Below are 144179 nucleotides of genomic sequence, written 5' to 3' on the forward strand. Positions count from 1 at the left end.
ATTATCACATGTGGTCGGTAATACAGTTTCTATAGTATTTCACAACACTATTGAGATTAAATATAATTTTTATTATCATTAATTAATTAACCTCAAAAATACATCAATTTGATGAATTTAACCATTTTTTAAAATTATGTGTAAAGTTCTACGTCATTTTACATTAATTTATTGGAAATAATAAAAAAAACCAATAGAATGTAAACATGCGACAAGTTACTTTGCACAAATTATATTAATTTTTTAATATTTAATGCTTTATTTAACGCAATTATTACTAGAATTGAGTCTCTGGATATTTATTTACCTTTTGCAACTCAAATTTTTTCATATTTTGTCATTTTAACATTTATTTTTGCGAATTACCAAGTTTCTACCCAATGTCTACTTTACAAAGTGGACGTTTAGTGATTTTATTCCGCCAGGGATTTTAAATTCGGTAAATATTTTTTTTCAATCTTTATAGAAAAAAAAGGTTTACGTATTTTTTTATTTTTTTATAAGTGCTCAAATTTTCGAGTTTTGAATTTTTAAAAATCTGATTTTTTTTAAAAATTCACTTAATTTCAATGACATCTAACTCTGAAAGCATTGAATTTACGAATTATGACCAAGATACAAAAAAGTTTCAGTTTTTCATCGACTTTCAAAATATGTTAACGAAAAAATATAACGAATATTTTCATGTTTGAAACTAGTTTTAGTAGTTAGAAACTACTAATTCAATTTTTGACCTTTGTTATTTTTAACTAATCAGTCTTTATGTTTGAAAAATAAATAATATTTACTTGGACGATAATTTTCAGAAGATTTTTCTATTGATCTGTACTTTACAAAAATCAAAGTACTTAATAGAAAAATAAATTATTGATTCACTAGTCAAACATTTTACCTGAAATTTTTAATTGTAACCTTTAAATATACATGTTAATTTATTTTTAACACAAATTAGACGATAAATAAATAATTTATTTTTAGGATAAAAAAATTTCTCATATTCTTCTTCTATCGGAAAGTATTTGACTTAAATCAGTATTAAATGTAAACAAGGAGGGGGTCCTTTATGTTTATTTCATAAACATTATGCTTCCTCATTGTGTGAAGCAAAAAATTCGCTTCCTCGTGAAGGAAGCAATGAATTTGTCCAATTCAATTGATTGATTTAAAAAATTTCGAGTTAAAAATGTTTTAAATTAATTAAATTTTTTGAAAAATAAAGAAAATTTTAATTAATTTTGAGTGTAACATAAACTTTATATATACGAATCGATTCGTTTTAATGCAAGGAATACAATTATTTTATTCATCAACTTGTATTTAAAAAAAACACAAAATTTTTTAGCTAAAATATGAATTTTCGATTTTTCAATTTTTATTAATTCTCAAATTTTAAATCAACTCTATACTTTATATATACCAACCAATTCGTTTCAATGCAGGGAATAAAATTATTTCATATATAAACATGAATTTAAATAAACACATCATTTTTTAGCTAAAATGAGAATTTTTGATTTTTTAACTTTCTTTAATTCTTTAAATTTCAATCAAATCTATACTTTATATATATCAATCGATTCATCTTGACATAAAGAAGACGATTATATTATATATTACCTTAAATTTTTCGATTTAAAAATTTTTTCAATTAAAAAAAAATTTTTGGAAAAAAGACGATAAAATTTTTTTTTTGGGGTATTTTTAAAAATCCTCTCGTCATTTTTGAGAGATTAATGTATTAAATAAGCCTACCAAATTTTATCCAAATCCATTAAAACCTGTTAAAGATATCGTGTTCACAAAAACGATCCACACACACATACACACACACACACACAAACATACATCCGGACAATTGATCAGGATCTCATATAACATGTTTCTATATAGAGGAAAATTTGTTTTCACCATTTTTAAAAAGTTTATAAACGAAAGGACTACATAGCTTCCTCCACGAGGAAGCAAAAACATTTTTAGATCATCAAAAATAATTAAATTTTTCAATTATACTTTTTATAATAAATTAAATAACCCTTTACCTTCTGCCTTACCTCTTCTTAAGTCAAATTACATTATCGACACCCAGGTTTTAGTGTTAATCGTGTGTGTACATATGTGTTTAGTGTATTATGGGAATATGTACCATTGTTTGGTTATATGCATTAATGTAGGTAATTATGTCTAAATAATTATGTTCCAATATTGAACTGTGTACAATGTAATAAAATTGTGGAAGTGTTAAATAATACAAAAAATGGCTAGTAATTGTAAACAAAATAAGAAAAAATTTTTTGTTACATTAAAATGTACAAATTTTTGAATAGTTATCGGAAATTTGATGAACAGTTTTCTAAATTTTAGTAAATGTATTTTATATTTTGCTTCACCAGTTAACGAAAATTCTAATAATTGCTTCCAAACTCTAAATCCATCGTTTTATTTTGTATCTAAAAATAAATTTCTAGTTCATGAAAGTTTTAACAACTAATTTTCTTGGTGTATTTAACAGAATAATTTGTTTAAAATATCAAAACTTGTTGTTGGTTAAAACAAATTTTTTGTTAATTCAACCAAATTATGATAGTTTTGTTAAACTAACTATAAAAAAATATGGTAAATTTAGTCGGGACAAAACAATTTACATACAATAATAGAAATTATTTCGTGAGTGATGAAATATAGACATTAGACTTTGAATATGGAGTGTCTTGAGAGAAACATAAAATTTTGAAAACGAGTAACGGCACCTGGTTAAGGATTTTAGAGAATGGCTGTTGCTACACTAAGAGTGGAGAACTTTATGAACGAGAAAATATGCACAAAAGTAAGAGATTCTTTTAAAAAGTAGGTCGGTGTCTGACTTCTTCTGATTGTGTTTAACTCGACCGCCTTTTTTCATGTAGATATAACAGTTATTAAAGTGGGTCTTCTTTCCAATGACCATCCAATATTGAGTATTTAGATATATCCTGTTACAAAATTTATTTTCGAGTTTTGGTCACGGTTATTGAATTCAAGCGTAAACGATGATCATGGGTCACATGTTCCTTATTTACATAATTATAATATGATAGAAATTCATTAGAAGATTCGCATACGAAGTTCTTACAACTTGATATTAGGAATTCAGGATCTTATCTTTTTCAAAATAAACAAGTCCAAATAAAAAGAAAAACCTTTTCCCGATATAACCACCTCTATATTTCTATATAATCTATGTTTTATTATTACGTTATAATTATACTTCCCGTGTAGAAATCACCAACGTATGCCTAAAATGATTGTTGGCCCAACATTAGTCCTACCTTGGCAGCCCCTGTTTATATATTCTAGACTGGTCCTAACTTGGACTTAGCTAGAACATCTAGTTAAGTGTTAGAAAATTTTTTATGAAAAAAAGTGATTGAATTTAGGATGTGTAAAATATTCTCAGATAATACTTATTTAATTAATTAATAATTATTTATATGGTTCTAATTATTTATTAATTTGTAATAAATATTTAAAGACATTTTTCCATAGTTATATTTATTAATTTATTTAATTGTTATAAATATTGCTAAATAATATATTTCAAAAATACTTTGTTAAATTTTTAATTGTTTAAACAATTTATTGTTCATAATTTACAACTTTTTGAAATACACATAGACAGTAGCACAATTTTATTAATTTGTTACCTTCTCTTAGTAGTTATTAATTTAAAGCTTATAAATAAAATAAAATATAGAATTAAATTTGCAACAACTATTATGTTAAATTGTTTAAACAAATAATTGTTTCTATTTATTAACATTTTTCATAATGTTTCTAGAAAAATGAAGTATTTTTCCTATTTTTGCAATTTATCAAACAAAATATAAAGTTATAATTGTTATTAATTAACTTTTTTTGTAGTACAACTAGAAAGATGCAGTTTTTTCTTAATTTTATAATTATCAAATATATCAAATATCAATATAAACTAGATAAATTGTAAAATTAGGAAAAAACTGCATCTTTCTAGGTGCACTACAAAAAAAGTTAATATAAATAACAATAAATTGTTTAAACAACTAAACAAAGCAATATAATGTTTTAAATCCATTATTTGACAACATAAAAACACTTACAGTGAAAGTTCTGGATGATTTTAAGTATTTTTGTAAAATAGAATTAAAAAAATATAGTGAAAATTTATATAGACAAGTCAAATAAAAATGTCTAATTAGGTTCGGTAGCCGCGATCGTTAAAGCGTTCGTTATAGGTATCTTAGGTCATGCGTCTGGGGTTCGATTCCCGTAGGGTTCAAATTTTAATTCAACTCTCAGAGTTTAATTTAAAACTTACAGGATATGCCTTCTAGAAAGTTAGTATTAATTGTGGTTAAAATTAATTTGTTTAATTATTTATTATTAAAATTGGTCTTAACTAGGCACCCAAGTTAGGACTAGGCTAAAATCGCATCACAAACCATTGTAAAACCAAGCTAGAATGCCAAACTTGGACCTAGTTAATAATAGGGCAAAATAGATAGGACCAAGCTAGGACCAGTCTTGATTTTCTACACGGGTTTGAAATTTTATTTTAATATTTAATGAAAATAAGTGAATTTTAATTTTACATATTAACCTTCCCATCTCTATAAATCTGAATATGTGAAATTTCACTTATTTAAAGTGAATATTCACACAAAAAATAAGTGAATAAACTTCACTTATTTCTAAGTTCATATACACTTATAAATAAGTAAATATTCCCGTGCAAAAAAATTTAAAACAGATAATAATTATTGTATAATAAATACGAAACCTTTATATTTTGTTCTAATATAACGTAAATAATAATGAGGAGTAAATAAAAAAAAGTATTTTCCACATATTTTCGGAATTATCTTGCCATGCAGACTAGGAAGACCCCTGAGATTAGAACCCTATTGAGCCTTCTACCGTTTGGGAGCTGCACCTAGACGCGCTCGACCAATAGAGGCTATGAAAATCTGTTACAAAGTGTCAGTTATAAGGAACATCGAATAAATATTTTTTGAACCAAATAGTTTTTATTTGAATCAATAATTTTGGAATTTAAACAAAGATCATTTAATTGACTAAAGTAATATTTATTAATGAAATAAATATATATTTATTTTATTATTGTCAATTAACCTATTATTTGAATTTAAAAAAATTTTCAAGTTAAGTTTCTGAAACTATAAGTACAAAAAAAATTTTTTATTAAGGTTAATTAAGGGGGGCGCCTACTTTATCGGGTCAAAAAAATCGATTTTTTAAAAGTTGTCTTAACTGAAAGTACAACTATCAGAGAATATGCTCTTAAAATATTATGTCAAAATACAAAATATTTTTCGAGTTACAGCTTGTAGAACGCAATAAAGCGCGTGGCCTGGCGCGCGAATCCACTCGCGGTCTCTAATACTTTTCATAATTTGTTGCGCTTATCTACTATTACATCTACCATTAAAATTACCATTTATCAGTAAAATGTCGTCTTATCTAAGAGCTACCCATAAAAAAAATAGTCGTTCATCGAGGCCTGTGACTGCCGTAAGTTTTTAAAAAACAGCACTTATATGTTTTTCAATCTTTAAACTCGTTTTTTTCAAAACACTGTTTTTGTAGTTTGCGTACACGATAGACAAAAATCTATTCAACCGATTAAGGTCTACCTGGGCTTGTTTTGAAGATAAAAAGTGTCTCTTCTGTATGAATTAAATTTGTTTTTGATAGAGTTAAATTTAGTGCTTTTTTTTAAAGAAAAAATGAGATTTTTTTTGGCGAAAATTAAATTTTTTTTAAAAAAGTCATGTAAAAATGTCAGTTTTTACTTTCTATTGAAATCTTTTAATTCATACAGAAGGCAATAATGTATATTTAAAGAAAAAATTTTGTTTTTTTGTTTTGGATAAGAATTGTGGACCCTAGGTTGTACGCAATGGGAAAATTTCAGCAGCGAGACGTTATATATATGGCGTTTATTTTATTATTAAATTCTATTTTCATTTAATCAAAAAATTATATTTCAAAGATTTAAATATATAAGAAAACATACACTAAATCTCGCATCAATTTATTTAAATGTGTTTGAGAAAAAAATTCCTGAAATGTACGCAGTTTTTTACATTCTAAAGTAGGCGCCCCCCTTAAAGTTTTTAACAGACTAAAATAAAACATTTTTTTAATTAATTATTTTACTTAGGCATAAGTGGATTTCACTTATTGATAAGTGAAAACAAGTTCACACATGAAAATGTGAATATTTCATTTATATATAAGTTGATTACACTTTTTAATAAGTTAAAAAAAATATACACTTGAAAAAAGTGCAAATTTCACATATTCAGATTTAGAGAGCATGTTCATATTCTACAGTAACATTACAACATTGTAATATTAAAATTAATTTAATAATAATACAATTAATTAAATGGTAATATTACATTTTAATATTATCTCAAGATTGCAGTGAAATATTCCTTTAATATCACAATGGGACAGACGTTTTAATTTTACTGAAAAGTCACTAATATTCAAATGGAATATTAATACGAATAGAAAATTTATATTTATTCTATAATATACTTTACTTTGAGGAATAGTAATTCCCACCATTACATCTACGAATCTCTCAACGAAACGAAAAAAATAAACGACGTGCATGAGTCTGCATTTCTGTGTATATAATTTATAAATAGCAAACTTTTTTCTTGTTTAATTCATGTAATGAAAAGTTTCTATTAAAAACTTATTTTCTACATTATTAATAATTCGTATAGTTAAATTTAATACAGTCAAACTCCTCTAACGCGGAAAGCAATTAGCACATTCCGCCTTAGAGAGACCCATTAAAAAGCTACACAGAAAAAAAATCATTTTGATGTGCAACAAAAATGAACCAGATTGGTGGCGCCACTGTCTATGTCATTTAACATTGGCTCATTTTGATTTGCAACAAAAATGAGACTAGGTTTTTTCTGTGTATTAGTGAGCGAATATTCAGGGATGTGTCAAGAATCTATAAACAGTGGTTTCTATTTGTATGGAATAAAAATTGTAATAAGGAGCACTCAAAGATTTCAGCACTGAGTTTTACATCACTCAGGCATTCACAACTCTCACCGATACAGTACCGCCCGCTGTGATTCCGCCTTAGAGGAGTTTTACTGTAATTCACAGGTTTTATTCTTCTCATACATATACACACTTATAATTTAGGGCCGCATTTACGGCTCCACAAACGACAAAATATAATGGCTGGCAACCATAATCCTATAAATTCGGACCCACTTATAATTAACAACGGAACAAATTGGAAAAACTTATAATTATACGGGATCAAATTACCTAAAATACACCTGATCGCAATCAATAATGGTAAAAATTTAATTAAATTATTAATTTTTTTCATTGAAATAAATCATATATCATATATATTTCACTAAATTATTCAATACAAGTATAAATATTATTATAAATATATATATATAATTAATAAATGACAAAATTATTTAATTTAAAGTCAAATAATTAAACATTTAATTGTAATAATTTTTTTTCTAATAATTTAATTAATTATTATAATAAAATTTTTTTGCAATGAAATATGTAAAAATAAAATTCAAGTAGCACTTGATTGACAAGACAGTTTAAAAAATACTGAAAAATTACCTACAGTACTTTTAAGGAATACTTACAGTGTTGGTGAAATATTTTAAATGATTAAGTTATATATCTTAGGTAAAAGATCTGTTAATAAGTCAGATGGTGGTTAAAATTAAAGGATTTACTAATTTTCTATATATTTCTGTACATAGTTGATGTAAGTAAACTTTAGTTCTCTTTGAAATTAATTATTTAATTCATAATTGATATAAAATGTAATGAAAATATTCAAGCAAAATATGATATTAATATGAAAACTTTTTTTTAAATAAATTTTACGGAAATTTCTATTGTAGACGTAGTAATGCTAGAAAATTTAAATATATGGGACAAATTGTAAACTAGAATGAAAAATATATGTGCATTGTGACGAAGATTGCAATTACTGTTAATGTCATTATTATATATGTATGTTACAAGTGTGAGAAATGACAAGTAATTTTAAATATATGATGACTTGAAGATAAAGCGAAATGGTATTTCGATGTTGATTACATTTTAATAGTTGTAGAAGATCAGGTTTACTAAAAAGATGAAGGAAATAAATGAGCCATTTTTATGAAATTGCGTGTCTGACGTAATTCAAAAAAAAAACGAAAAAAAAATATTATTAACAAATTTTCCAATTTAAAAATAATTCAAACTTGTCTTTGCATTAGACATTTCGTTTTCTTGAATAAAATTTGACAAAATTTGACTCAGCCAAGCTCAAAAATTTGAATAATACAAGGATTGCATTTTTGTGAATAAACATTTTTCAATTTTATTTTGAAACTTTCCTGAATATTTCTTGAATATAGTTAGTAGAATTTTTTATAAAAAGTATTAAGTTTACTTTTTATACCAGTGGGCATTCTTAAACTTACAATTTGACAAATCTTATTTCTGACACCTGGATGTATGCAACCTTCAAACTTGGCTGCACCAACTTCTATCCAAATTTACTCAACAGACGAGCTTTGTACAGGGATACAAATTTAACGAATTGTTCATTGTTTAAATTTAATAATACAGTGAACTGTTTTATATTTATAATATATAGACAACAATTGACTAATTATTTCTATTTGCTTAATTATTTATGAATTATAGTTAACTTTTATTTTCATTTGAAAAATTGAAAAAATTATTTCTTCCCTAGCGGATTGTATGATGCAAATGCTCCACGAAATTGGAGGAGCATTCGTGGAGCACGAGATCGAAATTTTATCTAAAATGTATAAAAATGATGAAATTGATAATATAATTATTAAAATCAAAAAGTTTTATGCATTTTAAGATGAGTAATGTTGAATAATTAAAAATTTTTGTATGTTTTTATTAATTTCAATATATTGCAGTTGATTGTCAACATAAAGCCGATAGAGTCAACATAGAGTCAATCAATAGAGCCGTGCTTTTTAGCAGGAAGGTGGCAGCACTCTTATTTTCTTTTCTTTACATTTTTTCCATATTTTTTTTATCAAAAGCAAAATTATTTGTTTAACGGAAATATTAGTAAACAAGGAGGGGGTCCTTTATGTTTATTTCATAAACATTATGCTTCCTCATTGTGTGAAGCAAAAAATTCGCTTCCTCGTGAAGGAAGCAATGAATTTGTCCAATTCAATTGATTGATTTAAAAAATTTCGAGTTAAAAATGTTTTAAATTAATTAAATTTTTTGAAAAATAAAGAAAGTTTTAATTAATTTTAAGTGTAACATAAACTTTATATATACGAATCGATTCGTTTTAATGCAAGGAATACAATTATTGAAAAATCGAAAATTCATATTTTAGCTAAAAAATTTTGTGTTTTTTTTTAAATACAAGTTGATGAATAAAATAATTGTATTCCTTGCATTAAAACGAATCGATTCGTATATATAAAGTTTATGTTACACTCAAAATTAATTAAAATTTTCTTTATTTTTCAAAAAATTTAATTAATTTAAAACATTTTTAACTCGAAATTTTTTAAATCAATCAATTGAATTGGACAAATTCATTGCTTCCTTCACGAGGAAGCGAATTTTTTGCTTCACACAATGAGGAAGCATAATGTTTATGAAATAAACATAAAGAACCCCCTCCTTGTTATTACTAATAAATCAATTTTTTTGATGAAATACCTAATACATTTTTTTCACCATTATTTACGTTTAAAATTAATTTTATCTAAAACGTATAAAAATGATGAAATTGATAATATAATTATTAAAATCAATAAGTTTTATACATTTTAAGATGAGTATTGTTGAATAATTATAAAATTTGTTATGTTTTTATTAATTTCAATTTATTGCAGGTCATTGTCAACATTTGTCGCTAAAATCAATAGAGCCGCGTTTTTTAGCAGGTAGGTGGCAGCACTCTTATTTTTTTCTCAAAACTTTCTTAGAAACTATGCTGTCCCCATTTACTCCAAATTTTATGAAATTTTCTAAATTTTTGGGTAAATGGGGACAGTCAGTTTCATGCGTTTGAAGCTTATCTAAACATTTTTCTGGAGCATAAAATTAATCCTGGGAATGTAAATAACAACTTAAAAAAATATAAACCCGCAATTATTACCTTTTAATGAAAGAAACTTATGTAATTTGTAAAAAATAACGATTTTGTCCCCATTTACCCAAACTGACCCTAATACAGTTTTTTTCACTATTATTTAGGGCGTTATCCGCAGTGGCGAGACAGCCTGTGTGGCGAGACATTAGGATATTTCAGACAGCTGAACTGACTGTGCTGGCACTTCTGGCCTGAAAGACAAGTTTTATTGTGCTTTAACTTTTCAATATGATGCATACGTTTTTGATGTACGAAATATCGCTATACTGTTAATAACAGTTTCAAGATATTTTAAAAGTTTTATTTCCCATCGGTATAAGTGATAATATATAAAAATTTCCGGAATTTTCTGAAGGGTTAAATGTTTTGAGTCTTTAGTATTTAAGTTTCCTTCAAAATTTCCAGAGCACTATGAATTATTGTTCGATGCATAGGATTGTACATCGTCATTACCGAAAAATGCTGTTTCCGCATTGGCGAGACACTTGTTGTCGGCAGTGGCTTTTTATATCTAATAATATTGTACATGTCCTAATGAATTTGATATAATTTTTGTACGTTTTGTCGACAATATTTTTCATAACTATAGTTTAAATTGAAAAAGATGAACAGGAAGAAAAGCTTATTTGTTTTTAATAACTGTGACATGGATTAGCGGCTCACAATCAGAAAAATATTTGCCTGTATTTTTATGATTGAATGAAACAATATTATGATTTAAAGGCTTCAATTATTATACTCTTTCTCTTTGATTCCTTTGTTTTTTGTTACGTTTGAACGATGAAGACTCTGATTTTAAGATATAGTGTCTCGCCACTACGGACGATTTTTTATGTCGGTAGTCGCGAGACATTATCGTAAATCGGCAATAACTTTTTTTTCCAATATCTGTTCTGTAACTGTATAAGTTAAATTTGCAGTATAGAGTCACACCTGTCCATGGATATATATACAGACTTGATGTTCTTGAAAATGTGAGTGCTATAACAAAAAAACAAAACGTGTCTCGCCACTACCGACTCTCCCTTACGTTTAAAATGAATTTTTTTCAAATTTTTTTTTTGATAAATAAAATTTATTTTTTTATACCAATAATATTTTTTTGTTAAAATATTAATTTTTTAAAATGAAATATTAATTTTTTAAAATAAAATATTAATTTTTTAAAATAAAATATTAATTTTTTTAAATAAAATAATACATTTTTTTACTAATATTTCCGTTGAACAAATAATTTTGCTCTTGATAAAAAAAATATGGAAAAAATGTAAAGAAAAGAAAATAAGAGTGCTGCCACCTTCCTGCTAAAAAGCGCGGCTCTATTGATCTTATCGACAAATGTTGACAATCAACTGCAATATATTGAAATTAATAAAAACATAAAAATTTTATAATTATTCAACAATACTCATCTTAAAATGCATAAAACTTATTGATTTTAATAATTATATTATCAATTTCATCATTTTTATACATTTTAGATAAAATTTCTATCTCGTTCCTATCGGAAGGGTGCTACTGGATTGGTACTGGGAAATTGGAACTGAGATCTCAATACCAACTCAGTACTAATTTAGTTCATTTTGGTACTGAAATGGAACTGGGAAATTTACCTGCGAAAAGGGTCGAGTTACCGTTAATACCCTCATAAAAGTGAAAAGCGACTAGCTTTTTCAATATGTTTAAACTAATACTTTATATTTATTTCAATATTATATTTGTTTTTCATGGATTTATATTATTTTCATACATTATTATGCATATGATATTTCCTTTGGCAGCTAAATTCAAAAATGATGTCCCTTTTTTTAATCAAACTTAAGGTATACGTGATAAATTACAACTTTTTTAAATGTAATTATTTTATGATAAATTTTAGATATTCATAATCTGGAAATATTAACGAATCTCAATAAATATTTTTTTAAGTTGAGTTATTAAAATAACAAATTTTTTAAGCAATAAAACTCGGATTAAAATTATAATCCTTCAACAAAGGACCTAGGGTTCTATTGTTCAAGGAGGGATTGCAATATAATTTCCAAACTTAACTGAAATTTTCTACAAACTATTATGTTTTTTTTGCTGTTTTAAACGGATATCGTGAGAGATGTTTTGGTGTTCTAACATACCTTTAAAACTATTGTTAAAGTACTTTAAAAATGTCTTCTTATGGGTTATCAGGTAGTGGTACTGAAGTGGAACTCAAGCCAAGTCCAATTCAGTACCATTCCAGTACCACTCTTTCGGTAGGGGTGCTCCACGAATGCTCCTCCAATTTCGTGGAGCATTCGCATCATACAATCCGCCAGGGATTCATTAAACAAACAATTTACCGGATGATAAGGAGTCATTTGGAACATCATCCTTGAGGATGTTTTGTTCCTTTTGACAAACCAAATCATCTAGATGATATGAGGCATCATCCTTCTGACCAAGAGTCAATGGAATATCGTCCTCGAGGTGTTTTATTCCTTTTGACAATTTATCAGGATGATAAAAATAATCATCCTGCTGACCAGGAATCAGTGGAACAACTATCTGGAGGATTTTTTGTTCCTTTTGTCAAACAAAGTCATAGGGGTGATAAAACTTATTTCACAGAAAAAACCTGGTCTCAAAATGAGTCAGGAAGGTGGCGCCACTTTCTATGTCCTTTAGCATTGACTCATTTTGAACTGCAACAAAAATGAGACTAGGTTTTTTCTGTGTATCCGGATGACTTGGTTTGTCAAAAGGAATAAAAAAATCTTCGAGAATGATATTCTAAATGACTCCTGATTACGAGGAAAATTATTTGTTAAATGAAAAAATAATTATTTTAACTTTTAAAATAAAATAATTAAAATTTCCGATTGCAATTCCGTCGGATTTTCCTATTAGAATTTTTGATCGAAAATTCCCAAGAATTTTAACACGTGGGTGATTTAAAGTCTTAAGATGTAAGTGATATTTTTGGGAAATGACATATTAATATTGCAGCAATATTTACAAAATATAACGTGCTATCTAGTTAGAAATTCGGAATTTTAAGAATAATTAGGAAAAACATTAAAACTGTTTTTTCTGATCTAACTGAAAAGCAACATATTCTCTTCGTTAGTCTCTTTGCGACTGTTTCAACTTGACAGAAAAAAAAATTTTCGGTCTTCTATCTTTTCCGGTCTTAGGGTCCATACACAAATTACGTAAGGTTTTAAGGGGAGGGAGGATTTTCTAACGATCATTAAAAAATGGCGCTAATGTTTGCCTATTGTAATTGCTTATAATTATTTATAAATCCGAAAATAAAACTTATGTAATTTGTGAAATGCCCCTTATTCTATAATTAATTTTTCACGATCGATGAAAAATCTCGAACGTCAAAAATGGAAATGTCAAATTTCGATTGAGTGTTACTGATGTTTGGATTTTCCATTAGACAAGTGTTTGGAAAATCCATTTTGTCCAGCATTTTTAGCGATACGTTTCTTAATGTAAGTTTTATAATAAAAATCGCCAAAAAGGACAATCATGAAAAGATTTTGTGGAACCATAATAGCAGCTGGCCATCTTGGAAATGCACAATTTTTCACCCAAGCAAGTTGTGCGAAGTGGAACAGAATAAAGACGAATTGGACCAATTGGAGTTGAGTGATGTACTTCTTCCACCAGGGCTTACCAAGTTTTAAAGACGTTGCCAAATAATGACTATACATGACGATATGGACGAATGAATTAATTAGACCTGCAAAAAATTAAAATGATTCATTAATTTACTTTATTTAATTTCTTTACTTTTTAGTAAGTCAAACTTTTATTTCAATGAGAGTCGAACTGGTAATATGGCCTAAATAAAATTTTCCCTCATAGCACAATATATTGTTGTAAGTTTCCTTTAAGCCTAAACATCAATTTGGTAAACTTCAAGTGAGACTAAGATGAGTTGCAAATGTCTGCTCTACAACAAGATTACACTGTAAGCTATTGGTAATCATACACCGTAAACTTCTGGTTTAAATTGTTAATAGTTCTTCAATTAAGCTCACTGTAAACTTGCTGCTATCTTACTTCAAGCTTACATTATTTTTATTAACTATAATAATCTTGGTATTCATTCATTTACTCATTCCGTCCGGACCCTTGCTGGGTTTTCGGTGACAGAGAGAAGAACAAGTTATGGAGAGAGAAAAATATATCTTTATTTTGCAAATGAGGGTTCGCTTGACCTGCAATCTGTTAAAAAGGATTAATTAATTATTTCTTTCTCCCTTTATCACGTGAAAAAGCTATAAAGAAAGTGTAAAACTGAATAGCTAACGCATACCTTTCTTTCTTACACCAAGGAATATAACATAAGTACTTCTTTGTTTAACATTGCGTTTCTCTATCTAGACGATTGAAAATGGCATAAGAATATCATCGTCTAAAATCTTAAAGTTCTTCCTTTTTGTTTTAAAAATAAAAAAAAAATATTCATATATATGTATATATGTATGTAGGGGAGAGTGACAAACAGTGGGACACTTTTTTTCAAAGACATATTAATATGTCAATTTTATATATTTTTAGACACTTTTTGGTATTACCATAAAGTTTGAACTCTTTTCTACATAATGCATATATTCTATTTAAATTATATTGTGATGAAAAAGAAAAATTTTAAGTTTTTGGAACTTGATACATCTGTCTTGTTTTGAAGGTTTGTGTTAAACAGTGGGACACCTATTATTAAATAATGAATAATTGTTTCAATAATAATATTCTGCTCCATACTTTGTAAATATATATGTTTTGCATTAAATAACGTTAACAAATGTTGCAAAACACTCATAATTTAATAATATTTTACATTTTTATAATACGATGTCAAGTTTCATATGAAAAATTGCTATTATTTTTTTTACGTTTACAGTACTGCTGATCATACGTCATAATTTGGTCATAACCTAAAAACAATTTGGAGGAAAATTTGAATAGTCGTTCTCTTATCAAGTGTTATTTTTCAAATGTTGCCGAAAAATAATTGTAATAATTATAAATTTTGAATTTTTCAATGTTTTTTAGCATAAAAAAATCACATTTTTAGTCGCTGTGTAAGTATAAATGCGCATGCGTATAGCTGACACAACTTATAATTAGTGTTGCCAAAATCCACGTTTTATAAACTTAAATTTTTGCCTGCCCCAGTGTTTAATGTCCCACTGTTTAAATTGAGCAGTCGCAAGAAATTATTTAAATAAAAATTGTTTGTAAAATTTTAAAATATTTTAAATTATTGGATATTATACTTAAAAATATGAGTAAACGAAGTAACAATTACACTTTTTTTAAAAACTGTCCTATCTATATAAAAATCAGCATTGTATTTCAAGAAAAAATTTACTCCGTAACGTCAATAACAGTTTTTTTCAATTTTCTTAGTAAATAATCAATCAATGTGGCTAAAATTTTTGGAGATAGTGTGTTGTCATAAACATGGTTTACATTTAAATTTTGGTAGAGTTTCTTTAAGTAGTTTTTCAGAAAATTAAAGTGTCCTACTGTTTAAACTGTCCTACTGTTTATCACTCTCCCCTACCTGTATTTTGAATCCTCTAAATAGAGAAATGCAATATTAAATGAAAATGTTTATATGTTATATTCCTTGATGTGAGAAAGAAAGATATACATTACCTCTTCAGTTATGACTTTTATCTTTAAATTTCCATGTGATAATACACGGAAAAAATTTCGAGACGTCAGACGTGCCGATGTCAATGTAAACCTACAGTACATTTCATTATGTACTCAGAATTGTACCAAGGGTTGGTACATCTTTATTTTTCTATATAATAAATGTGAAAAAAGAAATTATTACCTGGGTCCTCAGAGTTAATCCTCATTAACAAAGGTTCTATTGTCCAATGGTTGTTTTTTTGTGGTATTTGTTCCGGGGTTTTAATGCAGGTATAAATACGTATATATGTTATTTAACTACTGATTACTCATATAAGAGTGTCCTTTTTGCACTTATTGGCTGATCAGTAGTTACTGATTCATAGTTACTCATAGTTCTCTCATTCTTTTGGATATTTGGTAGTTTTATTGGATAAAAGGCAAAATTGGTTATATTGGATTAAAGTAAAAATTGGTTATATTGAATTAATGGAAAAATTGGTTATATTAGAGAGAGTGAGCAAAAGGGTTTAAGATATTTAGATTTTCATGAATCAAAAATAAAATTAAACGAAGTACACTATAGCCAACATAAAAGAGTATGTTATTTTAAGTGATAAAAATTTAAAAATTATTGAAAATAGAAATAAATTGTTAAATTACATGCATATGTACAAATTTGAAGATTTATTAAAAAAAGATTACAATTCCTTTTTCAATATGCAAAGTGCTTTGTATGTACAAATGCTTGATTTTATTGTCCCAATTAAAGAAGGTGATAAACTCACCTCATATAAACATATTTGTGTCTATTACGATAGAGTAAGGCTTTATATTTTTGATAGCCTTAATGAGGGGTGTTTAAATGTGCATCAAATAAAATATTTAATTAGATTGTTCCCTTTTAAACCAACAGTAGTTTTTGAAGCTGTTGATCAACAACCTTTTGGTAGTGTCACATAGATACATCACCGAGGAATGTCCCCGTGAAGAGGACATTATGATATCGCCTGAATGTCACAAAAATATTCCCGGTTGATATCAGCTTGACATTCAAGCAATATTCCGTGCTACTTGGGTGGTAGATCCAATATAAAGAAATTTTTTTTACATTTCTAATATTAAATTTTTTTCAAAAAAAGATAAATCGAGCAATGAAAGAGAAGGGAAGAAAAAGGAAGGCAAGGCGCGAAGTTACATATGAGCCGAAAGTAATAAGACAGGAGAATGAGAGATTGAGAAAATGTAATCGTAATAAAACAGAAATAAAAAAGAAAGAGCGCAAAAAAAAGAAATTATCTTTAAAAACTGAAGATGGTAAGAAAATACGCAAGGATAAAAATTTTGCATGTAGGAAAAGAAAAATATCAATGGCAACTCAAGATGAAAAGAAAGTGCGTCAAGAAAATAATTTGTCATGTAAGAAAAAAAAATTTTCTACGGCAACGGAAGATGAAACGAATGTGTGAAGAAGAGAATTTGATATGTAAAAACGATAATCGGAATAAAAAAAAGTGTTGGAGTTGCAATAATGTCTTTTGAAGATTTCGATGAAAGTAAAGTTCCACAGAATTATTTAGGTTTAATAAATGTAGAATGTAAGTTTTGTAATGCGTTACATTTTTTGTGTGAGAGACCGTCACATAGATACATCACCGAGGATTGACCCCGTGAAGAGGACATTATGATATCGCCTGAATGTCACGAAAATATTCCCGGTTGATATCAGCTTGACATTCAAGCAATATTCCGTGCTACTTGGGTGGTAGATCCAATATAAAGAAATTTTTTTTACATTTCTAATATTAAATTTTTTTTGAAAAAAAATGAATAAAAAATATGGTTAATGTACACTAGCAACGTAGTCGGCCGCTTGCGGACGACAAAGCTGCTAGTTCAATTAATAAATTTGATTAGATGATGCAGAAAACTACTACGCATAAATAATTGTTAAAATTTTGTTTAACCCTTTGAAAATTTAAATCTGACCTGAAGTTTGCACCTTACAACAATATATTGTGCTATGAGAGTTTAATTTTTTTGATAGAATCCATTAATAGCAATTTTTTAAATGTTTTTTTTATCTTTATGTAAAACTCTATCCCGCGTAAAAATGGACCAAGGCTGGCAACACTATGGGGAAAGGTTTCAAAAAGCCTATGCCAACCTTGGCGCTACCCTTGCTAATGATCACTTCCCAGGGCATGGGAAATGCCTGGTTAAAAGCTGTCAAAAAAATTTCCAATTGCATTGCAGTGGAAGAGTGGATTAACCCTGGCATTTCTTTTCACGGTTTTTAGACCTCAAAAACCGTGGCATTCGAACTTTGAAATTTTTTAACTGAAAAATTGAGAGCGCACCAAAGCTGGGCAAAGCCTGGCATTTTTATTCACGGTCTTTAGACCTTTAAAACCATGGCTATCGACCTTTGTAATTTTTTATTCACAATTTTAGAGTGAATTAAGGCTGGGCAAAGCCTGGCATTTCTTTTCACGGTCTTTAGACCTCAAAAATATTATATATAATAAAAATAAATAATAATAAATAAATATATAATATATCATTTATATTATATTTTGTACAATTTTTTTCTAATTTTGAAACTCTTAACAACGCAATTATTGGCGATTCAAACAGCTACACTAGCGCCACAGTTGAACTAATTTAGGCGTGACTCGCTCTAAAGCAGTCTCTGTTTTGACAGTTTATTTCAAATTATTTAATTATTCTGATATTTTTATTGCGTTTGTAAAATTATTTTTAAGCGTTAAATAAAAAAAAATAATTTAAAACACATGGAGTGCTACAGAGCGAGTCACGCCTAAATTAGTTCAACTGTGGCGCTAGTGTAGCTGTTTGAATCGCCAATAAAAAATTTATTATTTTAGCATAAAAGAATCTGGTATTTTATTGGAAATGGTAGATTCACAAGAAATTTTATTAATACAAAAAATATAAAAAGATAATCAGAAAATAAAATATAATTATATAATATAATAATATACATGTATTGATTGTGTTTTTCATTTTGGATAACACCAAACTCTACGTGAAAATATTCCCGGGAAATAACGTTTGCATTAATTGTATGGTTAAACTTTAAATTTAATTTATTAAATTGTACACAATTAAAACTGTGTAAAATATATAAAAAAAGCTTATATTAAATTGAAATTTTTTATTTTTTTAGACATCACTTGAAAAAATAAACATATGTATGAATATATATATATATTTTAATAATTGAATATTTACATTAAATAGTAGAAAAATATATTTTGTAAAGTAATAAATTATCTTACTGAAGCAGATTATCCAAAGTTCTTACAAAAATTTTCTTTTTTGTCGATTTATAATAATTTTATTTTCAATTCCACTTTTGACAACATTTGACATTCTAATTCCATTTGTTCACGAAATTCAGTCATTCTTTACTTTTGCACCAAAAAACTAAACAAAAAATTTTTATCATTGACATTTTTTTCTGTAAGGAATGCACTTTTCACTAAATGGCATACATAAACTGAATTTGGTTGTTAAAAACAAATGCAATTAACATGTCAAATATTGTCAAAAGTGAAATAGAGAATAAAATGTCAAATTACTTTTTATTTATTTTAAATGAAAGTTTCATACTGATCTACAATTTGTAAAAAAAGTTATGAATACTTTAAAAGTGAAGTTAAAGTACGTTCGATGAATATAATTTAATTATAATTTCATTTAGCAATGAAAAAATTGTAAAATAAATCGATACAGAAATTTTGAAAATTATTATAAATCGACAAAAAGAAAATTCTTTAAGATCTTTGGATAATTTGATTCAGTAAGATAATTTATTATTTTATAATATATTGTTTACTATTTAATTTAAATATTCAATTATTAAAAAAAATATATATATATATATGTTTATTTTTTAAAATGATATCTGAAGAAATAACAAATTTTGAGTTTAATATAAGCTTTTTTTATATATTTTTCACAGTTTTAATTGAGTAAAAATTTAAAAAATTAAATTTAAAGTTTAACAATAGAGTTTGGTGTTAGCCAAAATGAAAAACATTTAATTAATCGATACATGAATATTATTATATTAATTTAATAATATTCATGTATCGATTAATTAAATGCTTTTCATTCACAAGAAATTTTATTAATGAAAAAAATATAAAAAGACAATGAGAAAATGAAATATAAAATTATATTTCATTTTCTCATTGTCTTTTTATATTTTTTTCATTAATAAAATTTCTTGTAAATCTAACATTTTCAATAAAATACCAGGTTCTTTTATGATAAAATAATAAATTTTTAGAATTTCGTTGTTAAGACTTTCAAAATTAGAAAAAAATTAAAAAATATAATATGAATAATATATTATATTTTTATTTATTTGATATATCATTATTTATTTTTATTATATATAATATTTTTGAGGTCTAAAGACCGTGAATAAAAATTCCAGGCTTTGCCCAGCTTTGGTGCGCTCTCAATTTTTCAGTTAAAAATGTTCAAAGTTCGAATGCCACGGTTTTTGAGGTCTAAAAACCGTGAAAAGAAATGCCAGGGTTAATCCACTCTTCCACTGCAATGCAATTGGAAATTTTTTATTTTTAAATTGAATAAATTTTTTTATATTTTTTTTACACACAATAAACCTAGTCTTATTTTTGTTTCAGTTCAAAGTGAGCCAATACTGAACGACATTGAACGTGGAGCCATCTACCTAAATCATTTTTGCTGCGTAAGAAAAGTAGAGTACGCTACTCATTTTGAAATACTGTTTTTCATTTTAAAAGAACCAATATAGTCACTGATTACGAATCTGGTATCAGATTGTGAAACTACAAAATGGCAGACTTTATAAAAATCTGATGTCATTTCCATATTTAGTGATCTTGAAAATCCCCGATTAACGAGTTTCAAGCCATAGTAGTAAATGTACTTCGTAGTGTAATTTCTATCTTACCTAAAAACGTAATATGGCCCCCGGGAAGATACTTAACTGCACCCCAGGCTCCAATTACCATTCCAGTATGATGATATACGTGAAGGAACGATATTTGATTGTACTTTTTTCGAAGTACGAAGAAGACAGTGTCGAAAAGATCGATTATTTTTACGATAAAATAAAGCCATACTGTTCCGGCTATCTGAAAATATTAAAGGAAATTAACGAATGAGTTTAATAGAAAAATTTGCAATAAAATGTAATAAATACCTCTAGAGCTTTAGGATCATTTGAAAAATCCACTGGCTCGCAAGCGAATTTGTAATCCCACAACCAAGCTAAGGCAAGCGCCTAAAAAACAATTATTAGAAATGATTATACTACCTAGATAGAATAACTTTCTTTACAAAATTGCATTATCACAGTATTGCATGTCAAGGACTAAACTAAACGTTGACCCGGTAAGAAGCAGTGGAGTAAAAGGCATTGAAAAAACTAAACAATCGCGTGCTTTTGAATCCCAGTAAATGCCACTTTATTCCTTAATACCATTTAATGCCCTCAGTATGTTTTGCTTCAATTTCTTTCAATTTTTTTTCAAATATTGCAGAAAATTTGAATGCCATTAATTGCCTTAGTAGACAAAATGTTTAATAAAGCTAATGCTCCTCAATAACAATAAGTATTGAGATATTTTGTGTAAAAAAATTTTAGTAAATCAAATATTATTGATTAAGAAATTTTTAACTTCACAATTGTGTACTACACTCAGGCCGTTAAAACCTGCTCTTTAAATCTGAATCAGTAAAAAAATAACTAATTTTTTCACCAACTTGAGTGTAAAGTAAACGACTACATTAAAATAAAATTGGGAAATGTTTAAAATAAATATTATAGAGAATTTCATTTGAAAAAGTCATCAATGTAAGGTTTAATTTCAGTCTCAAGTTTAGTCAAATAAATTAAAGAAAAATTAACAATACATAGTCGAAAATCAGAAATTTTCTTGGAACATTCATACGGTCTTCAGGCAATTGTTATAAAGGTGTCAAATGCTTCATGACAACTATTTGTACATTAGACCTAAGACACTTTGGTATTTGCTTGCTGACTTCTTCACAGGAAGCTTCTTTTTAACACTTGTTAAATATCTGTGGATAGCCCCAGCAAACACGTTCAATAAATGTACTATATTATGCGTGCGTCACAGTTCTGTAACATAACATAATAGTCACAAATGACCTGTAACTGACGTTCCAACGTAGTTCTAGAACTGTATCCGAAAAATTTTATATAACTGCTTTAAAATTCTGTTGAAGTTCAGTTTTGGAATATATTTGAAACTGAGATTAAAAATTTAATGTGTTTGCAGTTTCATTCGCTTTTCATAAGTTGTCTAAGAATATGTATTATAATTACCTTTCTTACACTTCCTGAGAACTAGATTATCTTTTTATATTATAAGTATATAAATTGAACTTTAAACTATACGATTATTTAAATTCCTTTAAGTAATCATAAAATTTTTATAAAAGTAATATTAATTGTGTAATTTTACTATTAAAGATTAATTCATAATTAATTTATAATTAAAAGAAGATAATATTTAATCTAAGAAAAAAGTATGTAATATCACCACAGGATAGATATTTTATAAAGCAATTGTACTCTTCTAAACAGACTATGAAAATATCGCGTCTAACGTAAATCATTTCTTATTCTAACCCACTATATTTAAATGTAATAATAATATAATAAATAAAATTTTTACAAGACAAATAAAGATGGAAAAGAAGGTTAGATTTAACTTGTGATATGTACATATGTCATTTTCTATTGCTTCCTGAAACATCTATGGCACTTCATTGAGTTTTCGACACCTGAACGTTTTTTCTTAATTTATATAAAATTCAGCTACTTAATGACAACACATGTGGAAAAGTTGCCAGGTTAGCCCAGTTTGTAAGTGGGTATCAGCTAGGCCCGACCTAGGATTCCCAGTTATTAAAAAATTTGAAAATAAACTATCACTGAAAAAAGAATATATAATGTGCTTTAGAATACAGCAATTTTTGTCGTATAACTAAAGTAAATGCATATATATGGCAATTATTTCTGTAGAAAAAGGCAATTTTTTCTTTGTTTACTATAAGCTTAGAAATGCATGTCATTAATCAAGCGAATATGACAGTTGTGTAAAACAAATTTTAGCTTAAATATTTTGGTAACATGTATAAATATAATTATCAATGAAATATTATTTTATTATGGGGAGATTACAGTGATTTTGAGGTTTTCTAAAAGTTTTTTTTTATATTAAAAAAAATATTTGTTACACGGAAAAAACAAACGAACTATTTTAGCACCAAACTGCTTTATCTTTTAATAGTATGTAACTTCGTTTACCTATTAAAGTATGAAATAATGCTTTTTTAGTTTAAAGTAAGTGCATACTAAATAAGTATAATAGTTATACTCATAGTAATAGTGACCGCGAAGTACGACATATATCCCTGCAGAAGTCGCTCAAATTTTAAAAGGTACATAAATTAAAATTTAAATGAAATTCAACTTAATTATTAATTTACCCTAATGGGTTGTCTAAGTAAGTATATTTTAATATGTTTTTTAAAGTTGTTGACACCTACACAAAAAGCAAAGATTTTTGATAATTTCAAAGTTTTGCGAATTTCGATCAAATTTAGGTAAAAAATACTTTTCATGTATAATTTTTTCATATTTCGTCCTCAGGTGTTTGTTAAGAAGAATTTTTTTCATTTATTGAAATTTTTATCATTTTTTAAAATGGAAAGATTAAACTGTTTTATGTGTCAAGAATTAATAAATAACGGGTTAAATGGGCTGTCCAATCATTTTATTACTGTTCACGGATTAACTATAAATAATAAATAATAATAATAAATAATAATACCACATAGTTTATGTTTAAATATAATGCACTTAAACGAGTGTTTTTTCTGTTTTTAAAATTTTTAAACTAAATAAATTCTTTCCTTTGGCAACTGTATAACTATAATGATTATAATAAACACTACTTCTTGGAGGTTAATTGCACAAATGTACACAGGTGGTTAGATCTTTTGACAGAAAGACTATATTTCTCACATTTGATTATTACTTTTTCTTTTTTTGCATATTTTTTATATTTTACAAATTTTTTCGGTGCCCGCCCCGACCAGCAAAGACCTCGGCTTCGCCTCGGTTTTGCAAAAGTCGGGCGGGCGAGCTGTCAGCTGATCGAGGCTAGGAGCAGATACCAAGTACATTTCACCATACGCTTCGAGAGGTGACCACGAGAGCGCGCTAACGCAGTCCGCTACATTAGACACAATATAGATATGCTATTAATGACATTTTATTAATTAATATTAATTATTGAGCGTACTTTCGGTTGGGGAAACAGAAAAATTGTATACGACACACGACCAGAAAGCTGGATGCCCTAGCAGGCGATATATTGGGCCTCGGCCCTATATATCTCGCCCGCCAGGAAATCCAACTTTCTGGACTAGTATCGTAATATACTATTAAAAATAGAAAAGAACTAGGCGCAATTGCGCCTACATCTAGGGTTTCGTGGCGCTTTAAATTTTAATTAAAAAAAAAATAAATCAAAAATAAATAATTTAAAAATAAATAATAAAATTTATTTTATAAATTTACCTGAAACATTAGGTAAAATGTCCATTCGATAATGTCCACTATTAAGACATGTCAACTCTTGGACATTTCAACTATATGGACATGTCAAATATTGGGACATGTCAATTACTGAGACAGGTCAACTACTGGGACATGTCAATTGTAGGGGCATGTTAACTAATGGGACATGTAATGTCCATTCATGTAATGTCCATTCATGTAATGTCCATTCATGTAATGTCCATTCGGGAAAATGTCCATTCAGTAAATGGAGATTTTAGATCTGTGGGGCCCCAAAATTTGAATTTGGGAGCTATGGTGCCCCAAAATTTGAATTTGGGATCTGTGGTGCCCCAAAATTCGAATTTGGAAGCTATGTATGCCCAAAATTCGAATTTGGGATCTGTGGTGCCCCAAAATTCGAATTTGGCAGCTATGTTTGACCAAAATTCGAATTTGGGATCTGTGGTGCCCCAAAAGTTTAATTTGGGATCTGTGGGGCCCCAAAATTTTAATTTGGGATCTGGGGTGCCCCAAAATTTTAATTTGGGATCTGTGCCCTAAAATTTGATTTTGGGAGCTGTGGTGCCCCAAAATATACTACGGACAGACGGACGCCAAAGTGAAACTATAAGGCTTTCGGCCATGGGCCACGAAACCCTAAAAACCCAATAGGAAAAATTAATAATTAAATTAAAATAAAAAAATGGTCATCAAAGTATTAGTGAAACCATTTTTTCCAAAAAAGAATTTGTCTCAAATCCAATAAATAGGAGAGACATCAGGCAGAAAAAAAATTTTCGATCACTACTTATATACCAATCTAATGGCACCTCAACTGCGAGAAACAGTTATGTTGTTCGCCCTCCCTGTGGCGTTGAGCGAACTAAAGTCGCTTTAAATTTTAATTAAAAAAAAAATAAATCAAAAATAAATAATTTAAAAATAAATAATAAAATTTATTTTATAAATTTACCTGAAACATTAGGTAAAATGTCCATTCGATAATGTCCACTATTAAGACATGTCAACTCTTGGACATTTCAACTATATGGACATGTCAAATATTGGGACATGTCAATTACTGAGACAGGTCAACTACTGGGACATGTCAATTGTAGGGGCATGTTAACTAATGGGACATGTAATGTCCATTCATGTAATGTCCATTCATGTAATGTCCATTCGGGAAAATGTCCATTCAGTAAATGGAGATTTTAGATCTGTGGTGCCCCAAAATTTGAATTTGGGATCTGTGGTGCCCCAAAATTCGAATTTGGAAGCTATGTATGCCCAAAATTCGAATTTGGCAGCTATGTTTGACCAAAATTCGAATTTGGGATCTGTGGTGCCTCAAAAGTTTAATTTGGGATCTGTGGGGCCCCAAAATTTTAATTTGGGATCTGGGGTGCCCCAAAATTTTAATTTGGGATCTGTGCCCTAAAATTTGATTTTGATAGCTGTGGTGCCCCAAAATATACTACGGACAGACGGACGCCAAAGTGAAACTATAAGGCTTTCGCCCATGGGCCACGAAACCCTAAAAACCCAATAGGAAAAATTAATAATTAAATTAAAATAAAAAAATGGTCATCAAAGTATTAGTGAAACCATTTTTTCCAAAAAAGAATTTGTCTCAAATCCAATAAATAGGAGAGACATCAGGCAGAAAAAAAATTTTCGATCACTACTTATATACCAATCTAATGGCACCTCAACTGCGAGAAACAGTTATGTTGTTCGCCCTCCCTGTGGCGTTGAGCGAACTAAAGTCCAGAGCTGAGCCATCAGTGCAGCGCGGGAACATTTGAAAAATTTGATTTTATTAGATATTTTATTTTATTTTAAATATGACAAATAATTAACTTAATAAATAATTAATGTCATAAATAATTATTAATAACATAATGTCATACTTAATAATTCGTTAATAATTTATTTTTAACGAAAATTTGACAAAAAAAAAATTTGTGGTCAAAAAAAATATTAGCATTAAAAAATAATTTTTTGTTAAATATTCGTAGTAAAAAAAATTAATTATCTAATTATTAAGCTAATTATTTAATTAATTTTTTTTACAGAGAAATTTTGAAAAAAAATTATTTTCTCATCGTGATATTTTTTTGGGCCACAAATAATTTTTTTACTGAGAAAATTTCTCATCGTAATATTTTTATGTGCTGCGAATAATTTTTTTTCAAACAAAATTTGAAAAAAACATTATTTTCTCATTGTGATATTGTTTTGTGTTACGAATAAATTTTTGGTAAATTTTCGTAGTAAAAAAAATCAATTAATTATTACGGTATTTAGTTAATTAATTTTTTTGGAGAGAAAATTTGACAAAATAGTTATTTTCTGATCGTGATAATTTTTTTAGGCCACAAAATATTTTTTTACAGAGAAAATTTAAAAATCGTCGATTGAGGGCAGAAACACGCCAATTCAGGCGAATGTTGAGAAACATGCCAATCTAAAAAATATTAGGGAAACCTGTCATTCCAGTGAAGATTTTAAAAACATGCTATCTCAGATGTCAAATTTTTGTTGATTGTTTTAGGTTGGTAACACTGTAAACGAAAAATTGTTGAGTCAAAATAATTAATATTTTGTTGATTATTGATGGCTAAGTCGGTAGAACCTTTAATAATTTTATTATTAATAATTATACTTTTCTTAATTTTTAATATTGATTTCAAGATTAAAATTTTGTTAACTATAATATAACATTCTCAAGACAGTGTTACCAACCTAAAACAATCAACAAAAATTTGACATCTGAGATGGCATGTTTTTGAAATCTTCACTGGAATGGCAGGTTTCCCTAATATTTTTTAGATTGTCATGTTTCTCAACATTCGCCTGAATTGGCGTGTTTCTGCCCTCAATCGACGAAATGATTAAATTTCTCATCTTGATATTATTTTTGTGCTACAAATATTTTTTTGTTATATTTTCGTAGTAAAAAAATGAAGTAACTAATAATTACGTTATTTAGTTAATGAATTTATTTACAGAGAAAATTTGACAAAAAATTATTTTCTCATCGTGATATTTTTTTGAGCTACCAATAATTTTTTTACAAAGAAAATTTTAAAAAATTATTTTCTCATGGTGAAATTTTTTTTGTGCTACGAGTAAGTTTTTTTGTTAATTATATTCTCATCGTGATATTTTTTTAGGCCACAAATAATTGTCTTGAAAAAATTTTTTTTACTACGAATATTTAACAAAAAAATTATTTTTTAATGGTAATATTTTTTTTGACCACAAATTTTTTTTTTGTCAAATTTTCGTTAAAAATAAATTATTAACGAATTATTAAGTATGACATTATGTTATTAATAATTATTTATGACATTAATTATTTATTAAGTTAATTATTTGTCATATTTAAAATAAAATAAAATATCTAATAAAATCAAATTTTTCAAATGTTCCCGCGCTGCGCTGATGGCTCAGCTCTGGACTTTAGTTCGCTCAACGCCACAGGGAGGGCGAACAACATAACTGTTTCTCGCAGTTGAGGTGCCATTAGATTGGTATATAAGTAGTGATCGAAAATTTTTTTCTTGTCGAAATTTTTTTTTCTGCCTGATGTCTCTCCTATTTATTGGATTTGAGACAAATTCTTTTTTGGAAAAAATGGTTTCACTAATACTTTGATGACCATTTTTTTATTTTAATTTAATTATTAATTTTTCCCATTGGGTTTTTAAATTCATTTGCTTTCTTTTTATTTTTCCGTATTTATGATCCTTCTAAATTTCCAGAATATTTAACGATTACATTTAACAAATCTTGAATTTTTAATTTCCTTAAATATCCCCTCACAATATGCCAAGAATCTTTAATTTTAATATTTAACAGAAATTCAAATCCAATATTCAGCCAACCTCTGTAACTGACCTTTATTATGCGCGGACATTTAAACATCAACTCAACCTCGTTTGGACCTCGCGACGCAAGTTCCCGAACCTCGTCAAGCGAGGTTCAGTCAAGGTTCAGGGAAGTTTCGGTGCTGTCCGGGTTCAATGTGGACAAGGTTGCCTTCGAAAATTTAAACACTTTTTTTCTCTAAGGAAACATATAAAGGACAGTTATTTTCAAACTCATAATAGACATGAAATTTTGGAACCAGAACAGCCTTTTAATAAAAAGAAAAGTAGCTTACCTTTTAAATGATTGGGAGTTAGCAAATGAAAACAGGTCAAAAGAATTATTAGAAATTTTTAATTTTAAAAATCCCTTCAAAGAACTTAGGACATTAGACCAGCAAATAGAAGTTCTTAAAGAAAAATCGGGATATATTTCTCCCATAGAAATTCCGCTTGGTTATCGTGTAGATACGGCTTTAGACAAAAATTCATGTTCTTATCTACCAAGAATGGCCATGGATACACTTTAGTATGTTCCTATTATCGAGGTACTAAAGATGGTTTTATCAAACGATAATGTAAGAACGGCTATTTTAAATGAGCAAAAATCACCGGATGGTATTTTATCATCATTCGTGGATGGTGATTATTACAAAGTTCATCCACTATTTTCTCGATTTCCCAACGCTTTAAGGATAAAACTCTATTATGATGAATTCGAAGTAGTGAATCCAATTGGCTCAAAAACGGGAGTTCACAAATTAGGAGCTTTTTACTATACGGTACAAAATCTACCATCACATATGAATTCTCAGTTAAGTGACATTCACGTTCTTCTTCTTTGTACCCACATTGACATTCAAAAATATGGTTTCGAAAAAATTCTTCAATCGTTTTTATACGATTTGTCAAAATTAGAAAGTGACGAAGGAGTTGAAATGCAGATTGGAGAAGAGACGTTTATTTTGAGAGCATCTATTGAGGCATTCACTGGAGACGCTCTTGCTGTATCAGAAGTTTTTAACCTTCTTGGTCCATCAGCAAATCTATTCTGCCGCATGTGCATCTACAATAGAGAAAATCTACATATTGGATCTACGACAAGGGCTGAAGAAAGAACAGAAAATCTCTATAATATCCATATTGCTCAATTAAAAGAAATAAACTTTTTAGCAGAAACAAAGACTGCAACTGGCGTCAAAGGTCTCTGTTGTTTAAACCAATCTCGCTTTTTTCATACATCTCGGAACAAAACCTCTGATCTTCTCCACGTATATTTGCTTGGTATTGGACAAATGTTCTTGAAGTTAACACTTCATGAATTTATTTTAGTTCAACGTAAATTAAGCACAGAATATTTTAATGGACGAATATCAGCATGTAATTACGGATATGTTGAAAATACCAACAAACCTTCAGCAAATTTTACGGATGCCATGCTTTGGAGTCCAGGCTATCATATAAACCAGAAGAAATGCAAGTGTGGTTATTGCTTCGTTCTTTTCCGTTTTTAATTTCAGCAAAAATTGATGCAGGAGATAAACACATGCAACTTATTGTAGAATTGCTTAAAATAATGGAAATAGTTTTTGCCCGCAAAATACTCAGAAGTTTGATCCCATATCTTCGAAATCTTATAAAGGAACTCATGTGGTCATTTAAATCATTATTTCCTAGTGTGAATCCTATAAATAAGTTACATGAAGCAGATCATCATGCAGATGCTATTTTGTGGATGGGACCAATGTGGAACTACTGCTGTCTTAGAGAAGAAGCCAAGCATAATGAGATGAAATTAAGAGCTAGAAATGTGTATAACTTTAAAAATTCTCCGAAGACACTTATTTGGATTTCTCAAAGCGTTCAAAGCAGCAAATCGGGTGCTGGCGATGTGAAATTGCTAAGAGTTCATGCTGTGAGTGGCAAAATAATTGAAGTCGGAAATAGTTGGAGTAAAAATGATTTGATCAATCTTGGATTTGTTGAAGATAATGAAATCTTTTGTTGCTCTTCAATTCGTGGGAATAGTACAGAGTATCGAGAAAGTTTATATGTTTGCCTAGAAGCGGCTCGTAATCGAGAAGACAACTTACCCTTATTTGTCAGAATATTAGAAATTGTTGTACTTCAAGAGACAAATATGTTCTTACAAGTTTCTGTTTGTACAACATCCTATTTCAATGTTTATGTCAATGCATATTGTGTGGAACCTGCTGATGAAGAAAATCCCCGCCGATTTGTTAACGTTTTCGATCTTATACATTTTAAACCTTGTTGCTGCTGGAAAAAAGCAGATTCCGATGACTTATTCATCAGTCTTCGCCATATTCTTATATAAATATTTAAAAAGATTACATCATTTTAATAAGTCATTTGAACTTTTAAACCCCAAAATTGTTATATACGCCTAAAAAATTTCTGTTTGTAGGTTTTTGACAATATTTGTGACTATTATAAATTAAGAATAATCGAATGCACCTAAAAAAATATAGTTTTATCTGAAATAAAAATTAAAGTAATTTGAAAATAAAGATATTGTTGCAAAGAAATTTTGGGGTTGGAAGTTGAATATGGTTCAATTATATTAATTCCATAGTTTCTTCTTTCTTATTTTCAAAAGATTTATTTTTAAAAAATATTAAATTACTTTAAAATTAATTTGAGAAATCCGTATAAATTTAGTTCATTCTTAAAATTTATAGTATAAATTATAATTTTCAGAAGAAGGTATTTGTGGTTCGTCGTTTCTGGAATTATCGAATGCAGACTTTCAAGAATTGAAAATCAAAATGGGACCGCGGAAAATTCTTGAAAAATTAATAAGGAGAGCAGGTACATTTAAAAACATCTAAAAACGAGTTTTTAATATTTGTTAAAAATTTGCTACTAATAAAATAGTTTTTATTACAGAATTTGCCAGTTGAATTTGTTGTTCAAAATGATGGTTCCTTAATAGTGGAAAAAAACAGTATTGAATTTAGCGTTGCAGAAGGAAGAATCCCATTGAATGTTAGCAATAGCAGTGGCATTGCGTCAACGAGTGGCACTAATTGCCTAAAACCTTCAATTCTAAAATTTTCAGTAATACTTAATTCTATTTATAAAGAAAGATACTTTAAAATAATTAAATACTAATTTTGTGATGTTTTTTACCATATAGAATTTTGAAACAGTTACGGCAACTTTACAAAATCATTGCAACGGACCAGACTTGATAACAGCAGCAAATAGTTCTTTTAATAAAATCATAGAAGGGCCTTAGTAAGAATTGTCCTCGCTGAACTCGTAAATGTTCATGGCCAGTAAGATCATTTTTTTACAACTGAGTAAAACTTTAAAATATCTAAGGTTTTAAATTTTTAAATATAGCGTTCTGGAAAATTGCAACTTAATTAAAATGAAAATTTTTAATGTAATTTGAAATTAATTTTTAAAAATATCTAAATTACAGTAAAAATTATTGTTTTATTCATTATTATCGTTATTGCTGTAAAAATTAAGTTTAAAATTCCAGTTTAAATTTTTGTCTTAATTCCGTTTGTTTAGTTGCAAAAGCAATAATCACAGAATTTCCGCTTTTGAGAGATATAAGCTCTAAGAACGGATATGTAAGTATATTGAAATCAGTACAAGCAAAAAAAATTATTTCCAATAAGTGAATATTTCTTTAAAAAAGCAAATGAAAGTTATAAAATGTTTCAACTGCTCTAGATAATTTTTTTATTTCTATAATATCAATTTCTATTTATAAAATTGTTTTAGATAAAGTTTATTGCATAATAATGTCGTATAATAATTTTGACAGGAACATTATCATGATGAAGGGAGTAAGCTTCGTCGACGATCCCAACCACGCTTTTATCTAAAGACGATCTTGAGTCGAAGGTGTGTAAAAAACATTATAACTCATTTTAAAATAAATAATTATAACAAATATGTGTTTTTAACCAGATCGCCTGGATGCAATTAAAAAACCCATTGGATAACAACAAACGTGAGATCACTCAAATCTTAATGGAAACTCTGCCAAACAGGAGAACCTGAATACTTAAAGAAAACCCTCCTATTTCTAAAATTTTTCTCACTTATCCGCGATTATTATATTACAAGGGAGAAATGGTAAAAAACAAATTATATAAAATAAAAAAAAGTATGTAGATAAAAAATGTATAATCTTAATATTATCTTTAGATTGAAAACGACTTCAAAATGCTTTTTGGGGGAGTAGAGGATAACTTTTTTTTGAAGTTCCCGTCTTACTACAGCCCGAGGATTTTCGCCTACGCAAAGTTAAATTCTTTACCTGCATATAATCGTTCAAAGAATATTTCTAAAGGTGAGTTATGAAATATTCAATAATGTAGTGTATCAAATTTAATTTTAACTAATTTATTTATTCTCTCTATTAACTAAACTACCAAAACAATAATTTTTTCACTTTATTGATTTAATTTCTTTTAGATCCTCTCCGATCTTTAATGATTCTTGCATCTTTACTTCCGGATACAAATGCAATGAAGAGACAAGTGAGATAATCCAAAACAGACGGAAAAGGGAAAACAAAGAAAAGGGTATTAACAGAAATAAACCCACTTTTTCTAAAGCGTAATATATTTAAATTTGAAACATTTTAGTGCAAGTTTCCCTCGAAAGTATAAATTTTGTTATTCAGTGCTACATTAACTCCTTAATCCAAGTTGTACCAGTAAGTAATAGTTTTTTAAATTAATTTAAAAATTTTCAATTAAAGCTATAGCATTTATCACATATTAGCCTAAAGTGAATGAAATTTAAATATTTATTTACTTATTTTATAGGAAGGTTCAAATTTGTCTAATTCTATTGAAGAATTCAGGAAGAAATGCAAAACCAATGTGCAGCCGTACATTATTTGCGTGAAAGGACAAGGCAATAATGAATCTTATTTCGTCCAAGGAGATGGGTGGATCATCAAAGCCTTTGTTGATGAAAGTGCAGTTTCAACGTTTGACTTACTTTTCAAATTATATTTTGTGTTACACGTTTGCTACCCTGCTGGGCTTCTTAATTTTTATAATTTTATTGAGCATTTCGTTTATAAAATGCCAAGAATCAAAACCACGAAACGTCGTAATATCATTGCACGTAAATTTGTGCACCGTAAATTTGACGGAACAAGAAGATGATCAACAAATAGAAAACGATAACGAAGACTAATTCGATTTTCAAAATTAAGTTTGTATAAACATACCGTAAAATGAGGTAAAGTCGGCATTTGCGGGTAAAGTCGGCCGGCGCTTTAAACACTTAAATTTTGTATTTCATTTATTAATTTACATTAATTCTACCTACATTTTTAATAAAACTCGGATTTCTTCTGGAAAAAAGTAATAGTTAAACTTTAAAATGATTTAAAGCGCCGGCCGACTTTACACTCAAACGCCGACTTTACCTTATTTTACAGTATTAAGTAAATACAGAAATAAAAAATAATTTTTTAAGAACCTAAATATTTAATTATTATTGGACGTATTTTTTATTCAAAACTTAAAGCTATTAATTATATCCAAGACAAATTCATCCATATATCTGGTTAAGTAAAAATTTATGTAAAACGTTTTACAGGTTTTCCACTTATACTCGAAACGTTAAAGTTTAACAGAAATTTTCACTTATTTATATTTTATAAGTAATAATTCTTTTTCACTAATTAAACAAGTGAATTAATTAAATTTTACTAATTGAATCAGTGACAGTTTTACTAAATAAATCAGTAAGTTCACTAATTCATTCAGTGGATTTCTGGATTCACTGATTTAAACAGTGACTGATCACTGATTCGCAGTGGTATACTTATAACTGTATCATTCAGTGACTATGCACTGCAAATCAGTGATATTTTACTGGTTCAGATTTAGAGAGTAGTCTACCTAAAATAGCAAGAGCTTCATCCTTTTTGGTGCATAAATTCTTGCAACCTGCGTTTTGGCCACGCCTACTTTCCCTGTCCAACCATCGCAGCTTGCAAGAATTTATGCACCAAAAAAGATGCTCTTGCTATTTTGGGTAGACTATATGTCATACTTCGCGGGCACCAATTTAATGCTTTTAAAGTACGTCACTATTACTATAAAAGTATAACTATTATACTTATTTAGTATGGACTTACTTTAAACTAAACAAGGCGAGGATCCTTTATGTTTATTTCATAAACATTTTGCTTCCTCATTGTGTGAAACAAAAAATTTGCTTCCTCGTGGAGGAAGCTATGAATTTCTCCAATTCAATTGATTGATTTAAAAAATTTCGAGTTGAAAGCTGTTTCAAATTAATTAAATTTTTTGAAAAATTAAGAAAATTTTAGTTAATTTTGGGTGTAACATATACTTTATATATACGAATCGATTCGTTTCAATGCAAGGAATACAATTATTTTATTCATTAACTTGAATTTTAAAGAAACACAACATTTTTTAGCTAAAATGTGAATTTTTGATTTTTCAACTTTCATTAATTCTTTTAATTTCAATCAAATCTATACTTTATATATATATATATATATATATATATATATATATATATATCAATCGATTCATCTTGACGTAAGGAAAACGATTATATTATATATTACCTTAAATTTTTCAATTTAAAAATTTTTTCAATTAAAAAAAAAATTTTGGAAAAAAGACGATAAAATTTTTTTAGGGGTATTTTAAAAAATCTTCTCGTCATTTTTGAGAGATTAATGTGTTAAAAAAGCCTACTAAATTTTATCCAAATCCATTAAAACCTCTTAAAGGTATCGTGTTCACAAAAACGATCCACACACACATACACACACATACGATTTTTAAAAATTTTATAAACGAAAGGACTACAAAGCTTCCTCCACGAGGAAGCAAAAAGCATTATTTCAAACTATTAGTATATTAATAATAGTATATTGCGAGCCAAGGGGGGAAACGCACTCTTTTCCGACGAGGGTGACGTTTGTCGCACGAACGAAGCGAGGGCGGCAAGTTACCCGAGGCGATAAAGATGCATCTTTCGGGGGCACGCACTATAGTTTTTACAACAACCCGATCAAAGACACACTTCTTGATAAAAATAATTTTATTTAATAATTGTGTATATATCTGTTATACAAGGTTATATACCAATAAGTTAGTTACTTAGAGTTGCCGCTTCAGATAATTCTGGCAGTGTACACTGCGACATTGAATTAAATAACTAACTAGATTATACTTCTTTTAAACACTTAAAATAAGCCACAAAATTACAAGTAAATATGTTCGTTATATATTAACACGTAAACATTAGAAACGCCGGCCGGTGAAAAATAGAGGTTAAGTTGATAGTTTCGTCTTCCCACTACGGAGAGCATGTAGGTGGCTATCTAACTATCCAATCAGAACGTCCAGATTTTCTTTCCTACCGATACGCCATCAACTTTCCTTCCCCTAGAGAAGAAAATTGATTATGTAGCGGGAAGAAAGTGGACAAGTGTGATCTCGTCTGCCATGGGCTATATTCGAAGCTCTACAGAGCTGTAAAAGTGCAGTTTTCGTTAGGGGAGTTGTGAAAACGAAGTTTACATACTATTAAAGGATAAAGCAGTTTGGTGCTAAAATAGTTCGTTTGTTTTTTCCGTGTAGTTACAATTTTTTTTAAATAACCTATTAAAAAATGGCTGCCAAAAGTGATACACTTTAAAAGTTTGTCATACTTTTTCTCTAGAACAGTTAATCTGAAATGAAAAAACCAAAATTTTTCTTAATCTGTACTATTTCGACTATCATGTAAAGTAGAATCAGAAATATTTATTGAAAAAAAACGATTAACAGACTTTTTTAATTTTTCGACAAGAATTTTGCAACCTAAATTGTTTATAAATTTTTAAAATATTAATGGATTTTAAAAATTCTAGTTTACACGAAAACTACACATGCAAGGAACATACTGTCCAAATTTGAAGTTAATTGGTTGAATAGTTTTAAAATAAAAGTGTAACAAAGTTAAATATATGCAGTTTCTAGAAAAACGCGTTTAAAGTTTTTTAAGTAGAAATTAAACAAAAAAGTAATTCTTACTCAATCGGCGATACCGGCTCCATACATAGTTCCTTTCTTTGACTTCTAAAAGATCATTTTCAAGTAATCTAATGCCAGTCAGTAGCAGTGAGTGCCACTGGGCCATTTACTGCTACCCGACCAATATAAACGCGCCCGGCAAGAAGGAGTGTATTAAAAAGTATTAATCAGCATTGAAAAAACAGACAATCGAATGCCTTTAAATGCTAATTAATTTCGTTTCTTACCGGAATCCCAGTTAATGCCTTCAGTAGGTAATAAATCTGTCTCGTTTCAATACTTTTGAATCCATAAAAATTTTATGTAGAATAATTTTAATGCCATTCAATGCCTAAATAAAAATTAGGAGTTAAGTGAAGTCAATGCCATCCAATGCTGTAAGTGTTTAATCCCTTTTAATACTTTTTCAAGGAGTGGGCGTCTAACAAGAGGAATTCTTTTTAATCCCTTTCATACATTTTTTTATTTTAATGCCTTCTACAGAAAGAAAATGCTATTCTAAAGTTGATTAGAAATTAATTAATTAAAATTAATTTGAATGGCCATATTTTTGGTAAAGTGGTTAAAAAAACGAATGCCAAATAATATTTTTTAATAAATTAAATAATTTAATTACATTGATTGGTTTCTATAATTTTATAAATTATCCAAAAATCAATATCTTTTATAATTATAAATGTCATTCAGCAAATATAATTATTATTTAATAATAATAAATTTTGTTTTTATGCCTTTTGATCCCTACTAATACTCTTGTAGGTATTCAAAAGTATTCGGAAGAAAACGAAATAAAAAGGCATTAAAAAGTTTCAATCCATTTTAATTCCTTCCTTCTTGTCAGGGGTGCGTTCGCGCGCTCGGTGAATTGTTTCATATTGCTACTCAATTGATATCAGTTTTAGACCTTGGAAATACTTTAGACTAATTTAACCATGTTACTAAATATTTATACTAACCAAAAATCAAAAAAATCACTGTAATCACCCCTCAACTTTTCTGACAACACTTTGATCCATTTTCATAATAAAAATATAGTTTTAATATTGTTGATATAACTGTCACATTTATTTTACAAATGTCATGTAGTTGCTACCTTAGTAACCAAGCAAGAAATGGCATATATGCATTTACTTTAGTTATACGACAAAAATTGCTCCATCATGTCTGGATTTTTGGTAAATGAAGCCTAAAGTGTCATAAATGGCTATTTTAGCCATTTTTGATAATTATTTTTGGACAAATAAATTTTACTTTTTAATTTTCGACAAAAGGATCGTATAGTGCTACTATTCAGCTTTAAACCACATTTAAAAAATTAAAAATTTTTAATCTTTAAGAATCACCTAGAACTAAGTTAGAAACTAAAAAAAGTAAAATTTCGCAGGCCAGTGTTCTTTAAGATTTTATTTTATATATTTTCCCTGTAGAGTTCAAATTGAGCTTAAATAAATTATTATCAAAATTCAAAACAACCACGATTGTCTTTCAGGATTGTATTCTAGGACAAAAAAGAAGATGTTTCGTGCAAAAATCAAAATCATTAATTTGCTCATTATGTGTAAGAGGAAAACTTCTAAAAGAGGTGCAGAATGATTGTTTTAAACGCCAAAAATTAGCAGCCAAGAAGATGATCACATTTTCTGAAGCTACATTTCCTTTAAACTTTAATAATATTGCTTCCTTTTGGAGGAAGCATTGTAATACCGAAATTTTTCGAACTTGATTTTTTTATGTATCTTTATGTTTTTTGACCTCAGGAATAGAAAAACCACATTTTTAAAATTGTCGTTCCATGTGTGTGTGTGGGCTATTCCACGTGAGATTTACATATGACCTTTTAAATTTGTCTAAATATATTTTTTCTTATTCTTTGTAGAAAAAAAGGTTTACGATTTTTTATAAACAAATTAAATTTTTTTGAATTTAGGCGCGATTTTTTTTTATTTTTACACATGAAAATAAGAAGAAAATTTTGTAATAAGTTTTGGAGTGGTCCTGATGATCCTTTTGTTTATATAATTTGTTTAAACAAAATTTTTTTACTTTTTTTCAGTTTTTTTTTTATTTTTCAAAATAAAATGAATTTTAATTTGCTTTTCTATGAGTTTACTAGTAGATCCTAGTGTCAAAAACACTATTTATTTTTAACGAAAATAGCAATAACAGGATTTTTCGGGTAGCTGATTACGAATATGATGTCAAATTGACAATTATTTGTCATTATTATTGTCATTTATATTTCATGTTCTAATGTTGGAATATTCTTGTAAGTTTGAAAAATATGATGTAATTTTTATTTTTTTCAATAATATTAATGCATTATTCATATTATAATATTTTATTTAAATATTCCCAAAATATTCCAAAGAAATATTCCTGAAGTAATCTCCGGTCCCCGAGACAATAAAGACAAAAACTAAAGAAGGTTTGAAAGATAGACTCTTTGGCTACATTTTACTCCCTTGACGCAAGTTCCGGTCTTTTCATTATTTCGAGCTACATCCATTCTACGCTACCTTTGCAAGTGGTGATCTCACCCCAATACTTGGGGCGAGATCACCACTTATCTTATTATTATTTTTTTATTTAGATTTTCTGCGTAAACCTTTTTAAGGTCTCTCTATCCCCCATCTTTAACCTCACTTCTGAAAACCCCAAATTGCGGTCCGTAGCCGACTTTTATTAGAAGTATTCGCATTTGCCTGACCCTTTCTTGATCAGAGTAGAAGGAAACTACGGAAAACCTCTACTGAATACAGCCGACTTATTGACTGTCGAGTTATGAATGTATATATGGGCAAATCCACAAAACTTTTAACTTTTGTGATTCTCGAATCGAACACTTAAAAATCTGAATTATTTTTAATTAAAACTTTGGGTATCATTTTTTTTGCTAAATTATATACAAAGGAACATTTATGTACAGTATTAGAACAAAATATTTTTTTGCCAATTAGTTTTATAAGATAAAAAGTGAAAAAATGCTTAAATTTCATTTGAATTTCTTGAAAAAGTTTATATTCTTAACGTTTATATTTATGCGGCGTGTAAAATATCACTTCAGCTACTATGGAAATATCTAACAGACATACTTTGTCAAAAAATTTTAACTATCCCATTAGTGTGCCACCACTAAAACTAAAAATACGAAGGTTTGATTGAGTGATAGCACTTTTTAAAAAAATTCAATTGAACGTCTTCTTATAAAAATATCTATTACGGCGTTGGATAAAAATAAAAGTTCAATGCATTTCTTAAAAGGTGATGAAAAAACAAAATTTTTAAGACTTTTTTCAATGATGTGCCTCTAATTGTATTCCTGTGGCAACAATTTAAAGATGATAATAAAAATCGTGATTTCATTTAAATTTACACATTTTTGAAAGGCACAACAGCATTTTTGCTTTAAACAGGTCAATCTATGGTGTGATCGAAACATTTTCATACATATATTTGAACACAAAAACGCCGCTGAAGGATTTTGAGTGAAATAAATTTTATTAAGTTAAGAATATGCTGAAAACACTTTTTTTGAGTTTTTACCCCCTCTTTTCTCATAATCCTGACGTGCTAAGCAAATTTGGATGCCAGAATCGTGTTCAGAGGACGAAAATACTTTGGAAACCACTCCGATATCAAAAATAAAAAAAGTTGAATTTTTCAATTTTATTTGTAATTTATTAACATTAAAGAGCTTAAAGAGTTAAACATTGACGGCGTGCGCTAAAAATGAATCACGCATATGAATTTGTAGTGCTAAAATGTACTTAAACGTGTATACAAAGTGACATCAATGTGCCTGAAAATTAAAAAAAAATTTTTTTTTTCTTCAAAGTTAAAAGTTTCAACAATATGGATTTCCACTTTTATTTCATAATTTTAAACAAAAAAATAAATAATTATATTAAAAATATATTATTCTCACAAAAAGAGACTGTTTCCGTGAAGTTTTTGTGAAATTAGTTAATTAGTTAATATCTCGAAAACAAAAAAAACGACATTTTAGTTTTTTTTGGTATTGAAAGTATATATCTTAATCTTCATTTTGAGGGTGAAAAAAGGTCCTTTATTAAAACAAATTCAAAAATATTTTTCATTTTAAAAAAGGGGTAAATTTTGAATTCTTTAAAAAAAATTTTGCACCATTCGAAAGGGCACGAAAAAACCTTTCGAAATCATGTAAGTCAAAATTTGTTTCATCCTTTTATACAATAGTTATGATTTTTCAAAAAATGCAATGCTCACATTTTGTCAATTGGATCACTTCAGGAATTTCGCCCCATATATATACCTCCGTTTACATATTTATAATATAATAATGTAGATGAAAATATTTTAAAGCGATAGATTTTGAGAATTTAAAAAAAATAAAATTTTTCAAAAAGGGCTCAATGGATGATTTTGATTTTTGCTCGGAATATTTTCTTTTTTGTCCTAGAATAAAATCCTGAAAAAAATCGTAGTTGTTTTAATTTTTGCTAATAATTAATTCAAGTTCACCGTGTTTAGTGATGCAAAAAAAAGTTAAATTAATGAGAAAAATAATCAAAAACTTATAACTGTAGATCTTTTGACAGTTTTAAATATAAAAAGTATAGTAATACAGTGAATTCCCAGGGCTTTGCCTGTCATTTTTCCTAGGTTGGCTGTGCCTTAGTTGACCGTTTCAAAACCCAAGAATATCCTACCTGGGCCAACCTTGCTAGGCCTCACCTAGAAGCTGGGAAGCCCACTTGGGTCCCATATCACTTTTTCACACGGGAACTCTCTCAAAGCCATCTCAATGTTTTGTTAAAAACGTTTAAAATATGCTATTTGCATGATTTTGTTTGTAGTGAAAAATGGTCCATAACAGGCTTCCCGTATGTTTTCTACACCTATAGTTAGTTCAATGCTATCTAACACTTCTCTAATGATTATCTCAATACTTTAAAACAACTTTTTCTGCAGCTTAAAAAAGCGCGGGATTTTCGACTGGGCATTTTAAAATATCAAGTATAAAATATTTTTAAATATTTTAATAAAGTAATAGTTATTTGTGTAACTGTTTTCCTCACCTTCAAAGTGAACTTTATTCGTGTATGGAATGCCGTTTAATGCCTTTCAATACCTACTAATTCTTTTGTAGGCATTCAAAAATATTTCAGAAGAAAACGGAATTAAAAAGCAATTAAACGTTTAATTTAATTCAATGCCATTCTTCTTACCGGGGTAGTTTAGCATATGGCTTTAAGCTGACTGACAAGTATGTTGAAAGGCAAAATAAATTTCGTGCACGAAGTTGTGCAATCTAAGTATACCTATTTCAAATTTTTATTTTAATTAATTATTATAATTAGGGTAAATTCGCAGAAATGTAAACTAGACATAATTGTAATCAGTAGATGTTTCATTCAATTTAGCATTTTATATAATATGTGCTAGAATTCTGTTACTAGAGTTTAATATAATTTTGTAAAAATCGAATTAATTGAGATAATTATCATAGAAATAGTAAAATTTACTTTTGAAGTAGAGAAAGTATTAATTAAAAATTTATTTTTTATAAAAATAACCTTATTTACTAGCAGAGTGCACCAATTACGGCGCATTCATAAAAAATAACTATTATTACTATTATATTTAATATAACTGTTGCCAAATGATTAAAAAAAATTATTTCAATCTTTTTTTGATACAAATACTTATAAAGATGCACATTTAAACAATTATTAATTTAATTATTTGAGATCAAATTTTTTTCCGTGCCGCATTTGAAACATTTTTAAGATTTCCATTGGCTTCAATTTCGGCGGGCAAAGTATCTTCAAAATACACGTAATTTTGGTCACCGAAATTGATACACCGAAACTGATACAAACTCGCCGCAATAGAAAATTACGGTATTAGTTTTAATTTCTCATATTTGTTTAAATAATCGATTTTTATAGAGTTAAAATTTTTTTTTAATATCTTAATAACATAAGCTTTAAGTTTAATAAGTCTTAAATTGAGTTTATACAATAGAAATGTCGAATTTTCTATTTCAAAGGTGTTTTGACTCGAATCTTGCCGCAATTAGTGCATTTACCCTATTTACTGCTGATTTTATTATATACTAAATTTTTAATATAAATAATTCATATAAATATGCACTTTTTGAAGTTTTCAGGGAAGGGTAAGAGTATGGAACCGTATTTTGTGTAAGACACTAATTGTTATAGTTGAATAATTATTTACATAATTTGGTAAACGTACTTTATAAAAGAGAAATGAACTAAGAGTAACTTGCACAACATTATATATTTGCATTATCCTGTCAAGTTGGTAAGGAGTTTTATTTGCCATGAATCTTGGTCCAACATTGAACACAAAGTGGAGATAAAATCCCAATAATGCCAGCCCTGGCCACGGTGTTCTCATAAGAAACCAGTCCTGTGTTCTCGGATCTAAAAAAATATTTTCATTTAACGAAAATTGAAAATTTTAGCGAAATCGAAAGTATCAGTCATGCATATGTAGGGAAAGGCATGGATCCCCTTCTCCAAAAAATACCCTGCTGGAAAAATACCATTTATACGGATAAAAATCTGATCCATGTGAATATTTTTTAATCCAAAAGATTGAAAATGATAGAACTTTTCGTATCAATGTCATTCATTTCTAATTCTTACTTTATCCATGTTTATATTCACATATATCCCTCTTTCTATCCACCGAAATTCCAATGTATTCAAATCCATAGAATTTTATCCAATCTTATCTTAATACTATCCATTTAACCCTTTCCAATACTGTTTTAATTCAGGAATTATCCAATCTATTTTTTATTAATTTTTCTATCCAAATCTATCTTAGTTTATTCCTACATTTCTGTTTTTTAGACCCATTTAAATATCTAAAATTGTATCCAAAACCTTTCCTTAATTTTTCCATTTCAAAATTATTTATATTACACACTGAGAAAAATGTTTAGTATCATCTACCAAAGTTTGGTTCTCTCTACCAAATTTTTTATTTAATAAGATGCGACTAGACCGTTTGGTTGGCAGAATTAAATTTTTTTGTTGAATCGTTTTGTTCGGTCTACCAAATTTTTTATTTCCCACAACTAAATTATTGTTTTTAAGCAATCAAAAAATTTTGTTAAATGAAAATTTTTTTTGTTTTCTGAACCAACTTATTTTTTGGTTCACCCTTTTCACCTTATATAATCTACCTATGCCTACTTAAATTAATTTCTATCGCGGAAAAAACCTAACACTTTGGGGCTCGACCCCTCAGACTACGCAACGCAAGTCAAGAACGCTGACCACTACTCTACGAATCCTACTAACAATTTGAGATTGAATCATTTTCACAATGTATAAAGGCTGGAAAAAAACTTTCGTTCTTTTAACAAGTTTTATTTATTTATTCTTACTACACAAACTAAAAATGCTTAACTAAATTATTTTCTTATTATTACGAAATTATTTTTCTCAGTGCAGGCTAGCATCAGTTCGGCATAATGAATGCGACTAGATGTTTCCGAAGGAAAATTTTTAAAAATCGTGGGGCAAAATCCTGACGTGATAAAAACTTCGCTATTATCAGAAATCAAAGCTTAATTATCGTGCCCTTTCAAATGCTACGGCTGCGCAATAAAATTTTTAACCTTTCAAGCAGGGTACCCCTTATGTTTATTTAGAAACAATTTGTTTCTAAAAATTTTTTTTTAAATATTATACAAGCTTGCAGCAAGCTTTTTGCAAGTTTGCACCAAGCTTGCTTAACTATCTTGCCATGAGAGGACATTTAATAGTTGCACCAATCTTGCTACCTATTTGCACTACAATCTTGTACAACTTTTACGGCAAGCTTCCTGCAAGTTTTCGTGCTGATTACGTTAGATTACACATTTTCGTACACTGACTAACCATAAAAACAATCTAAAACATCCCTCTGTTCGAAAACAACTTTTCATTTACATACCTCCAAAAACAACCCTTAAATTCAAAATTCTTCTATTAAATTTATTTTGTAAAGGAATTTTCAACTGGGTTGTCCTCTAAAAATACACCGTTCTCTTTTGTCTTAAAGTACTATAATGCTCTTTATTCCTACTTATAATTTTAGTCATTCTCAACTATCGTTTATATATGCTTTTATAGGATAATCTTTCTACAGTCATATGTTTTTAAAATTATCCCAGAAAGTCCTATCTGAACAGCACTGTATTAGTAAATAGTAAATGCAAATGCAGCTAATGTCAAGTTTCAGAAAATTCCCGGTGTTGTGCGGGGGAGTGACACCTTTGAGGTCACTTTTGAACCTGTTTTTCATGAATTTTTTTAAGACACAGAAATAAAGTAAACAAAATTTGGTTTCGGAACTTTATTTGTTAATTTTTTAAGTTTAAGAAAATATATTTATACTTTAAAAAAGTTTCAATTTGTTGCCTATAGAGGCCGCTAAATTCGGTCTCGTTTTTCTGCAGGGAAAATTGGTGGGCAAGATTCCGGTTAGACAGTTTAATCTAGAACAAAAATTCAAAGTTTTTCTGAATTTGTAATAGATTTCCCATCAGGAAAAAAATTTTAATTTGATCCAAGTTTGGGTCTAAAGTAAATTTTAATATGATTCATATTAAATATTAGTTAAATTTAATTTTAATCCCTTAATTAAATCCAAATTTACATTTAATTAAATTTACTTTTTTAATTAAATCCAGATTTATATTTAATTAAATTTATTTTCATTAAATAAATTCAATTTAATTTTTGGTGAAACTTATTAACGTTTAATTAAATTTAATATGAATTAATTAATGTTTAATTAGTTAATAAGTTTGGACTTAATTTGCTACATATAAAAACTTAATTAGAGTTAAATTAAGGGTTAATAAGTCTAGGCCTATTAATTTTTAATTTGAGTTTAATTAATACCTTATTTAATTCAAATTAACCTTAGTTTAATTCTGAATCTGAATCAGTATAACTTTACTATTATAGAGATAACCTAACAAAACTATTAGTTACATTCTCTCCATAAATTAGTATAGTTATACTGATTCAAATTTAGAAGCTGCACTTATTTTTGCGATTCTGCAGTTATTTGAACCCTTTTTTTCTTCTGCAATATTAATAATAGCATTAATGTTTTAAGTCACCAAAATTTTTTAATATATTTATTTTCTGAAAAAAGTTTGAAAATTTTACATTTTTATTTCGGTAAGAGTATGGAAAAATAGTAATTATAATAAAGTGTTAATTATAAAAATTTTACTATTATAATAATAAGAAAAATAAGTACTTTGCTAATGCATTTACAAGAAAAAAAAATAATTATACAATTCACTTCCAAACTGAAAATAATAAATTCGGTGAAATAAAGTTTTTTCTTTTAAATCGAGATGTTGGCGGTTTGAATGCAGTTTTTAAAAACTTTAAGATTGACCAGACAAACCTAATTTTTCATGATTCTAGTAGGTTAAAAGTTTCACATATAATACCTGTATTCGAAAATCAACATAATTCTAAAGTTGTCATTGTACCGATTAAAAATATTTATGAAAAAGGTTGTAAAAGTATTCAATTATGTCTTTCGACTGCCGAACACATATGAAGCAAAAAATCTGTAAAACTGTATTTTATAATTATCTGCCCAATTTATGCTAATTTATTTCTGTTAACAAATTATTACGAAATATACCACTTTTCTTAAGAAAAAAAAAGAATTTAGTGTTACTTTACAAACAGTTCCTAAATAACTGTAATATATTTTTTTGTGTAAGGAGGCATTGTATTTATGAAATTAATACAAAAGAAAAATATTTACACATTTAAATGAACGTTAAAGTACAACTTGGCAGCGGTTTTAAAACTTAATTTGATATTTGTCAATTAAGATTATAAGTATAATGAGGTGTTTTGAAATTTTTATATTAAGATCTAATATAAATTTAATTTGATCTTTTTTTTGGATCAAATTAAACGAAAATTCTTTAATATGTAGTTAATTAAATTTTAATTAATTTTAATACTTATTTTGACCTTAATAAGGATTATATTTTTAATTCGATTCTTTATAAACTCTATATTAAAATTTAATATAAACTTAATTTAGTCCCTTATTTGAGTCAAATTAAAACAAATTAAATTATGGGTCTTAATTTGGAACTAATTTGGATTAAATAAGGGTTTAATTTGTTACAAATAAAAAACAAATTAAATTGATTTTCCTGATTAGCTTTAGAATACATAAGGTATTTTAAAAATATTAAATTTTGTGGATTTGGCAGGTATTTGAAGGAAAATTCGATTTCTTAGGCGAAATTTTTTCAAAAAATCTATTGCCAAAAAAAACAAACCAAAAAAAATCTGCTACGTACTCTAAAGCATTAGTAAATGACGATCAAAAAAAACTTTGACCGAAGTCAATCCGATCAAAACTGTTCAAGCTAGACTGCCCAACGTTTTGAAAAATGTCATTTAGAGAAAAACGCGTTTAAAGTTTTGACAGATGAAACCTTATTAAAAAATGAACTCAACGTTAATCTACGATGCCTGCACCGTTTAATTGTCCTTCTACATTAATATTGGCTTCATCTTCAGTCTTCCTACCGGCTGTGAGCGTAAAAGAACGTAATTGTTACCACGGTAAAAGAGAAAATAGCCGATAGCGCTAACAAGCACTCTAAGCGCTCTTGAACAACTTCGGCAGATTTCGATTTTTTCACATAAAATAACGTATCGTTTAAACAAACAAAAAAAATCGATTTTTTTCGGGTTAAAGGTGTCACTCCCCCTTAAATTAAATTGCACATTAATTAGAAATCTCAACCAAAATTCAAATTACGATCCAGAATTAACCGATCTTAAGCAGTACATAATATTGCATTAATATAAAGGTAATATTACAGTAATCTTAAAATTGTCCACCTGAGAGTAATTTTACATAGTAATATTAAGATAATATTCAAGTAATATTACATGTTGCACTGAGAAACTTGTTATTTGATGAAAAAAAGTTAACGAGACGGGAATCGAACTCCGAACCTAACGCATATCAGTCGAGAGTCTTAACCAACAGACCAATTAGTACTTCAAGTATAGTTAGGTGTTTGACAAAATATGAATAACTCTAAGCAACATGAATATTTATATATTTTGTGAATAACTTAAACAAACATGCTACAAGTACAACTGGTCTGATACACTTTCGCCCTGATAGTAATGTCACATGTAAAGGTTATAATAAACTTATTTTGTTGTGATAAGTTTATATTGTAAGCTTACTGTAAGGTTACAAGGTTATAAGTTTAGGTTATAAGCAAAGTTCTATCAGTTACAATCTAGATTGTACGGAGTAACATGTTAATTGTAGTGGGTAACATAACCATATTTTTTCTAACACTTTTGATAGTACCGAGTAGCATAATGATGGTACCGGATACCATCTACTTTTAACCATCTTCAGATCATAAGATCTTACCATCTATTTCTCTCCGTGCACGGAAAAAAATTTGCTGTGTTATCAACAGCATCTCTGGGGCCATCTAAAAATTGCAGTTGTAGTATTCACAAAAAGCTGACATTTGGGAAACACACAAATCTCATTGAGTGTGTCACACGTACATTTTTTGCGCATGCGTTATACCTCTGTATTAACGCAAATGGAATTGTGCTATTTTCAATTTTTCTGTCGGAAACTCAATTTTTTTATAGTCAACATGGAAATTTATATATTTGTCTATTCTGAAATATGCAGTGTTTTCGCTACAAAAAAATTTTGTCCGTACCTCGTCCGTACCTTTACATGTCACCTTATTCAATTTTAGTTGTCGAGAAAATGTAAAGGCGCTTGTACACCTTGCAAATTTTGAATATACTAAAAAATTGTCCGAGATTTGACTAATTTTTATTGTCTTTGATGAAAGATTTGAAAATTTTCTATGTGCAAAGTCAATTAAAATTATTGAAATCTCTGACAAATTCCAATTATACTCAAAATTTGTAAGGTGTATAAGAGTCTTAAAAATCAAGGTTCAAATATAGTTTTTTTTACTTTTCTTCGCAAACTCATCGTTACCCCTTGTTCATCTTTTATTATTTTATAGAAAAAATTATCAGCTTTCGAATAAAAATAAATAAAATTTTCTTTTAAATACTCAAGTAAGTCAAAACTGAAAAATAAGGTTTAATATTTAAAAAAGAGGGTCAAAAATATTATTGTTAAAAATTTTTTTTGTATTAAAAAAAGTACATGAAAAATCCTTCAAATTTAAAATCGGTAGATTGTCGTGAAAGATATACGCATCTAAAAATAAGACTGCATTAGGGTAGTGACCTTTACAAATTCTTTCTTTCAATACAAAACAAAAAAAATTTTTAACCCTCTTTCTTTAAAAATTGAATATTTTAGGGATTTTGTATTTTCATAAAGGACAAACATTTATCAATGTATTAAGCCAATTCAAGAAATTTTACCTCATACACTGTTACTAATCAGACTACAACTTTACACCAAAAAAAATTAGATAGTTTCAATCTCGAAAAGTGTGAAAAATTGCATTTCATTCGATTGATTGAAATCTTTAATCCAATGTAATATATAAGTATCCGCATCTTTCGAGATTGAAACTATCAGTGTTTTTGCAAATATGCTGGGTTTAGTAGTTTTGAATAATCGTAAGGAACAATCACACGTGTAAGAAATTGAAAAAAAAATTTAATTGTATTTCTAAAACAGTGTTAATTAAAAATATTGCTTCAGGTGGTCGACTACTGACTTTATTACATTTGTTTATTTGCAAATTTTTTTGACGAGTAAGAAATTTTTTTTGTAAATATGATTGGTTTAATACTTTGTATGATCGTAAGGAACATAGAACAAATTTAAAAAATCTTAATTGCACTTTTTAAACAGTGTTAATTAAAAAGATTATCTAAATACCTGACACTTCATCATTCAAATATCGATATCCTTGCACAACAGCTCTGACTATAGTTGCCATTTTAAAATAATTTTTCTCTGAAATCCCACACTGATAGATGTAAATAGCGATAACCGGCACTCACGAACAAGCATACGATCCCAAAGATTAAATAATCAATAATTAATTTCAATAATAATAAATACTTTTTATTTCGTTTTTTGGGAAATTTTTTTTTATTTAATTTTTTTGCTTTTCTTATACACTTGCTTTTAAAAATTATTATTTTTTGAAGCTTTCACTTTTTTCACCTATATTGAAAAAAGAAGATTTTAAGTTTTTCCACAATTAACTTTTTACGGATAACAAAAAATCCGTAAATGTTGTAAGACGAATTATTTATAATTCAAAAAACCTTTTGACCCACCCAGCCACCATGAAAAACTAAACAGAAATGAAAGAAATTCTTTTTCTGATGTAAAACGTACGACCATTGTATTGTAATTAAGAAGAGACAGTTAAATTACTCAAGAGGTAAACGCAAATCACGTGAACGCTACAAGTTTTTTGACCCTTTATAGTGGTGCTCGGTTTTGATCATCAACGAAAACCCCACCAAGGGTATCCCCTTCCAGCAACCAATGACGTTTCAGAATATGAATGAACTGCATTACTCGCATTTTGTTCTTACAAAAATAATAATAGTTTAACAACTATTTGTAAGATAGAAAAAATTTGTAATTTTCTATTAGGTACTTTCTATTTACTTTTTAGTGGTTTTAACATTTTAATATTGAACCTTAACAAAAATTGAAATTTCTGATAATGCTTTCACTGTAAAAATATCTTGTCAATTCAGAACCAATTTGTTCAAATAAACTAATAATAATAAATAAATGAATAATAAATCTGTGTTATTTATGTTCTATCTTATATTAAAATGTTAAAATTGACACAAGAATTTTTTAGAAGATTTGTTTTATATTTGATATCGTAGTATTAATATAAAACAAATCTACTTTAAATTATGGACTAATTAAAAATTATATTTTCGTATTTTTATTTCTAGTAGCTGTAAAAGTATGCTGCCATAGTTAAATTAGTTTGTTAATATAGGGACAGCTAAAAATTAAGCTGTTCATGGAATATCAAAATTTCCGTGCCATGTGCCATTTCGCGCGAGATAACTAATGAACATTTAATTTTAGTAAATATTTTATATTTTTAAAAAATCAAAATTTATGTTGTCTTCATACAATTTGTAGAATTTTTAACATTTATTTTATAAATAAATTTTATCTTATTAATTTTATTTTATATTATATTACTTGCATATCTTGTATTAGATATCCTGGGGATATCCCTCGGATATCCTAAGTTATCTCTGGGATATTAAAAATTATATTTTAGTTGTGGTAACAAAATTTTGAAAGCAAACATTATTTTGTTGACTTCGAGAACAATAGACCATTGATTTTCCTTAATCATCATGTTAAAAAACAAAATTCCTTCTTGTAATTATTACAATTGTTTATTAAAAACACAAACTATGTCGCAAAGCAATTAAAGAAAAGAAATAAGTTTTTTTACAATTCAGTTTAAGATTCTAAGTTTATCATTATTTTATTCACACTATAGAACAATTATCGTTATAATTATTGCAGTTGACAAGAGAAAAACATTAAGAAATGCTTATGAACAAAAGAATCATCAACATAATTATATATTTTGTTTGGATTTTCAATTCAACTAAAAGTAAAAGTTATTTCATCTTTAAATATTTTCGTTCATGACAAATATGCTAAATACTTTGATATATGGAATTAGTGAAAAAAATATCAAAATTAACTACATATTTCTTGTTATTGAAAAAATATATTAAAGAGTAATCAATTATCAAAGGCATTTATTCTGGTAGAATTTTATTCGTAGCGTCACTCTCTTAATTACCATATAGATGAAAAAGTTTTTATTCATGCTTAATTTAAATACCATTTGAATTCAATTTTAATAATATCAATATTTAAATTTCATTATATTTAAAATGTTTCATAAAGAACTTTACTTTTGTCACATATATATTTAAAAAGATTACAACAAATGTTGTCCCTTTAGACACTGTTTCAAGAATCGAACATAACCTCAAAAATGAAGGTCGAAAATCAAGAGACGAATATTAAAGCTCAAGGTCAACACTTCAAATTTATTGTTTACTCTATCTCAAAGTTTAAAGGTCAAACATAACCATAGCCCAGTAAGAAAGCCTGCATTGATAATGCCTAAAAAACGTCAAAAAATTTGTCTGAAAGACAAAGGTCAACCTTGGGACATTTTAAATATGGGGTAAAATTCCTGAACTGTCCAGGTTAAAAGTTCGAAGTTATTGAATTTTAATTTTTTCTTTGTACTTCTTTTGCCTCTTTCACTTTTTCTCGACCGAGACCGACTTATTTTCTTTGCTTCTTTAAAATAAAATTTATTAGAAAATGATAATTTTGTTTCCGCACATGTATTTTATTCCGCACAAAAAAGCAATATGAGATCTTACACCGTAAACATCTGGTAAGCTAAGCTTATGGTCGTGTTGATCTTAAAATGTAACTTTGCTGTAAAGTTTCAAGTAAGCTGATCTTACGTCAAACTTACATTAAAATTAATGAATATTATTAAATAAATTAAACAAAATTTTTCATATGTAAAATATTGTTTTTAAATGTGATTTGCAGAACTTACGGTTCTGTTGAATATTTCATATATCCGCGGGATATTTACGAAATATTTAATTTAATAATAAATATTCAAATTATGAAACTAAAATGGTAAATTATTATATAGAGGATATCTTGATTATGACGGTATACCTGGACATTCTCCATTATCCAAAGGTATTTCTCTATGATTTCCCACATAGCACAATATATTGCAGTAATGTTATCGTCTCATTATTTGAATGGATTGTAAGGTTACATCGTAAGCATGTATAAGTAAATTTAAGGTGGACTTAAAACTTCCGCTCTGATAATAATATGGTTACCTGTAAAGGTTGCAGTAAGGTTAAATTTAAAGGTTGTCGTAAGCTTACAAGTGAGAATAACACTATGCGACAAAAAAATGTTTAAGTTAATTTTGTTCGCTAAAACTAATTAAAATAAAATTACCATTTACTGGATTTGTTGATATTACTACACTTTTACTTGTTATATGCGTTTAAAGGTCTCAAAAACACGTATTTTAGCATATTTCAAAGTTTTAGAACTACATACTACAAAATATTTTTCCGTGTTTGTAAGTCCGGGGGAGTTGGCCATGCGGGAGAGATGGCCAATTCAAATATTTTATAGAATTTGCTGCTAGATATCGCTTCCCACACAGCACTGAAAGTTTAGTAAACATTTATTAAAGCTTTAACTGCAATGTTCGGAATGTTTAATTGCAAACTTGAGTAAAGGTTGCATAAATATTAAAATGTTTGCCATGAATAAATGTTTATCAGGAAAGTTAAGTAAACATTTAAATTAAATATTTGTTAAATGTTTATCAGGAAAGCTGAGTAAACATTTAAATTCAATGTTCGTTAAATGTTTAGTTCGAAAGTTGAATAAACATTGAAATTAAATGTTCGTTAAATGTTTAGTTCGAAAGTTGAATAAACATTGAAATTAAATGTTCGTTAAATGTTTAGTTCGAAAGTTGAATAAACATTGAAATTAAATGTTCGTTAAATGTTTAGTTCGAAAGTTGAATAAACACGAGGGGGAATTTACTCTGGTAGTCAAGTGTATACTTGCCTGGTAATAGGTACTTGGTAATACCTGTAATATCTGTAATATTTTGTAATGTCTTGTAATAATAAGTATTATTGTGTAATATCATGTAATTCTGTGTAATACTTGTAATATTGTGGTATTATGGTGTAATACCTTAAAAAATTTAAAGAAAATCAAAGCAAAAAATGTTAATAGCAGTAAAAATTTTAAACACTAATTCAAATGTAGCGCGGGAGTTGATGCTGAAGTATAACAACTTTGCCATAGGTGGCGGTATCGAATGTTTACAGAATCAAATCAGAAGATGGTTTTTTAGTAATTGGCCGAATTTTAGCTTTTAGCTACCTTACTGGAATAAGTAGAAAAAATCGAGTACAGTAAGATATCTGCTTCTGTAATTATACCGAAACAAAATGCACGAGGCTTAGGTAGTTTGTGTTCGTGGTTTAAGGGGGGCGCCTACTTTAGAAGGTAAAAAACTGCGTACATTTCAGGAATTTTTTTCTCAAACACATTTAAATAAATCGATGCGAGATTTAGTGTATGTTTTCTTATATATTTAAATCTTTGAAATATAATTTTTTGATTAAATGAAAATAGAATTTAATAATAAAATAAACGCCATATATATAACGCCTCGCTGCTGAAATTTTCCCATTGCGTACAACCTAGGGTCCACAATTCTTATCTAAAACGAAAAAACAAAATTTTTTCTTTAAATATACATTATTGCCTTCTGTATGAATTAAAAGATTTCAATAGAAAGTAAAAACTGACATTTTTACATGACTTTTTTAAAAAAAATTTAATTTTCGCCAAAAAAAATCTCATTTTTTCTTTAAAAGAAAGCACTAAATTTAACTCTATCAAAAACAAATTTAGTTCATACAGAAGAGACACTTTTTATCTTTAAAACAAGCAAACTACAAAAACAGTGTTTTGAGAAAAACGAGTTTAAAGATTGAAAAACTGTTTATTAAAAACTTACGGCAGTCACAGGCCTCGATGAACGATTTTTTTATGGGTAGCTCTTGGATAAGACGACATTTTACTGATAAATGGTAATTTTAATGGTAGGTGTAATAGTAGATAAGCGCAACAAATTATCAAAAGTATTAGAGACCGCGAGTGAAGTCGCGCGCCAGGCCACGCGCTTTATTGCGTTCTACAAACTGTAACTCGAAAAATACTTTGTACTTTGACGTAATATTTTAAAAGTATATTCTCTGATAGTTGTACTTTCAGTTAAGAAAACTTTTAAAAAATCGATTTTTTTGACCCGATAAAGTAGGCGCCCCCCTTAAGATAGCAAAAAACCAAATATTATACGTTATAAACATGGATGCTCACGGATAATATAATATAGAAAATTATATTTGTTCAGTTCCTCGTCCAAAAATAAAAACAAATAAGTTATATTTATCGTGTTCTTTAAAAGAAATTTCAAAACATTTGAAATAATAGTTGTTTACGTTTTAAAAAAGAGAAATTTATTATTTTCTTTTATAAGTAGGGTAAATGCACTAATTGCGGCGTGATTCGAGTCAAAACACCTTTGAAATAGAAAATTCGACATTTCTATTGTATAAACTCAATTTAAGACTTATGGCGCACTCACACCTTTTTTGGCTGCCTGCCTGCCTGCAGGTTACCATGGCAACGCACGAGTGTGCGTGAGACAGAAAATTTGAATATTCAAATTTTTAAATTTTCTGTCGCACTCACTCTCATGCGTTGCCATGGTAACCTGCAGGCAGCCAAAAAGGTGTGAGAGCGCCTTTATTAAACTCATAGGTTATGTTATTTAGATGTTAAAAAAATGTTTAACTTTATAAAAATCGATTATTTAAACAAATATAAGAAATTAAAAATAATACCGTAATTTTCTATTGCGGCGCGTTTATATATCGATTTCGGAGACCCAAATTACGTGTATTTTGAAAATACTTTACCCGCCGAAATCAGAGCCATTGGAAACATTAAACAAGGAGGGGGTCTTCTATGTTTATTTCATAAACATTTTGCTTCCTCATTGTGTGAAGCAAAAAATTTGCTTCCTCGTGGAGGAAGCTATATAAATTTCTCCGATCCAATTGATTGTTTTAAAAAATTTCGAGTTGAAAACTTTTTCAAATTAATTAAATTTTTTGAAAAATTAAGAAAATTTTAATTCATTTTGGATGTAACATATACTTTATATATACGAATCGATTCGTTTCAATGCAAGGAATACAATTATTTTATGTATTAACTTGAATTTAAAAAAACACAAAATTTTTTAGTTAAAATATAAATTTTTGATTTTTATTAATTCTTAAGATTTAAATCAAATCTATACTTTATATACATATATCAACCAATTCGTTTCAATGCAGAGAATAAAATTATTTTATATACATATAAACATGAATTTAAGAAAACATATCATTTTTTAGCTAAAATGTGAATTTTTGATTTTTTAACTTACATTAATTCTATTAATTTCAATCAAATCGAAAATTTATATATACCAATCGATTCGCCTTGACGTAAGGAAGACGATTATATTATATATTACTTTAAATTTTTCTAATTAAAATTTTTTTTAAATTAAAAAAAAATGTTTGAAAAAGACTATTTTTAGGGGTATTTTTAAAAATCCTCTCGTCATTTTTGAGAGATAAATGTGATAAATAAGCCAACTAAATTTTACCCAAATCCATTAAAACCAGTTAAAGATATCGTGTTCACAAAAATGATCCACACACACATACATACACGGAAAGACTTTGTGCATCACTTTCTGTCAAACTTGCCAAGAGATTTTAGTAAACTCGCGACCAAACTTGGAAAAAATGGAAAACTATCATTTTATATAAATGTTTTCAACAAAAAATGTTTTCTTTTTTATCAAAATTTAGTAGTCACGCTAACAAATATTCGTTAACGCTGTAAGAAAAATTAAGATTAAGAAAAAATGAATGTGAAAAGTATATTCTTTATATTTGTAAGAACGACATTTTCATTGCGTCGTGTTTACAATTTAGTAGTTTCACGATGAAAACAGCACGCATACAAACAAGCGAAGCTTGTCCGTGTAGCGTCAGCAGTTGAATAGTTCCGGCATAGATAGAAAAATGTCTACACAACGAACACTTTTAATAATCCTGTTTGCATAAAAAATTAATTCTGACATTTCCTAAAATTGACCTTATTAATAATATTAAATAATTTATTTTTTTGAAATTTTTTTATTGCACTTGAAATAAGTTTAAACATAATAAAAATTTTCTCGTAAGTGGAAATGAAATGGTGAGATTAGTATATAAGAAAAATAAACTGCCCTCTTGATATCGTTGATATGAATTGTATTTGCGTTGCGTCGGTTAAAGCGAGCGTTTACCCTATCTGTATTTTAGACGATTTTAGGTTAAGATGTGATCTCTCGTTCATAGGTAAATTGGATTTCTACATTACTTATCAATTGTCGATATATATACGTATATATGGAGTTTCAGATGGCAACTTTAGTAGTCACGCTATTAAAAGCTATGTATATGTTTTTTTAGTGAAACTTCAGATTTTATTTTTTGATCGACTGACTATTAAATTTTAAAATTCTCAACAATCAATTATTGTACATCAGTAACTTTTTTCTGATTTTAATAGTCAGACTACGAATTATTAATATCTTTCCTTTTTTTCCGAGTTTGGTAAAAAGTTTACTAAAATCTCGTGGCGAGTTTAACACAAAGTGATGCACAAAGTCTTCCCGTGTACATCCGGACAATTGATCAGGATCTCATATAACATGTTTCTATATAGAGGAAAATTTGTTTTCACCATTTCCATTTCGAAAGTCACGCATGCGCACTATCATTTCTGTCTCTGTTGCAAGAAATCCATCCGAAAAGCGCATGGATTTCAAGCAAATTTCGCATTGAGTGGAGGAGAGTATTGACGACATGGACTTGAAGCAAATATAGTACATGTTCCAAACTTTTCTTGCATAGAAATCTACGACCCTATAAACTCATGAATTTTGTCTAAAAAAAGCACGTCACAAGTGATGTGAATAATGAGTGACACAACACATGTGAATATGGTATGATTTTTCTCTCCGTGTAAAAATTTTATAAACGAAAGGACTACAAAGCTTCCTCCACGAGGAAGCAAAATGTTTCAATTACGGCAAGGGAAAAAATTTGATCATAAATAATTTAATTAATAATTGTTTAAATATGCATCTTCATTAGTAATTGTATCAAAAAAAAATTAAAATAATTTTTTTTAATCATTTTGCAACAGTTATATTAAATATAATAGTAATAATAGTCATTTTTTATGAACGCGCCGTAATTGATGCTCTCGTTGTAATTGATGCACTTACCCTAATATTTAAAAATATTTAAATATTTATTTCTCTATTTCTTATTTTAAAGTTTTGCTCTTAAATAATAATTTTATTGAAAGTTCTACGTATGAGAAAGTGCTATTTGACGTGTAATATTTTTTGTAATAAAGGGTAATACTCAGTAATACATGTGTAATAATTTGTAATACAGTAATATTTTGGTAGTAGTATGTAATACTTGTAAAAAGAGTAATACTAAGGTAATAATGGTAATATGTGTAGTTGTAGTCAAGTGTACTCAATTTTTACTAGTAAATTCCCCCTCGAATAAATATTGAAATTAAATGTTCGTTAAATGTTTAGCAGGTAAGTTGACTAAATAATTAAATTAAACTTTCGTTTAAGTTTTATCGCAAAATTGGACTGAAAATTTAATTTAAATATTCAGTCAATTTTTGCGACGAACATATCCTGAAAATTTAAATTACATTTTCAGAAAATAAAAATAAATAATATTTAAGAAGTATTAATAATAATAGGGGAGGATGGGGCAAGGATAGTTAGGTAAGACCTTTTCAAATCTAGCGGCCAAACCTAAATATATATCAGCAATCGAATAGTATCTTCAGAAAACCTGGTTATTTGGCTATAATTTTGCTATACATTATTTTGCTGTAGAGTGCAATCCCTACGAGATACGAATGAAAAAGTAAAAAAAAAATTTCAACTATCCTTGCCCCAGTACCGGGGCAAGGATAGTTAAAAGAATCCAAATGCTAAAATTGTCATAGAAAATCAGTAAATTTTCGGTTTCTTTATTTTATTGGATTTAGACTATTCAATATTGATATATCAAGTATTAACAACATGTTTTGAACATTTTCTAAATATCAATTATTGCATTAAAATTCGTCTGAACTAAAATCTGAGGTTTAACCAATTTTCTTCAGATGATCACCAATTTCTTGGTCAATAAGCTTCTTTTTTCGTATTTAATTACATACCATTATGTATATCAACATATAAAGAACAATTAAACATTTTTTTATAATTTGCAGTCGCATTAGCAGGATTTTATCGAGCCGTAATAGCCCTAACTATCCTTGCCCCATGAGCCCATATTTCAGTTTTTTCTAAATTTTAAGGAACGACGTTAATTAATTTGAAAATAAATACGATATTCGTGTTCAGCAGGAAATTTCACTCCGGAAAACACTTACGAAAATAAATATTCGGAAGCACTAATATAGAAAACAGTATGATAAACACTACGTTGACATTTTAGCAAAACAGACTTTTTACAAAAATAAACTCCTGACTTCGCAAATGGTGGCAGATTGACTTCCAATTTTTACTATCATCTATTGGTGTTAAGACGCAAATATACCATGAATGACGCGAATTTTGAGCAAGCCGTCTAAACATAACAGCAACTAACTATCCTTACCCCTTAACTATCCTTGCCCCATCCTCCCCTAATAATAATAATAATAATAATAATAATAATAATAATAATAGATCATTATTATTATTGTTAATTAAATAATTTTTTAAATATTATTTACTAATTAAAAATTTACAAATTGGTGGAAATTAATTTCAAAATTTTTTATTTATTAATAAACAATTCTATTAGTTTTTTATAGCCAAAAAAGGCTTTTTAAAAATAATTAAGGAAATAATTTCAATATATTAAAATAAAAAATGAAAGTGAACATAAAAATTCTATCGATAAGTAGGATCACTTGTCTATCAGTAAGTTGTAGAGTGTGTGGAAGATTTTTTTTTTCAGTCAGATATCTGTAGTTTAGTGGTTATATTAGGGTCTTTAGTTAGCGCGGGGCGAACGTAGGTTCAATCCCCAGCACACCCCAATTTGTTTTCAAAAATTGTTGTTTATCAAGCATGCAATACTTGATTCAATGTGAAACAAAGCATCAAAGCAGAGCAACGATGTTGAAACTTATTTATTTTATTTTTATTCCCAAAAAATAAATTTTTTTTATTGTCCTCCGATAATTAATAACTAATAATAAATAATAATAATAATTAATAATAATAATAATAATAATAATAATGATCTATTATTATTATTATTATTATTATTATTATTATTATTATTATTATTATTATTATTATTATTATTATTATTATTATTAATACTCCTTAAATATTATTTATTTTTATTTTCTGAAAATGTAATTTAAATTTTCAGGATATGTTCGTCGCAAAAATTGACTGAATATTTAAATTAAATTTTCAGTCAAATTTTGCGATAAAACTTAAACGACCCGTGTGGAAAAAGTCACGATCTTGCCCTCAAGAGTTCGGGGCCCATGAGGGCTGATCCATATGGCGAATCCATGAGGGGCAACGTAGGGGCCCCGCATGGATCGCCCTCATCATCGATTAGCAAAATTTTCTAAGTCCAAAATTCAAATATTTTTTCATCAACAAAAAATGAATGTTTCCAATGATTCAAAACAACGAAAAACGCGTTTTAAATAAAAATATATTTACACTTTTTTGAAAATAACACTCACACTTATGACAAAATAGATTAGGGCCATCGTAGGGGCCCGCATGGATCGCCCTCATGATCGATTAGCAAAATTTTCTCAGTCCAAAATTCAAATATTTTTTCGTCAACAAAAAATGAATGTTTCCAATGATTCAAAACAACGAAAAACGCGTTTTTAATAAAAATATATTTACACTTTTTTTGAAAATTCACCTGAGATGATTCATGATAATAATCATAAAGCATATAATTAATTATATTTTATAAATTGCATTTGATTGGAAAATATAATTTAATATCTTAACTTTAACTAAATGATGTTAAGCACTTTTCTTTGTTAGGTATTTTTTAAGTTTAAATAGCATCAAGAAGTTAGCATTCGTTTTGAAGTAGCGTGCGTAGCGTAGTTGGTAAAGCGTTAGACTCATAGTCCGTAGGTCGTAGGTTCGATTCCCCCCATGCGTTAGATTTATTTATTTCTCAGGTTTGCGTTTAATCATTATTTCTATGTAGGAATTAATTGAAAAATGAAAATATCCGTTAATAGTATGCATAAATTACAAATTTTTTAATTAATTAATTTATTATTACTTTTAATTATATCCGACAGTTAATTAATTAGAACGTTAATTAATAAATTCAATTTGAGTAAGAATTTAATTTAAAATTGAATAATTATTAAATAAATATGTTATTTATTCATAACTTAAGCTTATTTATTATTAATTAACTTTTATTATTAATATTATTGATTAAAAAACATTATGGCAAACTTGAGGGCAAGATGAGGGCAAACGTGAGGGCCCTCATGGATCGCCCATGCGGGCGCCCTCATCGATGAGCATGTCGTTTCCATGAGGGGCCCCTATGGATCATCCATATGCGCCCCTCATGGCATGAGGGTGATCCATAAGGGCCCACATCACTTTTCCACACGGGGAATGTTTAATTTAATTATTTAGTCAACTTTCGAACTAAACATTTAACGAACATTTAATTTCAATGTTTATTCAACGTTCCTGATAAACATTTAAGGAATATTTAATTTAAATGTTTACTCAGCTTTCCTGATAAACATTTAACGAATATTTAATTTAAATGTTTACTCAACTTTTCTGATAAACATTTATTCATGGCGGACATTTTAATATTTATGCAACCTTTACTCAAGTTTGCAATTAAACATTCCGAACATTGCAGTTAAAGCTTTAATAAATGTTTACTAAACTTTCAGTGCTGTGTGGGTTATTAAAGATTAATTCGCTTTGTTTTATGGCAAAACACAATTAAAAGAAAAAACTTCACGAAAAATATTGAAAAAGTAAGTAAAAAACTGATTTGTTATTTTGACTAGTTCTGAAAAAAAGTGATGAATTTATGTTTCTCACTGGTGTTATGTTATTTTATAGAATAATTTTGAGTTTCATTTTTTTTTGTAAAGTACAAGACCCAAGCTTTGTCATAAATTTATATTTATTCAAAAAATTTATTTATTTAAATTTTAGTTGTGTTTTGTTTCCTGATATTAGGAGAGATGTCCATGTTTTTTCGAGGTGAGATGGCCATACTGTTTAAGTTATTGGCACCCTTGAGATTCGTGTGTTCGCTAAATAAACATTAATTCTGTAGCAAATTACATTTTTCATGACATATATTGCAACAAGACACTCCAACAAAGATTTTCAAATTTAAATATGGTCAAATAAAATAATCACTATTGTGTAATTAAATCTTAAAAACGTTTATAAACAATCATAACACAGGTGTACAAATAAAATCCGCTGTTTTTAATTTTTAAAATTATACTTTATTTTCGTAATCTGCGACCCTAAAAACCCCCGAGTAGAAAATTTCAAGCGAATTTATTACCAGCCGAGCAGAAATTATGGTCTGGGCCTCTCAAGGCCCTTCCCAGTACTCCTGGATTCTGACAAAAGCCTGACATGGCAAACTGGCAAAGCCCTAGTAATGGCTTGAAACGGTTTTGCAAGGATTTGCCCTACTTAAGGATGAACTTGCCAGGGCCATGAGAGTTTTCCTGGGAATTACCCTATATTACCCTTACCTATTTATTGTTTAACGCAATCGCTTACATAAATTTTGAAAAATATTTAACGCTCGCAAGGATCGAACCCCCTAACCTAACGCTCCGTAATCTAACACGCTAACGATTACGCCAACTGAACGTGAGAAAAGAAATACAAAATTGATTTGATCACAGTTTTCCTAAAAGTATCAAATTGAGACCAAAAATTGCATCAAATCTTTGCAACGTTTTGATGCACATAAGTTATATCAAAAAGAGATCGTTTTGTGTATCATTTTTAGAAATGATATACGAAACGGTCTCATTTTTTGATGCAAAAAATTTAATCAATTTATATCAATCATGGCCGAATTGAATCGACTCAAAATTAAACGAATTTTTTTCAGATATTTTGGTAATAGTACACTGAAAGAAAATTCATACTACTAAGTATTAAACTCATATTAGAGTTTAATATAAATGTTACAATTTAGGGAAAAAGTGCACCTATACTGATTACTATTACAGTTTTTATGAAAATATATAATGAATTTAAGAGTAACTATTATTTTAAGAAATAAAAATTAGTATATTTATTTTAAAAATTAGTATTTTCTTTATGAATTCACAGAATACGAAATATTATAATAAATAATTTCACAAAATAGTAAGAAAAATAACATATATCCGTATACTTATTTCACATTTTGTAAAACTTTATATTAAAAGTCACGGATTTTCCCGAGAGACTACGAATTTAACCGAAGTTCTGTCTGTTTGCGGCTTCGTGTCCTACTCGAACTTCTACGACTTGATCCGATTTTCGAAAGTGTTGTTAACCAGCAGAACGTACCTATCAACTGTCAACACACGTGTTTCAAATGTTTATAGTGCCACAGAAAACATTTATAATTATTAAATTTATTATTATTTTTATTAATTATTATTTTTTGATGTCATCTTTACAATTATTTGATTTTTATTTGCAATAAAAATTTTTATAACAATCATAATTTTTAATCTGAAAAAAAAGAAAAATCTATATAAACAATTAATAATAAAAATGAACCCAGCGTAACCTCTATAAAATTACACCATTGGCACTAGTAAACTATTTTTTATTATTAAGTTATTATAAGTAAACTTCTTTCTCGCAAGTGGTAAAAATATTCAGTAGTTAGTATATAAGAAAACGATATATGCCGACCCCCAGCGAAATTTATCGTTATGCGTATAGAATTGTAAGTGTAGGTTTCGTTGCGATCGTGTAATGTCTATGTATAAGCGAAATGAACGTGCGTGTTCATTAGTATGTGTGTTAACCTGTATCGTAAGTGTGAATGTGTTGTTCCTAGTCTCACTCCTCTTCCTCCCGAGAATTAACGGAAACGTCCGAGTTTCCACTTTTTTTCCCTTTTCTTCCGACATTCTGAATTTTTCGTATAAAGTTTTACAAATATTAGAACGCTACATTCCATATAATGCAACAACTCTATGAGAATTTAATATAATATTTTCAAATATTGGTAATCTTTTTACGTTCTTTCTACAATAATTATTAATATTTGAAAAAAGATTTTAAGTTGGAACTTTAATATAAAGTATATTGAATTTTAATAAAAAGTACACTTTTCCCTAAATTCTAAAAGAATATATTAAAATGTAATACGCATTTTGTTATTTTTTCCTATGAAATTTCTTTCAGTGTACAATTGCGGAGACCATTTCACTATTTAATTTGAAAATGAAAATAACAGAAAATCAAAGACAATGTGCAATTCGATAATTAAAAAGTGACAGCTTATAAACATAACCTAAAATGCATGAGAAAAAATTTGTCGATAAAATCAATATAGCCGAGCTTTTTAGAAGGTAGATGGCAGTTTTGTTTTTTATAAAAACGATTCAGAAAAAATTTAAAGAAAGAAAATAGATGAGTGCTGCCATCTTCCTTCTAAAAAGCTCGGCTATATTGATTTTATCGACAAATTTTTTCTCATGCATTTTAGGTTATGTTTATAAGCTGTCACTTTTTAATTATCGAATTGCACATTGTCTTTGATTTTCTGTTATTTTCATTTTCAAATTAAATAGTGAAATGGTCTCCGCAATTGTACTATTACCAAAATATTTGAAAAAAATTCGTTTAATTTTGAGTCGATTCAATTCGGCCATGATTGATATAAATTGATTAAATTTTTTGCATAAAAAAATGAGACCGTTTCGTGTATCATTTCTAAAAATGATACACAAAACGATCTCTTTTTGATATAACTTATGTGCATCAAAACGTTGCAATAGAAAAAGAGACAACCAAGTTTACTGTGATAAGTTGCGACTGAGGAAAATGAAGACTTGAGCAGCAGAACAATAATGAAACAATAATTATATATAAATAATAATTTATTTTTAATGTTAAATAATTTATTTAACATAAGTCAATATTTTCATTTTTTATTTTATTAAAACTTAGGAACATAATTTTTCTTATTATCTAAAATATAGATAATATAGTAAAAAAAGACAAATAAATTTTAGATTTTGAAAAGAAAAAATCACTTATTTTTTTCGAGTTGTTGATAAAATTCTTAGATTAAAATTGTTAAATATTTTTTAAAAATTAACTTAATTAATTTTTCATTAATTTTTAAAAAAATTAATAATTTTAATAAATTAATCATTTTAATAAATAAATTATTTTAATTAATTAAATTAATTGCGAGGGGGAATTTACTAGTAAAAATTGAGTACACTTGACTACAACTACACATATTACCATTATTACCTTAGTATTACTCTTTTTACAAGTATTACATACTACTACCAAAATATTACTGTATTACAAATTATTACACATGTATTACTGAGTATTACCCTTTATTACAAAAAATATTACACGTCAAATAGCACTTTCTCATACGTAGAACTTTCAATAAAATTATTATTTAAGAGCAAAACTTTAAAATAAGAAATAGAGAAATAAATATTTAAATATTTTTAAATATTAGGGTAAGTGCATCAATTACAACGAGAGCATCAATTACGGCGCGTTCATAAAAAATGACTATTATTACTATTATATTTAATATAACTGTTGCAAAATGATTAAAAAAAATTATTTTAATTTTTTTTTGATACAATTACTAATGAAGATGCATATTTAAACAATTATTAATTAAATTATTTATGATCAAATTTTTTCCCTTGCCGTAATTGAAACATTTTGCTTCCTCGTGGAGGAAGCTTTGTAGTCCTTTCGTTTATAAAATTTTTACACGGAGAGAAAAATCATACCATATTCACATGTGTTGTGTCACTCATTATTCACATCACTTGTGACGTGCTTTTTTTAGACAAAATTCATGAGTTTATAGGGTCGTAGATTTCTATGCAAGAAAAGTTTGGAACATGTACTATATTTGCTTCAAGTCCATGTCGTCAATACTCTCCTCCACTCAATGCGAAATTTGCTTGAAATCCATGCGCTTTTCGGATGGATTTCTTGCAACAGAGACAGAAATGATAGTGCGCATGCGTGACTTTCGAAATGGAAATGGTGAAAACAAATTTTCCTCTATATAGAAACATGTTATATGAGATCCTGATCAATTGTCCGGATGTATGTATGTGTGTGTGGATCATTTTTGTGAACACGATATCTTTAACTGGTTTTAATGGATTTGGGTAAAATTTAGTTGGCTTATTTATCACATTTATCTCTAAAAAATGACGAGAGGATTTTTAAAAATACCCCTAAAAATAGTCTTTTTCAAACATTTTTTTTTAATTTAAAAAAAATTTTAATTAGAAAAATTTAAAGTAATATATAATATAATCGTCTTCCTTACGTCAAGGCGAATCGATTGGTATATATAAATTTTCGATTTGATTGAAATTAATAGAATTAATGTAAGTTAAAAAATCAAAAATTCACATTTTAGCTAAAAAATGATATGTTTTCTTAAATTCATGTTTATATGTATATAAAATAATTTTATTCTCTGCATTGAAACGAATTGGTTGATATATGTATATAAAGTATAGATTTGATTTAAATCTTAAGAATTAATAAAAATCAAAAATTTATATTTTAACTAAAAAATTTTGTGTTTTTTTAAATTCAAGTTAATACATAAAATAATTGTATTCCTTGCATTGAAACGAATCGATTCGTATATATAAAGTATATGTTACATCCAAAATGAATTAAAATTTTCTTAATTTTTCAAAAAATTTAATTAATTTGAAAAAGTTTTCAACTCGAAATTTTTTAAAACAATCAATTGGATCGGAGAAATTTATATAGCTTCCTCCACGAGGAAGCAAATTTTTTGCTTCACACAATGAGGAAGCAAAATGTTTATGAAATAAACATAGAAGACCCCCTCCTTGTTTAATGTTTCCAATGGCTCTGATTTCGGCGGGTAAAGTATTTTCAAAATACACGTAATTTGGGTCTCCGAAATCGATATATAAACGCGCCGCAATAGAAAATTACGGTATTATTTTTAATTTCTTATATTTGTTTAAATAATCGATTTTTATAAAGTTAAACATTTTTTTAACATCTAAATAACATAACCTATGAGTTTAATAAGTCTTAAATTGAGTTTATACAATAGAAATGTCGAATTTTCTATTTCAAAGGTGTTTTGACTCGAATCGCTCCGCAATTAGTGCATTTACCCTACTTATAAAAGAAAATAATAAATTTCTCTTTTTTAAAACGTAAACAACTATTATTTCAAATGTTTTACTGCTATTAACATTTTTTGCTTTGATTTTCTTTAAATTTTTTAAGGTATTACACCATAATACCACAATATTACAAGTATTACACAGAATTACATGATATTACACAATAATACTTATTATTACAAGACATTTCAAAATATTACAGATATTACAGGTATTACCAAGTACCTATTACCAGGCAAGTGTACACTTGACTACCAGAGTAAATTCCCCCTCGATTAATTGTTATTTAAATAATTTAAAATTCATAAATATTATTATTAAATAATTATTACTCGATAAAATATTTTGCATGGCAGTTTAATTTTATTATAGTTTTATTTGGTGTTAAAATTACTTTTTATTTTGAGGTTATGTCATAAAACCATGGCAAGACTGAGTTGCTCTAAGGAATGCCATACTTGTGGACAAACTGGCAAGGGCCTTTCTACTGCCTTGATATGTAGTTTTCTAGGCTATATTGCAAACATGGCATAACCAAGTAACTATCGTTTAATCTGGGAAATTCTAGACTTGTGGAAAAACTGGCAAGGGCCATGAGAGAGCCTTACTTAAAGTAGAACTAAGTAAGGAAATTTCTGCACGGGTAGGGATCATGGGACACTTCCATGATGGGAGACTATATATGGAACTTAATGCGTGTGGATACATCTGAAAAAACGAAAAAAATCTTAAAAAATATGCACTTTTAAGGCCAGGTCCAAGTCGAGTCAGCTGTTCCTTTGAAGTTTCAATGGAACAGCTGACACCACTTGGACCTGGCCTTAAGCTAAAGTGTCTTTTGTAAGTGAATTTTTCTTTTATTTGTGTAAATTCAAATCAAAAATGATGTTTCAATTAATTAATTTTATTATTCGTAAACTAAAAGCTGAAACCGATTAATTAATTAGTAAATAACTATTAGAAATGGTTAATAGACATTTAGAGTGCTTATTTATGCAATAATAAGAATAAATTAAGATATAATTAATTAATAACAAGTGTTTTAAGTGTACAGTGCATACAGTTGTTGAATTACCAAATATATATGTATATTACCATCAGCGGCAGCTGTGATACGCGCTTGTTAAACCCTAGATGGCGTTAAGGATGACTTTGTGAATGAATTTCTAAAATTAAGCCCTTGAGTGTCAAATGTGTAAGTGAATATAAGTTTTAAAAAAATAGATCGATTTATTAAAACAATTTATTAAAACAAAATTTATTTTTCTGTCAAAATTAATCTTTCTCCTTTCATTGAGAAAAGAAATTTTTTTATTCAGAAAAAAATTTTTTTTTCAAAATTAATATTTCTTATTTTATTGAGGAAAAAAGTTTCTTTTGTGTCAATTACTTTTTCTCATTTCATTGAGAAAATAAAATTTTTTATTAAGAAAAAAATTTGTTTGTGTAAAAATTAATCTTTTCATTTCATTGTGAAAAAAAATTATTATTAAGAAAAAAATTTTTTTAGGGAAAAATAGATTTCTTTGTGTCACAATTAATTTTTCTCATGTCATTGAGAAAAAAAAATTTTTATTGAGAAAAATTTTTTTTTTATATTTGTAGAAATTAAAAAAGTTGTTTTAATTAATCGATCTATTTTTTTAAAACTTATATTCACTTACACATTTGACACTCTAAAGTTTAATTTTAGAAATTCATTCACAAAGTAATTTTCAACGCCATCTACTGTTTAAAGCGCGTATCACAGCTCCCGCTGATGGTAATATACATATATGGTAACTCAACAACTGTATGCATTGTACACTTAAAACACTTATTATTGAGTAATTATATCTTAATTTATTGTTATTATTGTATAAATAAGACCTCTAAATGTCTATTAACCATTCATAATAGTTATTTACAACATATTTCGTCGATTAACGACAATTTTTCACAAGTAACCGAAACGTAACCGAATCGTAACCGAATCGTAACCCAATTCGGTTACATATCGGTTTACCCAATCCGCCAGGGCCGAAAACTGCAAAAATCACAAAACTTTACATTAAACAAAAACGCTTAGTACTTTGAAGGTATAATAGGGATTTTTTTTCATATTTTATGTAGTTTTAAGGAAAACAATCAAGAAAGTCACTTAAACAAAACTTTTTTAAAATTTTGTCGCAGTGTAATTATTAAAATATAATAAAATATATAATATAATATAAATTTTTATAGAAAATTACATATTATGTAAAGTAGTTTAAAAACCCCTATAAGATTTGTGGAAAAAAATTACTTCACATTCGTAGATGCCATAGAAAATTAATGCACGGAGAGAAATAGGTGGTTCGGGGTACTATCTAGATAGAACCAGGTACCACATTTGATCTTACATATACGGACAGCAATCTAGACTCTATCACTTACAATCCAGATTGTATGAAGTAACATCTTGATTGTAGTGGAGTAGTGTAACAAGGGGGGTTCTGGCTCACTTACCGACCGAGTAGGTAATGTAGAAATCTACTTTACCGATCGAGTTAGTTCCGGCTGCCACCGCTAGATGGCGCCACCGGCCAATTCAACCCCCCTTGGCGGGAAATTTGAATTTTTAAAAGTGGCTTGGCATTTTACCGGCCAATTCAACCCCCCTTGGCGGGAAATTTGAATTTTTAAAAGTTTAATTTAAAGTGGCTTGGTGTTCTACTTTACCGACCGAATTAGTTCCGGCTGCCACCGTTAGATGGCGCCACTTTCGATCTTTCGCCACCAATTCAAACCCCCTTGGCGGGAAATTTGAATTTTTAAAGTGGCTTGGTGTTCTACTTTACCGACCGAGTTTAGTTCCGGCTGCCACCACTAGATGGCGCCACTTTCGATTACCAACCAATTTAACCACCCTTGGCGGGAAATTTAAATTTTTAAACTTTTGTGTTCAAGTGGCTTGGTGTTCTACATTACCGACCGAGTTTAGTTCCAGCTGGCACCGCAAGGTGGCGCTATTTTATTTTTACGCTAAATTTAAAATTATTTTTTCTATTAATTTAAAGTGGGGGTTTTTAAGTTCCCGCTCAAATTACCGACCAAGTTAGTTGCAGCTGCCATTGCAAGATGGTGCAATTTTATTTTTACGCTAAATTTAAAATTGCCTGCAATATGGAAATTCTTTTTTCAAACAATTTCAAGTGGGGGTTTTTTAAATTCCCACTCAAATTACCGACCGAGTTTAGTTCCAGCTGCCACCGCAAGGTGGCGCTATTTAATTTTACGCTAAATTTAAAATTATTTTTTCTATTAATTTAAAGTGGGGGTTTTTAAATTTCCCGTTAAAATTACCGACCAAGTTAGTTGCAGCTGCCACCGCAAGATGGCGCTATTTTATTTTCACGCCGAATTCAAAATTGCCTGCAATATGGAAATTCTTTTTTCAAACAATTTCAAGTGGGGGTTTTTTAAATTCCCGCTCAAATTACCGACCAAGTTAGTTGCAGCTGCCACCGCAAGATGGTGCAATTTTTTTTCGCGCTAAATTTACAATTTTTTTAAACAATTTAAAGTAATTTAGGTATTTCAAATTTTCCGCTCAAATTACCGATTGTGGAAGTTTTGATTTCTTGTTACACAGTTGTCAGCAATGCTAATATGAAACGAACCCGCTTCATTAGAAAGAAAGCATTAGTTGAAGTGAAACCTTTCATTTAATCGGATCTACTGTACAAATGAAAAAATGGAAATTAAACACATATATTTAAAAGTTTTAATATTTTATTTCACAAAATATACCTATATATATTTTTTTTTTTTTAATTTTATTTTGTAAAAATAAATATTTTATTTTACAAAACATTAAATATTTAAATTATTACACAAGTAATATTTTAACTGTATCTTCTGTTTTAGAATGGGTATTGCGGTTTTTGCTGCTTCTGTCGGCATATGGGTGTTAACCAATTTGTTAGTTTAAAATAATTTAAATTATACTTTGTTTTACTTTTTTTTTTACATATTTTTAACGACTAAAAACTAATAATTTTAATGATATATTTACAGATGTTTCCTGGATATAATCAGCGATTACCGTATAGAGGTACATATCAGCAACCTCAAGTTTATACCCCAAGGGCGATCCAGCCGGTGATGAACAAAACAAACATTGAGGTAAATAAAAATTAATTCTTCTAATTTTGAAAATCAATGCGAGAGAATCTTGAGTTTCAAAAAAATAGTCTGGAAAAAATAATCTGAATATTTTATCAATTTATTTATTTTTACATTTACCGTTTTTATACACTTTAATTATTTTTTCACTTTATAAATTTTATACAATTTAATTATTATTTTATACTCTGATTATTTTTACATATTTTTTCAATTTATTTTTTTTTACACTTACCGTTTTTATACACCTTAATTTAATTATTTTTATCACTTTATATATTTCATACAATTTAATTATTATTTTATACTCTGATTATTTTTACATATTTTATCAATTTATTTATTTTTACATTTACCGTTTTTATACACCTTAATTTAATTATTTTTTCACTTTATATATTTTATACAATTTAATTATTATTATTATATATTCTGAATATTTTTTTAAGGGGTTATGCCACTCTAGGATTGTCAAAAAATCGCTTTTTTTTTTTTGCTTTAAATAGTTCCTTAGGGTCTCAGAAATAACATATTGCAGGATTATGGCTCGGAAAAATCTCTAAATAATTTATTTTCGAAGTTCCTTGCAAGGCTGCACGGTACGCGGCGAGCTCCTTTTGTCAGTTCTACGGGGGGTGATTTTTGAAGGATCTACAGCAGGTATACGGCAGATGTTTTCAAAGGCGCTAGTTACTTGCTAGACTATAGTCTATTCTACACAATTGCAGGCATTGCAGATTAAAGGTATTGTGAAATTATTTAAGTTTTTTACAACTTAAAACTTTAAACGCGTTTATCTCCAAACTACATTTTTCGAGTTGGCCGAACCAACAACTCGTACAATTTCCAACCGATTAGGTTCAAATTTGACACACATCTTTAAAAATACATTTTTTAAGGTATCACGTAGGATTTTTTTTTTATTCTATATAGTTCATTTGTTATTAACTATTAACTGATGGTTTTTTAGTCGAAATTAGAAAGTTTAACTTTAGAAGTGCGCCATTTGATCATGAATCAATATATCGAAAAAATCCTACGTGTTACTTTAGCTATTGTAATATATAATAAAAAAAAATTTAGATACTCAAGATATTCCAAAATTTACAGTAGCAGTTAGTTCGGCCACGTACCCCTTGAACCATAGAGGAGTCGAAGGACGACCGCTACAGCGCCACCATTCTTCAAGAAATATTTATAAGAAATTATTTTTTTACACCTAAAAAGATGTATAATAAACTTTTTATATTATATTTTTAATTGACTTTATGGTTTTTCTAAAAAAAATTCACATAAAACACCTATTTTTTCGGTCTCTAGAGTGGCATAACCCCTTAATTTATTTATTTTTACATTTACCGTTTTTATACACCTTAATTTAATTATTTTTTTACTTTATATATTTTATACAATTTAATTATTATTATTATATATTCTGAATATTTTATCAATTTATTTATTTTTACATTTACCGTTTTTATACACCTTAATTATTTTTTTTCACTTTATAAATTTTATACAATTTAATTATTATTTTATACTCTGATTATTTTTACATATTTTATCAATTTATTTATTTTTACATTTACCGTTTTTATACACCTTAATTTAATTATTTTTTCACTTTATATATTTTATACAATTTAATTATTATTATTATATATTCTGAATATTTTATCAATTTATTTATTTTTACATTTACCGTTTTTATACACCTTAATTATTTTTTTTCACTTTATAAATTTTATACAATTTAATTATTATTTTATACTCTGATTATTTTTACATATTTTTTCAATTTATTTATTTTTACACTTACCGTTTTTATACACCTTAATTTAATTATTTTTTCACTTTATATATTTTATACAATTTAATTATTATTATTATATATTATGAATATTTTTTCAATTTATTTATTTTTACATTTACCGTTTTTATAAACTTTAATTATTTTTTCATTTTATATATATTATACAATTTAATTATTATTATTATATATTATGAATATTTTTTCAATTTATTTATTTTTACATTTACCGTTTTTATACACCTTAATTTAATTATTTTTTTACTTTATATATTTTATACAATTCAATTATTATTTTATACTCTGATTATTTTTACATATTTTATCAATTTATTTATTTTTACATTTACCGTTTTTATACACCTTAATTATTTTTTTTCACTTTATAAATTTTATACAATTTAATTATTATTTTATACTCTGATTATTTTTACATATTTTTCCAATTTATTTTTTTTTACACTTACCGTTTTTATACACCTTAATTTAATTATTTTTTCACTTTACATATTTTATACAATTTAATTATTATTATTATATATTATGAATATTTTTTCAATTTATTTATTTTTACATTTATCGTTTTTATACACTTTAATTATTTTTTCATTTTATATATTTTTTCAATTAATTTATTTTTACATTTACCGTTTTTATACACTTTAATTATTTTTTCACTTTATATATTTTATACAATTTAATTATTATTTTATATTCTGAATATTTTTTCAATTTATTTATTTTTACATTTACCGTTTTTATACACTTTAATTATTTTTTTACTTTATAAATTTTATACAATTTAATTATTATTATTTTATACTCTTATTATTTTTACATATTTTTCAATTTATTTTTTTTACACTTACCGTTTTTATACACCTTAATTTAATTATTTTTTTACTTTATATATTTTATACAATTCAATTATTATTTTATACTCTGATTATTTTTACATATTTTATCAATTTATTTATTTTTACATTTACCGTTTTTATAAACTTTAATTATTTTTTCATTTTATATATTTTATACAATTTAATTATTATTATTATATATTCTGAATATTTTTTTAATTTATTTATTTTTACATTTACCGTTTTTATACACCTTAATTTAATTATTTTTTTACTTTATATATTTTATACAATTCAATTATTATTTTATACTGATTATTTTTACATATTTTATCAATTTATTTATTTTTACATTTACCGTTTTTATAAACTTTAATTATTTTTTCATTTTATATATATTATACATACATTATAATAGTAGTTTATCATGTAGTGTGAATCTTGAAATCTCCAAGAATCTACGTTTACACAATTCAATAACGAACATAGTATCTGACACTATGAACTTTCTTAATCTACATCAAGTTAATAATTTTTTAAATGTTACTGGTTCTCTTTTAGATCTTGTTTTCATTAATACATTTAATTTTACGTTGAACTTGGCTGATGAAGCGTTTCTCCCGATTGATAAATATCACCCTCCTTTGTTATTGGAAATTGATACGCACATTTCTCTATGTAATTCTAATTCTATTTCTGATGTGCAATACGTGTACGATTTTAGGAATGCAAATATTGCGGGAATTTGTGGATTTTTAGATGCTGTGAAATGGGAGATTTGTTTTAAAAATTGTAATGTTGATGAAGCGGTTGATATTTTTTATACTCATGTTTATACTAGTTTTGATTTTTTTGTACCTATTAGAGTAATTAGACAATCAACCTACCCAACATGGTTTAATTTCGAATTGAAAAGAATTACGTTTTTAAAGAAAGCAGCTCATTTACAATATAAAAAATCACATAATATCAGGGACTATAATTATTTTTCTTATTTACGTTCGCAGTGTAAGAAGCTTTCTAAAAATTGTTATAATAGTTATATTAAACATGTTGAATCAAACTTGAAAGCTAATCCAAAACAATTTTGGGGCTACGTTAATTCTCTGAAAAAAGATAATAAATTTCCAAAAGAGATGCATCTCGGTACTAATTATGGTAATAATTACAAAGACATTGCTGACCTTTTTGCGATTCATTTTAAATCAGTTTATACCAATTTAGCGCCGAATTCAAATATTTCGAGCACTCCTTCATTGGACAATTTTTTTCTAAATGATATTTTTTTAAATAAAACAGATATTTTACGTAAATTGAAAGGTCTAGATACTTCTAAAGGAGCTGGACCAGATGACATTCCTGCAACTATCCTGAAGTCATGTTGCTCATCTTTTGTTAATCCTTTATTCTTATTATTTAATAAATCGTTATCAGATGGCATATTTCCTTATAATTGGAAACGCGGTATTGTAGTACCTATTCACAAAAGTGACAGTAAAACTAATGTGTCCAACTATAGGCCGATTACAATCTTAAGTGCAATATCTAAACTTTTTGAAAGTCTTCCCACGTGGAAAGATTCCGCGGAAACTTCGCAGAATGATTCCACGGAAACTCCGCGGAGTCATTCCGCGGAGTCATTCCGCGGAATTTCCGGAGATTGTTCTTTTTACTATTTTTGAATAAAAAACTTGAAAAATCAATTTCTAAACCATATTAAAAAGTTTAAACAAGTCAAAAATAAAATATCAAGAGGTCACCAATTACCGACGGGTATCCAGGTCAATTTCTTCAAGGTAGTTCATCTCAAATAATAAAAATGATAAACCAATTCTTGTATGTCAATTTTTTTTCAGAATAACTTTGGAAATCAAAAACAACTTAATTTTTTAAAATAAACATAGAAAGTTCAAGAAAACAAAATTCTTTCAAGAACTTCACAGATTTCTCAGATATTACATGAACATTTCTAAATTAAAACTCTCTAATTAAGAAGCGTAAAATTTTTAATATAAATATTACACAAATTATACAAAGGAATATTCTTATAAATACTACATGAATAATAACATAAATAACATACATATACTTTAAATCCAACTTTTTAATATAATCATAATTAATAGTCTTAATTAGTCTTACACAAAAACATTAAAAAAATTTAATTTTGTTATAATTATTTGGTTTCTTAACAATCACGCTTTTTCGGTTATCGATTTAGGTTTAATTATCCGTTCACTTTTGGTCTCCGATTATCGATTTTTCGTTCATACAAAATCAATGAAAATTTTCGATTTCGTTACAATTATTTAGTTTATTAAAAATTGCGCTATTTCGATTGTTAATTTTTACTTTAAAATTGTTCTCTGAGGAAAACATTATTTTCTTTCCATATTATTTATTAAGATACATATATAATTTTCTACCTTCAAACATTTTGATACAATTTTGTCTAAAGTGACAATTTCTATAACGTAAGACTCTCGAACATGTTTTAAAGTTTCATTCAGATTGAATCCAATTTCTCTGTTTTTAATTTCGTGTTTGCTATCGTCGGTAACAATAAGTTTGCTTAATACTGCGTATGAAACTTTTTGAACTGTAATATAATATTTAACAGTACCAAAAGAAATTGATTCATTAATTTTATATTGTACGTAATAGTTTTTACGTTTTTTTTGACGAGAATATAATTTTGAAGTGTAAATTTCGTTATTTATTTTGCACCTAGAAAATATCGGAGTAGGAGCTTCCAATAACTGCTCGTTGGTAAGACCTGTCGCATGACTAATAGCCAGAAGTTCGCTATCTGTAATAGTATGTGGTATAGATGGTCCATGTGTGCAACATTCATAAACATTTAATGGTCTTTCAGGTTGCACAAGATAATTAATACAACGTTGGGCTTGGATTATTTTTATTGTATTTGATAATTCAACATCTATCTTATTAGAACCGTGTGTCATTTTGACCAATTCGCCATTTTGATCTTCAGACAAGAAAGCCGACCAAACCCAGAGCGGTCCATATTCTCGAACATTTTGTGCAAGATGTTTCAATTGGTGTAAATTGTAAGTGCATTTATTAAGACCGTACAATCGTTCCACGTCAATAATGAAAATGTGTAATAAACTGTCCGCGAGATCGATTTCTGCCGGAAGAATTTTCTCTTTTGATAAAAGTTGGATTGCTTTAACAAGCAGTAAAAAGTGATCAAAATATTCCGATTTCTTAAAACGATTTTTTAAAACTATCGGTCCGAAATACACAAGGAATGCTCTGAATTCGGAAGCCTTCCAATCTTTCAGCTTTAACAGCGATCTGGGATTTCGTGTCACGTCGTCCGGCGGTGATATTTTAACTAAAATTTCACTAATTTCATCTCTATTCTCTTTGGTCAAATAGAAATCTTCTGCATGGTTATTGGAATTACACCAGCAAGTCAAAAGTGCTAACATTTCACCAAGAAGCACTGAGTGCATATAATCATGGGGAAATCCCTTTGACCTATTGAAGTAAGGAATATTTGTGACAACCGATCTACCTTTAACGCCTCTAAAGTGTTTCAAGTTCTCGTATTTTTCAACTATTGCGGTTTGAATCTCCATTCTTTCAGAGGATCTTAAAGGAGGTTCTTCTGAAACTATTGGATAAATCCAATTCCAACCAGCTCCAGTTGGACAACTTTCTCCTTTTGCCTCGCAACTTGCACAACTGTACTCTCCATTGTAATAATTTATGTTTTGCACAGATGCTCGAGCAGGAGCATCCAAAATCGCAATAGGCGCAAGTACTTTACTTCTGATTTTACGCTGCAACTTTTGATTTAACCATTCAAATCCATTTACAAATAAATTATTTAGAGACAAAGAAAAAGGTTGGAGATATGAGTTCATGTCTGGTTTTTTTATGCCTTCGTTACGGTAAAAAATACCACACACAAATTGGAAACTCCTTCGAAAATGTGGCGGTATGTTTACAATTTGAGCGTATACAGGCCACATCTGACTGCGTCCACTTTTGGACATTTGTACACCATCAGTAAACCAAATCATGAAAAGATCATATTCTCCAGGAATGGCAATTGTTTTTAAACGACGATATTCAGAAGCAGATATCAAATCGGTCACCAATTCTGGATTTCTTCCTAAACAATCGGTTTTAAAGGAATCAATTAAACAATGAAGATCCCTCACTTCAAAAGCAATACGTAATTCTGTTTCAATATCAAATTCTAGAAAAAAACTGTCCAACTTTCTACTATTACATCGCAAACAAACTTGCACATTTACAGAATCTGACCATTCTCCTACATAGTTAAGGCAGTCTGCACAAATCCTGTGTTTAGTTGTAAAATTCGCCTGCACAGGAGGTAAAACTTTATCAATTAATTTTGTTAATTTATATTTTGTTTTTGGAAGTGAGTGGTCTTCAGGTAATAAATTATTTATTAAACTTAACATATCCCCTAAAGCTGTTTTCGTTAATCGGTTTGAAACATATATTTTTAAAATCTGATTTAAAGCATCACCTCCACAAATATTTGCGTTATCATAAATAGGGTTATTGAGCCAATCGTTTTTATTATTAGCAAATCTGTCATTATCGCTACTAACATTATCGTCGATATCGTTATTGTTGTTATCCCAATCGTCACTAATATCGCTATTATCGTTATTTCTTCTATCGTTATCGCTACTACTGTTATCGCCAGTGTGGTTATTTTCGCTACTATTATCAATATCATTATCATTATGGTCGCTACCGTTATTGCTGTTATCATTATCGTCATTAATATCGCTATTATCGTTATTGATACTACCGTTATCGTCAGTATGGTTATTGTCACTAATATTATCAATATCATTATCTTCGTTATTAAACGTTAATACAGATGATTCAGGTGTCGATGAATATGGTTGACAAGTAGAAAAACGACGAAAGGGGCTAATTTGTTGCTCAGGAACATCATAATCAATTACATTTTGATTAAAAGTTAACAGTGAGGAATTACTTGTAGAAGTTGATGGTACAACTATAGAAGATTCAGTCATGACATCATTTTCACCTTGAAATTGCGATGATAGGGACGATGTGCTTTCATTTTCGTTATTTGAGATCTAAAAGTAATAGGAATATATTTAAATGCACTTGGGAATATTGAGAAAAAATAGTAATTACTATTAATAGAGTGTTACCATATTTCTGCTTTTTCTTTTTTGTTTCCAATTAAACAATTAGAATTTGCTTAATTTGATATTGGTTAAAACGACCATATTTATCTGCAAATATTTTTTAATGGTTAAACAAATTTTTTAACTTAAACAATAAGTCATTCTTTAAGCAGAATGACACCAAACCTCTTAAAAATTTGACTTTCAAAGTAAGATATAGAATACAAATTTTAGGTAGGATTATTTCTACGCTTTCGAAATTTAAAAATTACATAACACTTCTAATTTTTTCAAAGAATTTTCATCTTGTTATGACACATATGTATATAGTCTAATGCATTTAAATTAACAATAAAAAATTGCTGCCAAGTTTTACTACCTTCACGTGTATTTTCACATATGTTTATTTGTTATCGTTTCATGATTACTGTGCTTTCTCATAGATATTAAAATATTTATTTAAAAACAAAAAATTGACGTTTTATGAAATTTATAATTTTTCAAACGGCAATCACTTGATTATATTTTATATAAAAATATTCACGAAATAGATCATTAGATGCGTTCTAAAATTTTTTATAAGAGAGCTATAATATTTTAAGGGTATTATAAAGAGTTTAATTATGAATAAAAAAATTTCAATTTATAAAAGGCTTGTAATTGTATATAAAAGGACACTAGATTATTCACAAATAGATAAACTGATGGGTTTCTAAAAAATTTACAATTTAGCCATAATAGTATAAAGTTAATAAGAAAATTTTTAAATAAAAAAGTATGATTTTTTTAAATGTCAATAATGTATTCAAATTTTAAATACATGTTAATTATTTTTAAATATATTTATTAAAAAGGAATTTTAAAAGATATGGCCAAAAATCGCACTCGCAAAATTTCTCCAATATAATATTTTCTTTATGAGGAAGCAATTATTTAATTTGTCACATTTATGATTTTAAATTATGTTAAAAATTACAATTTTTATGCATGAAGAGGTATACTATATTAATTATTAATAATTAAAAAGTCTAATTTTTAAAACATAAAAAATATTCCAAAAGAGAATGAACTTACGAATGCAGCAGTAGAGAAGTTATATTTCATAAATTCAAACACGAACGAGAACATCAAAAAGAGACAGCGTGAATTCTTCTCATTTATTTGTTTGCAGCCCCTTGTGTCATGTGACAAGTCAATCTCATTACCAGCAAAGAGTTTAACTAAATATATAAAATATAAAAAATGTAATTTTTATATTTAGACAATCATTGAAATTAATCTGCTCTTTACCTCCGAAGTTTTTGTTAGGTTACTAAGGTAACAAACGAATATTTATGAATGCGACATATTTTCTTATATTTGTAAACTACAAAAATTGTCATTTTTCAAAAAAAATTTCTTGCGTCTGTTACATTAGTACATCGGTGGAATTTGCCTAAGTTGAAAGCAGATTTTATGTATTTTAAATACATTTAATAATTTTTTTGTTTTTTAATAAAGGCAATTTACATAAACAATTGCAAGCAAGAGAATAAGTCTAAAATGGCAACGCTCGAAGAAAAGCGTTGTTGTCAAATTTTTCCCATGCGTTGCTCTATCTATTTTAGACTTATCCTGTAATATTTAATATATTAAATGGTTTTTTTCTTACCTTCAAATCATCTCCGTAATAAAAATGTTATGTCCTTTACAACTTTAAACGACACACGAAAAACTTTATTAAACAACTAAAATTCACTTTGTGTTTTGCACATTTCCGTTTCCAACACGTGTAAATCACGAAGCTAACCCACCGGTTGACCTAACCATACCACGAAACAAAACAGGTGTCTAGGTCTGTTTGTTATGTTCAGTGCTGCCAACTGAAATGACACAATTCTGGATTTTCTTGTCCGAGAAGCAATTTGTTCAGGGTACGGTCACAGCTCAGCTATCTAAGTAGGGTCGTCATAGCAACGTATAAGAGTGAGAGAAATAAAAAATATTCCTATTTCTCTCACTCTTATCTTAGATAGCTGAGCTGTGACCGTACCTTCATTTTTATCTAGTCCCTTTAATAATTTCACTTGCAAAAGTACTATTTGGCCTTTTTCAATTTAGATTTATTATGAAAACGATATATTTTCTTTTGAAAAGATTGACTATGAAAAAGGCAATTTCTTTTAAATTCTTAATGCTATAGAGGTTCTACACACATGTGATAACACCTTAAGTTAAAAACCTCTACCTAACCTAAACTAAAAACCACCTGTCAAAAGCAAACAAAAATAAACATTGATATAAACCAGTATAAACTAAATCTGTTTATTAAATTTGAATTAACTATTCAAGTATAATGACTAAACACAATCGTTGGTGTTTATTACAATGTTTCACTAAAGATGCTGAATTTTATATAGTGAGAAAAAACAGTTTACTAGTGACCGATGAAGCAGAAATAAAAATCGGGGCAAAAATTCAGTTTCCGTATCCTAAAGACAAAACAAATTCAAAAATTAAAATTGGAAAAATCATTATGGAATCGGGTAAGTAGTTTAGATATTTTGAAACCTACATATATATATAAAAAATATATGTATACTTTCAAATTTTGAATTTCTTTAACTATTCATTTGCTTTAAAAATTATGTCTCTAGCACTGCATTATATTTGCAAAAATTTTTGGTTTTTGAAAAAAATCTAAAATATAGTTCTTTAATTATATTAGTATTTTATAATTGAATTCAATAATAAAGTAATTGACAAAATATCTTTTTAAAGGTCGTCTCTCAAATATACAAATTATACATTTTTTTAATAACTTATTTGTAAAAAAAATGCAGTTATTAAAACAACTTTTAACTTATTCAATTGTCAACAATTCAATATTAATTTAAAAGTGTCCTAGCTGTTTCCTAAACTTCACTTTAAAAATTGAAAATATAAAATTTGATTATTAACGTTTAATTAATATCGACCGAGTGATAAAATCATTTTACTTTAAAAATTTTACTTTCTTTTGAGGTTAATATATATTATTTTTCTTCAAATTATTGTTTGTTTATTATATTTAATCATGTTAGGTAATGAAAGAGATAATAATAAATAAATACTAATAATATATTTTATTCTCTCAAAATTTTTCTCACTATGTTTAAATATAATATAATGCAATATATTATATATAATGCACTGATTTTTATAAATAATAAATTTTTAGAATCGCAGAAAATAGTACAGAATGAAATGAAAAAGATGAAAATAGAAATGGAAGAGAACGGAATCACGATAGAAGATATAATGAAAGAAGAAAAGGAACAGTATGAAGAAAAACGACAAGAATATCGCTCAAGAGCAAGACAAGATAATATTGATATGGCAAAATTGCTACTACAAGAGTTAGACGAAAGAACTAAACGTGAAGCTAATTTACAGAATAGTATTGTTGAAGCGTTAAATTTAACAGAAGAAACGAATGCTTCAGTTTTGAACATTGAAAGTTTATTTTACGATTTAAACAAAATTTAAACAAAATGTGTTTTAAAAAAAAAATTTCGGCGTTTCTTATTTTCTTATTTTTGAATGTCACATAATGTAAGTTCAAATATGAAAATTAAACAAAATCTGTATACTTAGTTTATTTGTTGAAACAGGAGATACATTTGTATCTCCTGTACATATGTATCCATTTCATAATAAATAATTAAATGAAACAAAAAATAAAATGACCTGAGAAATTGAATTTCACACATTTTTCGTTATTATCATATGAAATTAGCTGCTAACTTTTATTTGTTATGTTTGCATTTTAAAACAAAATAGGAACGAAAATATAAAAGCGATGTCATTTTCATCTAATTTGCTGCTAGTCAAATCGTGAAATTTATTCAATTTAAAAATTAAACTTTTTTTATTGAAAAATGGATCAAGAATTACTTCTTATTGAGGGCGATGGTTGTTTCACAATTATAAATAAAATGTCAGTCATTTTCGATTCAAGTATTCCGGAACTGAAACGTGGGATAACCATCAAGTATCTTTGGCCAGAATTTTCTGCAGTGCAAAAACGTTACACGGGAACCATAATTGGCATGTCAAGTATGTTTATGCTTTTATATGAATGCTATAATTTTTTTTATTATTTATTCTCTTAGCAACCTAACTTTTAATTATTATTTTCATTATATCATAATTATTATTATTTTATTGAAATTAAAATTTTCTAATTTCAAATTCAAAAATGAGATAGCGAAAAATTTCTATCTTTAGATAAAAGATTTTAGGAAATTTCAATGGATTGGAAATTTACTGAATCCTTTTCGTCTTTACCATATAATAATAAAATCATTAAATTATAATTCAAATGGATATTTTAATTTAAAAGTAACTACATAATTTTTTTACGATTTTATTTGAATATTGTACATGAAAAATGTAATTTTTATTCCTTAGTTTTACTATAAATAAAATGATTAATGACGCAAACATAAATAATTAAACATTTTTAAAACACATTATACAGCAACAGTTATTTTAAAAATCCTGAAAGGGTTAACAATTTTTTTAATATTAATTTTTATATTAAAATTTTTTTATTAATTTTTAAGAATTCAAAATTAATTTTAAAAATTGTAATATGCTTAAAAATTTATTTACAGACAGCGAGAAAGAATTGCTAACACTGCAAAATCAAAAATTAAAGGAAGCTGGAAAAAGAAGTCAGGCAAAGAAACGAAAACTTCAATGCGACTCTTTTTCTGAAAGTGAGGTATTATTATTATAAATATAATAAAATAGTTTATTTATTTATTTGCATTTTAACGAATATTTTAAAATTTATTGCCTTTCCTAATTAATTTTACAGGATCAATCAAATTTCGATGAATCAAGTTCAAATGTAATTTTTGACAAAATTCAAGAGGCATTGCAACTTAACAAACAGTTAACTAAGATTTTAGAGGATTTAAAAAAAGTAGGTTTAAAATTTATGAAAATATTAATACAATGTTTAAAAGTTAGAAATATTAAAATAAAGATAATCCAAAAATTAAAAAAACAAAAATTATGAAAAGGAGTATGAACTTTAATAAATTATAAAAATTTTATTAATTTAAAATCACTTTTTAAGTAGTAGCAATGTGTTATTTCATAATTTGCAAACGAAATTAATTATTAAAATAATTTGTATATTATTTTATTATTCATTCAAAATATCATTTTAAAAGATATTTTAAATATAATAGATTTGCAATAAAAAAATTGAAACACGAGCAATTCCATACGTGAACTGATCCAATCAAAACAATTAGATATTAAGGAACTTTCCTTTGATCAAATTAAGAATTAACATAATTTCTACAAAAATTAGGCGATTGTAACTTTCATATAGTACATTTTAAAGCATTTATTGTGTTCTTTTCAATTACAAAACTCTTTTTTTAAAATATTATTTAACCCCTGTTTTTTCTAAAATAAACTTTATTTTTCAATTTTTACAAAGAACTACCTGTTTTTTTCTTTTTTTATCTTTTTTATTGGAAAGCTGACATTTTTTCCAATCAATTATGTAAAGTTAAAAAATGGGACAACAATGGGTTTTCAATTAAATAAACAAAAAGTTTTTGAAAAGTTGGTTTTTTTATTTTCTTGATTGTAATCCCATTTTTAAAATTAACATAATTTGTTGGAAAAAATCTCATCTTTTCAATGAAAGTGATAAAAAATTAAAAAAAGAGGGAGTTTTTGTAAAAATTGAAAAATAAAGTTTATTTTTGAAGAAAGAGTAGTTAAAAATTTTTTCATAAAAAAGGAGTTTTTGTATTAGAAAGTACGCAAAAAATCGTATAAAATTCACTAGATAAAAATTAAAATCTGGCAAGTTTTGTCGAAATTATACAGATTTGAAATTAGTATAATCTCGCTTAAAACGGAATAACTAAATTCCTCATAAATTAAACAATTAATTTTTTATAAAATTAATATTTTAGGATTTAATTCAACGATACCAATTACTCAATTTACATAAAATTTCACTTGTAAATCTTTTTTCTTTCTGCGACAGTATTATCAACATTTTCCTTTTGTTGCTCTTCCTGACTATAAATAAAACTAAACTTTTCTAAAAAGAAAATGTAGAAATTTCATATTTTTTTAGCTCGCTTTTTCTGTTGACCGAAGCCAAGGTAAAAATTTACGCTTCTCATCAATTTCGAGTGCAATTAAAGATAACACACCATTATTGTCAAATTTAAATAATGCAGTAACTGAGCACCAGGCATCTACATCTTTCAATTCGCTTTTGGAAAATCCACATTCCTCAATAATTTCAAAATCCATAAAAGAAAAAGCAGTTACTAAGCCTCTCGCATCTACTGCTTTCAATTCGATTTTGGAAAATTATAGCGAAGACTATGAGGAAAGTGAAGGTGAACAACATCTTGAAAAAGAAAACATCACTGGTCCTAAACTCATGGAAACAGAGGGTGTTGTTGAAGAGAACAATATGTTCATATTTACGAAAAGTACTGCCGGCGATAAGGTAAATGCTTTATATCTATTTAGTTTACATCCATTATCATGTCTTTAAAGATTCTATACAAATTCACATAAATTTGTATGAATCAATAAATATAATAATAGATATAAATATAAATAAATAATATATAATAAAATAATAACCATCCAAGTAGCACGTAATATTAAAGTAATATTTCTCCAAGTTTAAATATCCCCCCGATGGTAATATAACGGTAAAATTCAGTGAGATTACACGGTAATGTTACTGCACTGTTACTGGAATATTACGCGGTAATCTATAGTGAATAAAAATTGCAGCAAAATCCATATCTAATGATTAAAGAAGAAAAGTTTTCCTTTTTTCCTGATTACATTGACACTTTATTAAATTTCTTTGACAATCGTATTATATTACAGCAATGTTCCCAAAATATTACTGTAATATTATAGTAACATTACCGCGTAATATTTCTGTAATGTTCCTGTAGTCTTATGATAACATCGATTTTAATATTACAACCGTGGGAACATTTTAATATTGCAGTAATATTACTTGGTAATATTTGTGTAATATTACGTGCTACTTGGGCAATGAATAAAAATAAATATAATAAGTAGATTAAAAAATATAACGAATAAAATTTAATGTAAACTAATTTTTATTTTTAGGCTGTTGAATTGATCTCAGAGAGCGATGTATATATCGATAAAACCGTTTTGAAAGACTGCAAACGCAAAGCAACATCGCATAATGCATTAGCGCGAATGCTAATGTCCAACATTTTTACTGCAGAAGCACTTCTTCAATATAATTTGGAAACAAAAAAGAACAAGGAAGGACTTCCAAGTTCTGTCATTGACGTGATTTTAAGTAATTAAAATTTCAATCTTATTGCAGGGAGGCGAGAGACCAGGAAAATTGAGAACAGTCAGACAATTTTTATAGTCAGAAAAAAATCAGGGAAAAAAACGATGGCTCCGAACGACACTATCTCTACTCTAGCAAGGTCCTGTATTTTGTAGTAACTCTGAAGCGCTTTTGTATTTTGTGGCAACAGCGCAGTCGACGATTCGACTCTTTGCGATTCGTTGCCTTCTCTCAAATTAAATTTTTTCTTTAAAATTTTATGACACTTTTCTCTCAATTTTTCTGTCACTTTTTTAAAAATTTCTACCATTCATATTATTTTGTCGATTCTTTTAAAAAAATAATTTAATTAATTTTAATTATTAAAAAAAATTATAATTTTTTCCCCATTCCTTCATTCTCTTTTTTCGGTAGGACTAGATATGATTTTCTACAGAAATAATACAAAATATAGAAGCGCGCCAGAGTTACTATAAAATTCAGGAGCTAGCTAGAGTTGAAATAGTGTCGTTCGGAGACATAGAGATGTAAAATTATGTTTAAAGTTAGAGAATGTTTATTTACTGCGTGGATCTTAATTACTTTTATTCCAAAAGTGCTATCAACTTTTGCTTATTTTTTATTTCCTTTTCTCGGATGGTTTCTGATAATTTTAAACTTAAAATAAAAAAATGGTCGAGGTAATGTTAGGGAATTTTCTCGACAATATTTGCTCGCCATCTTGACTACTCTTAATCTTAAAACTTACTATTATTAAATAAGTTGTGTAAAACAATAGAATTAATATTGGAAAATTTTTTTTAACAGAATATTGTATCAATGTAGCAAGGAAGAATGGATGGAGGCCGAACAATGATCGGGCAGTAATTGATAGTCTTCGCTCTAAATTAAAAGAAATAAAAGTAAAACATGCCCATAAAACGCAACCGAAAAAGTAAAAAAAGTTATTCAGTTTAATTATTTAATTAATATTAATGTTCATTTGATGGTACAATTTGTTCAAAAATTAAAAAATTAATAAAACTTATTGTAGGCTATATAGAGTTGTTGATTCAAATTAACCTAAATACTTGTTTGAGTTTTATTTTTACTATTTGAGTTGAAATTACCTGCAGAAATTTATCTGGATAGACCAATTGTAACCTCCTAGTTTATTATTTTTACTATTTGAGGGGAACTTTGCTCAAAACATTCACCTGGATATCTGATAGACAAATTGTGACCTGGTTTATCATTTTTCATATTTGAAGTGTACATCCCGGAAAAAGTTGACCTAGATTTACCTGGACAGCAGGTAGATAATTGTCGACCTGATGTTTTATTTTTGTCATGTTTAAATTCTTCAACATCGTTTGGAAAATAATTTTATGTTTTTCATATAAAAATAATGAAGAAAAAAATTTGCGGAAATTCAGCGGAGCCACTCCGCGGAATTACTTTGCGGAAACTCCGCGGAATGATTCCGCGGAGTTTCCGCGGAACCTTTCCACGTGGGTTGTGTATGATGTTATCTATGCTTATGCCTCTAAGTTAATTATACCTCAGCAGCATGGCTTCATGAAGCGCAGATCTGTCTTGACAAACTTATGCGTTTTTACTGAATATGTACGTAATAATTTGGAAAATGGCTTTCAGGTGGATACTATATATACTGATTTCTCAAAGGCTTTTGATAAAATTAACCATGATATTCTTTTGTCTAAGCTAAGGGCTCTGGGTTTTTCTGAACACTTAGTTATATGGTTTAAAAGTTATTTGTCTGACAGGTGGTTGTCAGTTAGAGTAAACAATGTTTACTCCAATACTTTTTTGGCTACTTCGGGTGTACCACAAGGTTCACATCTTGGCCCTCTCCTTTTTCTGTTATATATAAATAATATCTCTCTGGTTTTTCGGCATTGCAACTTTTCCTTATTTGCTGACGATCTTAAAATTTATAAAAGAATTAATAAAAATGAAGTTAATAACAATAATGATAATGATGATCACCTAAAAATCCAAAAGGATCTTTTTCGTTTGCATGAATGGTGCGCTAATAACAAGTTATTTTTAAATATAAAGAAGTGCCACATTATTTCCTTCTCTAGGAAGAGTGATATTTCTTTATTTAAGTATAAAATTTGCAATGACGAACTACCGAGAGTATTTAGTGTTTCTGACCTTGGAATAACACTTGATTCTGACCTTAGTTTTGATAACCATGTAACTGATGTTGCGAGTAAGGCCAATGGAGCTCTTGGTTTTATTATGCGAAATGCAAATCGTTTTTCGGATTTATCCACCTTAAAGTCATTATATTATTCGTTTGCTAGATCGATCTTAGTTTGCAATCATGTTATTTGGTTTCCTTATCAACAAGATAGATTATTAAGACTCGAACAAATTCAAAATAAATTTTTACGCTTTACTACTTGGCAAAGATATGTAATTCACGATAGATTTAATCATGATTACTCGGATCTCAGACGCTTATTCAATATCCCTGAAATTTCATCATATTTTATATATACTGATTTACTATTTTTATACAAAATTCTTAATAATTATATCGATTGTCCTGAGATTCTGTCAAAAATTAATTTTTATGCTCCATTTAAACACCTTAGAGATCGCCCTTTGTTTAAAACAAATTTTCATAGATCAAACTTTGCCAAAAATTCTATTTATGATAGATTGTCCGAAGAGGCAAACTTATATTGTAACAATTTGGATTTTTTTAACTCTTCGCTAAGTAATTTCACAATGTCTTTGCGCAAACTTTTTCTTTTTGATAGTAATAACAACGCTACCTAGTTATAGTTATTTTTGTTATTCGGTTTTTAAGAAACATTATATTTTATGTTTCATTATTCTTAGTACTTCGGTACGAAAGGGCTAATTTTTCTTTCTTTGTAAGCCCGTTTACATGTAAATAAATAAATAAATAAATACAATTTAATTATTATTATTATATATTATGAATATTTTTTCAATTTATTTATTTTTACATTTATCGTTTTTATACACTTTAATTATTTTTTCATTTTATATATTTTTTCAATTAATTTATTTTTACATTTACCGTTTTTATACACTTTAATTATTTTTTCACTTTATATATTTTATACAATTTAATTATTATTTTATATTCTGAATATTTTTTCAATTTATTTATTTTTACATTTACCGTTTTTATACACTTTAATTATTTTTTTACTTTATAAATTTTATACAATTTAATTATTATTATTTTATACTCTGATTATTTTTACATATTTTTCAATTTATTTTTTTTACACTTACCGTTTTTATACACCTTAATTTAATTATTTTTTTACTTTATATATTTTATACAATTCAATTATTATTTTATACTCTGATTATTTTTACATATTTTATCAATTTATTTATTTTTACATTTACCGTTTTTATAAACTTTAATTATTTTTTCATTTTATATATTTTATACAATTTAATTATTATTATTATATATTCTGAATATTTTTTTAATTTATTTATTTTAATAATTTTTTTTTACATCAAAGCCACACAAAATTGTTTTTATTTGATTACACTATTATTTTAACATTATAAAAGTACATAGAAAAAAGTTTTTCTTTCTATACGTATCCTCGTTAGTAATTAATAAGCAGAAACTTAATCTCTGTTCTCTCGAAGGAGTGTTTCAATTTTTTTGCCAAATGGTTTGTTAAAAAAAGGTTTTCAGGATCTTAATAAAATTTGGTATTCTACGGTTTTTGGGGTCGCTAATTACCAATTTGAAGTCAGTTTTTCAAAATTCAAAATGGCGGACGAGAATTAAAAAATTCATTGGATTCGCTCGAAAATTGTTACTCGGGGGGTTTCAGGGTTAGCAAATTTGATCATTTTTAAAAATAAGTTTTAGGAAAGTACGCCATTTTGAATTTAAAAAATTTGACTTTTATTTTTGTATTTACATTCAATCACTCCAAAATACTTTCTGTACCAAGTTTTGCAAAAATCCGTTATGATTTGATAAAGTTATTGAAGGTTTTAATTGTGTAATGCATTTTAATTTTTAACCTGTTTGATTTTTGTATTTATATATGATGCATTATTACATAATAGGTTTATTATCGTATTTTTTTTGAGTTTTTATATAAGTTTAACAATTGCAATACTTTAAATTTATTTTCCCTAAGATTTTTCTGAAATACAGTGGCGTTCGTATTTACCCCCATATTTTAGGAAAGTTGCAAAGTATCGAGGTAAATACGAACGCTAAGTTTCCTGCGATTGTAATTTATCAAAAAATTTTTCTACCCCATAAAATTGTTCTATGGAAGTAAAGTAACAACTTCATGCACCAGAATACCGGAAGTATTTTTTTTTTTAAAGAAAAAACTTATGTTATTGTTGAAACTTACTTAAAGCGTTCGGATTTACCCCGGTTGACCCTATATATTCTGAATATTTTTTTAATTTATTTATTTTTACATTTACCGTTTATATACACCTTAATTTAGTTATTTTTTTACTTTATATATTTTATACAATTCAATTATTATTTTATACTGATTATTTTTACATATTTTATCAATTTATTTATTTTTACATTTACCGTTTTTATACACTTTAATTATTTTTTCACTTTATAAATTTTATACAATTTAATTATTATTTTATACTCTGATTATTTTTACATATTTTTTCAATTTATTTTTTTTTACATTTACCGTTTTTATACACTTTAATTATTTTTTCACTTTATAAATTTTATACAATTTAATTATTATTTTATACTCTGATTATTTTTACATATTTTTTCAATTTATTTTTTTTTACACTTACCGTTTTTATACACCTTAATTTAATTATTTTTTTCACTTTATATATTTCATACAATTTAATTATTATTTTATACTCTGATTATTTTTACATATTTTATCAATTTATTTATTTTTACATTTACCGTTTTTATAAACTTTAATTATTTTTTCATTTTATATATTTTATATAATTTAATTATTATTATTATATATTCTGAATATTTTTTTAATTTATTTATTTTTACATTTACCGTTTTTATACACCTTAATTTAATTATTTTTTTACTTTATATATTTTATACAATTCAATTATTATTTTATACTGATTATTTTTACATATTTTATCAATTTATTTATTTTTACATTTACCGTTTTTATACACCTTAATTTTTTTTTCACTTTATAAATTTTATACAATTTAATTATTATTTTATACTCTGATTATTTTTACATATTTTTTCAATTTATTTATTTTTACACTTACCGTTTTTATACACCTTAATTTAATTATTTTTTCACTTTATATATTTTATACAATTTAATTATTATTATTATATATTCTGAATATTTTTTCAATTTATTTATTTTTACATTTACCGTTTTTATAAACTTTAATTATTTTTTCATTTTATATATTTTATACAATTTAATTATTATTATTATATATTCTGAATATTTTATCAATTTATTTATTTTTACATTTACCGTTTTTATACACTTTAATTATTTTTTCACTTTATAAATTTTATACTGTTGAGCAGGACGTAGGGAAACACAAAAACGACACGATTGTTATGAAATAATAAGACGTATATTAAAAGAATCAAAATGCGTATTTTACAATGGATACAATATTACTCGACAGCGTCGATAGCAAAAGTGAGACGGCGTCGCTCGTCCACGAAAAGTTAAACTCAAAAATGAGCACCAGAGGGCTCTATTAAAATATTCAACCGCGGATCGTTCAAATGCAATCACTATTAAATTATAACTTTAACACTTCCCCTCGAGATGCGGAGGAATTAATTTGAGCACACACTTCCTAATCCCAACAATTCCATGCACCTCTTGTGTTTTGGTCCTGGTAGTGCTTTGGTGAGCAAGTCGGCTCCCATGTCCTCGGTTGACACATGTTCAATAGTGATCAAACATTCTCTGAGCGCTTGGCGAACAAAATGATGACGCACGTCGATGTGTTTACTTCGACTATGGATAACGGGATTTTCCCCAAGTTTCTTCGCTCCCAAATTATCGTTAAAAATGGTGACGTGAACTAAGTTGCTGAATCCCATCTCGCCCAAGAAATTCCGGAGAAAAATCGCTTCCTTCGTGGATTCCGCCAAGGCCATATACTCTGATTCCGTGGAAGACAGAGCTACTGTTCTTTGCTTCTTTGCATCCCATGATACGGGTCCATTATTCAGCACGAAAGAGTAACCAGTGTAAGATCTCCTATCAATCGTGCAACTCGCCCAATCTGCATCAACAAATGCGATCAATGGATTCTCATCACAATTAAAGATCAGTCCAAGATTTATCGTCCCCTTTAGGTAGCGCAAAACTCTTTTCGCTGCCGACCAATGCGTGCGATCGTAGCATGAGTTGAATTGGCTCAGGTTGCTGACTGCGAAGGCAATATCCGGCCTGGTTGCAACAGCCAAATACATCAGGGCACCGATCAATTCTCGGTACGGCAAATCCAAGTCTTCGTCGCTACACTTCTCAGGTTTGGTCAATTTCACGTTGACGTCCATCGGAGTAGAAACTGATTTGGAATCAGTCATTCCAAATCGATCCAAAATTTCCCTGATGTATCCACTTTGGCACATCCCGATTCCTCCCTTTTTCTGTGAAAATTCAATACCTAGACAACATGATGCTTCCCCGAGGTCTTTACAGTCGAACTCTTTCATCAGATATTTTTTGAATCTTGCAATTTTCTCCAAATTCTTTGAAAACATCAGGATATCGTCAACATAAACAACGATAAACAAAGCATCTTCACCTTGGTCCAGGAAATAAACGCAGGGGTCAGCGTGGCACGGTCTTGCACCAAAATCTCGCAAAATCTTATCCAATTTCGTGTACCACGATCGACCAGCTTGTCGCAATCCATATAGAGATTTTCGTAAACGGCAAACCTTTTCCCCAGATTGCAGTTCTTTCAGCATCTTGTGCGCTTTAATTCCCATTTCACTGTTTTCATCTTCCAGATCAACTATCATCCTTAATGCTTCGGTGAAAAACTTTGGAACTCTCATCAATACCTCTTCCTCGATAACGCCGTTGAGGTAAGCGGTGGTGACATCAAGTTGGTGGATCGACATTCCGGTTCTAGCTGCCAGAGCTGCAAGCAATCGAATGGAACCAAGTCGGGCGACCGGCGCAAATGTCTCATTATAATGGATTCCAGGACGCTGACTGAAGCCCTGTGCAATTACTCGCGCTTTTCTACGCTGCAAAGTACCATCGGGATTAAATTTATTACGCAGGATGAAACGACTTCCAATGACTTCACAATTCTTCGGTGGATCAATCAATTCCCAGGTATCCTTTTTGAGAAGAGATCGTGTTTCCTCAACGATGGCTTGATTCCATTCATCAGCATTCGCACCTGTCATCGCTTGTTTGAATGGTACTTCAGTCAAGTAGGCAACTTCGACTTCCGCTCTCCTTGATACCTCACGTGGTGGTTGATACCTTTTTCGAGGTCTTCCCCTCTCACCAGTCCTGATTATACTGGGTCTTCCCGGGCCTCTTTGCTGTTGTTCGTTGGCTTCGTGTTCATCGGTTTCGTCCTCGTCTTCATGCTCCTCGTCTTCGGAATCAACTTCATCGTTGCTGAGTGGATTATCTATGTTATCCTGTGGGTTCACGTTCCGAAAAGGCTGCACTGATTTAATTTCGATCTCCACTTCATGGCGTTCGTCTTGCGGAGTTAAAGAGTTCTTCCGTTGACAAGCAACAAACTCTTCCGGAGTAAAATCTTGAAAGTCCTCTGCTTGAGTTCTTAAATTTTCTAGAAATTTGACGTCTCTAGTTATTTCAATTTTCTTTTCCTTCTGATTCCAGATTCTGTAACCTTTGGATTGTTCAGAATAACCGAGAAGAACTCCCTCCTTTGCTCGATCGTCGAACTTTCCTTTTCCAGGCGTTCTATCTAAAAAGAAAACTTTGCTTCCGAACTCGCGCAGATGACTAACGTCAGGCACTTTTCCACTCCAGATTTCGAAAGGTGTTTGTCCATCAAGAGCGCTGCTTGGACTGCGATTTCGAATATAATTGGCGGTAGTGATTGCTTCCGCCCAAAATGACGATGGAAGACCGCTCTGAATCAGCAAGCACCTTGCCATTTCTACGAGAGTCCGATTTCTTCGCTCCGACACTCCATTCTGTTGGGGGTGTATGGAACTGTAACTCGTCGTAGAATTCCATGATGCTTCAAGAAATTTTCGGTTTCCTTGTTTAAATACTCTCCACCATTGTCCGTTTGAAGACACTTTATTTTTCGCTCCTTCTGATTTTCCACCATTGCCTTGAATTCTTTAAAAGCTTGAGACGCGTCGCTTTTATTTTTCAGAAACATTACTTCACACCACCGTGATTTGTCGTCAATAAATGTGATGAAGTACCTGGCATTTCCAGCAGAATTCTCACTAGCTATGAGATCTTTAAAATTTAAATGTCCAAGGCGTCTATGCATGATTTCCAGAGCGTTTAAAGAATTTTTCACTTCACCGGATGTAGCGCAACACGATTGTCTTTCGTCTTCTTGCAATAGATATAAATCCCCGACGCGATTTGCTAACAGTTTCACACAACCGTCATTTCCGATAACCATCGCACACTCTTTCTTGAAAATGACATCACAGTTATTATCCGTAATTTTGGCGACTGATAAAAGGTTGCTCCGTAAATCTGGAACATGAAGAACATTTACCAAAGTTACGTTCTTCTTCTCTCCAAGAGCATCAGCTGTAAATACAACGTTTCCTTTAGCCGTGATTTCAGACGATGCGTCCGTAGCTAAATCAACTTTTCCAGATTTAATATCTGTCACTCCGACGAATTTTTCTATCGTTTTACACAAGTGGGAAGTCGACCCACTGTCGAGACACCAAACACGATTTCCGTTTACGTTTTCCGCTCGAAAAGTTTTTTCCGTGCCCGAGAAATTTTCACACGCGCACAACACAACGTTTTCGGTCGTTTTCGCGGATGTTTGATTGTTCCTTTCTTCTTACAATCGCGGGCTTTATGGCCAATTTCGTGGCACCGATGACATCGATATTTGAAAGCACTACCGTCACGTGATTCATTTTTAAACGATTTACTTTTATTCGAATTCCAACGTCCTTTCGCGATCATTGCATTTTGAATCGTACCCCGCGCGTCACTCTCCTCGATTATCTTTACGCGTAAAACTTCGGGAGTTGGCAATGTATCGCGTGATTCAATAGCGCAACGGAAATTCTCAAAGTTACTTGGAAGACTATACAATAAAAGAATGGCCAAAAGATCAGGATTAATATCAACTTCCATTTCACTCAACTTATCCACGGCGTCGAAAAATTTCCGTACGTGTTCGCGCACGTCGTCATTATCTTGCATCCGCTGCAAAATAAGTTGCTTCAATAACGTGGCTTTTCGAGCCGGACCTCGCGATTGATATATACCTTCTAATCTCTGCCACACTTCACGCGAACTTCCACATCCTTTGATTTGCTTCAATTCTGTCGGATTTATTGACAAGATTATGTCCGATTTTGCCTTGCTATCACCTGTTTCCCATGCATTTACAGCAACAGCTGACGCGTCATTTCCAGCGACCAATTCCGGTTTAACGTTCCTGCCATTCACATAATTCCACGCATCATTCTTTATAAGCAATGCCTCCATTTGCATCTTCCAGGTGTCGAAATTGTCCTTATTTAAAGTTTCTATCCTCGCTGAACTAGACATGTTCATTTTTGATCTCGAAACTTCGACACACTTAACCTCAAAACTTTTCGTTCACACAACACAATCACTTTCAATCGTTTTCGACTAAATAGTCTGGGCCCATAACCTGTTGAGCAGGACGTAGGGAAACACAAAAACGACACGATTGTTATGAAATAATAAGACGTATATTAAAAGAATCAAACTGCGTATTTTACAATGGATACAATATTACTCGACAGCGTCGATAGCAAAAGTGAGACGGCGTCGCTCGTCCACGAAAAGTTAAACTCAAAAATGAGCACCAGAGGGCTCTATTAAAATATTCAACCGCGGATCGTTCAAATGCAATCACTATTAAATTATAACTTTAACATATACAATTTAATTATTATTTTATACTCTGATTATTTTTACATATTTTTTCAATTTATTTTTTTTTACACTTACCGTTTTTATACACCTTAATTTAATTATTTTTTTCACTTTATATATTTCATACAATTTAATTATTATTTTATACTCTGATTATTTTTACATATTTTATCAATTTATTTATTTTTACATTTACCGTTTTTATAAACTTTAATTATTTTTTCATTTTATATATTTTATACAATTTAATTATTATTATTATATATTCTGAATATTTTTTTAATTTATTTATTTTTACATTTACCGTTTTTATACACCTTAATTTAATTATTTTTTTACTTTATATATTTTATACAATTCAATTATTATTTTATACTCTGATTATTTTTACATATTTTATCAATTTATTTATTTTTACATTTACCGTTTTTATAAACTTTAATTATTTTTTCATTTTATATATTTTATACAATTTAATTATTATTATTATATATTCTGAATATTTTTTTAATTTATTTATTTTTACATTTACCGTTTTTATACACCTTAATTTAATTATTTTTTTACTTTATATATTTTATACAATTCAATTATTATTTTATACTCTGATTATTTTTACATATTTTATCAATTTATTTATTTTTACATTTACCGTTTTTATAAACTTTAATTATTTTTTCATTTTATATATTTTATACAATTTAATTATTATTATTAGGGTCAGTCGGGGTAAATCCGAACGGGGGGTCAATCCGACCGCTAATTATTTCAGCTTAATTAAAATTTTTAAAAATAAGTTCGATATGAGAATTTTTACCTCAGATCCTCTTGAAGAGATTCTAAGTATTATCCCATTTTTTGTTTGTTAATTAGCAACAGCATAAACAAAGATAACAATTATTGCAAAAAAGATTGAAAATCAAAGATGACACTCTTTCAGTATTTTGTCTCCTATTTGAAGAAAAAGAAGCTAAAAATTCATTTTATTATTTATAATTGTTTGTTATGAATACTAGAACAGAAACTATATTTGATTTTTGCCTTCTGTAAAATTTTATTAATAATATCAGACCGTTCGTATTTACCCAAGAAAATTGGAAAACTGGGGTAAATCCGAACGGTATTTTTAATAATTTTTTTTTACATCAAAGCCACACAAAATTGTTTTTATTTGGTTACACTATTATTTTAACATTATAAAAGTACATAGAAAAAAGTTTTTCTTTCTATACGTATCCTCGTTAGTAATTAATAAGCAGAAACTTAATCTCTGTTCTCTCGAAGGAGTGTTTCAATTTTTTTGGCAAATGGTTTGTTGAAAAAAGTTTTTCAGGATCTTAATAAAATTTGGTATTCTACGGTTTTTGGGGTCGCTAATTACCAATTTGAAGTCAGTTTTTCAAAATTCAAAATGGCGGACGAGAATTAAAAAATTCATTGGATTCGCTCGAAAATTGTTACTCGGGGGGTTTCAGGGTTAGCTAATTTGATCATTTTTAAAAATAAGTTTTAGGAAAGTACGCCATTTTGAATTTAAAAAATTTGACTTTTATTTTTGTATTTACATTCAATCACTCCAAAATACTTTCTGTACCAAGTTTTGCAAAAATCAGTTATGATTTGATAAAGTTATTGAAGGTTTTAATTGTGTAATGCATTTTAATTTTTAACCTGTTTGATTTTTGTATTTATATATGATGCATTATTACATAATAGGTTTATTATCGTATTTTTTTTGAGTTTTTATATAAGTTTAACAATTGCAATACTTTAAATTTATTTTCCCTAAGATTTTTCTGAAATACAGTGGCGTTCGTATTTACCCCCATATTTTAGGAAAGTTGCAAAGTATCGAGGTAAATACGAACGCTAAGTTTCCTGCGATTGTAATTTATCAAAAATTTTTTCTACCCCATAAAATTATTCTATGGAAGTAAAGTAACAACTTCATGCACCAGAATACCGGAAGTATTTTTTTTTTAAAGAAAAAACTTATGATATTCTTGAAACTTACTAAAAGCGTTCGGATTTACCCCGGTTGACCCTATATATTCTGAATATTTTTTTAATTTATTTATTTTTACATTTACCGTTTTTATACACCTTAATTTAATTATTTTTTTACTTTATATATTTTATACAATTCAATTATTATTTTATACTGATTATTTTTACATATTTTATCAATTTATTTATTTTTACATTTACCGTTTTTATACACCTTAATTTAATTATTTTTTTCACTTTATATATTTCATACAATTTAATTATTATTTTATACTCTGATTATTTTTACATATTTTATCAATTTATTTATTTTTACATTTACCGTTTTTATAAACTTTAATTATTTTTTCATTTTATATATTTTATACAATTTAATTATTATTATTATATATTCTGAATATTTTTTTAATTTATTTATTTTTACATTTACCGTTTTTATACACCTTAATTTAATTATTTTTTTACTTTATATATTTTATACAATTCAATTATTATTTTATACTCTGATTATTTTTACATATTTTATCAATTTATTTATTTTTACATTTACCGTTTTTATACACCTTAATTTAATTATTTTTTCACTTTATATATTTTATACAATTTAATTATTATTATTATATATTCTGAATATTTTTTTAATTTATTTATTTTTACATTTACCGTTTTTATACACCTTAATTTAATTATTTTTTTACTTTATATATTTTATACAATTCAATTATTATTTTATACTCTGATTATTTTTACATATTTTATCAATTTATTTATTTTTACATTTACCGTTTTTATAAACTTTAATTATTTTTTCATTTTATATATTTTATACAATTTAATTATTATTATTAGGGTCAGTCGGGGTAAATCCGAACGGGGGGTCAATCCGACCGCTAATTATTTCAGCTTAATTAAAATTTTTAAAAATAAGTTCGATATGAGAATTTTTACCTCAGATCCTCTTGAAGAGATTCTAAGTATTATCCCATTTTTTGTTTGTTAATTAGCAACAGCATAAACAAAGATAACAATTATTGCAAAAAAGATTGAAAATCAAAGATGACACTCTTTCAGTATTTTGTCTCCTATTTGAAGAAAAAGAAGCTAAAAATTCATTTTATTATTTATAATTGTTTGTTATGAATACTAGAACAGAAACTATATTTGATTTTTGCCTTCTGTAAAATTTTATTAATAATATCAGACCGTTCGTATTTACCCAAGAAAATTGGAAAACTGGGGTAAATCCGAACGGTATTTTTAATAATTTTTTTTTACATCAAAGCCACACAAAATTGTTTTTATTTGGTTACACTATTATTTTAACATTATAAAAGTACATAGAAAAAAGTTTTTCTTTCTATACGTATCCTCGTTAGTAATTAATAAGCAGAAACTTAATCTCTGTTCTCTCGAAGGAGTGTTTCAATTTTTTTGCCAAATGGTTTGTTGAAAAAAGGTTTTCAGGATCTTAATAAAATTTGGTATTCTACGGTTTTTGGGGTCGCTAATTACCAATTTGAAGTCAGTTTTTCAAAATTCAAAATGGCGGACGAGAATTAAAAAATTCATTGGATTCGCTCGAAAATTGTTACTCGGGGGGTTTCAGGGTTAGCTAATTTGATCATTTTTAAAAATAAGTTTTAGGAAAGTACGCCATTTTGAATTTAAAAAATTTGACTTTTATTTTTGTATTTACATTCAATCACTCCAAAATACTTTCTGTACCAAGTTTTGCAAAAATCAGTTATGATTTGATAAAGTTATTGAAGGTTTTAATTGTGTAATGCATTTTAATTTTTAACCTGTTTGATTTTTGTATTTATATATGATGCATTATTACATAATAGGTTTATTATCGTATTTTTTTTGAGTTTTTATATAAGTTTAACAATTGCAATACTTTAAATTTATTTTCCCTAAGATTTTTCTGAAATACAGTGGCGTTCGTATTTACCCCCATATTTTAGGAAAGTTGCAAAGTATCGAGGTAAATACGAACGCTAAGTTTCCTGCGATTGTAATTTATCAAAAATTTTTTCTACCCCATAAAATTATTCTATGGAAGTAAAGTAACAACTTCATGCACCAGAATACCGGAAGTATTTTTTTTTTAAAGAAAAAACTTATGATATTCTTGAAACTTACTAAAAGCGTTCGGATTTACCCCGGTTGACCCTATATATTCTGAATATTTTTTTAATTTATTTATTTTTACATTTACCGTTTTTATACACCTTAATTTAATTATTTTTTTACTTTATATATTTTATACAATTCAATTATTATTTTATACTGATTATTTTTACATATTTTATCAATTTATTTATTTTTACATTTACCGTTTTTATACACCTTAATTTAATTATTTTTTTCACTTTATATATTTCATACAATTTAATTATTATTTTATACTCTGATTATTTTTACATATTTTATCAATTTATTTATTTTTACATTTACCGTTTTTATAAACTTTAATTATTTTTTCATTTTATATATTTTATACAATTTAATTATTATTATTATATATTCTGAATATTTTTTTAATTTATTTATTTTTACATTTACCGTTTTTATACACCTTAATTTAATTATTTTTTTACTTTATATATTTTATACAATTCAATTATTATTTTATACTCTGATTATTTTTACATATTTTATCAATTTATTTATTTTTACATTTACCGTTTTTATACACCTTAATTTAATTATTTTTTCACTTTATATATTTTATACAATTTAATTATTATTATTATATATTCTGAATATTTTTTTAATTTATTTATTTTTACATTTACCGTTTTTATACACCTTAATTTAATTATTTTTTTACTTTATATATTTTATACAATTCAATTATTATTTTATACTCTGATTATTTTTACATATTTTATCAATTTATTTATTTTTACATTTACCGTTTTTATAAACTTTAATTATTTTTTCATTTTATATATTTTATACAATTTAATTATTATTATTAGGGTCAGTCGGGGTAAATCCGAACGGGGGGTCAATCCGACCGCTAATTATTTCAGCTTAATTAAAATTTTTAAAAATAAGTTCGATATGAGAATTTTTACCTCAGATCCTCTTGAAGAGATTCTAAGTATTATCCCATTTTTTGTTTGTTAATTAGCAACAGCATAAACAAAGATAACAATTATTGCAAAAAAGATTGAAAATCAAAGATGACACTCTTTCAGTATTTTGTCTCCTATTTGAAGAAAAAGAAGCTAAAAATTCATTTTATTATTTATAATTGTTTGTTATGAATACTAGAACAGAAACTATATTTGATTTTTGCCTTCTGTAAAATTTTATTAATAATATCAGACCGTTCGTATTTACCCAAGAAAATTGGAAAACTGGGGTAAATCCGAACGGTATTTTTAATAATTTTTTTTTACATCAAAGCCACACAAAATTGTTTTTATTTGGTTACACTATTATTTTAACATTATAAAAGTACATAGAAAAAAGTTTTTCTTTCTATACGTATCCTCGTTAGTAATTAATAAGCAGAAACTTAATCTCTGTTCTCTCGAAGGAGTGTTTCAATTTTTTTGCCAAATGGTTTGTTGAAAAAAGGTTTTCAGGATCTTAATAAAATTTGGTATTCTACGGTTTTTGGGGTCGCTAATTACCAATTTGAAGTCAGTTTTTCAAAATTCAAAATGGCGGACGAGAATTAAAAAATTCATTGGATTCGCTCGAAAATTGTTACTCGGGGGGTTTCAGGGTTAGCTAATTTGATCATTTTTAAAAATAAGTTTTAGGAAAGTACGCCATTTTGAATTTAAAAAATTTGACTTTTATTTTTGTATTTACATTCAATCACTCCAAAATACTTTCTGTACCAAGTTTTGCAAAAATCAGTTATGATTTGATAAAGTTATTGAAGGTTTTAATTGTGTAATGCATTTTAATTTTTAACCTGTTTGATTTTTGTATTTATATATGATGCATTATTACATAATAGGTTTATTATCGTATTTTTTTTGAGTTTTTATATAAGTTTAACAATTGCAATACTTTAAATTTATTTTCCCTAAGATTTTTCTGAAATACAGTGGCGTTCGTATTTACCCCCATATTTTAGGAAAGTTGCAAAGTATCGAGGTAAATACGAACGCTAAGTTTCCTGCGATTGTAATTTATCAAAAATTTTTTCTACCCCATAAAATTATTCTATGGAAGTAAAGTAACAACTTCATGCACCAGAATACCGGAAGTATTTTTTTTTTAAAGAAAAAACTTATGATATTGTTGAAACTTACTAAAAGCGTTCGGATTTACCCCGGTTGACCCTATATATTCTGAATATTTTTTTAATTTATTTATTTTTACATTTACCGTTTTTATACACCTTAATTTAATTATTTTTTTACTTTATATATTTTATACAATTCAATTATTATTTTATACTGATTATTTTTACATATTTTATCAATTTATTTATTTTTACATTTACCGTTTTTATACACCTTAATTATTTTTTTTCACTTTATAAATTTTATACAATTTAATTATTATTTTATACTCTGATTATTTTTACATATTTTTTCAATTTATTTATTTTTACACTTACCGTTTTTATACACCTTAATTTAATTATTTTTTCACTTTATATATTTTATACAATTTAATTATTATTATATATTCTGAATATTTTTTCAATTTATTTATTTTTACATTTACCGTTTTTATACATTTTAATTATTTTTTCATTTTATATATTTTTTCAATTAATTTATTTTTACATTTACCGTTTTTATACACATAATTATTTTTTCACTTTATATATTTTATACAATTTAATTATTATTTTATATTCTGAATATTTTTTCAATTTATTTATTTTTACATTTACCGTTTTTATACACTTTAATTATTTTTTTACTTTATAAATTTTATACAATTTAATTATTATTATTTTATACTCTGATTATTTTTACATATTTTTCAATTTATTTTTTTTACACTTACCGTTTTTATACACCTTAATTTAATTATTTTTTTACTTTATATATTTTATACAATTCAATTATTATTTTATACTCTGATTATTTTTACATATTTTATCAATTTATTTATTTTTACATTTACCGTTTTGATACACCTTAATTATTTTTTTTTCACTTTATAAATTTTATACAATTTAATTATTATTTTATACTCTGATTATTTTTACATATTTTTTCAATTTATTTTTTTTTACACTTACCGTTTTTATACACCTTAATTTAATTATTTTTTTCACTTTATATATTTTATACAATTTAATTATTATTATTATATATTCTGAATATTTTTTCAATTTATTTATTTTTACATTTACCGTTTTTATACACTTTAATTATTTTTTCATTTTATATATTTTTTCAATTAATTTATTTTAACATTTACCGTTTTTATACACTTTAATTATTTTTTCACTTCTTATATTTTATACAATTTAATTATTATTTTATATTCTGAATATTTTTCAATTTATTTATTTTTACATTCACCGTTTTTATACACTTTAATTATTTTTTCACTTTATAAATTTTATACAATTTAATTATTATTTTATACTCTGATTATTTTTACATATTTTATCAATTTATTTATTTTTACATTTACCGTTTTTATACACTTTAATTATTTTTTCACTTTATATATTTTATACAATTTAATTATTATTTTATAATCTGAATATTTTTTCAATTTATTTATTTTTACATTTACCGTTTTTATACACGTTAATTATTTTTTCATTTTATATATTTTATACAATTTAATTATTATTATTATATATTCTGAATATTTTATCAATTTATTTATTTTTACATTTACCGTTTTTATACACTTTAATTATTTTTTCACTTTATAAATTTTATACAATTTAATTATTATTTTATACTCTGATTATTTTTACATATTTTATCAATTTATTTATTTTTACATTTACTGTTTTTATACACTTTAAAATTTTTTTTTTTCATTTTATATATTTTATACAATTTAATTATAATTATTTTATACTCTGAATATTTTTACATATTTTTCAATTTAATTATTTTACACTTTAATTATTTTTTTATTTTATATATTTTATACAATTTAATTATTATTATTTTATACTCTGAATATTTTTACATATTTTTCAATTTAATTATTTTACACTTACTGTTTTTATACACCTTAATTATTTTTTTTATGTTATATATTATTCTATTTTTCATCAAGTCCCATTAGTTTTGTTATTCTTCATTCATAATTATGAAATTCTAAATCTTTTATATTTCTACAGGAAAAGGAGAATGATTTTCAACGTCGGAAGAGTAGGTGGGAGCCAGTGGAACAATATGTTCCAATTAATAAAAAGGATGCATATATTCCTACTCCAAAGGAACTACTCCTGAGTAAAAATGTGAATGTGTTTCCTCCAAAGGTGTCTCCTCCAAAGGTGTCTCCTCCAAAGGTGTCTCCTCCAAAGGTGTCTCCTCCAAAGGTGTCTCCTCCAAAGGTGTCTCCTCCAAAGGTGTCTCCTCCAAAGGTGTCTCCTCCAAAGGTGTCTCCTCCAAAGGTGTCTCCTCCAAAGTTGTCTCCTCCAAAGGTGTCTCCTCCAAAGGTGTCTCCTCCAAAGGTGTCTCCTCCAAAGGTGTCTCCTCCAAAGGTGTCTCCTCCAAAGGTGTCTCCTCCAAAGGTGTCTCCTCCAAAGGTGTCTCCTCCAAAGGTGTCTCCTCCAAAGGTGTCTCCTCCAAAGGTGTCTCCTCCAAAGGTGTCTCCTCCAAAGGTGTCTCCTCCAAAGGTGTCTCCTCCAAAGGTGTCTCCTCCAAAGGTGTCTCCTCCAAAGGTGTCTCCTCCAAAGGTGTCTCCTCCAAAGGTGTCTTCTCCAAAGGTGTCTTCTCCAAAGGTGTCTTCTCCAAAGGTGTCTTCTCCAAAGGTGTCTTCTCCAAAGGTGTCTTCTCCAAAGGTGTCTTCTCCAAAGGTGTCTTCTCCAAAGGTGTCTTCTCCAAAGGTGTCTTCTCCAAAGGTGTCTCCTCCAAAGGTGTCACAATCCAGTTCGTCATCAGAATCCAGTTCCTCATCAGAATCCAGTTCGTCATCAGAATCCAGTTCATCATCTGAATCCAGTTCTTCAACGTCTTCGAAAAATAGAAATAACAATAACAAAAACTTAACATTGATTCCAACTCCTTTAAATGTTGGAACAACGACAAAAGTGTCAGTCTTAAAGCCTTCAACGTCGAAATTATTGACTTCAAAGCCGACTCCTTCAACGTCAAAAAGTATAATGTTGGATGTAAACGATCCATGTTTACGTACACCAACAAGGCCGAAAAAAATTCAGACGAGAAGTAAACGGCAAAAGCCATTTGATAAAACCGATGTAAAGGTTAAAAAAAGTAAAAAATAACTTAAAAAAAAAAATTAAAATTAGTTTAAAAAAATATATTTATATAGTTTTTTCTTTCAAAACTATGGAGAGGGGCAAAAAATGTTTCATTTCAAAGTTTCAAAAGAAATACATTTTTTTTAAAAATAATTTAAATACATTTTTTAAAAAATAAACTTTTTATAATTTTTCATGTACATATATGAAAATTACATATATGCGAATTATAATACATTGTGTTTGAAGGTTATAATGTTATCCTTATAAAAAAATTCTTTTCGTTTATCGAGACATATATTTATAAAGAAAATTACTTCTTTGCATTTATTTTAACCCTATCCTTTATTTTAAATAAAATTTATCTTAATAAAACTTATAAGTTACTTAGTAAATTAATTTTAAATAATATTAATAATATAACATTAAGTCATTCATATGAATGACTTTTTAGAAAAATTCAGTTTAGTTAGATGTAAATAATAAGAAAAATTTAATTTCTTAAGCTCTAAATCATTAAATTTAATTAAACTCTAAAAGATTGAACATTTCTGTACCTTGGTCAAGCAGTATTTTAATTATTAAGAACGATTTTTAGTATTAAAGTTTTAAAAAAGAAATAAGAGGTAACATTTTTCACAGGTGTTTTTTTTAAACATATATATTTGAATATTCAATGAATTTGAATATTTGAATTAAAACAATTCTCATTTATTAAAATAATTACCAGTTGTTTTTTTTCAAAAAATAATTAAATAAAGTCGTGTGAGTCGAAGAGGGGTATGACAAGTTGCGTGCGCCAGCCAGGTGGTGGGGCACGTCCTAGTGGGGAGCGCCGTGGTGGGGAGCGCTGGTATACAGTGAAGACCGCCAGCCACCAGAGTCATTCTTTCATTCAGCTTCGAACATTCTAGGTAAATGTCTCTTCCAGGTCTTTTCTCTTTCAGGTCTTCTTACTCTCTTCTAGGAATTGTTCTATTTTAGGTTCTGTCTTCCTTTAGAAACTTTTTTTTTTAGTTATCGATTTTTATTTTTTTAACTTATTTCAAATTTCTTTTCCTCTTATTTATTTCAGTTTTCCTTTTATTTCATATATTTTATATTTTATTTCAATTATTCGTTTTATTTCTTATATTTTATTTCAATTATTCGCTTTATTTCTGTTATATTTTATTTTAGATTTCATTTCTTATTATTTCATTACACATTAAACCTCCTCTATATTTTTAGTATTTGTTCAGCTATTTTTTCTTTTTAAATTCAGTTAGCTTATTTTTCCTTTATTTTATTGTATTTAATTAAACTTATATCAATTGTTAAAGGGAGGCACTACCCCCAATTTTGACCCACTTTAATTTACATTATTAAACGAGGTTCTATTTTTTTTCTTGCATCATTTGGGTCTTAAAAACATACAGGATGGTCCAAAAAATGAAATTTTAATTTACGACCATTTTAGAAATTAAAGTCTTAAAAAAATTAATATTTTAAATATCTATCTTTTTTTTACAATTTTGACTATTTTTCATCGCCAATTTTTTTCCACGCTTTTTTTAATGATTCTTAAGAATCTCTCGCATGGATTTTCAAAAATTTTAATTTTTTCAAAAAAAGAGCGAAAAATATAAGTTAAAACATCATTGCACTCTCCTATTAAATATGTATCTTCTTTCACAATTTTAAGTATTTTTCATCGTCAAATTTTTTCCACACTTTTTTAATGATTTGTCAGAATCTCTCGCATGGATTTTCAAAAATATTAATTTTTTCAAAAAATAAAAATTCTAAAATGGTCAAAAATTAAAATTTTCTTTTTTTGACCTCCTTATATGTTTTTAGGACCCAAATGATGCAAGAAAAAAAATATAACCTCATTTAATAATTTAAATTTAAGTGGGTCAAAATTGGGGGTAGTGCCTCCCCTTAACTTTCTTTTCTGAAGTAAACTTTCGCGATTTTTATAATAAATTAAAGTTTTTTATTTTTAGAAAAATGGATCAATTTAATCATTCGCAAAATATTGAAGAGGAAGAAGAAGAAGATGTTATATGTATTTTTGATAAATATGCTCACAACAACTATGAAGATGATGATAATGTTGTTGATGATGATGATTGTCTTGTCGTCGACATTGATCCCGAATGTATTTTTGACGAATATGCTCACAACAACTATGAAGATGCTGAAAATGATGGTGAAGATGATGATGATGAAGTTGATGATAAATACGACAGTCAAGGTGAGACAATCATCATCAGCGATGATGATGATGATGATGATGATGATGATTGTCTTGTCTTCAACATTGATCCCGAAGAAGTATGTTGGGAAATTGTATTTTGAATCAATTTAATTTTTAAGTAATGTTAAAATAATATTTTTTCTTTTAGATGGCTGAGCTGCTAGAGGCCTATCCTGCGACAGCAGATATATTACAAATTATTCAAATAAACATGGAAATTCCAGACGCATCACCACCACCTTCACCATAAATTATAAATTTTAATAAAACAATTGATTTCTAAATTAATGTATTTAATTTTTTAAAAATCGATTTAATTTTAGCATGCATAACTTAAGCACATATTAAGACGGAGTACATTTGCGCGCGCATTCAAAATATGGTGGGGTCTTTTACGCACGTAAAAGACAACGAATAGTGTAGTGGGGGTAAATTTGCGTGCGCATTGAGAAATGTGGTGGGGTTTATACAATAAGTGAGGAATTGCAGTAATATAAAGCGACTTTTTCATAGCATTAGGTCATTCTTATTTCAGGTTTTACAATTAACAGTAAGTATAATCAGTTATCTATTTTAACATTTCTTTTCTTTTACAGCTTTATTTTCTAAGTTTCTATTTCAGGTTTATTTCTAAGTTTCCATTTCATCTTTATTTTTTTAAGTTTCTATTTCAGGTTTATTTTTTAAGTTTCTATTTCAGGTTTATTTCTAAGATTCTATTTCATATTTATTTCTAAGTTTTTTTTATTTCTAGATAAATTTTCTAAGTTTATATTTTAGGTTTATTTGTAAGTTTTCTTTTAGTTAAATTTCTTCAGTTTTTATTTCAGGTTTATTTCTAAGTTTTCTTTTCAGTTATATTTTTTTTTCTAACTCTACAGTGTTTTATTTTTATTTTGTTTAAGGTAATCTTTCAGCTTCAGGTGTTGTTTCATAGAAAAAATGGATCTCGAAAAAGTCAACGCAGTTGGACGTTTCGAAGGTTACTTGCCAACGAAACCTCTATCCGAGATGACGAAAAATGGTTTATATTATATTACGAAAATGAAGAAGGTGCAAACCAAATATGGACCAAGAATCATTGTAGAAGTGAATGCTGATTTCATCACCTATTTACCATCGAGATTCGCCAAACACTTTGAAGAAGAACCCAGCTCTCTGGAAATGATGCAAGAAGCAGCAATAGCCAAGCAGCTTCAAATGAAATATCTTGGAGGAACATACAATATTGTTGAATTTCAATTTTTAAAATAAATAATTGTATATATATTTATTACAAAAAGAATGTTAAAAATAAAAACAAAAAGTTTTACCTATAAATTTGTTTTAAATTTACTTTTTCCCTAACATAAGTTAATTTTAAGCAATAGAATTAGTTTATTTTCATGAATTATCAAATAAAATTTAAATTAATTAAAGGGATAGGTTTTTAAAATTAACAGAGATTTTTATTTAAATTTAAAATTAATATTTATTTATTTATTTAAAAAAACTTATTAAATATATTCACAATTTTCATAGAAAGATTTTAAATTAGTATACGTAGAATCCACTTCATCAGTTTCTTTAACAATAGCACTTATATATTGGTTTGGAGGATCCAAAAACCAACCGCGAAGAATCTTTACATTTTTTACAGCGCAATTATCATTATAACGAGTATGATGCGTACATGTTAACAAATCACTTCTAATTTTTTTCAACGATGGACATTCAAAATCTTCTAAATTTTGTACATTTCCAAAAATTTTTCTAGCCATGTCTTCTTTTCTAATCCTTTTACATAGATGACACTAGCGCCTCGTAATACATCTTGTAGGATGGGACGAAGTTCATCGTATGAGACGTCTCCAGCTGTCCAATCTATTCCATGGTAATTGTGTGTTAACCAGCGATTTTCACTTTTATAGCGTCCTGGCAATGAATTCCACGTACAAGGTGATTCAAATAGGTAGACAAGTGGTTGAGCATCTGGTTGAAGAGGAAGTATTGCCAACTCTTTGAAAATAAAATCGTTGTAGGGTCTTTTAAATCCTTGGACGTCTACGATGAACTCCATGTTGAAACAGAAATGAATTTTTGACTGAGAACAACTGCATTTATACTGCATTATACCCCCATACCACTTTATCCCCACTCCTCTACAGCAACTTCTTGACTACGCCGCTGATTGGTTTATATTGTACAACGCGGTCATGGATAATGAGGCAATATGCAGTGGTCTCAGCTGGCATATTATTTCCTGATTCAAATTCTAAACGTACATCTACTGATGCTTGTTTAAGAAACTCATTTTGTTTTGAACAATCAATAACAATTAGAGGAAATAGTTGTTTAAAAATAGCCCTTGTTAAAATAGGTTCTGAGTCTTTTCCATAGTAAGATGTTTGAAAATTAGCATACATTTCATAAAGCAGAGCATACTGATTTTGATCAAAGTTTAGATTTAAATTTCCATAAGGGTAATATTGTGAATTTAAAAACAGTTAAAATAAAGTTAAATATAGTTAAAATAAAGTTAAAAATAGTTAAAGATAAGTTAAAAATAGTTAAAATAAAGTTAAAAATAGTTAAAATAAAGTTAAAAATAGTTAAAATAAAGTTAAAAATAGTTAAAGATAAGTTAAAAATAGTTAAAATAAAGTCAAATATAGTTAAAAAAAGTTAAAAATAGTTAAAGATAAGTTAAAAATAGTTAAAAATAGTTAAAATAAAGTTAAAAAAAGTTAAAAATAGTTAAAGATAAGTTAAAAATAGTTAAAAATAGTTAAAATAAAGTTAAAAATAGTTAAAATAAAGTTAAATATAGTTAAAATAAAGTTAAAAATAGTTAAAATAAAGTCAAATATAGTTAAAAAAAGTTAAAAATAGTTAAAGATAAGTTAAAAATAGTTAAAAATAGTTAAAATAAAGTTAAATATAGTTAAAAAAAGTTAAAAATAGTTAAAATAAAGTTAAAAATATTTAAAAATAGTTAAAGATAAGTTAAAAATAGTTAAAAATAGTTAAAATAAAGTTAAAAAAAGTTAAAAATAGTTAAAGATAAGTTAAAAATAGTTAAAATAAAGTTAAAAATATTTAAAAATAGTTAAAGATAAGTTAAAAATAGTTAAAAATAGTTAAAATAAAGTTAAAAAAAGTTAAAAATAGTTAAAGATAAGTTAAAAATAGTTAAAATAAAGTTAAATATAGTTAAAAAAAAGTTAAAAATAGTTAAAGATAAGTTAAAAATAGTTAAAATAAAGTTAAAAATATTTAAAAATAGTTAAAATAAAGTTAAAAATATTTAAAATTAGTTAAAATGAAGTTAAAAATAGTTAAAAATAAGTTAAAAATAGTTAAAATAAAGTTAAAAATGTAACTAGATTAAGGTTCTAATAAATAAACATAATATGAAGTGTACAGTATCTTTTATTAAAACACCTTTATATTTCCAAATCATCATTTATTTACAATTCCATAGCTTCATCATTAATTTGTGTAATTTTACAATGTCCCCATGCAAGGGTATCGGTACTATTGGATAACAGAAATCTTTTATCGTCGTAAGGACTTAAAGCTATTTTTGTTTGTTTTAATGTTTGAACATTGTAAAGTTTCGATCTGATACAATATTGAGTTCGCGATTGCATTTTAACATTTCGTAAACAATATGTGTAGTCATCAAAGGTAATAGTTTTCTTTACAACCGCAGATTTCACACCTTTTGCTTTTTTAATAAAATCTTGATCTTCCACTCGCACACTGTACATTTTGCTCCGCAAGCCAACAAATTCAGTAACAATTTTTCCACTGCACTCATCTTTCATTAAACCTAAAATTTTTTTGTTGGCTTGCGGAATACCGTAAACGTTATTTACAGGGTAATCGGAAGTGTCGTATTTGTGGATATCTGCTTTCATGTCTGCGAAGATGTCACAACATTTAATTTCATAAATCAGACTGTCGGTGTCGGTATACAATAACTTACAGTTTGTTTTGTCATACTTTTTTAAAATATAATCATAGTGAAAATCGTAGATTAAAGTTTTTGAAACGTCTAAAACGGTTAAGCCAACATATAGTGGCTTGTTCATTAGAACTTCTACTTTTCTAAGTTCCACAGCAACCAAATTTTCATTGAAAATGGCCCTGCTGTGGAAATTAGGTTTTGAGATTAAGGCTTCAGCTCCATATCTACCCTCCCACTTTGTCACAAGTTTAATGTCTACATGTTTTCGCACGTTCTCCATTGTTTTTCCGAATACCGCATTGTTCATTAGTTTAAATAAGTTTTTCTCGAATTCATTGTTAGCATTAGTTCTTCGCATGGTATTGAAATCAATGTAGCTTTTTAACCATGTGGATTGATTAAATTTTAAAACGCGATGAATTTTAATTAAAATAAGGCCGTTGGTAATAGCTTGTTTCAATGCTCGGTAATGGAGAACGTGCTTTCTCTTCGGTAGAAGGGTAGTTAGGAGCTTCTCCTCTTTGGACCCTGGTGGCTTCGAGCGTTCAGGGCAAAACGGAAAGTCACTATGTTTATCATGTAATTCCTCGGGGTAATCTAAGTCGACTTCTAAAATGTAACCAATTGGTGCATCATCTGCAACATTAAAATCAAAATTATTGTCAACATTTTCTACCCACTCGAAGCCACCAAAGGGAAGCGACTGAATCATGGCCCAAACATATAGGTTGTTTGCGTCAAAGTATACGTTATAAGATGTCTCCTCACTTGCATCATATTTCTCCATGTACGGATTATTAGCTTTCGCGTATCGATTGGTGCATTGACTTACTCCACCTCTTATTCCGCGTTCAATAAACATTACCATGTCGATGTCTGTGAGGAGTTCCAATCTTATATTCGTATACTTTAACATGGCATCCCATGTCAGTCCTGGCGTTGTATAATAATGCGCAGGATCAAGACCGTACGCGAGTAAACACTGATCCCTGAAATTTTCAAAAATATCCGCGATTAACAATACATCGGTTTGCATGTACAAATACCCATAAGCACCAAGATTTTGACAGTTGAATTCACTCCACACATTTTGCGCATGTACATAATCATTATCTGAAATATTAGAATCATTCAAAGTGCTATAAAAATTTTCTTTTGACGGTAATTGAGTTTTATCGAGCTTTTCCCTCGAGTCAATGTACTCATAGGGAAAAACTCCTTTTCGCGTTAACAATTGAATTTTGTCGTGGCTGTAATTGGAAAAAACTGAATTAACAATTTTATATTCGTTGAGATAGGACGCTAACTTGTCCAATGATGATGCCATGAATTTAAAGGAATCAATGAATCGAAATTTGATTAAACTATTTTTAATATTTTTTTGTAAAGCTGATATACTTTTCTTTGTTTATAGGAAGTAGATCAACTCTACCTTCAAACTCAGTAGCAATAGCTTTAATAATAAAATGAGCGTCATAACCGCTAAGGTTATGAAAAACAACAGGTATGGTCGGTGATTCATGATAATTAACATTGCAATTTTGATGCGCAGCACCTCGGTACTTCCCTGTTAGATGGTTGTGGTCTCTTACTTTAACTTCACCTTGCACGATTTTCTGTTGACAAATATGACAAGTATTAGCATTTTTAAAATCAACTAATTCTTGTGAGGTTAATGCTTGCATGGGTTTAAAATTCTTTAAAATGAGCTCTGCTTTATCTGCTAAATTTTTTAACTCTTTTGAAAACCATTTAGCAGGATCTTCTTCATCTTTTGGGGATGCTTTATATGTGGACAATGAGTCATCAAAGCCACACTTTAAATAATATCCAATACTGAGCGTTTTATGATTTTGCAAAACCTCAGTATTGCATGCTTCTTGTGGTGCTTCCGCAGGAATCAAAAGACTCTCACAATCAGCATAAATGATAAAAGGCACGCGCTCCTTATTTTGATAATTCTTAAACTCAACAGTATTTTTACCTGGTTGCGGTAATCTGATCCTTGTATCATTTAATTTTTTGCATGTTTCCTCGTGTTCTGTAAGCTGCAATTTGTCTCTAAAATAATGAAGGCAACGATCACAAATAAACTTTCTATTTTTATTCTTCGAAAGCTGTGATCCAACTAATCTGCATAGATCTTTTATCCAGACATAGTGGTAGTTAAAAGATATGATTGGTAAATCATCTTCCTCTTCTGCGCTAAGACTTTCATCAATGTAATGATCTTCTATGCGTAAAAGATTAATATGATTTATTCTCTTTTGTGATGTAAGGTGTAGAGGATAGACACTAAAATTTTCTTTCTTTTTCGACAAACCATAGACATTAACTGAAATATTAACGTTTTGAGACTCAAATTTTGAAATATCTTTGAGGGCAACAGGAAACTCAATTCCTAAAAAATTAAGATCACCTTCATAAGACTTATACTTTGAAACTCGTTCCGCGTTCTTTTCAACTTGATGTAAAGCAGATAAAATTGCCCATTTAAAGCATTGATTATCACTATTTTTTATATTAACACAAGCATGTTTTTTATTAATAGAAGATGGTAAATTGATGTAGGAACTTGCGCGCATAGGGTTAAATTTGTTAATGTTAACCTCTAACCTATGAATTGAATCAAGTTTCCAGTTAGAGTCCTTCTCCTGGAATTCTTCGATTCTTTTCAAAGTTATTTGTTTAACATTAACATTGTACCAGTCATCTAACGGGGTTGTTAATAAAATTTCATCCGTTTTCGCGATAAAAGTTTTTAAGTCGGATTGTTCTTCTTTACCATTAATTAAATCTTTTTTAAATTTCGCACCCAACACAGTATACACTTTTAAAGGACCATACTTGTTTAATGCTTTTTTAATATTTAATTTAAATAAAGCGTAGGCATCATCAAGGAACTCGTTAATATCCTTGTAATCTAAATTTATAATAGCACTGGTTTGCAAACGATTATCGAATGCTTCATCAAAATCCACCCATTTCATTCTAGAATTAGTCACTTGCACACCCGCACCACGTTTCATTAGAGCATCAAAATGGCAACGCAAGTATTCTAATTTTTGATCTAAATTCAAACATCTAGATCTTTGAGAAGTAGTTAAAGATGATCTTCGCAAAAAATTTCTAAAAATATTTTTATACTTTTGACACTTATTTTGCCATTCGAATGCGGTAATGAGCTTCTCATCAACCGCCATTGACATTGTAATAATGAGCTGCTGCTCCGCGGATTTAATAAAGTTGTCAGATTCCTGACAAATTTCAATAAATTCATCAATCTCGATTCGTTGCCGAGACTTTTTTACCGCCTTACATTTAGGCATCTTAAAAGATAAATCTAAAAAAAAATACCTAAAATAGAAAAAAACCCACCACCTCCTGAAAAGAAAAAAAAACTTAAAACAAAATACCCACTACCTGAAAAGAAAAAAAAACCTAAAACTAAAACCAAAATACCCACCACCTGAAATAAAAATAATAAACGAAAAACAAAATCTGAAATAAAAAAAGAGAACCTAGAATAGAAAAAAAGCTGAAATGAAAAGCTGGAATGCTGTGGAAGTACTGCGCTAGACCTGTAAACAGAAAGCAGTGATGCTGGTGGCCCGAGCGCTGTGCTATATACCCTACTTCCCACTATGAGGCACCCCACTACCGCGCTCCCCACTATGACGCGCCCCACTACTCAAGCGACGCGCGCAACCAGGTGGGACTGCCGCTGCGCGCTCTGCTGTAGGCATGGGAGGGAGTCCCCGGCTGAGTTCACATCGATGCGGGGAGAGACGATACTCAGCATATGAACCCAGCACTGGCAGCGGCATAGACGCAACCAGCAATGGGGATCCCTCTCGATGTTTTTTCCATACAGGTTTAGATATATACATTGAAATTTTAAACTTTAAATTAACTTTAAAATAGGTAAAATAAAATGGCGCCATCTTGCGGTGGCAGCTGGAACTAACTCGGTCGGTAATGTAGAACACCAAGCCACTTGAACACAAAAGTTTAAAAATTCAAATTTCCCGCCAAGGGGGGTTGAATTGGCCGGCAAAAAGCCAAGCCACTTTTAAAAATTCAAATTTCCCGCCAAGGGGGGTTGAATTGGCCGGTAAAATGCCAAGCCACTTTTAAAAATTCAAATTTCCCGCCAAGGGGGGGTTGAATTGGCCGGTGGCGCCATCTAGCGGTGGCAGCCGGAACTAACTCGGTCGGTAAGTAGATTTCTACATTACCGACCTCGGTCGGTAAGTGAGCCAGAACCCCCCTTGCAACACTACTTAGTGGGTAACATAACTACCCAAGAAGCACGTAATATATCCTCAATATCAAGGTAATATTACACGTGAGATTCGTAATATAACGCTGTAATATTACAGTAATCTTACAGTGATCTTAAAATGTCCGCCTCAAGGTAATATTACCGGGAATATTACTGTAATATTACGCGCTAATATTAAGGTAATGTTACAGACTGATTTGAGTAATTCATAAAGCATAAAAAACGTAAATATATTATAAGTCAATTTGGCTTGTTGGTAAAACTCTGGACTCGTGTGCTTTGAGTTCGGGGTTCGATTCCCTGGATGGGTAGATTTTTTTCGTAAAGAAATGTTCCCATAATATTACTGTAATATTCTCTTGTAATATTACCTTAATATTACGGCATAATATTACTGCAATATTACCTTGAGGCGGACATTTTAAGATCACTGTAAGATTACTGTAATATTACAACGTTATATTACGAATCTTACATGTATTATTACCTTGATGTTGAGGTTATATTACGTGCTTCTTGGGTATACTTTTTTTAAATATCTTTGATAGTACCGAGTAGCATAATGATAGTTTCGGATAACATCTACTTTTTACCATCTTAAGATCATAAGTTCTTACCATCTGTTAGGGTTAGAATTTGATGGGAAAAGGTTTTAGGTTTTTATTGGAAATCAATCATAAAAACAAAAAATAGCTTTTCTTATTACAAATTCCGGTAGGCCAACAACATGCCCTTCGGACAAATTTAATTATAAAGGTAGTGGATTCCTCCTACTACCATTCTATTATTCAGAACGTCGTTTGAGATTCGTATTCTTATTGTATTCTTAATTTGATTAATCAGAAAAAAAGGAAATATGAGAATGGTTCAAATATAGAAATCACAATTTAAACTTCAAAGAAAAACATGTATTTTATAAAATAGAATCAAATGCTTTTAGTACATGTATCAAAATAATGTGTTGAATAGTGTGAATGTCTGTGTAGTGTAAATATAATGCATTAGAACTCACCAAAATCAAATCAATAATATTTAAATCAATATTCCTCAATAATCAATCAATATTCCAATATTCAAGAATCCTCAATTCAATAATCAATATTCAATAACTCAATAAATCGATATTCCTTAAATGACAATTCAATATTCCAATATTTAATAATCCTCAATTCAATAACTCAATAAATCGATATTCCATAAATGACAATCAATATTTAACAGATCAACAATATAATATAAACCAATAATCAATAATCACAAAATCAATACTTCAATAAATCAATCCAACTAAAAGAATTTCTCCACTTAGAGAAATCTTTTACAATACACACTTTGATCAACCCCAAACTCCGGGTTGTAACACCGTCTCCACTTGACACCTCAAACTCTCAAAACCTCTACCTTAACTCAACTGCCCCTAATTTACAATTACAATTGGTTTTATTCATTGATGAAAGAGTGGGAAAAATATACTGAAATTGTCTGTCGCTAAGTCGCTTCTTGCAACCTTGCAATTTTGGGGTAGTGGCGTGATCCACCTTCGATGAGCCACTCCTTGTATTGAGCAATTATATTGCTCAATTGTATATTGATTTGTGAAATGATGGAACTTTATTTACGAAACTTTGTTAAAATGAGCTCTTTTATTCTATATTGAGGTTCTTTACCTTTTATTTCTTAATATTCTCGATATTTATTTAACAATACTAAAATGAGAACAGCTACTTGTTTCTTAATTTATTTATAAATTAATTTGAAAAATTGTGTTTGTGTTTGATATTATTTATAATTCCATCTGTAATTTATTATAAGTAGAAAAAGAATTTAAATCACTATGTGATTTAAATCTTACAATAATTAATTGAATTTAAGTATCTTTTATTTAAAATTGAAAATTTTAAAAAGTTACGAAATTCGTTTGTAACACCATCTATTTATCTCCGTGTGCACATGAATAATTTTTTAGTTATTTTATTAATTGAGGCTGTGGATCTTAAAAGAGCATATGCGAAAACTAATGAAAAACGTTGGCCCCTGGAGGTAAAATTTTGAAATTATTCAAAATTAAATTTCAATTATTGTTTTTTGTAAAGAATTTTATTGCGCATCTGTTTTCCAAAATAATAATTTTTTTATAACTTACTGTTTTTTGTTTATTTACACTTACAAAAAACGTCATTTTTAAGAATATTCTTTAAACTATTCTAAAATTGAAAACACATTTGAAAATTGAAAAAGTTCCAGTGACAATATTCATGAATATGTAAGGAAGTTTTCTGGAAAATATTAGATCTTTAATTAATGATTTGAAAAAGATAAAAGAATATTAAAAGCGTTGTGTATTTTGTGAATTGTGACATGTTTTTAAAAAAGAATCGTAATTTTAAAAAACATATGGGCGATTTGTACTCAGTGTGTACTTTAAGGGTTATCAAACCCTATCAAAAATTAATTACAGCGCCAGTACTACCAGGAGTGGCGCGATATTGGTACCAGTACCGCGCCAGTAGTGAACTCTGGTAATTTTTGGTAGGGAATTGAAGTGACTATTGAAATAGGACCTAGCAGTCAGTGTGTCAACTGACTAGGCAGTTTAATTAATGACCATTGCGTTTCAGGCAATTAGTGAAAATACTTGAATAAATATAATGGCCTACATTTTAGAGGTAAAGTTTTGAACGCGAGTTAGAAGAGTGACATAGAAACGTTGCTTGCACCACTCCATGCATCAGATAGAGATACTGAACTTTTTCATTTTCAACTATGTCACTTTTTGATATTTTCGTGAACAGTGTTATACCATTGGGTAGGAAATAAAAAAACCTTTAATTTCATAAAAAAAGTCGATCAAATAACTGATGAGGGTTTATTTGATACCGCTTACTCATTTTTTATACCTGAAAACTTCATACTCAAGTAGCATGTAATATTGCAGTAATATTATCCGGTAATATTATAATGTCCGCCTCATGGTAATATTACAGGTTAATATTACTGATAAATTACAGTAATAGTAATGTAATATTACAGCAATATTAACCGGTAATATTACAAAAAATTTCAAAACACACTTAAGGGTAAGTCCAACATGTGAAATGTAAACAAACATGAAAATATAAGAAATAACTGACTATCTTGTGCACGCCTTTTTTTATAACGAAATAACAATTTTACTTTCCCCTGGGGGATTGTATGATGCAAATGTTCCAGTGAAGAGTTATTCCAATAGTCAATAGATTATATTTATTTAAATGCAAATAAAGGAAAAAGTAGAGTACCATTTAATTTCAAAAATATAACGTTTCATTTTAGTATATATATATATACATGGGTAAAGAAAAATATAAGAAAGATAAATACTGTTTTCATGAGTACACTTGCACTCAGGAGAATGAGTATATATATATATGGGACGATTCACGTCAACCGGCACAGAGCTCCATACAAAATTCTAACCAACGAAAATCAACTTATTACGGCTCAAAATAATCGTCAGCTCATACTGCTTCGAATAAAAACTGGCGAATTAAAAAATTTAAAATGGCGTCCTTACTGTACCATGTTTTGCAAATTTTTTTACTAACTCAGCAAACAAATGTATTAATTACCTTGAGAAAATAATTGCAACTTGTTAAATAATGGGTCACTCTTATGTTTTTGGGGTCGATGATTACTAATCTGAAGTCAGATTTTAAAAATTTTCAAAATTCAAGATGGCGGATCCAATATGGAGGACATTTTTATTAAAATTTGATCAGATTCGCTTGAAACTTGCTACTCGGGGGTTTTTGGGGTCGCTGATTACGAATATAAAGTCATATTTTAAAAATTCAAAATGGCGGATCCAATATGGCGACCAAATTTTTTTAAATTATCAGATTTGCTTGAAACTTGTTACTCGGGGGTTTTTGGGGTCAATGATTACGAATCTGAAGTCAGATTTTAAAAATTTTCAAAATTCAAGATGGCGGATCCAATATGGCGGACATTTTTATTAAAATTTGATCAGATTCGCTTGAAACTTGCTACTCGGGGGTTTTTAGGGTCGCTGATTACGAATATAAAGTCAGATTTTAAAAATTCAAAATGGCGGATCCAATATGGCGTCCAATTTTTTTTTTAAATTATTAGATTTGTTTGAACCTTGTTACTCGGGGGTTTTTGGGGTCGCTGATTACGAATCTAAAGTCATATTTTAAAAATTTTCAAAATTCAAAATGGCGGATCCAATATGTCGAAAAAATTTTTTTAAAAATAATCAGATTTGCTTGAAACTTGTTACTCGGGGGTTTTTGGAGTCGCTCATTACGAATCTAAAATCAGATTTTAAAAATGTTCAAAATTCAAAATGGTGGATCCAATATGGCGACCAAAAATTTTTTAAAAATTATCAGATTAGCTTGAAACTTGTTACTCGGGGATTTTTGGGGTCGGTGATTACGAATTTGAATCTGGATATTATAAAATAAAATTGGTGGTTCCAAAATGGTTAATAAAGTATTTAAAAATTGGATGGATTCGCCACCCTTAACTCCATAAACCACCCCTTTCACATTATTCAATTAGTTGTTTTAAATTTTTCTTCCATACAAATTTAGGCTTCATTTAAAAGATCTTAAATATCATAAAAGTAATTTTTCAAAATACTACCCTTAATCCCTAAAACTACCCCTTAATATAGAAATTTAATATTTTTTAAAATTTACTCTACATAAATCATTTATAATTTTTGCTAATTTGAGGCTTTTAAATAGCCTTAAATTAAATTTTGAAAAATCTACCCTTAACTCCAAGAACCTCGTCCTTTAAATATTTAAATTACTTTTTTAAAATTTTTCCTTTCCTTTATAAAAATTTCCTCTATATCATTTTTTTACAATTTAAGCACAACTGAAACTTTCAAATATTCTCAAATTGAATTTCAAAAACTGTCCTTCACTATAAAAACCTTAACCTCAAAAATCAGCCTCATTACATTTAAGTTTATAAATGCAAACAAATTTACAACTTTAACCGCCATATTGGCTCCACCATTTTGAATTTTTAACAACTTTTACTTCAGAATCGTGATCTGTGACCTGATTTTTAAAAGTTGACGTAAGATTCGTGATCATCGACCCCAAAAATCCCCGAGTAACAAGTTTCAAGCAAATCTGATAATTTTTAAAAAATTTTTGGTCGCCATATTGGATTCACCATTTTGAATCTTGAACATTTTTAAAATCTGACTTTATATTCGTAATCAGCGACCCCAAAAACCCCCGAGTAGCAAGTTTTAAGCGAATCTGATCAAATTTTAATAAAAATGTCCGCCATATTGGATCCGCCATCTTGAATTTTGAAAATTTTTAAAATCTGACTTCAGATTCGTAATCATCGACCCCAAAAACCCCCGAGTAACAAGTTTCAAGCAAATCTGATAATTTAAAAAAAATTTGGTCGCCATATTGGATCCGCCATTTTGAATTTTTAAAATCTGACTTTATATTCGTAATCAGCGACCCCAAAAACCCCCGAGTAGCAAGTTTCAAGCGAATCTGATCAAATTTTAATAAAAATGTCCGTCATATTGGATCCGCCATCTTGAATTTTGAAAATTTTTAAAATCTGACTTCAGATTCGTAATCATCGGCCCCAAAAACTTAAGAGTGACCCATTATCCAACAAGTTGCAATTATTTTCTCAAGGTAATTAACACATTTGTTTGCTGAGTTAGTAAAAAAAATTTGCAAAACATGGTACAGTAAGGACGCCATTTTGAATTTTTTAATTCGACACTTTTTATTCGAAGCAGTATGAGCTGACGATTATTTTGAGCCGTAATAAGTTGATTTTCGTTGATTAGAATTTTGGATGGAGCTCTGGGCCGGTTGACATGACACGTCCCATATATATATGTGTGTATATGAATGTCTAAACTATACACTAATATAGAAATCCTAAAAATATAAAAATGCATAGATAAAATAAATTCAATGTTTAAATATTATATTAAATAATTAATAATAAATAAACAAAACATCTTTTTACATTATCTTAAATATTGATAAATAAAATAATAAATATTATTTTATTTTGTAAAATTATTATAAAAAAAATAATTAATTGTTTAAAGAAAAGTTATAAATTATTTATAAAAATCAAAGAAAAGAAATATTAAGAAATGAATTTAAATCTAGAGAAAAAGAATTTCAGAAATAATAGAAAGAGATAGAAGACATTCATAGATAACACTATATAAGTATACATGAGAAAAATAATAGTAAGAGAGAAAAGATATAATTTCGAAAATGGGGAAATTATTAATTTAATTCTAATTTAAGGATTTTTTATTAATAATATTAAAAATAAATATAAACTACAATTAAATTAATTAATCATATTTTTCATTTTTTTTTATATAAAATAATATAAATTATTTTATTTGATTGCTTAAATTAACAATATTAAAATAAAAATTATATGTCACATAAAAGTAAAAATTATTTAAAAATTAATGGTAAAAGTAAAATCTTTGTCAAATTATTATTTTTTAAGATATTAAAGATTTAAAGAAATTATATTAATAATCGAGAAATGATTGACAGCTGAACAATGGCATTGTTCTCTGTATACGTTACAACGGAATTAGAAAGAGAGAAATCGCTCTGTCCTTACCAAAATAATTTAAATATTATTGGCTAAGAAAAAAGGACGCCGCGAAAAATGCGATTAGAGGGAAAATTTGGCGGTAAGAAATATACAACAAAAGTATACGAAGAAAGGTAGGAAGGGAAAACCGCGGACTCTCAAGCAATCAACTGTTAGAATTTCTCTAACACACTTACTAAATTTAAATATACAAGGGATATAGAGAAATTTGGGGGGTGAAGCGCCTTCTCGAGTTAATAAATAGAGAAGGAGACCCAAATTTGGACATTCTCTGAATTTCAAACAGACACTCTACATATAACTTTATTTTATTATAATTTTTTGACAGATAGTTTGTGAAGTTTAATTGTGATTGGAATTATCTATAAAACAGTAAGTTCAAAAAGAACAAAAGAACAAGCATTTAAAATTCTTTTATTATTTAAAATATTAAATTTTTATTATTTATATTTTTTTTATTATTCATATTTTTCTTTAATCTTATATAATATCTGAGAGGCTGGTTTAACAACCGTTCCAACTCAGAATTATGTAAGAAATAAAATATTTTAACAAATAATAAATTTAAAGTCAATATTAGGAAAGTAGAAGAAACGAAAAAGTGAATAATCACTTTAATTCAAAACATATAATCTACAAAGTCACGCCATGGAAAAAGACTTGAGGGGTTTCTGATAACTCGGAGTACCACCTCATTATCTGGATCCTTAAGTGGTAACAAAAGCAAATCGTAAGTCTCTTGAAGATACATATATCTCAAATTCATTGCAATAGGCGATCAATTTGTTAATGTGTAAGATTCAATTGATTATGAATCCCTGCCCTCCAATTAATTAGTTAATTTAGGAAATAAATAATTTACTTAAATTATTTATTTAGCAATTTTTCAGAGGAGTAAATAAGTTTTTCATCTATTTTCCATTTGACTTGGATCATTTTAATATGTTGTTAAATCAATAACATGTTAAATAAATCTGTGTTTAAGGAAAACACTTGCAAAATTGATTTACTTGTGATAGATTGATTAATTTAGGGAATAGGGAACTTGACCTTGATAGTTGACAGGTTTCTTTTATTTTATTAAAATTTTATTTTATATTTTTTTTATAGATAAGCCTGCGAGCTAATTTCGAATCTCAATTGAAGAAAAACAAATTTATTAGAAAGAAATTAAATAAAAGGTGAAAAACTTAAGTTAATTAATGGGAAGATTTCATTTAATTTCATTCAGAACGAACTCACAATTAACCATTCAACTTAAATAATAAATAATTATATTAAATGATTGATCGTATATTTTATTTTTCTATTAACAATCGATATTTATTTTTTTTGTAAAGTAAAAATATTCAACTTCGAAACGATATATGACATGTATTCATATATAAAAGTAGAAGTGAATAAGAAAATAAACAGCTGATCTACCGAATAATTATAGGAAAGATTCCTCTAATTTGGTAAACAAGCAACAAGTTTTCTAAAAACAAAACAAATATTTTCTTTCAAATATATCTATAGAAACAATAAATTTAAAAGTTGATCTAATTTAAATAATTCTATTATATTATTACAATCATATCTGTTGACTTAGCTGGCACGTGTCTATTGTATCAAATAATCAAATTTGAAAATATAATGTCCCTTTAAATTTGGACAATAGCCATTCTTTCTTTTGTATAACTTATGTAATGTGGGTGATCACCATCTAAACATTTATGTTTACGGTCATTCAACCACATTTTTGAACTTATTAATTTCTCAGAACCGAAGCAAATTAAGGCCTAGATAGATAAGAAGGTAAACATAAACACGTATGATAGTATATATCCCCGGTGTGAGAGTTAATAATGCTTCACCAGGAAGTTCGCGGAGCATTCGTGGAACATGAGATTGAGATTGAAGTTCTGTCTAAAATGTATAAAAAATGATGAAATTGATAGTAAAATTATTAAAATCAATAAGTTTTATGCATTTTAAGATGATTATTGTTAAATAATTATAAAAATTTAATGTTTTTTTTAATTTCAATCTCTTACAGTTTATTATCAACATTTGTCGATAATCAATACAGCCTCGCTTTTTAGCAGGTAGGTGGCAGCACTCTTTTTTCCTTTTCTTTAAATTTTTGCTGTATTTTTTTATTAAAAGCAAAACTCTTCTTTGTTAAACGGAAATATTGGTGACAAAAATGTATTATTTAATCAAAAATATTAATGAAAATTTTTTTTTATCAAAAATATTGGTGACAAAAATTTATTTTTTTATCAAAAAAAAAGTTGAAGAAAATTAATTTTAAACGGAAATAATTGTGAAAAAATGTATCATTTTATCAAAAAAATTAATTTTTTTGATAAACCAATTATTTTTTTCATGAATTATAATTGAATTTTTTTTACCAATATTTCAGCTTAAAATTAATATTTTTCACCTTTTTTTTGATAAAAAAATTAATTTCTTTCACCAAGTTTTTTGATTGAAAAATTTATAATTATAATAAAATAAGAAATATTTTTCACCTATTTCCGTTTAAAATTAATTTTTTTCAACAATATTTTTAATAAAAAAATTAATTAAACCTAATGTTTATGGGACCACAAACATCTGAGTGAATTATTTCTCCTGGTTTAAAATTCTTTTCTCTTGCTGTTGACTTATGAGGTTTTCTGGTTTGTTTGCCGAAAATGCAAGGTTCGCAAAAAAAATCTTCATTTCCTAAAATCCTTAGACCTGAGGTTGCAGATGCTCGTTCTGTTGCTTGGATACTATTCATATTTATATGACCCATTCTTTCATGCCAGATTTTTTGGGTCGACACTACACTTAAATTGCACTCCATAGATACATTTTTCACTTGAAACAGCATTTTAAAAAGGTTCCCACGATAACGCACACCAACACAAGACAATTTGCTGTTTCTGTCCCGCACTTCACAGTGAGTTTCGAATGAATGAAAAGAAATTCCCTCATTATTTACAGCTCCCACTGAAAATAAATTCCTCTTTAAGCCCGGTACGTAGAGAACATTTAGTAATTGTTTATCGTAGAATTTTCCGTTAACCTCTACCTGGATATTTATTGTCCCGACTCCATTAATGGGTAGAACTTTGTCATTTGCAGTTCTGACATTAAGGACATCAATTGGTGGCTCAAGATGACAAAAAAATTGTTTTTCCGGTGTCATGTGCATGCTTGCTCCAGTGTCTGCAATCCAAAGATGTTTTTCTTCTGATGAGACTTCCGTGTTAAGCGATGCTACATCACAAACATAGGCATCATAAGTGTCCGCAACTTCATCTTTATCATTTGTTTTTCTGCTTCTTTCTTTTTCTCTTTTTAATTCACTCTCTCTTCTATCCCAGCATTCTCTAGCCCAATGCCCTGTTTGTTTGCAGAAGTTACATTTCGTTTTTATTTTCAATTCACGAATTTTTCTTAGTTTGTCTTCTTTATCTGCATCCATGTAGTACGTTTGTTCAGACCTCTTCTTTAAGTTAAGATTGTTAATGAATCCATCTATTTTTATAATTTAAATATTAAAAAATGTCCTTCTCTTGGTAATATTGACCACTGTCATAGCAACGGTTGCTTTAGATATCAACTATTGCTATAGCAACTATTGCCATAGCAACTATTGCCATAGCAACTATTGCCATAGCAACTATTGCCATAGTAACTGTTGCCATAGTAACTTTTGCTATGCTAACTATTGTCATAGTAAGTAACTTTTGCCATAGTAAGTAACTGTTGACATAGTAACTGTTGACATGGAAGCGGTTACCATGTACGACGGACGGACGAACGCCAAAACGAAACTATAAGGCTTTCGGCCCTGGGCTACGAAACCCTAAAAATTATTAAAACTTGCGGTGTACTGTAAAATCCCAAAACTTTGACCTCTTCCCGCTCGGAAAATACGGATCTATAATCTAAATGAAAAAATATTTTTACCAAAAATTAACATTTATGAGAACTACAACTGCATCGAGTGTAAGCATGTTTGTACCCTGGCGGATTGGGAAAACCGAGTTGTAACCGAATTGGATTACGATTCGGTTACGTTTCGGTTCATTGTGAAATATTATCGTTAATCGACGAAATATGTAGTAAATAATTATTAGGAATGGTTAATATACATTTAGAGAGCTTATTTATGCAATAATAATAATAAATTAAGATATAATTAATTAATAATAAGTGTTTTAAGTGTACAGTGCATACAGTTGTTGAATTACCAAATATATATGTATATTACCATCAGTGGCAGCTGTGATACGCGCGTTAAACCCTAGATGGCGTTAAGGATGACTTTGTGAATGAATTTCTAAAATTAAGTCCTTGAGTGTCAAATGTGTAAGTGAATATATAAGTTTTAAAAAAATAGATCAATTTATTAAAACAACTTTTTTGATTTGTACAAATATAAAAAGAAATTTTATAACGAACAAAAATATTTTTAATGAGAAAAAGTTTTTTTTGTCAAAATTAATCTTTCTCTTTTTATTGAGAAATAAAGTTTTTTATGTCAAAATTAATGTTTCTCATTTCATTGAGGAAAAAAATTGTTTTTAAGAACAAAGTTTTTTTGGAAAAAAGTTTTTTTCAAAATTAATCTTTCTTATTTTATTGATGAAAAATAAAATTATTAAGAAAAAAATAATTTTAAATAATAATTATTAATATAATAATAATAATTAAACAAATAACAAAAATAAACATTTTTTTCTTTATAAAATTTTTTTTTCATCAATAAAATGAGAAAGATTAATTTTGAAAAAAACTTTTTTCCAAAAAAATTTTATATTTTAAAAAAAAATTTTTTTCATCAATGAAAATAATTGCCAAACACTTTTTTACTAAATTTTTATTTTATCTTTTTTATCATTATTATAATCTTTTAATGACTATTTAGTTTTTATTTCTATTTGTTTTTTATTAATAATGTCAAATACGATGATTATTTGGGGTTATGTTTTGATTTCGTATAACCAAAATGGTTTCCAACATGCCATTTCTGCTATCACGTGATGACTTAAATCATCACGCGCATCCAATTTCAAGCGGCAAATTTAAAAATGACTCCTCTTCAATATTTTTTTCAAACTTCTCTGTAAATCGGGTTGCATATTTCTAAAGTAAAATATACTAAAGTCTTCATAAACTTTAATACTATATTGGGGGTGATTCATAGTCAAATAATCTTACTGTATATTCACTTACACATTTGACACTCAAGGGCTTATTTCATTAAGTCATCCTTAACGCCATCTAGGGTTTAACGCGCGTATCACAGCTGCCGCTGATGGTAATATGCATGTTACGGGCAATGTGCGGGAGCCGGTCAATGTTTGAGAATGCAAGGGCATTGTCGACATTGCCCTGTTTTTTTCGGTCAATGACGATAATTATTTATAAAATGCGGTTTCTTGGGCAATGTCAACAATGCTCAGTTCATTTTGGGCAATGTTGAAATGCGAAAAAATTTTTAATGAAAAATAATTTTTAATAGAAGTAAATACTTGCATCTGTTGAAACTGAATATTTCGATAATATGGTCAATTTAACATCGTTTACTAAATTCTCAAGTGTCTAAATGTACCGAATGAATAATGTAAATAAAAGTTAATATTATTATGTTTACAATCGAGTATCTGAATCACTTACAACCAGACTAATCAATGTCAACTTTGATTATATTGATTAGTTCTGAATTGATTGTCTCCGGTGAAAGACTCGATTTCTTCGCGAAAATGGAAATTTTAAACCATAAAAACCGTTTCGATTCTCTCTTGACAGAATTGCTGTCAAAAAAGCGGGCAGATAATAGTGCTTATATGTCTTGTTAGGAATATGAAAGCTGCATTGAAAAAGTCGAACAATTAAAGTTATTAGAAAAAAAGAATTCTAGTAGTTATAGGTTTTTACGAAAATATGACATACATTCTGTAAACGGACAGAAGAAATTAATAAAACCAATAAGTAGTGATAGTGAAACAATTTTATATTATGTGACAAATGAAGAGTTATTTCAAGTTCTTGGTGATGTACATTCCTCGATAGGACATGGAGGGCGAAATCGAATGGAATACGAATGTAAAAAGATGTACTGCAAACATTTTAGCAGCGGTCGTAAATATTGACAATGATTATTATACTTTAGGCATTATTATTTAAAATAAGTTAAAAATTAAAATTCAATAATATTGAAAAGTATTTAGAAGTATAAATATAATTATTATTTTCCAGGAAATGTGCATGGAACATTAAATAAAAAATATGTGCGGAGTGAGTTTCACAAGTGCGAAGAAACACTTATTAACGTCAACGATGTCTCGTAAACAACAATAAGTCTGCGAGAAGCTGCTGCGGCAAATAGTGTCTTCGGTGCTCAAGGTTATGACAGATGTAGCTGCAAAACAGGATGCGCACAAAATAAGTGCAAATGTTTTCACAGCAATAAAAAGTGTACCTCAAAATGTCACAGCAGTTTGACATGTAAAAATAAATAAATATTTCAGATATCATTTTCTTATTTCATGCTACGGATCATCATAAACAACATTGCCCAAAAATGAGTGGGCAATATCGACAATGTCCGGGCATGGTCAATAATGCCCGGGCATAGTAAACATTTTGTAAACGTTTTCCAAAAAAACAGGGCAATGTCGACAATGCCCGGGCATTTTCCAACCTTGCCCGGCTCCCGCACATTGCCCGTAACATACATATATATGGTAATTTAACAACTGTATGCACTGTACACTTAAAACACTTATTATTAATTATTTATATCTTAATTTATTATTATTATTGCATAAATAAGCTCTCTAAATGTATATTAACCATTCCTAATAGTTATTTACTACATATTTCGTCGATTAACGATAATATTTCACAATGAACCAAAACGTAACCGAATCGTAACCCAATTCGGTTACAACTTGGTTTTCCCAATCCGCCAGGGAAGAAAAAATTTTTTGAACCTTTGATCACTTAACGTGTGATCCCCCATTACCAATTGGATATTCAAGATATCTTAGGAATGTCCTGGGGATGACTGGAAAGTTTAACATCCCTAGGATGTCTCAGGTATATCCGTAGATATCTTGAGGACATCCTAGAGATATACAAATTTCCGGATGCGGGTAGGGCGTCCATAGGATGTTATTAAAAGTCCATTGCTGTTAGGGGGTAATAAAAAATTCTTACATTAAATGTTTTTTAAACCACAAGAATTATGTCAAGATAATGACGAATATGAATCAGATTACATAACATAAGGCTATTTAAAATATCAATAAATTTAAGCACCATTAAATTAAAATATTTTAAAATTTGTAATACTATTTTAGGGTAAATTATACAGAAGAGGATTTTTGTGGGGTAAGTTGTTAAAGTTACATCTGTAAATTGCATTAAGAAAATCATGTTACAAAAAGAAAGGTATGTTAATTTAAGTGACGCAGATTTTAAAATTATTGATGAAGAAGAAGAAATGCTAAATGATAATCATATTTTTAAATTTGAAAAATTGTTGAGAAAAGAATCTAATTCTATTTTCAACATGCAAAGTACCTTGTATTTAAATATGCTTGATCAAATTTGTTCTATTAAAAAAAGTCAAAAGCGTATTCAAATACTTTTTAGTGGTTCTTATGTTGCTGCTCATTGGATATGTACTTATTACAATGGAGCAAGACAATGGATATTAATGACAGTCTTAATTTAGGTTGTTTAAATGAGGATCAAATGAAATATTTAAATAGTTTTAAAATAGATTTAAATAGATCCTTATCAACCTCCAGTAGTTTTTGCAACAATGCATCAACAACCGAATGGTATTGATTGTGGTTTATTTGCAATAGCCATTGCAACATGTATATTCTTCAATTTAGATCCAAATAATCTTGATTTTGTTCACAGTCAAATGAGAAATCAGTTAGTTTTTATGTTTAGAAGTAATCGTTTAACTCCCTTTCCTTCTATAAAGACATTAGATAATAGGCATTTATTTGTTCAATATGATTGAAATTGTCTTTATAAAAATCGAGTAAATTAGCTCCGTTATGGAAAAACAAATTCTTCTAATTTTTCTTATATTACCAATGATGATATAGATGAGAGTAAAAATAATAATTTAAACTCCCTTAAAATGCCCTAAAAAAATTAACCAGCGTATAATAAGTACTGAAAGAAAGAGAAAACTGAGGCTTAAGGAAACGATAGAAAAAAAAGAATACAGACAAGAGATAGATAAACATAGGAAACGGAGTTTTCGTAAAATAAAAATCGAAAATGAAGAAGGAATAGACCAAAATATTTTATGTAAAATGGCGAAATTTTTATTAGACAGTCAGTTAAAAAAGAAAGAACGCCAATTGAAACATTCAACGAGTGAAACTAATAAAAAGAGTAATAAGAAGTTTAAAACATAAGGAACAGCTATTGTTGCTTTTAATGAATTTAATGAAAATATAATTTTACAAAATTATTTAGGTTTGATGAATGTTAAATGTAAGCATTGTAATTCGTTAAACTTCTTGTGTGAACAGCCGTCAGATAAAGAATTTAGTAGTTGTTGTCATAAGGGTAAAGTAAAGTTAGATGATTTAACTGCTTATCCTGATGAATTAATTAAATTGTTATATGACTACACGTGTGAAAGCAAAAACTTTAAAGAGAATATACGTTCGTATAATAACGCGTTAGCTTTTGCGAGTATGGGAGCTTCATTAGAAATTCCAAAAGGGAAGTGGCCTTATGTTTTTCGTATACACGGTATACTGTTCAGGAAAGGTTAAAGAATAAATATAATAATAAATGTTTGCCAAAATTATTTTCGGAATTAGATATTTTACTTCGCAAAATTAATCCATATGCTGAAGCATTTAGAATGATGCGAACTTTTGAAATTGATGAAGAAAAGCGAGCGGCTTTAATAGAGAAGCCTGTAAGAGATATTGAAATGTGGAATAAACGTGATAAATTATTAAATAATAAAACTTTAAATATTCCGCATTGTAATAAAGTAGCTATTGTATTTGCTAGCGAAGATGGAGAACCTCCCATGAAATGTCATATATGTATACATCCAAAAAATTCCAAAAGTATTCCAATTATAATTATTCAGTATAATTATGTATTTTTGTATTTTTAAAGAAAAAGGTAACTGCCCAATGAACACATTCCATAATTATTCTATAATATGAAAAGAACATAGTTCTAGAATATTTGAACCAATAAAGTTATGCAACTATTCTAAAACAAAGGAGTAACAGAGTTCTAGAACGTTACAATTATGTTACAGAAAAAATCTGAAATTTTGTTCTGGAATTTTTCTGTTATAAATGTTCTGTAATTATTTTAGAACATTTTAATCGCAAAGATTATAGAACTTTGTTCTCGTTCAGTTTTAGATCTGTGTTGTTACTCTGTTAGGTAACATATCTAAAACGATATTCTACAATCGTTATAGAAAAATATGGAGCATTATTCTGCAAAATTCGTTTTATATAATTAATTCAGAATACGAAAGTTGAAAATGTTTTCGAAATTTTGTTCTCTTTTCATTGTATACCTAACAATTTTAAGTAATGTTTACATACTTTTTTAAAATTCAGTGTTGTTTAACAATTGGTTTTTAAATTATAAATTTATTCTAAATTTTTTCAAATAAAAACAAACAAAAATTCTTTACAGTTTTTGTAGAAATTACATATATGTGACATGAAATGAATTCAAACTTTGAAAATATGAATGTTTCAATGCAATTATTTACTATATTACTATTTATTTATTTATTAATTTCTATATTCACACAATTTTACTTTAACAATTATTGTAAAGCATGTTTTGTTAGTAAATTTACGCGCGCTTTAGCGCGCGTAGATAGCTAATGTTTATATTATTATATTATTTATGTATGTTTATTTCAATGTTAATGCTTTCTCCGCGAGGAAGCAAATTTTTCTGCTGATCGTAAAGAGAAAGCAAAATGTTCATGTAATGAACATCTGAATTTACACCTTGTTTATATATATAATAAATGGGAGAAGTAAATCAAAAAATTTTTATCAGATTTTATATTATTTAACAGCATTAGACCGGGATTTTCCTAGGCAACATTAATGTTTTTCATATATTTTCAAAAATGCATAATATAAAACTTTGCATCCAATTTATAAACTATAAATATCTTTGTAACAACATGACTACTTCATTTTTGAGAAATGTTATTTTTTATACTTCATTTCAATTTCGTTGTATTTATTTTGTTTTATTACATATTTAAAATTTAATTGAAAAATCAAACGTATAAACGAAAGACAAACTCATTTCAAATGTACTCTACTTCTAATCGCGTTAAATTAAAAATAAATCATGACTTTTATAAATAAATTTTTATGAAGAATATCATACAAAATTATTGGTAAATTTTTCATGGTCATAGTATATTTAACCAAAAAACCATTTTATTAAAAGAACTACCCACATAGCACCATTCTTTCCAGGAAGTTTTCAAGAAACTGTCTGAGGTAGTTTCGGAAATTTCCACGGGTACTTCCCTGAACCTAATGTCTTCACTGAGAGACCTTTTGGACTGCAGCGGGACAAGGTAAGTGACAGCAGCGCCACTATGGTTTTGGTGTGCAGCGGTATAATTTTGGGAGTGTGACTGTCCAAAATGTTGCTGAGAAGCTCACCGAAGTAGTGGGGACACCACCTTTGGTTTGTAGCTGTACAACTTTATGGCAGTCACGCGCCCAAAAATGTACCGCAGCAGCCCAAAAGTATAGTCTCGTAGCTTACCGACAGAATGCTCCGTAGCCGCCTGTCGAAAGTCAGCTACGGTGCAAAAGATCTCTCAGTGTTAGGTTCGGCAGTTTCCCTTGGTAACTTTCTGTTAACTTCCAGAAAATTGCAGGAGTAAATTTCCCGGAAAAAGAGCAGAGGAAATTTCATAAAATTTGAAGTTGTTAGTTTCTATGAATTTTCTCTCAAATTATCCCCGATATTATTATTTTATTATTAAACTATTATTTATTTATATAATATCTTTTTAAATTTATTTATTATTCAAGTTAATAAAAATAAAATTTATAAATTTAATGAAAAAAAAATAAAAAAGAATTACTTATTTCTTTTTTTCATTGTTGCCTTGCCTTCTGTTTATTTATTCACAACATAAACGCAGAAATTATTGGAAATAAATTTGGAGGGACTGGGGATTGAACCCGGGTTCGCCGCGCATAAAGAAACAACCTAACCAACCAAGTGTGGATGAAAAAAATATTTTCCCTTTCAAAAGTAGTGTTAAACAAGTTGTAAATTCAGATGTTCATTACATGAACATTTTGCTTTCTCTTTACGATCAGCAAAAAAATTTGCTTCCTCGTGGAGAAAGCAAAATTTTTTTGCCAAAATGTGAATTTTTGATTTTTTAACTTTCATTAATTCTTTAAATTTACCTCAAATGTATACTTTATATATATCGATCGATTCGTCTTGACGTAAGGAATACAATTATTGTATATATAAACTTCAATTTAAAAAATCACAAAATTTCTTAGCCAAAATGTGAATTTTTGATTTTTTAACTTTCATTAATTCTTTAAATTTACCTCAAACGTATACTTTATATATATCGCAAGGAAAACGATTATATTATATATAACCTTAAATTTTTCTATTTAAAAATTTTTTTGCTTAAAAAAAAATTTTTGGAAAAAAGACGATAAAATTTTTTTTTCGGGTATCTTTCAAAATCCTTTGGTCAGATTTGAGATATTAATATGATAAATGAGCCTACCAAATTTTATCTAAATCCATTAAAACCTGTTAAAGTTATCTTCTAAACAAAAAAGGGATCCACACACATACATACATCCGGACAATTGATCAAGATCTCATATAACATGTTTCTATAAAGAAAAAAATTTGTTTCCGCCACTTTGAAAAGTTTTATAAACGAAAGGATACAAAGCTTCCTCCACGAGGAAGCAAAAATTAATTTTTTATCAAAAATAGTTTAAAAAAATTTATTTTTTTATCAAAAATATCGGTGAAAAAAAAAAATTAATAGGGGAGAGTCAGCATGGTTGGGACAGTTTTTGACTTGTGCCTATAACTTCCGTTTTAGTGTAAATTTTAAATTCTCTCGTATATGGTTGGAAAGATACACTAAAGTGGAATGTTTGTTCTGAACATCAGAAAATGATTAGGTCAAAAGTGTAAAAGTTACAGGCATTTAAAAAAAATAAAATACAAAGTTAAAAAATAGTACCAAAATTTATTAAAACCAATTTTTTTTAATGGAAATAGCATCTTTGACTCTTTTTTATATAAACAATTAAATTTTCGATGTCTAGACGTATGATAATATTACAAAATTGGTGGGTAGACTAACCATGACGAACGGCGTCGTAAACAAAAACACGTTAAACAAACATAATAACAATAACAACAACGCTAACTAATGCTTGAAACATTTGGGTGTACTTCCGAAGTAGGGGTACCTCCGATTTTAATAAAACTTGGTATACTAACGTATTTTGGTGCGCTGATTACGAAAATGATAGTGAAAATTGGCGCAAATTTGATTATCATGGTAAAAACCATAAAAAACACCATAAAATAATGGTTTTTTACGATTATCTCGTAAAAAACAAAAAATTTCGAAAAAAGTTTTAGACAAAAGTTGTAGATCTCAAAAAAACACACATTTTATGTTTTATGCATTTTTTACCAAAAGTCATTATTTTTCGAGAAAAATCCAAAAAACGAAAAACACCATGATAATGAAAACATATACAGCAGTCATGGTTAGACATATTATTTGACTCGTATACAGTATCATATTCACCATTAGTCAGAATCTAACGAATTCCGCAAAATACTTTCGGCCATATCCACCCCCTCTCGCCAAGGTTTTTTTTAAAAAGAAAAGCGAGCAGTACCTTACGCGGCCGAAGGCCGTGTTTACTATTTTGCGTTTACCGCTGCTGTGGACTCCACCCCACAATTTCCGCAAATTACTTTCGGACACATCCACCCCCTCTCGCCAAGATTTCTTAAAAAGAGAAGCGAGCAGTACCTTACGCGGCCGAAGGCCGTGTTTAATATTTTGCATTTACCGCTGCTGTAGACTCCACCCCACAATTTCCGCAAATTACTTTCGGACCATTTTTCTCGAAAAATAATGACTTTTGGTAAAAAATGCATAAAACATGAAATGTGTGTTTTTTTGAGATCTACAACTTTTGTCTAAAACTTTTTTCGAAATTTTTTGTTTTTTACGAGATAATCGTAAAAAACCATGATTTTATGGTGTTTTTTATGGTTTTTACGATGATAATCAAATTTGCGCCAATTTTTACTATCATTTTCGTAATCAGCGTACCAAAATACATTAGTATATCAAGTTTCATTAAGATCGAAGGTACCCCATACTATATACGAGTCAAATAATATGTCTAACCATGACTGCTGTATATGTTTTCATTATCATGGTGTTTTTCGTTTTTTGGATTTTTCTCGAAAAATAATGACTTTGGGTAAAAAATGCATAAAACATAAAATGTGTGTTTTTTTGAGATCTACAACTTTTGTCTAAAACTTTTTTCGAAATTTTTTGTTTTTTACGAGATAATCGTAAAAAACCATTATTTTATGGTGTTTTTTATGGTTTTTACCATGATAATCAAATTTGCGCCAATTTTCACTATCATTTTCGTAATCAGCGCACCAAAATACGTTAGTATACCAAGTTTTATTAAAATCGGAGGTACCCCTACTTCGGAAGTATTAAATTACACTGTAATGAACAATTTCTGTCATTTTATTTTGTTGTTTGCTCATTCCTTCTGTTATTTAATCGACTTTTCTGTCACTGTGAAAAAGTTTTGGGTTGTCATTTTAGCACTTATTTTGGTTTTCTTGAAAAATTAAGTATTTATAAACAGGGAATAAACACAGGGATGGCCCAACCGTAAAGGTAGGCCAACCATGCTGACTCCCCCCTATTGAAGTCAAAAATAAAAAAATTAATTTTTTATCAAAGTGGTGTTGAATTAAATTAATTTTTAAAGGAAAAAAAGAAACGATTTTTTGGTAAAAGAAATCATTTATTTAATCAAAAATATTTATGAAAAAAATTAATTTTTTTAATCAAAATTATTGCTAAAAAACCTTATGGATCGCCCTCATACCTTGCGGGGCGCATATGGGTGATCCATAGGGGCCTCTCATAAAAACGACATGCTCATCGATGAGAGCGCCCGCATGGGCGATCCATGAGGACGCCCCTCATGGGCCCTTACGTTTGCCCTCATCTTGCCCTAATGTTTTTTAATCAACAATATTAATAATAATAGTTAATTAATAATAAATAAGCTTAAATTATGAATAAATAACATATTTATTTACTAATTCTTTCATTTTTAAATTAACTTCTTACACAAATTGAATTTATTAATTAACGTTTTAATTAATTAACTGTCAGATATAATTAAAAGTAATAATAAATAAATTAATTAAAAAATATGATATGATCGGATATTTTTATTTTTCAACTAATTCATACATAGAATTAATGATTAAACGCAAACGAACCTACGACCTACGGACTATGAACCTAACGCTTTACCAACTACGCTACGCACGCTAGGTGATAACGAATGCTAATTTTTTGATGGCATTTAAACTTGCAAAATACCTAACTCAAAAAAGTGCTTAACATCATTTAGTTACAGTTCAGATATTAAATTATATTTTTCAATCAAATGCAATTTATAAAATATAATTAATTATATGCTTTATGATTATTCTCATGAATCATCCCAGGTGAATTTTCAAAAAAGTGTAAATATGTTTTTATTAAAAACGCGTTTTTTGTTGTTCAGAATCATTCTAAACATTAATTTTTTGGTGATAAAAAGATATTTGACTTTTGAACAGAATTGCACTTGAGTCGACAAAGCCGATACCCGAGTCCTTAAGGACTATACTCCCGATGCACAGTGGCCGATTTCTCGAAAAACCTGGCCAAAAATCGAAAAATGATATGATTTCAACCAAAATTGGTATACCCATGTTTTTTGGGCTTCTCAATTCAAATTTTACATTGGTTGTGTCAAATTCAAAATGGCGGATCCAAAATGGCCGTTTAGATTTTAAAAAACTTTGCTGAAAATCGAAAAATGATACGATTTCAACCAAAATTGGTATACCCATGTTTTTAGGGCTTCTGAATTCAAATTTTACATTGGTTGTGTCAAATTCAAAATGGCGGATCCAAAATGGCCGTTTAGATTTTAAAAAACTTTGCTGAAAATCGAAAAATGATACGATTTCAATCAAAATTGGTATATCCATGTTTTTTGGGCTTCTGAATTCAAATTTTACATTGGTTGTGTCAAATTCAAAATGGCGGATCCAAAATGGCCGTTTAGATTTTAAAAAACTTTGCTGAAAATCGAAAAATGATACGATTTCAACCAAAATTGGTATACCCATGTTTTTTGGGCTTCTGAATTCAAATTTTACATTGGTTGTGTCAAATTCAAAATGGCGGATCTAAACTGGCCGTTTAGATTTTAAAAAACTTTGCTAAAAATTAAAAAATTGTACGATTTTAACCAAACTTAGTATACTTACGTTTACTAGGTTTCTGAAATCAAATTTTACATTTGTTTTATCAAATTCAATATGGCGGATCCAAAATATTTGCTGGTATTATAAAATTGCGTAAATGTGTTAGAGCTTATTTTTTTTAAATTACAGACAGTGCTTAAATTTTAGTTTAAAGCGAATGCGAATGAAGAAAAAGTCAGTCTTTCACGTTCAGTTGCACCGCCGGCCGGTGCAACGCGCTGTCGGTAAACCGCGCTTAGTGAAATAAAAAGTGATACCAAAACTGCAGGGGCAGCTTGGGGCAACTGATTTCAATTAAAATGAATTAAAAATATATTCTAGTTTATGATAATACCAGGTAGAGCGCGGATATCGGTGGATTTCACAACTATTTTCATGATTTACGTTGATAAAACAATACAAAAATCGTCGCCATGAATAGCGATGTTTAATGTCATTTTTTAAAAACTGTACGTTTTAAATGTGATTATAAATACATTCAACATATTTCATACACCTTTGTTAATAATTCCCAAAAAAAGATATTCAAAAATCTGCTGTATATTAGTATATTTTCACTATTTTAACTGTGACGAAAATTTATAGTTATGAAACGTTCTGAGTAAATCTCTGGCAAAGATCACTTTTACTTGTTCACATAATAAATTGGTGATAAAAAAAGTGAAATTTTTTTTCGCAAAATTATGCAGTGAACCCTCCTTTATAATATTCAACAATAAAAAGTATAAATTTCTAAAAAAATTTTTTTGACTTTTGGCCAGGTTTTTCGGGAAATCGGCCACTGTGCGATGTTAAAAAGCTTATCTACGTTCTAACGAAAACACTGCCGACCTGGAGAAACGGCGGTGATTTGGCAAGCCTCCTCACTACCGATGCACCATGGGGAAAGAGGATGGAAAAATTGCCGTTGTAAGGTCCTTAAGGACCAAAACGGCGAAGAAGACCGGGTGCCCTTCCGGGAGGAGACGGTTAGTATTGTTTCCCTTCGCCCGTGCAAGATTCGAAAATCTTGAGCGGGAGAAGGGAAACAAAGTACCCAGCGGAGACCTCGTGGAGGTTCCGTCTCCGAGCTAAGCTCCACCCACCGATGTTCCGGTAGGCTGATAAAAAAAGGTCTTTATCTTGCTTGCCGGACTAATCTCACGACTAGTCTAGCGCAAGCAGAGTTTGACCTAACATTGTTCTTTCTTACTGGACCACTATTTCTAGTGGTCAATGTGGGAAGAATGTTGCCCTCCTGTTTGTTTGCACATTAATTTTATCTGCTGGACCAGTATTATACTGGTCAGGCGCAGTAAAATTGTTGCCGCCGTATTCACTCTATTCTTGCCTGCTGGACTAGTCTCACAACTAGTCTGGCGCAGACAGATAGATGTCGCTCTGGCATAATTCTTTCCCACTGGACCACTATTCCTAGTGGTCAGTGAGGAAGAATGTTGACCCCCTCATTATTCGCGGATTAATCCTGCCTGCCGGACCAGTCTTGCGAATGGTCCAGTGCAAGTAGATTTTCGCCTTGGTATAAATCCGTCCCGTCGGACCATACTTCCATATTTGACTTTTGGACATAGAAAATTTTGCTAATCGTTCATAAGGGCGATCCATGCGGGGCCCCCATGGATTCGCCATATGTATTAGAACTCATGTGCCCCCGCCGGGGGCTCCGAAGTCTTGAGAGCAGGATCGTGGCTTTTTCCACACGGGATTGGTCAAAAATATTACTGAAAAGAAATTAATTCTTTTTATAAAAAATATTGCTAAAAAAAAATTAATGGTTTTTATCAAAAATATTGTTGAAAAAAAATTAATTTTAAATCATAAAAATTTTTGAAAATAAATAAATTTTTTAATTATAAATATGGTTGAAAATAAATAATTTTTTTTTATAAAAAATATTGCTGAAAATAATTTTTTTTTTAACAATATTTTGGATTTAAAATTAATTTTATATCAACAATTTTTTTGATAAAGAAATTAATTTTTTTTCAGCAATATTTTTTTTAAAAAAATTCATTTCTTTTCACTTAAATTTTTGACCAATAAAATTAATTTTATTTAGCAATATTTTTGATAAATTTTTTTTTTCAGCAATACTTTTTAAACAAGGAGGGGGTCCTTTATGTTTATTTCATAAACATTATGCTTCCTCATTGTGTGAAGCAAAAAATTCGCTTCCTCGTGAAGGAAGCAATGAATTTGTCCAATTCAATTGACTGATTTAAAAAATTTCGAGTTAAAAATGTTTTAAATTAATTAAATTTTTTGAAAAATAAAGAAAATTTTAATTAATTTTGAGTGTAACATAAACTTTATATATACGAATCGATTCGTTTTAATGCAAGGAATACAATTATTTTATTAATCAACTTGTATTTAAAAAAAACACAAAATTTTTTAGCTAAAATATGAATTTTCGATTTTTCAATTTTTATTAATTCTCAAATTTTAAATCAAATCTATACTTTATATATACCAACCAATTCGTTTCAATGCAGGGAATAAAATTGTTTCATATATAAACATGAATTTAAATAAACACATCATTTTTTAGCTAAAATGAGAATTTTTGATTTTTTAACTTTCTTTAATTCTTTAAAGGGTATAGGGGGTTAAGGATACAAAAAGTGCCGTTGCAGGTATTCTGTTCAAATTGACACCATATATTGCTACCCCTATGAATATAAAATTCTGCAAGTATGAACCCATAATTCGAATTTTTGGGGGAGTTATGGTGGGGGAAAGGAAAATAAAGAAATCCATTTTTCTCGAAAACTACTGAACCGATTTTAATGAGCTTTGAATATGTTATACATGTCGCTAAGACAATCGATTCATCTTGACATAAAGAAGACGATTATATTATATATTACCTTAAATTTTTCGATTTAAAAATTTTTTCAATTAAAAAAAAATTTTTGGAAAAAAGACGATAAAATTTTTTTTTGGGGTATTTTTAAAAATCCTCTCGTCATTTTTGAGAGATTAATGTGTTAAATAAGCCTACCAAATTTTATCCAAATCCATTAAAACCTGTTAAAGATATCGTGTTCACAAAAACGATCCACACACACATACACACACACATACATACATCCGGACAATTGATCAGGATCTCATATAACATGTTTCTATATAGAGGAAAATTTGTTTTCACCATTTTTAAAAAGTTTATAAACGAAAGGACTACATAGCTTCCTCCACGAGGAAGCAAAAAGAATTAATTTCTTCTCAGTAATATTTTTGACCAATAAAATTAATTTTATTCAACAATATTATTGATTAAAAAAATTTATTTTTCTGTCACATTACCGTAACTTTAATATTCATATTATAAAAATTCTTTTTTAATCGTTGTTGCGTTTTTCTAGCGACAAACACCCGTGCTTTTGTTACGCATCTAAATACGTTTCTCTTAAATGTAAAACTTCCGCCCTTTTGTCGCGCAACTAAACATCTTTCTTATATATACAGGGTGTTCCAAAAGTATGGAAACTTGCAAATATTTCGAAAAGTACGAATTTTTGTAAAAAATGTTCAATACAAAAGTTGTTCCAAACAAAAAGATCTACATTGTTGAAACCAAAAAATTGGGCCCCGGGCCCAATGTTGGGCCCTACAATGAAAAAAGTAGTTTTCTTAAATGAGACCACTAATTTTGAATATCAAATTCGTAATCCCCATGAAATTCTGCGTTCAGACATGTGGTATAAGTGCCCAAAATATTGGGCCCAATTCAAGATATCGGGCCCAACATTTTTCGACAAAGAAATAAATTTAAAAAATCGAATCTTTGGGGGTTTTTGGGGTCTCAGGATTACAAAATTCAAAGCTACTTTTCAAAATGGGCACAGAGCCCAATGTAGGATTCCGCGGCCCAATGTAAGGCCCACAGTAAAAAAATTAGTTGTCTAAAATAAAACCCACTAATTTTTATTATCCATTTCGTAATCGTCATGAAATTCTGGATTTAGTTTTGTAGTACAAATGCCAAAAATATTGGGCCCAATATTTTTGGCATTTAGACTTATTTTTTTACTGTGGGCCTTACATTGGGCCGCGGAATCCTACATTGGGCTCTGTGCCCAATTTGAAAAGTAGCTTTGAATTTTGTAATCCTGTGACCCCGAAAACCCCCAAAGATACGATTTTTTAAATTTATTTCTTTGTCGAAAATGTTGGGCCCGATATCTTGGATTGGGCCCAATATTTTGGGCATTTGTACTACAAAACTAAATCCAAAATTTCATGACGATTACGAAATGGATACTAAAAATTAGTGGGTTTTATTTTGGACAAATAATTCTTTTACTGTGGGCCTTACATTGGGCCGCGGAATCCTACATTGGGCTCTGTGCCCAATTTGAAAAGTAGCTTTGAATTTTGTAATCTTGTGAACCCAAAAACCCCCAAAGATACCATTTTTTAAATTTATTTCTTTGTCAACAAATTTTGGGCCCAATCCTAGACATTGGACCCAATATTTTTGGCATTTGTACTACAAAACTAAATCCAGCATTTCATGAAGATTACGAAATGGATAATAAAAATTAGTGGGTTTTATTTTAGACAACTAATTTTTTTACTGTGGGCCTTACATTGGGCCGCGGAATCCTACATTGGGCTCTGTGCCCATTTTGAAAAGTAGCTTTGAATTTTGTAATCCTGAGACCCCAAAAACCCCCAAAGATTCGATTTTTTAAATTTATTTCTTTGTCGAAAAATGTTGGGCCCGATATCTTGAATTGGGCCCAATATTTTGGGCACTTATACCACATGTCTGAACGCAGAATTTCATGGGGATTACGAATTTGATATTCAAAATTAGTGGTCTCATTTAAGAAAACTACTTTTTTCATTGTAGGGCCCAACATTGGGCCCGGGGCCCAATTTTTTGGTTTCAACAATGTAGATCTTTTTGTTTGGAACAACTTTTGTATTGAACATTTTTTACAAAAATTCGTACTTTTCGAAATATTTGCAAGTTTCCATACTTTTGGAACACCCTGTATAGAAAACCCCTGCGTTTTGTATCCTCCTACGTCTATATACTGCATTTCTAAAACATACAAATAGAAGCGAGAAACCTTTTATGACACTAGAAGAGCACAGACCCCACGAAACAAAATGCTCTCTTTCTAATTTTCCTTATGTGCTAAAATCAGACCAACCCCTGTAGTATCGCTACACTAGAAGAGCACAGACGCTCCGATTATGAAATAAAATGCTCTCTTTCTAATTTTCCCTATGTGACGAACCACTGTGGTATCGCCACATTAGAAGAGCACAGACGCTCTTCTACAGCTGCGAATAACCGTAGTCGTACTCTTTCTATTCTGTATTAGAAAGGTACAAACAAACAAAATTAGGGTGGAAAAAGTATAGCAAGACAATAAAATTTTATCTTTTCTCTTACGAAAATTCAGTATAAAAGGACTACATTTTTACGGAGAGACCAGTTCAGAAATTGCCACCGTACATGCTAGTTCAATTCAGAAATTGTCTCAAAACTCGTAACATCAATACAGAATCTTCCAGAAGTAATCTGCCTAATTTTATACTCAAGTTGAACTTAGAAGAATCTCTGTGTCAAGTATTAAAAGTTTCTACGTCAAGAAGAACTCATCCAAGTATTTAAGGCTTTGACTCTCTCATAATATTTGGAAATCATCTATTCTCCCTTTTCTGAAAATACTCTTTGTTGCAGTGGAATGCTGACTTACCCTTATTTCAAGAGTGGTTGCTTCAGGATACTCTCTCTCTCTCTCTCAAAGATCAATTTTATAACTTTAAATATTTGTCTAAATAAATTTGTAATCTTGTCATTAAAAATCACTATTCTCTTTCTCCCCTGTACCCTTAGCTCAGAGCCTTCTGCTCTGTAAATGAAACAGGAATTCACTGAA

The 144179-nt window shown here is 28.1% G+C and overlaps 6 protein-coding genes across 9 annotated transcripts; 3 read left to right on the plus strand and 3 right to left on the minus strand.

Moving 5' to 3' along the window:
- Nucleotides 1–370: 370 nt before the first annotated feature.
- Nucleotides 371–105522, plus strand: LOC127284343 (uncharacterized). Its single transcript, XM_051309738.1, has 4 exons — nt 371–439; nt 20527–20591; nt 70687–70794; nt 104413–105522. The coding sequence occupies exons 3-4, from the start codon at nt 70687–70689 to the stop codon at nt 105520–105522; spliced, it is 1218 nt and encodes a 405-aa protein (XP_051165695.1). The 5' UTR covers nt 371–439; nt 20527–20591.
- LOC127284371 (elongation of very long chain fatty acids protein-like) lies at nt 7698–49843 on the minus strand. Its single transcript, XM_051309772.1, has 6 exons — nt 49719–49843; nt 49324–49614; nt 42646–42836; nt 21069–21149; nt 20817–21000; nt 7698–13934 (listed from the first exon to the last, which is right to left on the minus strand). Exons 2-6 carry the CDS (start codon nt 49382–49384, stop codon nt 13603–13605), a joined length of 849 nt encoding a protein of 282 aa, XP_051165729.1. The 5' UTR covers nt 49385–49614; nt 49719–49843; the 3' UTR covers nt 7698–13602.
- Nucleotides 75591–78741, minus strand: LOC127284368 (uncharacterized). Its single transcript, XM_051309765.1, has 2 exons — nt 78660–78741; nt 75591–78581 (listed from the first exon to the last, which is right to left on the minus strand). The coding sequence occupies exons 1-2, from the start codon at nt 78660–78662 to the stop codon at nt 75840–75842; spliced, it is 2745 nt and encodes a 914-aa protein (XP_051165722.1). The 5' UTR covers nt 78663–78741; the 3' UTR covers nt 75591–75839.
- On the plus strand, nt 82446–87008 carry LOC127284369 (uncharacterized). 4 transcript variants are annotated; one of them, XM_051309767.1, is made up of 7 exons: nt 82448–82712; nt 83273–83382; nt 83479–83586; nt 84769–84796; nt 84875–85152; nt 85800–86001; nt 86806–87007. In XM_051309767.1, the coding sequence occupies exons 1-7, from the start codon at nt 82535–82537 to the stop codon at nt 86934–86936; spliced, it is 1035 nt and encodes a 344-aa protein (XP_051165724.1). In that variant the 5' UTR covers nt 82448–82534; the 3' UTR covers nt 86937–87007. The 4 variants fall into 4 exon arrangements, with proteins under 4 accessions (XP_051165726.1, XP_051165725.1, XP_051165724.1 ...); XM_051309769.1 differs by lacking the exon at nt 83479–83586 and having other exon boundaries at nt 82446–82712; nt 86806–87008; XM_051309766.1 differs by having other exon boundaries at nt 82449–82712; nt 84769–85152; nt 86806–87006.
- Nucleotides 105523–107490: 1968 nt separating the features above from the next.
- On the plus strand, nt 107491–107990 carry LOC127284344 (prostatic spermine-binding protein-like). The gene is made up of 2 exons (XM_051309739.1): nt 107491–107817; nt 107889–107990. The coding sequence occupies exons 1-2, from the start codon at nt 107491–107493 to the stop codon at nt 107988–107990; spliced, it is 429 nt and encodes a 142-aa protein (XP_051165696.1).
- Nucleotides 107991–111189: 3199 nt separating this feature from the next.
- LOC127284345 (uncharacterized) lies at nt 111190–115021 on the minus strand. Its single transcript, XM_051309741.1, has 4 exons — nt 113091–115021; nt 112461–112942; nt 111921–112328; nt 111190–111644 (listed from the first exon to the last, which is right to left on the minus strand). Exons 1-4 carry the CDS (start codon nt 115019–115021, stop codon nt 111190–111192), a joined length of 3276 nt encoding a protein of 1091 aa, XP_051165698.1.
- Nucleotides 115022–144179: the final 29158 nt, after the last annotated feature.

The sequence above is a fragment of the Leptopilina boulardi genome, unplaced genomic scaffold (genome assembly GCF_019393585.1).
Source record: "Leptopilina boulardi isolate dan_hultmark-lab unplaced genomic scaffold, ZJU_Lbou_2.1 LbouV2_324, whole genome shotgun sequence".
Classification (NCBI taxonomy): domain Eukaryota; kingdom Metazoa; phylum Arthropoda; class Insecta; order Hymenoptera; family Figitidae; genus Leptopilina; species Leptopilina boulardi.

Bases quoted from the DNA above. Each gene is read 5' to 3' on its own strand.
- LOC127284345 (XM_051309741.1), bottom strand. From the start codon at position 115,021: ATGCCTAAATGTAAGGCGGTAAAAAAGTCTCGGCAACGAATCGAGATT. The intron at 112,943-113,090 runs GTATATCAGCTT...TTCCAATTACAG, and splicing joins CTTCCTATAAACAAAGAAAA to CCACGACAAAATTCAATTGT. The intron at 111,645-111,920 runs GTAGATATGGAG...ACATCTTCGCAG, and splicing joins ACTTGTGACAAAGTGGGAGG to ACATGAAAGCAGATATCCAC.
- LOC127284344 (XM_051309739.1), top strand. From the start codon at position 107,491: ATGGATCAATTTAATCATTCGCAAAATATTGAAGAGGAAGAAGAAGAA. The intron at 107,818-107,888 runs GTATGTTGGGAA...TTTTTCTTTTAG, and splicing joins TCAACATTGATCCCGAAGAA to ATGGCTGAGCTGCTAGAGGC.
- LOC127284343 (XM_051309738.1), top strand. From the start codon at position 70,687: ATGTTTCCTGGATATAATCAGCGATTACCGTATAGAGGTACATATCAG. The intron at 70,795-104,412 runs GTAAATAAAAAT...ATATTTCTACAG, and splicing joins TGAACAAAACAAACATTGAG to GAAAAGGAGAATGATTTTCA.
- LOC127284369 (XM_051309766.1), top strand. From the start codon at position 82,535: ATGGATCAAGAATTACTTCTTATTGAGGGCGATGGTTGTTTCACAATT. The intron at 83,383-83,478 runs GTATTATTATTA...TTAATTTTACAG, and splicing joins ACTCTTTTTCTGAAAGTGAG to GATCAATCAAATTTCGATGA. The intron at 83,587-84,768 runs GTAGGTTTAAAA...ATATTTTTTTAG, and splicing joins TTTTAGAGGATTTAAAAAAA to CTCGCTTTTTCTGTTGACCG.
- LOC127284371 (XM_051309772.1), bottom strand. From the start codon at position 49,384: ATGGCAACTATAGTCAGAGCTGTTGTGCAAGGATATCGATATTTGAAT. The intron at 42,837-49,323 runs GTATTTAGATAA...ATATTTTTTTAG, and splicing joins TTTGAATGATGAAGTGTCAG to ATCCGAGAACACAGGACTGG. The intron at 13,935-20,816 runs GTAAGATAGAAA...AATTTTTTGCAG, and splicing joins GGGCCATATTACGTTTTTAG to GTCTAATTAATTCATTCGTC.